The following is a 120,316-nucleotide window of genomic DNA, read 5'->3' on the forward strand; positions in this document are numbered from 1 at the left end:
GCGTAATATTTATGAAGACACAATTCGGCTCTTCGCATCATCGTATACGCAAACAGGGATAAGTTCCAGAATGCGGTAATTGATGCGTTTATTCAAATAGAAAAGATATCGCGTATCAGGACAAGCAATATTGCGTGCTTTTATTATGCAGTTCGCAATAGTTTTCGTTTTCATCTGTTCGGCTTGAACAAAAATAAAAACCCTGTCTCGTAAGGCACAACGTGGTGACGAGCGGTCCGAGTGTTGTCTCTTCCTATGCGCACAAACTTAATTAAATAAAGAACGGCCATCATATAGTAGTACTTATCACATGGTGACCAGCTACTTATTATGCTGGTCGGATCATCATTTGAACCTTAGGGTAAGAGTAGTGCAAAGTGTAAGCCTGCAATTTTTTCATTCCCCACACAATGCCGTCGCCCATGCTATCGTGAAGTCCATTCAAGTTGAGCCCGTTAAGGTTACCGCCTAGACAATTAGCGTACCACCAGCCACCACGGAAGGTCGCGGCGCAGTTCGTCAAAGCCAAATCGTTGTCACGATCGTAGGTTGAAAACTTCTGGCCCGAAAGGCTTCCCATGGCGTCCCAACCTGAAAAAAGAGAGTAGAGTAAAAGGCGCATGATGCAGCGAAGTTGCGAGTGGAACCATGTGAAGGGCTTTAATCGTCAATAAATGTCGCCTTCTTCGCCCAGGATTTGTTAATTTTTTTCAGTCAGGGTACACATATTGTCAATGAGAGCAGCAAAGAGTATTTAATAGAATCAAAGAAAGTACACATCATGCACAGGATCTAGTAGTATTACTGAGTAAGCCGACACACGATAAAGCACAATACAAAGGAACAGACAACGTGAAACACTAAGCAGTGATTAGGAAACAGGCAAAATAAAAATTGCACCTCAGAACTTCTAAAAGCTCTCTTTGTTAATCGTCAGAGAAGACAGGTCGTCAAAAAGTTCAATCAAGGACTCCCAAGCATATTTAAACAAAGAAGCGCTTCGAAAAAAGAACAGAAATGTATTCTAGTAACAGAAAGAGAAATGGAAGAGAGAAACGTCAAGAAGGTTAGGCTGGCTGATGTCCGGTTGCCTACTCTACACTGAGGGTTAGGAAATGACGACACGCAGGCGAAAAAGAGAGCAAGATGGCGAGCATTACGTGCACACATGATTTCAATCGGCCTGTGGAAGTAACTGAATGCAATAAGAAAACTTCAGCCAGTTCCACACTGTTAATATCGTCGGACAGCAAAGCTGCGAGTGTATGTGATTGGCTAGCGAGATTACATGGCGACGTAAATTCACCGCGAGACTTGAAATGCGCGCGCTTACACCTTATTGGTCTAAGGGAGATCACGTGACCCGCCGGCCTAATTAATGGCGCTTCAGCGAGCGCCTCGAGTCGCGTGACTTGCCGTCGGCGCAGCATGCGGCGCAGCCAGGTTCCTGAAAAGCGTGGGCCCCGTGGTATTTACAGGACATCTACAGGACCCTCCTACGCACTCAGGTGATGTGCCTCGGTTTGTTTCAATTATTCCAAGCCTTTTAGGAACGTACGAATTGCTTTCCGATATTTTGTCCGAAAGTAACACTACGTCTTTATTAACACTAGGTCATATTTATTTTAACGTTGACAAAACAGTTAAATGAAGAGTCCATATCAGGTGTTTCGGTTTCCAATTGTGTTATAATCATAGGTACCACGCATTCATATGCTTCCCATAAACTGACGCTCTTGAAGCCTGGGTGTATTATGTCCAGTGGTTATGACATTTGCCTTCGGACCGTGAGGGCCGGGGTTCGAACCCCGCCTCGCCAAAAAAAATTTTCTTTATTTTGGTCGACCTGCCTGACGCCTACAACGATGACGACGGCACAGGGTAGGTTAAGAGAGCTTTGCTGTAAAAGATTGCATGCTACACTGCCGTCAGGCGAGTGATCACGTGAGGATGTTGCATTATTCGAGTGGCGGACAACTACCTTTTGTCAAAGTGTAAATGAGATGGACGGTGGTAGACGGACAAAATCCTGTCGCAGGTTGTTATTGGTATAGTATATTCTTAAAAAGAAAAATGCGCTCAATTTCACATTTAGTAGAAATAGGAGGGAGAGATCGCGATTTCATTTTAATTGTGTAAAACTAGGAAGTCGACGATAATTAAATGCGACAAACAAACCGCACTATTGCCACACGCACTTGATTTTGTACTTTTTATGTAACTAGTCTGTTGCGCGTGTAGCCTCCACATTGCGCAAGCAGCGTCTGGGAACTTTCCAGATTATTCCTGAATCTTATAGGCTTGAGCGCGCAAACGCGAACAGTTGAGATTATTCTCGAACAAACACGGCACCAGCGATAAGGCTGCAATTGTCGATGCTACATGTATAAAAATCGACGCGCCTTATCGCAGAGCAGATTATCGACGGTCGACGCTCTCTTCGGTGCTATCAGCGTGCAATGTGTATTGCTGTAGTTTGACTTTCCGTTTTGCGGCCCCAAGTTCGGCCAAATAAAGAGATTCATCTTGGACACGCGCACTGCTGCTTTCGTTGACGTCACGACCTTGTGACATCTGGTTCCCGGTCCATCTTCCGAACGTCCCCCTCCAGCCGTGAGCCAAGCCCACATCATCAAGGGGACATCGACGACAACCAGCGAGCCAGGCACGGTCTCCCACCAGAATACGGACCCCTACCCGACAAGACCAAGACCGCGACGATGAAGACGACAGGCACCATGACGGCTGCTGTGTCACCTCAACGAGTCTTCATGAATCAGCCCAGGGAGCCGCCGACTTTCCGCGGATCGCTGTGTAAAGACCCGGAAAGCTGGTTGGAAAAATACTACCGAGTTGCCCAATTCAATAACTGGGACTGTGATGAGAAACTTCTTTACGTATACTTCGCCCTTGAAGATATAGCCAGGACCTGGTTCGAGAACAGAGAGGCCACCCTGACGACCTAGGATCTATTTCGCGCCGCGTTCCCGGGAACCTTCACAAGTATCGTGCGTAAGGAAATGGCGGAAACCCTGCTGGAAAGCCGTGTACTGCTCCCAAATGAGAACGTCGGGATGTACACCGATAAAATGACCCGCCTCTTCCGTCACGCGAACCCCGCCACGTTTGAGGAGAAGCTCCGTCTCCTGATGCGGGGAGTGAAGCAAGAGTTATTTGCCGGACTTGTACGAAACGCGCCAAAGACAGTCACGGAGTTCATTTTGGAAGCCGCAACGATTGAAAAGGCCCTAGAAATGCGTACGAGGCAATACAACCACCGCATGCCGACGGCGAACTACGGGGAAGCACATGCGCTGGGCACCGGCGACCTGCGTGAGACGATCACGGCGGTCGTGCGTGAAGAGCTGCGAAAGATGTTTCCTGCATCACAACCCCAGGTGCATACCATAGCCGACGTCGTTCGCGAGGAACTTCAGCATTCGCTGGGAGTTGCTGTACCGCCGCAACCTGAGCCCGCAGCCATGAGCTATGCTGCCGTTGCACCCCTGGCTGTCACCACTCCGCGCAATCACCAAAGCCCCGCGCTGTCGCAGTTCCGTCTGGCGACGGAACTGCGACAGCGCGGGGCTTTGCAGGCCAACGCAGGCCAACGCTACGCCCCCCGAAAGACCGATGTCACGAATGTCACGAAGTGGTGACGTCGACGAAGGCAGCAGTAGGCGTGTCTAGACGAAACTCTTTATTTGGCCGAACTTGTGGCCGGGAAACGGAAAGTCAAACTACAGCAATACAGACTGATTACGGCGAACAGAGCGTCGGCCGTTGATAATCTGCTCTGCGGTAAGGCGCGTTGGCGTTTATACATGAGCATCGACCATTCGAGCCTTATCGCTGGTGGCCGCGTTAGTTCCAGAATAATCTCAACTGTCCGCGTTTGCGCGCTCAAGCCTATAAGAAGATTCAGGAATAACCTGGAAAGTTCCCAGACATTAGGGCGCGGCTTACGCAAGGCAGGGAATACGCGTGCAACAGACTAGTTACATTAAAAGGACAAAAAGAAGTGCGCGTGACAATATAGTTCGCTAAGTGAGGTTAACTAATCTTTGTTAGTTCACTAGAGCCTCGTCTTGTTCGACGTGCGCCTAAATCTGAGTACACGGGTCCTCAGATGCTTTTAAATACAATAGAGGTCATACAAATTTCTTATAATGTAATCGACTTTTGAAAATAACACTTCAACGTGAATGATTAAACGCGCTGTTAAAGGGTATGACAAAGTGAAATCTGAGATATTCGAAAGAAAAGATTTGTTCTAACGCGGTGGTAATTAAGTATTAGGGGCTTACCTATTAACGATCACCGTGAAAGGCACGTACATTTATATTTATTATTATTCGCTATGGTCTGCCTAATATTGTCGAAAACTACTGATTAGGCGACAAGTCATCATAAAGTGCTTATGCCTTTATGTTAGGAGCGCTTTTTCATGGGCTAGTTGTAATAACATACTGTATTTTTGGATGCAATTGAAAAACAGCAACACAGAGGCACACACAAACCACAGATGAAAATGCTCTAACAACTGAAGTTTATTTCAGCATCCCGTCTTCATTTATACATGCGTACATCAAACAATTGACGTATGGTATCGCGCCATCGAGTTAAGAACATTTCCTTTTGTGACAAAGCCACTGACGGGGAGCTGACACACGTGGCCCCTTCTGTGGTTATATCTTGTGCCTGTATTACCTCTCGTGTGCTTTTATCTTTATGGTGGCTGACTATGCGGCAATTTGAAAATACCCGTGAGCAACCACAGTCATTGTAGTGTATCGATAAATGCCCATTCCTATACCGTGCAACGCTTTGTCCATGTTCTCTTAGTCATTTATGCATCTGCCATTTTGACCGTTGTATTTCGCAGCAAACGTCCACGGCAAGCTGTACACCACGTATTCTGCGCAAGCTACAAGCTGGCGGATAGATAGGTCACAGTGTCCTGGGAACTTTTGACCACCCCTGTACATGACCCATTCAAGCAGGCGCCGCTCCGATAGCTCCTTCTTCGTGTCATACCCGTTGAGGCTCATTTTCGGTGCTTTGAAGAAGCCGTAATCATTTTAATAGGTTGCATGGAGACGGCGGGTTTTGCTATCGCCGACATGGTCCGTATGAAGTCCGAATCGATAACATCGCCCCGCGCACCGCATGTTCTATGCGCTAGTAAAAGCGCGCGAGTGGTGGGGACGAACTCGACTGAAACAAACATGAAACGAGCCGGTAATCTCCGTCGCACGGCGGGCGCATGCGGCGACATCGCCAAGCCAACGAGGCCTGCCGCCGACGGCTACCCAAGCAGAAAGGAGACACACTGTCCGTGTTTTATCGGGAGAAGGAGCACGAAGGGGCACCATTTGGGGGAGGGGGGGGGGCTGTGTCGTTCGAGCAGCAACTGCGAACGTTCATCGAATGGGCGCACTCGCTAGCAATATCTCCACAGACATCAATAGAAGGCTCGCATACTCTTGTACCTGCTCTGCTCTCACCGCTTCGTATTGAGACGGCAGACAACACGAAAACCGTTTCGCTCCCAGGAGCAGCCCTCTCTATTCCCTGACACATGCGTTTTCTTGAATTACGCGAGACCGGATCTATGCCGACAGCCTTACTTTGCATAACACTTCAATATGTTGTTACTGCATTCATTGCTTCGACCTTGCGGCGAAATTGATTTTTTTCGTCGTCAGGACTATATTTGCCTTACTTTGGGTGCAATTGTTACAGCCCTCAACTGCAAAGTATTACACCACCATTCCAGCACCGTTCGAGCGAAAACTGCTTTTACTATGTGGTTAATTTGCCTCGCTTGTAAAGGGCAGAGACTCGACTGCTATATCGAATTCTATCTCCTTGCGTTTTTCTACCCGGCACATACACAAAATAAAATGAGTTGCAAATGTGACGTCGCTAAATTTGCTTAAGTGGCTTGGCTTTATACTACGATGGAAAATTGTATATACGAGTGCAAGTCAGAGGATGTGAAGACAACTTTTTATAGCATGCAGTTACAGAGGTCGACGTGATAGTTAATTGAATGAATTGGAGGCTAGCTTACGGTTGGTAATTGTAGGGGGTAATGCGAAAATCCTGTCGACCTAAGTTGCATTATGAATACTGTTTTCATAAACATGTTCTAAGACACATTAGGTATGCATGTACAAATATTAACACGACTGCCAGACATTGAAATTATTAGCGGAAAGAGTGCAGCCCCAGTCTCTATATAAAGGGAAACTAGGGGCCTGCAAGAAGTGTATTCGTATCGAAACAGGTTTCGCATGGATGCACAAGCTCGCTCAACCTCTAAAAGAACTTGTTTTTGGGCGAGTTGGTGCCTTAGTTTGCTGAACATATCGTAAGTGGCGCGAAGCTAGGAACATGAAAAAGTTCATGTTCCTAGCTTCGCGCCACTTACGATATGTTCAGCAAACTCGCTCAACCTCGTTTTCCAAAAGCCGCAAGGGTTATGCGTGCAAACAAAAACAGCCTTAATACCTAGTTTGCCGTTCTGTATTGTGTTCCTCATGAGATCATGTCTTGCGTGGTATTATGAACGAGGCCCTCTATGTCTTCCACTTTATTCCGACTGGGCGCAAAAAAAACCTAGTGTGGACTGTTAAGTAGGGGTTGCCGACAGATATACAATGTGAACTCCGAAAGTGATGGAGACCTTATAGCAGAATGCACTGGCACGCGTACTTCGTTTCGTTCTGCCGCTGCCTGTTCTTCACCGGCTAAGTAATGTAAGTAAAGTGTTGCTCAGCCATACACGCGTAGCGCTTTACTAGACGGTTCAAGAATGTAGAACACGAGCACATAATCTAATTAGAATCGGCGATAGCATTCGAAGAGCTCTTGTACATGAAGCTGCGTACTTCTCCAAATAATGACTGCGTAACATTTGTGAGGCGGTGTACAATTGCGACAAAAACCAGACATACATGTGAGCGTGTCAATATTACTAATTAAAGTAGTACAATTTGAAAGGCGCTGTTCTAGGAGAACAACGTATGAATTCTAGAAAACATTTTTTTTTCGAGCTGCACAGTATTCACAATAATATCTTACGATGGCCTGTAAGACAAAATCTGAGCCAGTCCTGGTGCTAGCCATAACATTTGCGTAGCCGATTCAAAAATGGCAAAAGCTCATGGGGTCCCGCATACATTCACCTAAAACGACACGAATGCGAAAGCTTCCTTCTTTCTTTTCTTATCAGTCGATTTATAGATCCTGCCCCGCCACCTACCGAAAGCTTTCTGCATCTTCCGCGGTTTTGTACTGCCTCCGTGATCGGTCCACCTTTGGCTAAGAGACGACGTCATGTGGCGACGCCATCATGTGACGTCACGTAATGTGACGTCAAGATGACGTTGTATGGGCGTCATAATGAGGTCACAAATTTTGATGACACCATACGGTGGCGTCATCAAGTGATGAATTCGCGTTGGTGCCACCGACGCCAACGGTCAATTTTCGCGTTTGATGAGGCATCTTAGGCTTTAATATTGAAAGCACTTACGGAGAAACTGTTTTGTGAATACGGCCAATGATGCATACGAGCATATCAAATGCCAGGTATAGTATATTTCAGGCCAACAGTCACGCAGCTATCTTACAAATGCGTTAGCATTTCTATGCGAACTAAACGAGAAAACTGTCCGTTCATCTGTGACTCTGTGACGTTAGCCTATCATCGCCATAAATATAATAATATCTGAGGTTTTACGTGCCAGAACCACAACATGATTACGAAGTACGCCGTAGTGGAGGGCTCCGAAACTTTTGACCATCTGGTGCTCTTTAACGTGTACTGACACCGCACAGTACACGGGCCTCTAGCATCACGCCTCCATCGTGCTGCCACCGCCGCGGCCCGGATGAACCCATGAATTTCGGGTCAGCAGCCACGCACAGTAACTGCTACACCACCGCGGCGGACTCATCGCCATAAAGAAAAAAATTGTAAAGTAGACATAACGGGGCTACCTGAAATACAGGTAGCAAGCATACTACTGCTAGTTTCCAATCTCAGTGTGCGTGTTGATCTCCGCGTCAGTGACTGCGCCAAATTGGTATTTTGTCTCATATCTACGTATCTCACTCAGGCGCCTTGCCAGAGTAATACATGGAACGGTGATGGAAGGAGAGAGAAAGGGAGAGAAATAAACAGTAGCCACTCTAAGCGCTCTGCAGGTCACACCCTGATTTGCCTACGTCAGTATGTAACCATAACCGCTAGCAATCGGTTACTGTGCGTTTCGGTGCGGCGCAAAGCGATTAACATCCCTCACTTCTTGACCTGCAATGGTGACATTGTGCGTTGGCTGTCGGCCACGGCCTCTTTCTCTGTAGTCATTCATATTAGTCCCCCTCGTTTTGTTCTTTTTTATAACGAGGCGCAGCAACAGTGATCGCCTGATTAACGGAGTTTATAACGTCTTGATGCAACGACTGCTGCGCTACGCTGACATCGCGTAGCGGCGTGAAGCGAATTTAATATGACCTCACCTGAGGCTTCTTTGACTTGTACGGTCGCGTCTCGCACCGCTTGAACATTGCCCCGTTTCTTACCTTAACATGCTTGTCCCACAGCGTGGAACAAGACTACTTCACGTGGGACTACATGTGGAGAAGCTCCACCCCTGTAGCTTTCCCTTCATTGGCAAGAAAAGTTGTCCGCAAGTAGAGTTCCTTCTTTCCTTCTTTCTTCCCTTCTTTCTGTCTCATTGCGCAATGCTACCTATTAACGTTTTCCGTTCTTCATGCCGGGAATCGGACCCTCACTCATGTACTTAGCGGCACAACAATTCGGTTGCAGCAGGCAAAACCGACGGTCATGCTTGAATCAATGTAATGCCACAAAGAAAGGCAACATCGAAATGCGGCAACGCGAAATGACAACTGACCGCGATAAAATATTCGTTAAAAGATCAGATATCTATGTCAGAAGCGGCTGGTCGCCGAAGAGACCACGATAGAGAAAGCATCCGTCACCGTGACGTGGCACATACAACTACGTATGCGACAAGCGCACCTTTGAGGGCCTATTTGTGTGCACTCGAATTTCCATACACTCCACCGCGCCGGCTTTTTCGCGAACCAAGACGTGGTCACCGAAATCTGTAACTCATAGAAGCTTCGCCTAATAAATTTTTTTAGCGGTGGTGGATAAAGCCCCAACGCTCTGAAAGCAAGTGCCTTAACTACTAGAATAATATGCGCTGCGCATTAACGCTCGCATAATTTAAGTGTTTCTAATTCATATGAATGCGTTGTACCCGCGGTGCAAAATAGATGTAAAAGGAGAACACTCTGGATGACCGGCTCGTTCAATATTGTGGTAGTGGAATAAAAGCCCCCCTCCCTTACACAAAACTAAGGGTATGTAAAGCTAACGTGGGGGATTGTACATGTCAGCGAAATTCTAACTTCGCAAAAATTTGACCCAAAAAGCGTGTTTAGGTGGCCGCAGAATGCACCTGCCATGGGGTCGTTCTACATGCTGACTTGCGCTGGACATACACAGGTGACATACAAAAGCCGCAAGGGTTGGAAAACAGCGTTCGATGAAAGGCTTAGAGAACTGCCAAAGAAGATGATGCTATGTGTTTTTTTGTTGTAGTACTTGCGTTTTGTACTATATTTGCGAGGTAATGCGATAGGTAAGTGGAGCGCCCTGTGGGTCGCCATATTAGTGCACTATTACGAAGAAGTTCATCTCCCCCGGCATATCCTGGTAGCACACTCTGTCTTATTGGAAGACAAATGAGATGCTGCTCGTGCGCTCTTTGAGGTCTTACCTGTTGTAGCCGAAAAATTTCCCAATTGTAGTTGAAAGAGCTCCCCTTCACTGGCTACTGCGAAAGTCCCGTAGTCAATGGACATAGTATCTTCAGTGCTGTTGCTCACTACGATTCGCAGAACCATCTTCTCGTCCCCTGACGTAAGGGCGTGCAGTGCTTTGTTTCCTGCGAGCGAGAAAATCAGTACATATCACAAAGCTAGAATATGTAAAGGTTATAAAATGACTCCGCACACACACAATGCTCCACGAGAAAGCCTCTAAGAGGGACAGGGCTCATAGAAGTCTAGGCACTATTCTATTTACTCCTCGGTCACGCACAGGCTCATTCAATATTCTCGGCCATGTGTTTCCTCATTTTTCTTCTAGTTATATCTGTTGTTGAGTTATATAGCTGAAGAACCTGGAGAAATGGCAACCTTTATTCTGAAAAGCACATCACAGCTCTATCTGCGACAGCAGACAGAATGGTTCAGCGAGTGTAGCATCACGCTAGCGGTGCCAAGTTCTGCAAGTTCGATCATCGGATGAAGACTCTCATGGGCGTAATGAAGAATTGATATGAAAGCTACACGCTGTTGACACGTGCTCTCGAGTATACTATAGAAATTTAACCACTGCTATCGCTACGGTAACCCCAGCAACGTGTGCTTTTGAGAACACTATACGCACTGAACAGCTGCTGCAGCCGTTGCAAATAAAGCATTGTAGCGGCATCATCATCCCTCACAATCATCATCATCGCTTTTAGCACTTACGCGCCGTGCCTTCCGCGCAGCTCATGCAGGGCTTTCGAGGCGCGAGCAGTTGAGAACGAGCTGTAGCTCCCGGCGGTCGGGACGCCTGCAGCCACCGCCGCTCCGCTAGGGTCGTTCGCCTCCCAAATAAAGTGGCGAGATCTCGGCACCGCCACGTCGGCCGCCGTCACGACGTGCTCTTCTCGTCTCCCCTCTCTCGCTACAGTGGTGACCCGGACGTGGCAGTAGGAGCCTTGGTGTTTGCACGTGCTCGTCGTCTCGCTCCTGACCGTTACAAGAGAGAATGGCAAGAATTCGAGCACATGCTTGACCTCGGATGCGTCCACCCCTCTTCTGCTACCTGGTCATCACCGCTACACATGGTCCCCAAACCCTCAGGTGACTGGAGACCGTGCGGTGACTATCGCGCCCTCAACAAAGTGACAGTACCGGACCGCTATCCGATACCGCACATCCAGGTATTCACGGCATTGCTGCACGGTTCAACCGTATTCAGCAAAATCGACCTAGTGAAGGCATACCGCCAAATTTCTGTCAAGCCTTCCGACGTACCGAAGACTGCCATAATAACACTTTTTGACATGTTTGAATACATACGTATGCCCTTCGGTCTACGAAACGCCGCACAAAGCTTTCAACGGTTCGCGGACCGCGTTCGTCGTGGTTTGACCTGCTGCTTCGCGTACACCGACGACATCCTCGTCTTGAGTACTTCAGCAGAAGATCACGAACTTCACATGCATCAGCTTTTCACGCGGCTCCGGAAATATGGAATTGTCGTCAACGGACCGAAGAGCGAAGTTTTCTCACAGGACTTCCTTGGCCACCACGTGGATTCCCGTGGGATCTTCTCACCGGCGGCGCGCGTGGAAGCTATATCGCAGTTTCCACGGCCAACAACTACGAAGAATCTGCGTAAATTCACCCGGCTTGCCAAATAATATTGTGGGTTTATTCCACACTGCACGGCCATCTTGCAACCGCTACATGCACTTCTGTCCGGTCCAAACGAAGTCGAACGCTTCCATCTCCTGGACAGACGATCAGTTCCATCAAGGAAGCTCAGGCCAACGAAACGCTCCTCGCACATCCAAAGAGCGACGCCATCACGTCACTCACCGTGGACGCCTCCGACGTCACCATCGGAGCAGTCCTGCAGCAGTTGGTCGACGGAGTTTGGCAGCCGGTCGCTTTCTTCTCAAGGAAGCTCTCACAGACCGAGTACCGTTACAGGACATTCGGTCGCGAACTGCTCGGGGCCTATTTGGCTGTCAGTCATTTTCGCCTCTTCCTCCAAGGTCGGCAATTCCGTATCCTCACCGACAACAAGCCGCTCACATCTCCCTCGACCGCTACCAACTCTGCCCACACCCCACGTGAGATCCGCCAGCTTGTCTACCTATTGGAGTTCACAAGCGATATCCGGCATATCAGTGGCAAGGACAACCCCGTTGCTGACGCACTATTCCGAATAGAAATCAACGCTACGATGGATGAGCGCCCGACAGTCGACTTTGCAGCCATTGCTACTGCACAGCGAGAGGACAGCGAACTTCAGATTCTGCGACGCCAAGAGAACGCCCTCAAGTTTGAAGATGCCCAAATTCCAGGCTGCGCTGTTTCCATGTTTGTGACACCTCTACCGGTTGTCCTCGCCCGCACGTTCCAGCGCCATTTCGCCGCAGTGTCATTGACGCCTTGCCTACCTTGTCTCACCCCGGCATACGCTCGACTCAGCGCCTCGTCACAGCCCGATATTTATGGCCACGTATGAACATCGACGTTCGCCGCTAGACACGTGCTTGTCTCATTTACCAGCAAACCAATGTCCAGCGCCACACATTAAGCCCACTGGGCGCCTTCACACCTCCTGACTCGCGGTTCAGCCACGTGCACCTGGACCTCGTAGGCCCTTTGCCCCCATCGGAAAACAGCCAGTATATGTTATCATGCATAGACCGGTTCACGCGGTGGCCTGATGCACTACCGCTCACCAACATCACGGCAGAGTCAGTTGCTCACGGACTCATCACCGTGTGGATAAGCCGCTACGGAGTTCTCAAGACCATCACAACGGATCCAGGTCGTCAATTTGACTCCGCGCTGTTCCGGACTTTGTCCCGCATGCTTGGGGTCAACCACATCAAGACGACAGCGTACCACCCTAGGTCGAATGGCAAGGTTGAATGGTTTCACCGCCAACTCAAAGCGTCGCTCATGGCCTCACGTTTGTTGATACCCTGGACGGAGCGACTGCCAATCGTCCTCCTCGCCCTTCGCAGCACGATACGTACGAACGCGTCCTGCTCCTCAGCTGAGCTAGTTTTTGGCACGACTTTAAAGCTTCCTGGCCAGTTCTTCGTCACTCTTCCCTGGGCCATACCTAAATTTTGACCCTACCTCTATTGCCGAGCGTTCTGATTCGTCGTTGGCCTTGATCCCGAAAATCCAATGGGTCACCTTGGTTGCTGGGCTTTTCGATTGTAGCAGCACTCCTACTTCATCGTCTGCAAGTCTGGCTGCTTACATCGCCATGCGCAATGCTTATTCTGTCACTCGGGGAATACACCCGAGTGTGACTTCAGCGACACTACAACATCTAGAATTGTGGAGAACGCGCACGTCAGACACATCATAGACAAACAATCGCGAGACGCGGCACTCCGACAGCTTATTGCATGGCTGAAGCGTGCCCTGCCTGCAAGCTGTGCGAATGACGTCGCCGGCTGTTATCGCGATATTTAACAATGGCATTCCTAAATACACCTTAAGGACAGAGGCCCGCATTTGCAAAAGCCATTGCTGACATTCTTGAATCGTGCGCAGCCCGACATAATATTAAAGGGGTCATGAAGCACCCCTTGGGCTGATTGAAAAAACACATCCTGCGGAAAGCTGACACGGCTATGAACTGCTCTGCCAAATATTACAGTCGTGCGCGCCGCGTAATGGCCACAAGCGGAGCGCGAAGTTACCGTTTCCCCAGGCACCCTCTTTTCAAACAGAGGCCGGTTCTCACTCTCGTCGGTGGGCGGGGCGTCTGTCCGCTGTACGTCGCAAGAGACATAGCATGCTTATTGGCCGATAGCCGACGTAAATCGAGAGCGGCGTTCGGATCAGATGCGCTTCTTGCCGCGGGGTGCCGCCACTTGCCGGCGCCGCACTCCTCAGTACACGGTAGCCGCACTCGCGCAAGCGAATCACAGCGGGAGAGCGATCGCGTTTCATGACGCGCGCTGGCGTAACTTCTTTCCCCCATGCCATCCCTCCCTGTCTAGCTTCCAGTGCGCTCGCCGGCACGAGAAAAGAGAGAAAGCGCTGGGAGCGTGCGCCAAACCCCCGTAACTCCGCTGATTCTTGACGGATTCGAGAAATTTTTGCGGCAATCGATTCGGGAGGCAGTACACTCCGATACTGATGCCATTAGATCATTACTTGGAAAAGTGGTTCATGACCCCTTTAACACATGGTACCAGCCCCAGGCTAACAGTCCAAAAAGAAAGCTTAAAGGAGTACTGACATGAATTCTAAAATTTTTCGGGTTGTTGCTCTAAGTGAAAGCACGGGTGTCGAGAACCCTAAAAAGAGTGTCGTGGTGCCTGGGGATGCATTGCATATATTTTTAATACCGCTTCTTTCAACCAGCAGTTTCGGTTTCGGTTTCGAGAGGGCGGCTTCATAGTGACATGTCAAGTCTGTTCATGACGTCACGGGCAGACTGCAACCCACGAAATATGCACCTGCTGTCCTTTGCTGTCAGTCGAACGTGGTTCATGATGAGTGAACTGTCGTCCAGTGCCTCCGACAGCGATGTCCGTGATTTAGGCTGCATGCAGAACCCAGACTTCGCAAACCAAGTGAGCTTACTTGAAACGTCACAGGGCTCTCCATGCGGTGAAGCTGCCTTGCAGATGCTGGGAGATGAAAACTTAAAAATCAAACTTAAATATTTATACGTGTTTCCCGGATGCGGTGTGGGGAGAGCGTTAACACTACATGCCAAGGAAACCAAAAACGTCCGTTTTGCTGCACTTCAAAATCGTGTCAGTACTCCTTTAACTGGGGCTTTCATACGCGTTGGTGCCAATCTACGTTTCTTCGGATTACCGCAATTTCGATGGGAACCATCCGTTGGTGATGTTTGCTTACAAGTATTTATTTAAATCACGCTATCATTATTCTCCTATCAACGCAAAACATTTCAATAGAAAGATTTGTATATACGTTTTCAAATTCTTACTTGAAATTCATTGCGCGCTTCATTGCCCCCAATAAATAGGACGTTCTTGTGCAGTTACCGGTACTGGATAAACGCAATGACTTATTTCTTAAAATTTGTACTCCTGTATGCGAAATATGATAGTGTGAATGACAACTATTTTATGTGAAAGACAGCAGGATTATTTCATATAATTACGTGTTCTCATCATTGGCACGTGATTTGTAGTATGCTCCTTGCGGCAGGTTCAACTTGATGAGCTCGTGCAATTCAAAAAGGAAACGATAAGAGCCATCATCGTAAAGATGATCCTGCTTACGAATATATCAGAGGCTTACGAATATATCAGAATATATCAGGTAGGAATATATCAGAGGGGGGTTCAATCATACTTGACGTTTGTTCATGCGTGCGTTTGTATGTGTGCGTGTATATATGCGCAACCAAAATATATAATTTGGGGGGGGGGTTGAACCCCCCACCCCCCCTTGTCTACGCCCCTGAAAAAAAAAATATATATATATATATACACAAAATACGCAGCAAAGATGCATGTGTAAGCCAATGCCTTCGGTGATCGTACCTGCAGTGTTTTTCACCCTTTCATGTGTGCCGTCTTTTACCTTCCCATGCTTTGTATTGTGCAGCGCTTGGAAAGAGCAGCAATAGATCAATCTAAGTGGAAGCCCGCCCTCCCTCTTCCTTCTTGCCCCTACCTTTTTTTTTTCTTTTTTTCCCTTCTGTAGATCCTTGACCGGAAGTCGCTAATGTCACTCAACGTGTTCGTTCTCGCTTTGGAAGAGGGCGTCGTTTATCAGACAAACGAGCAGGCTCGGCAACAAGTCAGATGGTATACAAGACTCCTTCGGCATGGCCCAAAAGTACAATACGCCGCGTCAACAGTGCTCACCGACACCCACTTAACCCCCCCTCCCCCCCCCTTTTTTTTTCTTTTTTTTACAGCGAAAGCTGTTATGAGATCATTTCAACGGCCGTTTTTGGTGGCGTAGTTGTCCGCCGCCGCCGCCGCCGCCGCCGCCGGTGTCCGTAACCACTATCGCTCGAAAGAAAAATTTCCAGGATGGAACGGGGTTCGAACCTGGGTCCCCTGCGTGGGAGCCCAGTGTTGTACCTCAGAGCCATGCCGGTGCTTGGAACTGCCTTGCAAAATGACGCTATACAGGCCTCATGTCCAGAAGGAACCACATTAGCATATGTAATTAGTGTGGTAGAAGAGTGAAATAACAACCGCGCACCACACAACGCGAATTCTGTAACCAGGCGTCACACAATGCGAATTGCGCAACGAGTAGGCTGTTGGATGCTTCCAACCCACTACAAGGGGCTCTGCAATAATTCTTCATCGTCATCAGGCACAACACCAACAAAGTGCGCATGATGCCTCACATGTTTTAGCGGGTACCACGGCTCTCCGTTGAATGACGAAAAATGGCATAGTGGCTGCTGCCCTACTTCACAGAAATTATGATTTATAGCGTAGTGGGTTCCTCGCAAGTGCACTTGCATTGGTTGCCAAGGAAGCCCATGGGCCCATCATCCATTTCCTCAGGGTCTCAATAAAGTTCATCCCCCTTCTCTCTGTCTCTCTTTCTCACGTCAATGTATGTTATATTGCATGGTGGGAGAGTTAAATAGCGACCGGGCGTCACACAATGCGAAGTACGTAACTGGTGAGCCGTTTAAACCTTCCAACCCATTACGAAGGGCTGAGCCACAATTCTTCATCGCCATCAGTAGTCACGTAAACAAAGTGCACATAATGCCTTACATATGTGTAGCTGGAACCTCGCTTCTGCGCACAATGACGAATAATCGCGTTTTAGGTGCTTCCCATCTTCACAAATATTGTGATTTATGGCGTAGTGGGGACCTTGTTAGTGTACTTGTATTAGTAGCCCCAAGAGAGTTTAGAACGGGCTCTAGAAATGCCGCTCTTCCAGCTTTCGCTGTGACTGTGCTGCGCTTTCCGCGCAGGCCTGGCATTTTTTTTAAGGGCCATCATCATTATCCTCTTTATCATCATCACCTTCATCAAAGTGTAGGTGTCGTAGTGGCTTCAGAGCCGCAGGAAACCCGAAATCCGCATGCTTTTTATGTGTTTTTTTTTCGTACCTAACGTGAGGGTTCGTCTCTTACCAATCCAGTACTCATCAGCAGGATCTCCGAATCCATTCGCGTACTCTGTCCAGTTTCGGTAGAAGTAGTAAGCATTGTGTCCGTACTGCCCACGGCGTTGAATGACCTAAAATAGTGAGAATGTCACAGAAATATAAAGTACGGTACCAGTTTGTCATGGTGCGTACGCACCTACTGCGTATTAACAAAGATGCCAATCAAGATGTTGAGGATAATGTTGAATAAAGGCGTATTTTCGAAAACGGCATCACTGAGCTAGGCCGGGTTGTAGTCTAGGTGGGCAGCGTTTCAGGAGAACCACGTTTGCTGGCAATATTCTGCTAGATCTTCTAAACCGCTGCAAACTTCTTGTCAAAACATTGTAAGATTGTAAAAAACGGTATAGCCATGTCATGCCTTAAGTATTCTCTCACTAAGTCGTGTGAACACAAAATGAGTGCCAGTTTTAACGTACAGGTTACGCGTCTTTTAGGTGTAGGTTATCCTTGAGTGGCAGTGGCCACTGTCGCTGAACGCTTAAAGCAATCCATTTTGTTTAGTCCGAGCATGGTTGCAGAAAGCAATAGAAAAAAGCGTGTCGCCGGTATTCCTTATATTCACTGCGTATCGCATAGTCTAATGAAATTAGGGAATAGATACGGCGTTAATGATGCTTTTATGGCTGCCAATCAGCTAGGTAAGATATGTGCCGCAGTACAGAGAAAGAATGAGCGCATGCTAGACAAGAAGCGGACTGATATTTGTCTTGTGAAACATACCAACAAATTTACTGATTGCCGTACGTGGGTGGTGTACAAGATTCCGTTTAGCTGCGGCCGCTTTTAGGTAGTGCAAACGGGTCGCTGTGTTCACCAGAGATTAACGGAACATAAGAGATCGCTAATCGGAGGCTCATCATCTAATCTATCTTTACATTATCGAGAGTGTAAGTGCATGCCAAAATTTGATGAATGCACGAATTTGTACCGGAACTGGAATGAAGAAACGCGTTTAATGATTGAGGCCTGCCATATCGATAATAGTGGTAGCGCACGCGTGAGCCAACCATCGACTAACCTGCATAAAGAAGAAATCAAGTGTCTGAATAGTTATCTCTCACGTAGACCACGACGAGTGCCGGATTGATAGGTTCGCCTATTGCTTGGGCATGCGCAGATAAGTTTTCGTGCATTCTTTCTTTTCCGCCGTTGTGCGCCTTTTCAGTTGATATTCGGCGTTGGTGGTATCTTGACTTCTCTCTGGTGTCTGTGTTTGCACGTCCTGTCTCTTTAACGTAAACCAAAAGCTTGAGGTGTTCGAATCTCAGTAACATTACTGCAATTTTTCTGGCATATACACCTCCACAATTTTTGCCAAAATCTTCGATGTTTGCATTTCCTCCTTATAATACCATGTTATGAACGAATACCCCAGTAATCATTACTTACACTAAGGAATGTATAGTTCCCGGTAAAAGTATTTTCAGAGCACTGAAATTTTTAATCTGGCGAGAGAAAAATCACGAATTTGACAAAATCTTTATTTTGGTCCACATTGAGACACAATTTACACCACGTGGTGCTCTAATAAAAAATCAGGTTTATACTTCCATAAAAAACAAACAAATAGTTCTTTATACATGGCAATTTTTATGATTACAATTGTTGTTTTACCGAGAAAAGTATTTTTGAAGTTGCCCATTGATGACTATCTTCCCATGTTTTCAAACCGCGGCTTCGTCGTTGAAGTTGCCCATTGCCATTGATGGGAAAGCAACAAAAGTTTCAACGTAAGAGCTATTTATTTGCTTTCGATCGAGGTATAAAACTAATTTTTCATCGCAGCACCACGTGGTATGAATTTCCTCTCAATGTGAACCAAAATGTAGCTTATCTCACAGTCGCGATTTTTTCTCGCAAGGTTCAGTTGTCTGAAAATATTTGGCCGGGAAATATATCTTCCGTACAGTAAGTATTGAGTATCGATTACTAGGGTATTCACATAAAGCGCGGTATTACGCGGGAAAAAATTCAACCATAGAACAATTTGGCAAAAATTTTTGTAGGCGTATATGGCAGAAAAATTGCAGTAATGTCAGTGAGATTCAAACACCTTACGCAAACTCATTTGTTAATACGTACACCACGTTTGGCATTGAAACAAGGACGATACTCTCAGAATTAATTTTTAACATACGCCACTGAAACGGCATTCTCCGAAATTCCGAAAGCTCCCACGTGAACAAACAATTTTTCGTTTGCGAAATATTCTAGCAATTTACTGTTTTCCATCGAACAAATCAGCACGATTTCTGTCGATGACATTTCAGATGGTCGCGAAAATGGTAGGGACGTTTGGCATGGAATGACCCATATATAAATAACTTGTCCTTAGTGTGCTGGGATGATGTATGACACATGGTCGAGTTGGCGAACGTGGCGCGGTGCGGAGCGAAGGGCAGCAGGTTCGAATCCCCGGTCGAGATTCCGAAATCTATTTTTATGATTTATTTTTCTTTGCGGCACTTTTCAGTCTCGCTCTCTCTGCACATACGCACACACAGACATATATATATATATATATATATATACACAGAGCGCGAAAATCTACCGACAGTGTCCATATAGTTGCCGTCTGAATAAAATAACGCCCAGTAACTTTCCAGTCTGTACACGTTCCATCAAAGCCCCTTGAAATGTGAGCTGCGTATGGCGGAGAATACAACGGATTTGTGGTCGAAAAATAGTCTACTTTGCTTTTTGGTATTCAATTCCATACTATTTTTTACGACCATGACAGCAAATTGCTAAGCCAAAGGCAGTGATGTATACAGGGTGTCCCAACTATAAAAAAAAGCAGGAACGGCTTTTGGCGAAGCAAACCTAGTACATAATTAATGTTCCCAGTACACTGTAGTATACGCTTCTATGTTTTTTGTTAGCGAGATTGATTAATTAGTCATCATTGTGTTTCCAACTCCACTAGTAGTCAGCTGGTTATCAATATGTGAATATATGTAGGCATGCTGAAATGCCATCTAACTGATATTCAGCAACGTACTAATGGCATGCTAATTCTTTTCCGGCTGATAAAGAAAGCCTACGAAATATTAAAATATCACGTGACCACAGTCCCACCCGCAAAAGAAAGCAGCGCCCTCAAAGTAGCTTGCTGAAAGCAACCGCTTTTCCTTTTGTCAATTGCCAGAGACAGTATTACGCACTTTGGCAAGGGTACGAGAAGAGCGCCAACCGCATTCGTCGCAGTTTTGCCGGGATCCCTCGCAATCAATTGTACGCCACTATCGTTATCCGTATCGCATGGTCCACTGTTCTTATCGATAACGCGGCCGAATCACTGTTCAGATTACGGCTGACTCAGACCAAAGCGGCGCGTTTATTTGACGTGGGAGTGTATACAGGGTGACTCATACGTTTTCCTTCACTTGTCGCCTCACCGTGAGCCAGTTTGAGGGCGCTGCTTCCTGCCGCGCACCGCAGTCAAGTGACGTGTCACGTTTCAGATTTCGCGGGCTTTCTTTATTAACCAAAAAAAAAAAGCGAGCATGCAGTTAGTACGTTGTTGAAAATAGCGCACTTAGATTTCACTTGAACATGTCTACGTATGCCTCATCGACCTTTTATTGATTATGTGAGTACTTGTAGGGTTAGAAGCATAATTAGGACTAATTAATCAAGCCACATTAATGAAAAAAATTGTACAGGCTACTAAAGTTTACTGGAAACAATATGCACTAGGTGTGCTTATCGTAACGACGTCCCCTCTTTTTTTAAATCGTGCAAAGTGATATCTGGGACGCCCTGTATAGAACATGAACAGTCCCTTACTTTTCATTTTTTTTATTATTCGTGCGAAATCTTCAAAAACGATGTGAACGCGCAGAAATGAAGTGAATGCACCTAGTCTGGTCGCGTGATATTTGTTATTTGATGCCGCGAAGAAGAAGCGAATGAGTAGCGGTCGCCGTCACGGGATTCTGGCGCACAAAAAAAAAAAAAAAAAAGAAAAATCGGAAACGCCAACGCCGCAAAAACGAAGTCAGCGCCAATCTCGCACGGGCTGAGGGAAGCTTGAAAGGTCACGTGGTTTTTTTTTTGTTATTTCACCCATGGAAACGCCGCAAAGATGACATACAGGCGTAGCTCGTGCGCTTCGCTTTATTTTTTTTTTTGCCGTGTTTTTGTTTGTTTGTGGTTTGTATCACTAGCGAGTTATTTCCGAAACGATTCATTTCCCAACTTTCTAAAGCAAGGTACCGCCAAATTCATGATCGGTCGTGAGCTTACTCAGCAACAGCGTACCAACCACGAGGCATTCATTGCTTTTTGTATGGTACTCCTCTTTTGGCTAAATGTTACGCACGCACGAGACATATAAGGCTTTCGCTTAAAAAAAAAAAAAGCTACGTTTGTGTAAGTCCTTACCGAGGACGCCATATAGTGAGAGCAAAATGATGAAATGAGCGGCCTACTGTGAGCAGGCGACGTGCTGGTGCGTATTAGAGGGGGAAATCCCTTTTGGTGCCTTTCATGCTTCACTGTAAAGACACCGGTAATCTTGAATCGCTGATCAAAAGTTTATGCGACGAGATTGCTCAGAAATAAATCTTCCTCGCGTATTTAAATCCTATGACCCATTCAATTTAAATTAAGGTTTCAAAAGCACATGGAGGTTCAAGTTAATCATTTCTAACACACGTAGCTCGTTTCGCACATAAAGCTGGACCTGATAGCAGGGGCGGCAGCTTCTAATGTTTCCTTCTTCATCAGACTTGTTTACGAGCTCATATTGATCCAATGCAGTGGGCAAGCGGGAATTGATTACAGAAAGAGACAGAGACTTACTGTCCAGCCTCCGTCATCAGTATCCATGTCGCAGTATACATCCTGCCCCAAAGTGCCAGCAGCCTTGTGGAACACGGTGTACACTCCGCTTGTGTGTTGGCCATTTCCAAGCAAGTCCGCGCAGTCTCGAGGCATGACGGCATCTAAAAGAGAACAATGACCACGAAGTGAGTTGAGCTTTATACACTTATTTTAAGATCACGTCTTGTTTCGTATGATATAGCTCCCGTCGCATTCGTTTCGCCTCGCTCCATAACGCGGCAAGTGCTGAGAGTATCTATTATGAAACGCCAATATTGTTATTGGTGGCGAGATCGACCTATAGGTGGCAGCACCGTCGCCTCGTTAGTGTGGAAACGGGTATCACGTGGTGTGCAAGTGTACGGGGCTGCTCCTCTCACATTGTGATTCTGCAGAACACTCTTCGTTTTCGACTGTGAGGTTTTGTTCGGTGCCACAGTGCCGTACATACCGCACAAAGCCGGGGATACGCTTCCGTTTTTATCTCACCGACGCGGAACGTACGTCGTAAAGTTTGGCTCGTTAGGCTTCGTAACGGCAAGACGCCTTCCCAAGTACGCGATGATCCACAGCAAGCACTGCGACGACGGCGCATTGAAGTGTTCGTGGACGAGAAAGGTGAGCGATAGCTTCGGTACTGTGTGCACTTGTGCTTGTTACTGCTGTGCACTACGAGCGTGAAGACGATGCTGGGGAAAACTTCGGCAGGGGTTCCAATCATGATTCCCCTGTGCTTTGATTGTCATTCACATCGAGAATCAATCCAGAAGAAATAAAAAAATTAATTCACGGAATTTATTCTTTGTCCTTCATATACCGTCTGCGCTGCGAATGCAGTGTTAGTTCGCGCTCAGCTGCGAGTCTATTTAAACGAGTGTCCCCGATCCCTGTCGTAGTTTGCATATCTTCCGTTGTGTTTACAGAGCTAAGATAGCAGTTCTCAGTTCTGCAGAGTGAATACGACCACCGAAACGCGGAAAGTGTGTTTGCATGATCTGGTGCATAGTAAGGAGTATCGTTTTGGGAGCCCTGACACGCCACGTAAGCGATGAAAATGCGCGAGCGTGTTTATTGCCACTGCTGATCTTGACATATATTTTCTCGCTGTCTCTCTTTGTTTATGGGTTCTTGCGGAAGTGGTTGAGGCCTGACGCACTTCCGACATTGTATTTTGGAAGTGAAGTCAATGTCTGGGTAGTGTTGTCAATATACATACCTTAGGGAAGCATTGTAGCTCAGTTATGGGGGTAGGTCCATATTTATGCTTTACAGTGTACTTTGCGTTCTGTCCCCATAATTGGGGCAAGTCAGTTTTTGATAGAAGGGTAAATTGCCCTACTTTCTTGATGTGCAACAGCACAGTAACACAGTGCTTGCACTTGTGAGATGTGCCGAAAGGAAAAGTAAGCAACATATTGTTCAGTCTACTGTTAATATTTACTAGGTGTCACTGATTTCAGAAAACTCACAGGGTCCCCTATGCATTCAGCTAAGACGACTCGAAGGCGAAAGCCATCTTTTTTTTTTCTTCAGTCAATGTATTCATCTTGTACTCCCCCCGTGAACCTTTCTGCACGCCACCTAGTTTAGCACTACCTCCTTGATCGTCGGCCAATCACGGAGGCAGTGCGTCAGGGAAATCGAGGAGGCAGATATTGCTCGCGCACGAGCAATATCTACCTCCTCGATTTCCCTGACGCACGCGTCTTTGTGCTGAGAAAGAATGCCACTTTTTTTTTAAAACTCAGGATTGCGTGCTTTAGTACGCCTGCTCGTAGACTTATTACTACACTGCAAACCGTTTCACACCCTTATAGGTGTATTTGCGATAAAACACCTATCGTACACCCTTTTTCTGTCAATATTATCCGAAAGGGTGTAATGTCTTATTTGCACACCCTTCGCACACCCCTTTTTATTTTTGGGTGTACAATGGGTGTATGTTCTGTTAAACACCCATGGGTGTTCTTTCTGTTAAACACCCATGGGTGTTCTTTCTGTTAAACACCCATGGTGTTCGATTCACGCAGTGAATTGACCCATAGGTGTAAACAGGTATCGTTGTACTGCTGAATGCAATTAACTGAGACACTGAACACCACGGGCAACGCCTCCTGAAACCACGGGTCACCACCCTGTTCGACAAGAGCGTCTTGGTACAGGATACTGTTTCACGAGGCACCTGAGTGTGAAGCTACCTGCTCGTGAATCAGTAATGGTTCACCTTGGTCTGCTAAGCTTGCCACTCAATTTTCATTCTTTTAGTTGTGCATCACAAGTCTGCTGTTATTGCAAAGACGCATGTATTTTGCCTACTTTATCAGGCAAGTGGTAGTGAAAATAAAATATAGCATTGTCGTGCCTGAGGTTCTGAATGCAGTGAGTCAACTGATGTTACTTACTTTGAGCTCACATATATTTAAGCCTTTACATCCCGATTTATTTTTGAGAAATCGTTTCCAAAATAATTTTATTTATTGCTCGATTGGATTGACACGTTGAATGAATGCCCGAAATACATTCGGAATAATATATGTATTTGTTTAGCATTCATAAGCATTTGTTCAGTTTAGAGACAGTTGGCTTCACTGCACTGTGATCATCGCAAACACCTCTCCTAACGCTTAATCTATAGCATATATACACAGTGAAATTTCGTTGATACGATTCTGCATAATACGTTTTTCAGCCTAATACATTTTCGTTTTTATTCCCTGCCAACATCCCCTGAAAATAGTGCATTTTCATGCGTTTAATACCATCACATTTTTGCCAAAACTGGATAACACGACCGCGAAAGTGGATCTTGACCGATATATCGAGAAATCCTGCGTTTATTCCTCGGTATGCCAGCTCGCACCGCGTTCCAACAGCCCACGATCTGCGCGTAGCAGAGCCGCTGAGGCCACAGCAGCATCAGTTTAGCGGCGTAAACATCGCTGCTAGGCGATCTTTTCTTTGAGATTATATATATATACATATATATTGCCGCTTTGGGAGGGCCCCCCCCCCCCCTCCAGTGAAGGAAGACTTTAAGCCCTGCTTGTAGTCATGCAATCTTACTGTGTCGTCGCAATGCTTACTGCGATTTGAATACACTGTGTAAAGCATAACAAAACATAACACTGCCGCAGAAAGAAAGCTGCGCCCACGCGTCCCAACAACGGCTGGGGCGCCACCTCCTCGGCCGGCACAGCCGCCGCGCGTGCGCAGCGCGCGGAGCAGCTCTATCCCCACGTGACTTATGCAACGCGCTCAGACACACCAAGGTCGATTCAAATAGGTCGCGAAGCTTCAGCCGAAAAACGGTTCAGAACCTATTGCAAACGACATCAGCAAGGGGAGTTATGGGTGCTGCGATTGAAGCGCGACTATGTTTGGAGGGAACAAACACTAAGAGCGAAAAACCAAGTTTTATTCAAACGTAAAGCAATCTTTATGTTTTACAAATTACATTTATTTCCCGAACAATATTATGTAGGTGCAATGTGCCAAGAATCTACGACAGTGTTTATTTCTTACGAAAAACCCTTTTTCTTAGCGCCCCCTGAAGAGAGGCGCACGTCATTGTCATTCAGTGTAGCCCTTGCGGTGCATGGAAAGGCGCGCTCGTAAGTTCGTCTGCGGCGACACGCCCCCTCAGGTGTTCTGGTGTTTAGCACTTGCATGCGTTCTGTGAATTATTGTGGTGAGAATTTGATTTTCGTGTGCGCGAAGTTGCGAGGTGCGTTTCATCGTTGGTGAACGTGTTGGCTACGGTGTTCAACGGACAACGGCACGAGGCGGCTAACATTTCACGCCGAACGCTTTCCTCGGTACTCGCGGAAGCGATGTGGTGTTCCAAGGATGCAATAGCAACACGTGTGCGCCTGGCGAGCCCTCTCTTCTAGATAAGACACCGGGGCAACGGTTCGGAATAGCGTGCTTGCTGAATTTTCATGGATCAGTATTCCTGCTGCCCGGTTTCCTTCGTGAACACGCGGTGCCTACTTTATTTCCTGTTATCGGTGAGCAGATCCTTATCTGTCGCGCTACAATTCGCATGTCGTGACACGTTACACGTAAGGTTAATTTATCGGAACAAAAGGCAAAACATAGTGCACGTAGTGTACGCACTTTTTGAACTTATTACGACATTTGTTGCTCATATTGTAGTGTGTGTTAAATTGCGTTAATGTGACCATTGAATAAAACTGAAATATCATTATTTTGGCGTGACCAGGCGTCATTTCTTCTCGTTAGAACTGAAGCACACATGCAATGCGCTCTTTAAGTCCCCTGCGCATGTGAGAAGCAAATAAGCAACGCTGCAAACATGAGAGGTACGCTGCTGCCTACTTTATTCACGCTGTGGAAGATGACACGAACGCAGAATAAAAGCTCACAGAATAAAGTTTCCTGGTAAAACCAAGGCGAATTGCACGACGGTACACTTAAACACCACTGTTTAGTCACGGGTTGACATTAGTTTAGCTAGCGTTGGCTTCAAGCGCATTCGCCAAGAGCTTGCCGGCTCGCCGTCGCGCGAGTCCTTAGCGATCAGGGGCCTAAGAGAAATATTGTGAGGTGAAATTTCGCGCTAGTGCCAACAAAATGACGTCCCTTTTTTACCGGATATTGCGTCACATCCGCTTTATTTTATGTTCCGCCGGAAGTGTTCCCTCCTCACACAGATGGCGCTAAGCCCCATGAGCAGCCGATGAGCAGCCATTTTCTGAACGTATGGGCTTCTATGGAAGCTTCGCTACCATTGGACACACCGCCGGACTCTACCGTTTTCTGCGTGTGTTGTGCATCGCCTCCCGATCGGTCGAGTTTTGCAGTCGGTGTTTCGGTTGTTTGAAGTGAGCCTGCGCTGTGTGCTCGTCCTTTACCTTCTGCCAGTGCTGCTTATTACGAAGATGCACTATACTCAAAGGGAGACCTGCAGCTTCATATCGTGGAGCACTCGAACTGAAACGGTATGTACCACTATCACGTTGCTACGGCGAGCGCTTTGTTAACTCCGAGAGAGCGATCTAATGCCGTTAACTAAGCTTTTCTTAACTGGTTGACGATCGGTGAGCGTTTGTTAACGTAGCGAGCATATGTGAGTGTATTGTTTCATCGGGATGAAGGCAAAGTTGTGTGACAGGCGCGGGCAAGCTTTGCTTTGTTTGGTGTTGAAAGCAGTGTGCGCATGCTGGGCTGTGATTCGGAGGGGGATTTGAACGCAGTTGTGGCGGTGCCCTCCTGTCGGCGGTGGTGTTGGAAGGGGGCCCTGCTCTCGATGAAGCACTATTTTGATTTAAGAATAGTTGGGTTGTGACGGCGCCTGTTACCTCTAAGCGTCAAGCGTGTCTAAGGCGCGTATGCTTCGGCGTGTTGGTAATCCAAGTGCATTTTTTTTTTCGCACAAGAAAAAAAAAAAAAACCCAGGACAGAAAATAACGACATGGTGTCCGCGTCGTTCTTTTCCGTCCTTGTTCGTTTTGTGCGCTAAAAATACCGTGATGCTCGGGTTGATGCGTGTGGGTCATTTTAACGCAGCATGTTGCTTCGTTTTAGGTACGCCGCGCGAAGCTCGCCGAAGTGCTAATACATTCCGTTTCGTTAAATTCGTACCGATGTTTTAATTCATCCGTAACATAAGTTGCCTGATAATGCCTGCACCCGTGCATGGGGAGCCGTTCGTAAAACTTGACTTAGTATTCGAATGAATTTTTCATGTCTATGTGTGGCCGAATCGCCTTACCTACCTGAACTGTGCAAGCGCTAGTTCGAGCATCAGTGTGCACTTAGACGGGCGCAGGGTTCCCCATCAGGGAGGAGGGGAGTAGGAAGCTTAATCGCTGCCCCCCTCCCCCCCCCCCTTACTAAAAACTCAAAGTATGGGGGCAGACTTCGCCCCCCCCCTCTGTCTGAATTGACTGGGGGGGGGCGCCCCCCCCCCCAGTCAATTCGTGCGTACGCCTGAATGCCCGCGTTCGAGCACAATTTATTTTATTCTGTTTGTTTCCATTATGTCTAGCTTTCTTTATTTTGTTGTGGTTATTAAGAGTTATATGCGCCTCGCCTCGCTTTGGCGTTGTAACTTCGCTAAATACTTTTACGTGTACAAACATTAAAAAACGCAGTTTGTGCGATTACCTCCAATGATATTATTTGGTAAATGACAAGCCTAATGATTTATCAGATATTTTAAATTCTCCAATCATCTTCAAGGCTGCAAGTTACAGCCATGAAGAGAAGTCCTTCTGCATAGTTTTGTTTTATACGCTTTCTATCTCTGTGCAGGAATCCTTCATGCCACTAAAGAATGCTCCTTTTTCTTTAAAAATGCGGATGATATTTGTCAAATAGTACTTTCTCTTTCCCAAACAAGCAAATTGCACGTAGAAAAGCTGTTAATTCTCTCCAGTTACTTATGGGGCATGTTATGAGCTTCATATTTGGATGGTACTATCGTGAGCAATATGAGCTCGAACACGCGAGCGCGTGGCGAACAGCCTTGAATCTTACGTCGGCTGATTCGCAGCGGTGGCTGTCGGAAACAAAGTGGAAAGGGCGCCGTGCTTCCACTAGCTGTTGACCCTCCCGCTTCGATATTGTTGATGCGAAACAGCATCTTATAAAGTGTCAGTGGCCGCTAGCGGTGATATGAATTCCTATCAACGCGAACAGCCACATCAGACTAGGTAGCTGCTGAGATATCGGCTGTGACGTAGCCTGCCACGATGCGCAGGCCATGCTTGCGCATCGGTATCTCGGTGGTGTCGGCTGAGGATTTTGCTGCGCCTCATTTATTTATTTTGTTATCATTGCTATCGGTCATTGGCACGCAATCAGCGACATCTCGCAGCAATGCTAGCGAGGCGGGAGTACCAACAGTCAGCGGAACAGCGCCCCCCCCCCCCCTCTCCCCTCCAGTTTCGGCAGCGCCATCCGCGTATCACCCTATCTCAGTTTTAAGGCTATTTTCCACGTGCTCGCATGTTCGAGCTCATATTACTCACGATAGTACACGGTACAGAAACTGTTATTTACTGAAACAAATAATTGAAGTCTGCGTAGCGCTTTCCAGACAATGATCTTTTTTATTTTTTATCATGCAGGGAGAGAGCGTTCCAATAACACCTTGCATTGTCTACGATGGCCCCGATCTTCCCTATGCAAGCAAGCTTTTCCTCCATGTGGACACAGAACTACTCTTCAGTGTGTCCAATGCCGAAGAATGAGTAGCTGCACTCATGGCAGCACATTGGCTGTTAAATATCGACTGCCATCACAAGGCGTTCAACGTTCTCGTCGCTGTTGAATGGCTCCTTCTTGGCCAGTGGGTAATGACTCCGAGGACACAAGTAGTAAAGCTCTTGAACATTTTCAAGAAAGCCTAGAAAATAGGCCTTAGCTCTGCTAAAGTATGTTGCCACCTGTGATTAACTCGAGCCTAAGCCATAAAGGTATATATTCATATGGTAACGAGTAGTTATTTCTTTTACATTATACAGATACGAATACTATGGCGGTACTAGTATTTCATTTCAATTTCTTGCTCATTTTCTTGTGACATTTTAATACAAGCCATTTTGTCTCTGCCAATTTCAACATGTTCTCGCTGGTCATTCCACTTTGTGGTTATTGGCTTAGTTTTTATATTCAAAGGACTTTGTGACTTTTTTTGCAGTAGTTTTAATAATTGAGATCTTTTGCTATTGAAACTTTAGCTTAACAAATTTCCAGTACTTGTCAGTGAAATCAGTACATCCTTTATTGTTTTAAAATTTATTTTTGACCTATATGACAACTTTAAGTTTTGTCAATATTTTTTAAAAGAAATAAATACTAGTTTTATTCAATTACCAATGATTCTGTTGTCTTTGCTTGGAAAAGGATAATCTTTCAATTTCTCTGAACATGCCCGTGTAAAATTTGATTCTACTGTTGTTATGTAGGTAATGCTTCTGCAGTGCTGTCGTGGTCATAACGTCCCTATTCCCATGCATTTCCTGCATATTACCGCATTCAGCATGCGCAGCAACGTGCGCGTCATGGCCCGACTGCTCATTTTTTTGTGTTGGAGCCACAATCCATTGCTTTTGAGAAAGTGGGAAAGATTTCATGATTCCAGCATTGTGCACAGTTTTCTACTTCACTCATGTACTTTCCCAGAAAAGAGATAATATGGAGGCCTGCTGTGGAAAACGACACTGAGGCCTTATATTGTTGCGTAAGTTGTCACGGAGCATTGATACCCTGCTCGTGTATCAGCTACAGCTGTGTTATGGCAGTGTTTACCCTACTAAAAAAGTCGACAACAGGCACAATGGTGTGGGCACTGCTGGAATTTTGAAATATTATCAATCCACTTTCTCATCAAGGGATTGCACATTTCTGAACTATCTCCTTAACAGGAGAACGACCAGACCGTACCTTGTGTGTTCCAGTTGATTCCAAACACATACACTGAACTGATGTTATGCGGCCCATTTAAGACGATGGCACTTTATTTTATCAACTGCATAAGTGCAGGTATAAGAAGTGGCACCAATATTTCCCTTCTTGGGAAGGGCAACTACAGTGGGAAAATTCATTCTGGGGTGCGCCCAAAGGAACCAGATGTCTGTAGTGCCCCAAGGGGGCTGACAGGGAAGAAGGTTCATTTGTGCTTCTCCCTGTAACTGCTACCTTTTCGAGGGAGTTTTTATCTATTACACCCCACTTTCACGGGTGTAGCTTGTTCTAAGACCCATACTGCACTATACGGCTGTGTTACAATGAAGCATGTTAAATTGAATTCCTCATTATGAAGCGGAAATGACGCCCTTGCTTCATATTTTGACACAAACACCTTGGTCGTTTGTGCTCCATGTCATTTGTGCTCTTTGTTTGGCGGCATACGCGATGCCGCTCTGCACACTCGAGAAAGGTCATTGAATACCATAGAATTTGTCTCGGATGTACGAGCTCTGTGTTTATTAAAGCTTGACTTTATTTTGTACTATTGGATAACTGTGTGAACATCTTGCAATATGTGTCAACACATTTTAGGTAATTACTTTGTATTCAGTCTCGATTGCACTGTATATGTAAGGGCCATATATGCTGTGCTTCATATGCACCATAAAATCAGTGCTGCTGCCAGGATTTTCCCTCTGTGGCAGGAGCCACTATAATAGGTCATGCGCCCTTGAAAGGACTAGCTGAAGGGTGAGCTTTCTAGCGTTTCAATGGGAGCCAACTGGGGGGGGAACCACTGGAATTATGGAAATTTTTGCCTGGGTGTTTCGGTGTAATTGTGCATAAACACCCTAACGCCCCTTTTCTCGTTTGGGTGTAATGTGCTTTTACACCGTACACCCTTTTTTTTTCATTTGGGTGTAATATGCTTTTACACCCAACCACACCCATTGGGTGAAAGTTTGAAATTACACCCATTGTATAGGTGTAATCCTGCTTGGTACACCTATTTTTTGGGGTGTAGGGGTGTGAGTTTTAGACACCAAGTTATACCCATACGGGTGTAAAGTGGTTTACAGTGTAGAGCTGTGCGAATAGCAAAATTTTGGGTGCGAAGCGAATTCGAATATTGAAGTGTGAGTGCGAATCGAATCGAATATTTTTCAAATATTTTTCGAATATTTCTAGAATATTTTTCGAATATTTCGAAGCGAAATTGCAGTTAGAGAGGATTCCTAAGCATATTTTTATGAGATAGCAACAGGAAAGTGTTTCTTTTCGCTAGGTTGATGAAGCACAGACGGGATGGTGTTACATAGTTTTATTATAGAGAATGAGGCAATGTAGAGCTCGAATTCTATTTATGTACATGATTTGGTGCAACCAAAGTGTTGCCGACAACACTTAACACGTGACAGGCAAAGATTACGTTTCCTCAGCCACATCAGTTGGGCTTCCACAGAACTTGAAAGAGAGGGCTCTTCCAAGTTCTGTGAAAGCCCAACTGATGTGGCGGACAAGGGTGTGCTCCCTTCAAGTCCGGAGTTCCAAACCTGCCTCGTAGACGTCAATATATAAGAACATCTGAAATTTTGGATGCTAAAAAAGCTTCGGCTTCCGATTTTTCGGACTTCCTGCCCAAATTTTAGCTCCCAAACAGCATTAATTGAGCCCCCACCTCTGCGACATCTTTCATCTCCATGTTGGAACCAGCGTTTTCTTGACCGTAGCAGAGCTTGAAAGACAGCTTTTCCGCAATACCGAAGTGTGATGAGGTGAAGCATTTTAAAAATCTGATGGGGTCACTTTCAATCTGACGTTGACTGTATTTGTTTTGGGGAAGTTCGAATAGTTCGAATAGTAAAATTCCAGTGCGAATCGAATCGAATAGCAAACCTTATTCGAAAAATATTCGAAATTTCGAATATTCGCACACCCCTACTTATCACTATCGTTACCACAGTGTCAGCTAAGCTGGCGCTGGTTACCGTCACATGTATACTTGTGCTCCTTTAGTCTGGTGTTTACGCGTCATGCACAATAAACAGTTTGAAAGCAGCGCTCTTTACACTGAAGCCCTGCCGCTGTCTTCTCCACTTTTTTCGTTCTGTTACACGAGTTGCAAAAGACAACCAATGCGGCTGTATTTTCGAAGGCATTCAAATTGTGGTTGCGTCTAATTGGAATCTGGATCGCCGACTAACGCTGAATATACAATATTAGCCAAATAACTGCGATTCAAATTTAAAACTGGTTACCGTAATGTACGTTATTTTGTATCGAACGCCAATATTTTTATTTCGAACCAATTCATAATTTCTCAGCTGATGTTCCAGCTGCGTCTAGGATGTAGGCCGAAGTGCTATCATATGTCCTTAGAGATAGGCGCTCTTTACACGGAACTAGACCGGCCGATGGGCCGAACACACTGATTTAGAAGGGGATGGAGCATGGAAAAAGCCAGCGTCTCTAAGATTTTATGTTGTACTTATGACGTCCAGCAACAAGAGATATAGACATTTACCCTGAAGATGAGTCTCGAAGTCCTTTGCTAACTGCTGTATGCGATGTCGAATGCTGCCGAACGAAGCCCTTGTCTTCGGTTCTGAGAGTGCGGTCCTTGCCGCGGCAGCGATGATGCAGACAATAACGACTGTACGTGTCATAGTGTGCTGTGCCGGGTACCTGTATGGTGGGAAGAACGTAATTTCGTTGTAAAAGACGTAGTTAATACACACGAAAAAAAAAAAAAAACGTTATCTAATGTTTACGTTCCATCAATCCGCAATGCTACACTGAAGCAGCGCAGTGCGTGCGCCACTCGCCATAGGCCGACTGCAGCCTGTACATTTATAAAAACTTGACTACTCGTGAGAAACCGCGGAGTTATATTTTACTGCAGATTTAGTTACCAGAGATTCAACGCAGCCACTGTGGCTGAACGCTAAAAAAAAGTCATTTTCGCCGAGTCCGAACTTGGCTGCAGAAAGCAATCCGAGTGAGAAGAAGCGCGTCGTAGCTATTCTTTACTGCCAAAATTTATCGCACGGAATAAACTTGGAAGTAGTATGGCGTTAATGTTGCTTCTACGGCTGCCACTAAGATGTGTAACATATATACCGCCGTGCAGAGATAGAATAAGCAGGCAGTGGACAAATGTGAGACTGAAATTTGTTTCGTTAGGCACGCCAACAACTTTACTGGCAGCCGTACAGGTGTGGTGTATAGGGTTCCTTTCGGATGCGGCCGCTTCTACGCGGGACAGACGGGCCGCTGTGGCAACGAAATACTATGGGAGCCTAAGGGGCTGTTAACCGCAGGCTCCCCATCAAATGTTTCGTTACATTGTCGAGACGGTAGTGAACGCCGAAAATTCGATTAGTGTGCTGTCTTATGCAGGCCCAAGAACGAACGAAATCGTCTAACTGTTGAGGCCTGACATATCGTAAGCACTGGAAACACATGCGTCAGCCAGCCTTGGATTATCTTGCACAAAAAACAAATGAAAAGCTTAGGAACTTATCTCTGACGGTCAACCCCGCGTGTACCAGATTGGCAAGTGGCGCTGCCCAATATGCAGATGCGCAGATAAGTTCTTTGTGTACTTTCTTTTCCGCCCCAGTGCGCGCTTTCTGTTGACGGTGTCTAGTTGCGTTGTCCGCTTCTCTCGTGTCCGTGTTTGCGCGCCTTAATTTTTTTTATGATGAATTATTACCAACTAGTTCTCCGTTCTGTTGTCTATGTGATGGTTGTTTCATCATAAATAGTGAAAGAGTAACGATCTCGATGGCGAACGGCTGTTCTTTAAATATAGCCGTTGATGAGTTACTTGACCTTCGAGATTAGCGAGAATATTGCAACTGAAGCGAGGACAGGCAATAGATTGACGAAGAATTCTTTCAGAAGGATTGGTCTTAACCCAAAAGGGAGCGCCTACCGCAACGCGGATATTTGCGGCAATAGTTTTTTATGGGTGAGTTGGTTCGTCATGGAGGAAGGAAGGACCAGCGCGAACAGACACCTGCAAGTGAAACGGCACGTGCACACAAGCGCGACTGACGACTGGATTTACTGGAAAAACAACGCAGCTTATAAATTACCGAGTGAAGCATAGGAAATAAAGAGGAATAAGATAGGAAGTTTTAAAGCGGAAATTTCAAACCGGGCCACACAACCTGCGCACTTACTGACGTGCGCAACTAAATGTGCGCACGTCTGTAACCACAAAACACCCTTTGTCCAGTGTTCCGCGGGAGTGGTATATTGCGTTATCATTTCATGTGCGATGTCCTACGCCGGCAAAACTGGACGCTATGTCAATGACGGTAAGGGGAACACGCACACAAATCGGAGAAACGGAATGAGAAGTACACCCATTTAGTTGCGCGCAGCAATAAGTGCACATGTCGCGTCGTCCGGTTAGAAAGGGCGACGTTTCTAAGTGAAAGTAAAGGCAAGGCTGCGCGCCTCATTCTAGAAGCCGATCATCTTAAGAAATTTGGTAAGTGCTTTTAGGGCCCCTTCTCTTGCTCACGTTGTTGCTGAAATTCGTCTTCTGGATGCGGCTATTGGCTTTCGGATTTCAGAGGAAAATTAAAAATGACGTTTTCTTGCGCTCTTTCCTTGGTTGGCGTTTTTGCGCGTTGAATTGTTGACACGCTGTAAACCGTGTTATTTCAATCCTGTTTATTTCCCGTGCTTTATTATGGCATTTATAAGATTTGTTATTCTGCCACAAGTTCAGTCGTCAGTCCGCGCCTGTGTGCACGTGTCGTTTCTCTTGTGGGCGTCTGTTCGCGCTGGTACTTACTGCCTCCGCGGACAACCGTGCCCGCGATACAAACGCCATAGAAGCAGCGTTTCGCAGGTATTTTATCTGCTTAAACGGCAATCCGGGTGATATGACGTGCAAAAGAAAACAACTAGGGGTGTGCGAATATCAAAATTTTCGAATACGAATCGAATACGAATATCCACTTTCGAATATCGAATCGAATATCGAATATCAAAGGAAAAATGCCTCCACAGTAACGATATTTTATTTAACATGTAGCTATTTGAAAAAAAGACTAACAGCCTGACTGGCATCAAAACATACACTGCTATCTCCAGAACACAATGTCCAGGCTAACACAATGCACATCACAACACAAGCAAATATCACGGCACAATGAAAGTAGTGACTAGATGTTATCATGAAGAAATATGAGTTGCTCCACATGATCAGGCAGCAGGCGCTCCCTTCTAACAGAGACACCCCCCCCCCCCTGCCACTGAAAAGGCACGCTCGCTTGGAACAGAAGTGGCTGGTATAGGGAGGTACAGGGGTGGTCAAAAGTTCCCAGGCCGCAACGCCCGGCCGCGGAGCAGCAGCTCGCTACTATCGGGGCGCTGCTATCGCAATCACGCCTTGGCGCACGCTGGCGTCCAGCGTGTGCGTGGAGGGAGGGGGGGTGCATCCCTCTCTCTTTGTTGTTGTATGTCATAAGAAGCTAGGTATGAACTACTAGTGTGCAGCGCTGCTTATTCCACTAAGGTGTTCCAACTAGCCCAAACACAAGCTCTTCTGAATAGCTTCGACCATGCTCGTATGCAGCGAATTGGCCTGCGCAGACGGCTGATAGAACCACCGCAGTGCCAATGGAAAGTTAAACGCAAGATATTGTTTTCCAGGCAGCCTAAAACCACGGTAATGTATATGGTGCCTAGCTAAATGTGGCCGCAATGATGATGCGTCAGTTTTCCGGAAGACTGCCGCCTCGCTACACGCTGCACAATAGTGAAGCACCGAAGAGCGGACAGTGAGGGAACATGACGCACCAAGTTTATACGTCGCTTTCTTATCAAGGAGAGCAAGAAAGGGAGAGCGATGCACTCCCTCCTCCTCCCCCCCCCCCCCCAATTCACGCACACGCTCGACGCCAGCGTGCGCCAAGGAGTGATTGCGGTGATAGCGTCCCGATAGTAGCGAGCTGCTGCTGCTCGGCCGGGCGTTGCGGCCTGGGAACTTTTGACCACCCCTGTACATGGGGCAAAGCTTTGCCAGACTGGGTTATCTGAAGGTGCCAGTCCGCCACCAGTCACATGGGTCACTGTCTTTCTTCAGAAGTGGTCCCGCACAGTGAACGAGTGGTAGTGCCGAACGTTACGGCCGCATAATATTGTCGCGATGCAACGTGAGGAAAAGACAAGAAGACCTTTCGGCAGCGAAACAGCGTGTTGAAAATCAGCTGAACAGGCGGAACGTCTTCTTCGTCTTCAACTAATCACAGCCCCACTAGATGGTGTCCGTTAAAGCCCCCCATCGTCGTCGTCGTCCACATGTAGTATACACGCGTCATTTGCCTCTCCCTAAAGGAGCATCGCCCCGATGCTAAATCAGAAATGCAGCTTTTTTTTTAAACAAAGGTCTCGCACAATCACTCGCTGACATATGGCTTCATGCGCATAACATGCACAAGTTCAGGACGGTGCTGGGTACGCTTCGTACAATGGGGACTGTCGGGGACGACTTCGTAGGTGACATCACTCAGGCGTCGCAATACTCGGTATGGTCCGAAGTATCGCCTTAACAGCTTTTCGGATAGTCCTCGTTTCCGTATGGGCGTCCAAACCCATACTCTGTCGTCGGCTTGGTAAACAACTGTTCTGCGGTGAGCATTGTAGCGGCCTGCGTCGTAGTCTTGTTGCTGGCGGATCCGCAAGCGGGCAAGTTGCCTAGCTTCTTCCGCGCGTTGCGTAAACACATCGGCGTCGGTGTCAGTGTCGTCACATTCGTGCGGTAGCATCGCGTCCAGCATAGTCCGCACCTCCCGTCCGTGAACGAGGCTGAACGGAGTCATGCGAGTCGTTTCTTGCTTGGCCGTGTTGTACGCAAACGTGATATAAGGCAAGATTTCGTCCCAATTTTTATGTTCAACGTCAACGTACATTGAAAGCATGTCTTCAATCGTTTTGTTTAGACGCTCTGTTAACCCGTTCGTTTGCGGGTGGTAGGCGGTGGTTTTACGATGAGTTGTTCCACTCAGCATCAAGACGTGATCCAAAAGAGCTGCCGTAAATGCGGTTCCTCTGTCTGTGATCACGACAGTTGGTGCACCATGCCTCAGTACAACGTTCTCGACGAAAAATCGTGCAACCTCCGCTGCTGTGTTTCTCTGAATAGCCTTTGTTTCGGCATAACGGGTGAGGTAGTCGGTCGCGACGATAACCCAGCGGTTTCCTGCACTTGAAGTTGGAAGTGGACCCAAAATATCCATTCCAATTTGGTCAAACGGTGTTCGTGGGACCTGAACGGGTTGCAGGAGGCCAGCTGGCTTAGTCGGGGGTGACTTGCGTCGCTGGCAGTCGAGGCAAGTACGAACGTGGTGCTTCACGGATGTGGTGAGTCGTGGCCAGTAGTACCTTTGCTGTACTCTGGCCAATGTTCGCGTGTAGCCTAAGTGGCCAGAAGTCACCTCGTTGTGGCATGCCTGAAGTACTTCGGTGCGAAGTGATGCCGGGATGACGAGCAAATAGGTGGATCCGGTCGACGAAAAGTTTCTTTTGTAGAGTACTCTGTCTCGCAAACAAAACGATGACAATACTCTTGCGGAAACCCTAGGTGCTTTCTGAGATCTTCCGTCTAAGTAATTAATTAGACCAAGCAACTCAGGGTCGTCACGTTGCTGCTGCGCAATGGCGGACGTGTCGAGAACACCAAGGAATGCTGTTTCCTCCTCATCGGGTAGAACAGCCGACTCAATCGGTGACCGGGACAGACAGTCAGCGTCCATATGTCGCTTCCCCGACTTGTGCACGACCGTCATATCGAACTCCTGGAGCCGCAGACTCTAACGCGCTAATCGCCCGGTAGGATCTTTAAGGTTTGTCAACCAGCACAGAGAATGATGGTCGCTAATAACTTTGAAGGGGCGGCCATACAAATACGGGCGAAATTCGTAACCGCCCATACCACGGCGAGGCATTCCTTCTCAGTCGTGGAGTAATTAGCCTCTGTGCGTGTTAGCGTTCTGCTTGCATAGGCGATTACTCTTTCAGCGTCCTCCTGCCATTGCACAAGGACAGCTCCCAGTCCTACATTGCTGGCATCAGTGTGAAGCATCGTAGGGGCTCCCTCGTCAAAGTGTGCAAGCACCGGAGGCGTTTGTAGACGCTGGCGCAGATCATTAAAAGCAGCTTCCTGCTCCTCTTTCCATTCAAAGGCAACGTCTTCTCTTGTGAGACGAGTTAATGGTGACGCAATGCGTGCGAAGTCCGCGATGAACCGCCGATAATAGGCACAGAGGCCCAGAAGCGCCTGACAGCCTTCTTATCGGACGGGACAGGGAACTGTGCTACGGCTGTAATTTTTTCAGGATCTGGACGAACGCCTTCGTGACTGACGACATGACCAAGGAATTGCAGTTCTTCAAAGCAAAAGTGGCACTTCTCTGGTTTCAATGTTAGACCAGCGGACCGTATGGCTCGTAAAACCACTGCAAGCCTTTCAAGGTGCTCGTTAAATGTTGCGGAAAACACTATGACATCGTCAAGATAGACTAAGCAGGTTTTCCATTTCAACCCAGAAAGCACGGTATCCATGAGCCTTTGAAAGGTAGCAGGCGCCGAGCACAAACCGAAGGGCAAGACTTTAAATTCATATAAGCCATCTGGCGTCCGAAAGCGGTCTTCTCGCGGTCTCTCGGGTCTACCTCGATTTGCCAATATCCGCTCCTCAGGTCCATTGAAGAAAAGTAACGAGCATGTCGAAGTCTGTCGAGAGAGTCATCTATACGGGGGAAGCGGATACACATCTTTCTTGGTCATCTGATTTAGCTTCCTGTAGTCCACGCAAAAGCGGAGGCTGCCGTCCTTTTTCTTGACTAGGACCACTGGCGATGCCCAGGGGCTCTTTGATGGCTGAATGGACGTCATCTTCAAGCATTTTGTCGACTTGTTGTTGTATCGCTTCGCGTTCTTTTGGAGCCACGCGATAAGGGTTCTGGTGAATAGGTCTCGCAGTGTCTTCGGTGATTATCCGATGCTTGGTAAGAGGCGTGCGACCAACTCTTGATGTGGACGAAAAGCAGTCTTGGAATTCCGCTAGTAGCTGAAGGAGTCTCCGTCGCTCGTTATTTGACAAAGTAGTGCTAACGTCAAGAACGGGTGCTGGATCAAGTTTTGGCGCTTGGTCGAGTACCGACAAACAGCCTTGGGCTTCCACGACATCGTCAAAGTAGGCGACGGCCGTGCCTTTCGGGAGGTGTCGGCGCTCAGCACTGAAATTGGTCAGCAGCAAGTCCGTGCGGCCAGCAGTGACACTGACTATACCTCGTGCGACGGAAACGCCGTGGGTAAAGAGGAGCGAGCTTATTTGGTCTGCAACTCCTTCGCCGTCAAACGGGGCATCACCGCCACGGAAACAAGCGTGCATGACCTAGGAGGGAGGACCACATCGTCATCAGTAAGGACGCAGAGGGTTATGTGTCGCCTCCGAACAATCAGCTAGGCCAGGACTGTTGCAGAACGTAATCAAACTGTCCGGATGTTGATGACGGCACCATATTCTCGTAAAAATCCATGCCAAATGATTAGATCTCTGCAGCATGCCGCGAGAACGACGAACGACGCGACGAAAGGAGAACCTCCTATGTCAATTCTCGCTGTGCATCTTCCGGTAGGCATTAGTAACTGGCCGCCTGCCGTTCTGATATGAGGGGCCTGTCCACGGCGTTTTCACTTTCTTGAGCGGACGGCGAGGTCGTGGCTTATAACAGAAAAGTCGGCACCAGTGTCAACTAACGCTGTCACTTTCTGCCCGTCAAGGAGAACAGTAAGGTCGGTGGTCGCAATTTCGTCGATCTCACGTCTTGTCGGCTTTACGGCGTCGTGCACTGGGAAGAATGGGGGCTTTTTATTGTCGTCGTGATGGCCTGCAACCTTACCCCCGGAGGTCGCCGCGCTCAGTTTCCCCGGCGCGGGCTGGGTGACCTCCTTCCATTAAGGTCCGCGAAGATGCGTCGGTGCGAAGAAGGCGAATGCGCGGGAGAGGGAGAGCGTGATCGACGTCCCAAACCCGCCTGGTGAGTAGGCATTGATTCCGCGTCAGTGGTACGGCAGTCGTCAAACTGAGAACGACGGGGCCCTTGAAAAGAAGCGTCGTCGAGGCGTGGTAGGTATTCGTTGGTGGCGCGTCGGCCGTCAAACGATGGTCGAAGAGGTCGAAACGAATCACCGCGATGCCAGCAATGGCGGGAAATATGGCCTGCACCTCCGCAGTTAAAACAAAGTGGTCGCCGGTCTGCTGTGCGCCATGCGTCGGTTTTTCGGATCTGTGGACGTCTGAACATCTCATCTTGCGGCGCTGCCCATGGCGCGGTTGTGGATGGCTGGCGGTACGGCAAGACTGGTGGTCGCCTCAACGTCTCCTCTTGCGGCGGCGACCAAGGTGCTACTGGCGGCTGGCGGTACGTCGGCGGCGATGGCTTAGCGAGTGGTGGGCGTCGAACAGCGGCGGCGTAGCTCATGGGACGCTGCTCGGCATCAGGGTCAGCTGTCGAGAATGCGTGCCGGATTTCGTCGCGCACGACTTCGACGACGGATGCCATGGGTGTTTCAACGTCCGGTGTTCGCAACTTCTGAAGTTCCTCGCGGACAATCTCCCTAATCAGGTCTCGCAAGGCGCTCTGATTGTCAAACGTCATGCTGGCGGCACTGATTGGGGCGCTGCTGGACATTCGATCATACTGCCTGCATCGTTGATGAAGTGCCCGCTCGATAGCCGTAGCTTCCTTGATGAAGTCAGCCACGGTGCTTGGAGGGTTGCGCAGGAGCCCGGCGAAAAGCTGCTCCTTTACACCTCGCATGAGGTAGCTCAATTTCTTTTTCATCCGTCATGTTCGGGTTAGCTCTGCGAAAGAGACGAGTCATATCCTCGGCGAACATCGCGACGGTCTCATTGGGTTTTTGAACCCGTAGCTCCAATAGCTGCTGAGCACGGTCCCGTCGGTCGACGTTGGCGAAGGTATCAACAAACTGCTGTCGGAAGTCGCTCCATGTAGACAGACTGGCTTCTCTATTCTCATACCAAGTACGAGCACTGTCGTCAAGGTAAAAATAGGCGCGGGAGAGCTTTTGCTGATCAGACCACTGATTGATCTTGGCAACACGTTCATAGTGTTCAAGCCAGTCATCAACGTCTTCATGGGCACCGCCACTAAATCGATCAGGCACCAATGGTGGAAAGAGCGTCACCTGGGATGGATTCGGAAGAGGGCTGCCTTGGGGCACCTGTTGCGGGCTGGCGTTGGCCATTGGTAGAGGTATGCGGCGCCTGAGAGAAGGTTCCGGCGAGGGGGTGAGCTCCGGAGAGAGGCCCTCGCAACCTCCGACTGAAGCGATGCACGGGAGTTGTAATAGGTGACAATGCGTTCGGGCTGGTTGAGCGGCTCCCAGTAGGGGTGTGCAGCATCAGGCAGGGTTGCGGTCCAGCACCTCCACCAGTGTCGCGATGCAACGTGAGGAAAAGACAAGAAGACCTTTCGGCAGCGAAACAGCGTGTTGAAAATCAGCTGAACAGGCGGAACGTCTTCTTCGTCTTCAACTAATCACAGCCCCACTAGATGGTGTCCGTTAAAGCCCCCCATCGTCGTCGTCGTCCACATGTAGTATACACGCGTCAATATTGAAAATGTATGGTTACATGATCGCCAACAGCGCTGCACGTCGGAGATGCACCAGCAATAAATCATACGTATTGGGGCGCTCGTCGCAGACAGATATCGTGCCTCCGTGTACTTACGATGTTTATCGCTCCTCTCGGCAACGTTTTATTGCGATAGCACTTATGTGGACAGTCTCGGCTGAATTTTGCCGTCGCCGTCGCCGTCATGCACCGTATATGTATAAGTATGTATATATATAAAACATCCGCAAAGAAAAATAATTCAGAAAAATGCTTCCGAAGCGCGGAATCGAACCAGGGACCTCTTGCTCCGCAGCGAGCGGCGCTAACCGCTACGCCACGAAACGTAGACTTCCACGTAGCTAACGGCGAGCGTTATATACACACCCTTTACCGCTGGACGGACTCGGAGACGGCCGGCGCTTATAAGCGTTCCTTCATTACCAGCGAGATGGCGCTAGGAGCACGACGGGCGCATTTAAAAGTCGTCGGCGAGCTCGCTCGCTTTTTCTCATTGCGCAGGGAGAACCTTGCCCTTCCGCTGTCTGCTCGCGCGGTTTTCTGGCGGTGAGGGGAAGAGGGTTGTTTCAAGCTTTCACCGTGGTGTCCGCGCTCATGTTACGGAGCGTACGAAAGTCACTCGAGCTGAAGGGACGCCGCTAAACGAACAAACAGACGATGAGTGCGAACTATCAAGTGTCACAGCTCGACACTTGAAGCACGCTAGTTTGCTTCGCTGCTTCGGCCGCCTTTGCAACAGGAGCGCTGTTCAAACTGAGAGTATCCATTGGCGAGCCTCACTTCGTATAGCATTAGTTTCTTGCTATCGCATTCATTGCTTCGCCCTTGCGGCGAAACTGTGACTTTTTAGCTATACGAACGCAGCAGAAATGTGGAAGACGAGTTATTTTATGCATGATAATCGAATCGCATATTCGAATTTTTCGAATATTCGAAGTTATCGAATATTCGAAACTTTTCGAATACACGATTTTCGAATCGAATACGAATATTGCAAATGTAATATTCGACGAATATTCGAAACTTTCGAATATTCGCACACCCCTAAAACAACAGAATGCCAGTAACGGGATAACTTAGGATTAAGTACGCACAGGTCACAATGTGTTTTTTTTTTTCGTTCCCTTTAATTTCCATATACCTCATAAGTATTACACTTCAATTCCGTCGGCAAGCAATGACGACAACTTCTTCATTCATTCTTTAATTCTTTAGAATAAAAGCTACAAATCAAGCTCCGTGTACTTTCCTTCGCTTCTTTATCTGTTGGCGCCATATGATTTTGTCCTACGAAAACGGAGCCCTTGATCAGTGTCACTTTATATTCAGGAGATGGGTCGAGTGTTCGGTGTATGTAAAGCCGTAGTCACTTTATGTGGCTGAGCCGCTACCCCTGCGCAGGCATTGACCAACACTTTCCCGTAAGTGAAATGTGTGAAACGATTCGTAACCCAGCGTTATGGCACAGGGAAAAGTGCACCGCATTAGCCAGAGCAATGCTCGCGTCAGCTCAGAAAGCGAAGCCGTTCGCACACCGTACACGCGCACGAGATTTCCAGCGGATCTCTTGCGGCCGTATCTCCTTGCAGCCTGGTCTCCCTAAGAGGGGCGTCCAAAGTGCGATGCTTATCGGTTGCGTTTCCGTTTATTTTCCGATTGGAGGAATCCTTGACATAGATGCGTCTATAACTGTGCTGTGTTCAGATAACGGACGGCGAGAACTACAGTTAGCAGTCTGCGGTAATGCCTTCCACTTATAGATCATCTTTATTGTTGACAACCGTGCACACGTAAATTTGTTCCCATAAAGTATCGAGGATCAGGAGGCCCGAGTCTAAATAGTAAGGCAGAACTCCGATCATAAGTGCACACATATGTGGGTTATAGTAGAGAGAGCAAGTGACACGAACAAGACAGGACATGGAAAACTATTAGAGCCGGAAGGAGATAGCTATGAGAACAGAAAACAATAAGGTAACAGTTAAACCAACGCTAAACAAGTGATAAAACAGCAAATATCACGAGAACAAAAGTGTATAGTAAAGAACAATTCTATTACACTTCGTTACTTAATACGATCGGTAAGATTTACATTGTGATGAGTACCCAGTATAAACGTTGTACATGTGAGATAGTGAAACTGCAATAAAAAAGACTTAATAAATGCCTTACAAAAGATACACATAACTGAAATTAAAAAAACAGTGCTTGCAGCAAGTTGAAAAACAAAAAAAAAATTACAACATCTCCCACTAAAGGGAACCATGTGGGGATGCGAAGCAGCGCATGGGTAGACTTAAAGTTCCGTTCATCACTTCCACCTTGCCCGATGTTAACGCGCGCTTGCATGTGGAGCACACCATGAATTCACTGCAGTTGCTGTTGCTGTTACTCATCCCGAACTCTTGTTGGAGCACGCCACGCGGGTTCATCGCGCGTCTGCAGAATCTCGTTCCCCGACGCCATCACGTGATTGCTGAGAGAGTGTAAGTGGGAGAGGCCACAGCGTCTTAGCCAGCCCCTTACACAGGCCCGAAACGCGCTAGTGCGTTCCAGCACACATGATTTTGTCTGCGTTACGCCAAGCTAGGACAAGATACGGCAGCCCGGGCCCCTAAAGTGCTCTGCACGTATCATCATCAAGGCGGTCGAAGAACAAGAGGAAGAAGACTTCTCGTTGGCGCGAGTGCGCGCTCAGATGGCTATGCTAGGTGGTAGAAAGCGGACGGTCGCCAAGGGACGGGCACAGCTTCGAGCAAAAGCTGCCTGGCATCTAAAATAATATCGACTATGTTCAGTAAGAAGAACAGAGTTGCTCTTTTTAAATTGGCTCAATATCATGTTTGAAATTGCAAGAAAGCAATTATATCAAGAATAAATGGGGTGCAATTCCAAAGCGCAAGATTTGTTTACTTCGATGACGTGTTAAGTAATACAGATGCACTTCTGAGGAAACCTGTAATTGTTACGGTTAATGACGTAGTGAGAATCGAACCTCTAAAAATATGTCGCATAAAAAGAGATGGAATTATTAACGAGAAACCGTAACAATTCGGCCATCCGAATAGACAGGTGGAAAAGTGTGAAAAAGTGAAGTTTGCCACAAATGAATGTTGTAGAGGAAGAAATAAGTCTCCGAAATTTGAAAAAAAGCGCGCGCGAGCGTTGTTGCTGGAAAGCGATTATTTATCACCGATATCTTACGCGTTCGTTCAGCCCGACCTATCGAGCAATGAGAGGCAAAAAATAGTATGCGGCAAGCAGTCTGCTGGCACTTCTCCGCACTTCAAAGAAATCCATATATATTTCTGAATGCTTCGAGTGAGAAGCATTAGGGAAATGGAAATTCTTCGTTTAGTTCTATGACGTAGAGTTATACGAGCAAACAAAATCTCTCGCGGCGAATGCTAAGCCCAACAATGTGGTAATCAATAATGTCGAAATGAGGAAAAGACCCGACGAGGCATCAACCAATCGTCGAACTCCGGCACGCTTCTGGCCACCCAGAGTGACTTATTATGCAGCTCAATCCACAAGCGTGTTCTCTGAGGCAAAGTGAGAAAATTAGAGATGATAGACTTACTGTGCTGCCTGTGTACAGGGATAATAGACCCACGCGTAGCAGAGATCCAGCGAAACTGTATGCGCTGCCGATGCATGCGCCAATATATATTGGCTTGGAAACGCAATATTTTGGTGTCTAAAAAGCAGACGACAGCCCTTCTCACAGTGAGATAAGGAGCACTACACTTAATTAACAGCGACAGAATAAAACACTTGGGTTTCAATAAATGGCGTAACACCAGGTATCAGGAAGGCAACGGGCGGGCGGCCCTGAATTCGTTTCATGTCATTTGATAAAACTCTGCAAGGTTTGCATAGGTTCGCAGATCCATCGTTTCAGAACACAGATAACCTCAGTCGTTATCATTTTGTCGAAAAAAACAGTATAGGCTAAGGGGAAGGGGACGGGTGTAGGCAACACTTCCTGGTTCGACTGAGCGTTTCTGATGGGCTTTATAAAAAACACGATTGTATTGTTTGAGAAACAAGGACAAGTATTGTTCATGTGTTTGCAATGTCAGAGCAGTAAACGATAATCGTACGCACACAGACTGTTTCATCGCAACGCTATTGTTCATATTATTTATTCTAATGCCGGTGAACTCGTCCTTCGCGATATTTGGCAAATTCCGAGGGCAGGAAAATACATTTAATGCCGTTGAACTCTGCACAGATTCAATGAATCGGGAGCAGTCGAAAGCATTTCTCATAAAATGGATTTGTGAAATAAAAGATCTAGTAAATAACGATTCATTACCAATGTAGTCCTTACTGAACGACCCTGCACGCGCAACCAGAGAGCATTCCCACAGTTTATAAAGGTCTTTACGCATCTCTTCTTACTCTTGTGATCGAAGTGACGACACCGAGTTTGAGAAAAAGCTTTGTCTACACGCGATCTGGCTGGCTTTAGCAGAAACCGAAATATCTTCGGAAGCACGGAGGAAACACTTATGACATAGGGGCATGATGCTTACACTTGGTTTAAATTACTAACAATACTTGGTTTATATTACTGCCCTAAGTGAATGAGCTTCACTTAGGGCAGTAAATATACAGATTAAAATAACTTTTTAAGCATGGAAGAGAGGCTGTCGGGTAAAATAGAAGAGTGGAGGCCCTTCCTGTGAAGAGGATATTATATAGCGAGACTAAGCGCGTGGAAAACGAGACACAGGTAAGAAGACACGAGAACAATAAAACTGAATTTTATTGAAAAGGAAACCCGCTTCTTATAGTTGGTAATAACGTCATATAGCCCATTACCCTCACATATTTCCAAAAAGGATCACTGTTAATTTTTCAGGAGGGGGGGGGGAGGTTGTGAAATTCAATCAGATTTACCGTCGAAATTTAACCGAAACTGAAGCGCATAAGAGCGTTGCAACTGCCATGCCCTTGCCGACGCCCAGAATGACCGCACATCTTTTGAAGCCGATTGAAGAGGGGCTTGTTCTTCTCCATTCGTTAAAATACGTGCGCTATGCATGCTATCATGGCAGGGGAAGTAGATCGATCGTTGACACAGCGACACTCGCTCACTCCGGACGTCTAGAAAGGGCACGGCAGTTGCGCTCGTCGGCGTTTCGGTTGCGCCGGCAAACTTGGATTTCATCTTTCCGCACAAACTAACAGCCTCCACTTTTGGAAATCTGAAAGTGGCAATGGGCTTTTTGCAGAAATGACTTTAAATCTCCGATTAGACCCGACCGCCTGGTCCCTCGAATTTAAAGTTGGTTTATTTTCTCTACGTGCTAATAGTAGTTAATGTATCCAGTCATATTTTTTGGTTCCGTCTTTTACGCTTTTGTGCAAGTGCCATGTTCTTTAAGGTACGTACAGCCGCTAAAGATACGCAGCAAACATCGCAGTTTCCTTATTTTGCAGATTTCTGTACACAGCTCATGAAACACGTGGCATATTCAATGTGGTCATTCCATAAAAAGTAATCCTTATACAAAGCACCTCAGAACTTTCAAGTTGATGCCGTCGAAAGATTCTCTTTGTCGAAAAGTATGTCGTATTGAATTCACATTTATTACTGAGCTGCATCACCTTGCATCTGAAAAAAAAATCAGTGTCATATTCTACGCCCTGCAGTGCATGGATATAATGTTAAGGTCACTTTGTCATGGAGCCAATCGATTAAGCCTTTAATTTCACGGTAGAGACAAGAACAGTTGGGATACAATCTCAGATGACTCAGAACTTGATAACATATCTGATGAAAAATTCTAAAATGAAAGAGGTGGTCCAAAATTAGATTTCTAGGGAACACCTTAGGAGAATGTTTGATACAATGAAATTGTTCCGTTAAGCACCCTACATTTTTCCCGGCCGCTATGTGTATATAGCGGCCGGGAAATTATTGGCATAAAGTCCACGCATTAGTGCACAGGGGCGTAGGCAGAAATTCTTTTTCGGTAGGGAGGAGGGTCACCTCCTTCATCTGAAGTGGGGGCCGGACAGGCAGATGTGGTCGAGTGTCATTTTGTGCTCTGTATGTCATGGCAAAACAATTAGTGGGGGGGGGGGGGGGTCGTGCACAGGCCCGGTGTGCCACCCCCTGGCTACGCCACTGCTAGTGCGTCCATGGTAGAATTGGGCAGTATTGGGCACCAGTATGCCTACCTTGGCCCCGAATAGAATAGCGCGGTTTGACGCGGTTGAGAAACACTGATCACTTTAGAGGTATCGCATGGAGATATTACATAACATAGACAAACAATCCAAAACAGCGCGTACTCGTTTGAATGGCACATACTTACTAGATACATAGTATTTTGACATTAAGAGCCACTAACGTAATTTTTTCCTCTGTAGGAGGAACGTGTGATCAATTAAGTACACTCTATCAGATTGAAAGCCTTGATGTGTGCAACGTTTATTGAGATGCTTTCTCTTATGTACCACCATGACAAAAAAAACTCCACGGATGCATTAGAAGATTATTTTTCTTCAACGCCTCCGCATGCACGCTCAAGTAGCGTGGCTAATCTCACACGTGGCTAATCTCACAGGTGTCTGATCAGCGCCATGCGTAATAACAGCCGCCTCAAAGAGGAGCTTGAAGAAATTCAAAGTAGTCTCAGAGATGCACATCATTCTACCTTCTTGTTGACGTGTCCAGTTATACGTCTTAAACGATTTGCGCAGGCTACCATCCTGTTATTAGGATAATTAGGTGCAAAATGAGTATCCGGTTCATTTGCCCCACATGTTTAACGCCTCGAAAGTTAATTCCCAAAGACTGTAAAACAACAGGAGGATAGAAATAAAACAGAAGACGCCAATGTAAACTCTTACCTAGCTTATTTCTGAAAAAGTTTGACACTCAAGCGTCACACGGCAATCTCACTGGTGGAAGTGCAGAGTAAAACAAGCTAAAACTAAGCGCCGCTGATTGTTGTAAACCTTTGCAAAAAGCCGAAGTTAACACATTTTCTTGATGAATTTCAATGAGAATCGCGACACGTGCTGCGCAAAAACGCAAATTCTTTATCTTGTTATGAGATGGAGCGCTGGAAGGCACATGTGTCACCCATGTTTTCGATGTAAAACTCTCTTGTGTTTTTCCTGTTACTTTCTTTGTCTTGTACGCGTAATATGCATATCACAGTCAGAAAGGGTGTGTACACAAAAGTGGTGTATCTGTAAAGGTTTTCTAATATTTGATGACTGAGAAAAGAACTCAGGTGCTTTTACTCGGCAATTTGAGCCTTTTGCGGTTCGTGCGACTACATAAATCTCAATGTGGAATTTGATCAAAGATTCGAAAGGGGAGTGAAAAATGAAGTCTGAATAGGCTTGCAGTGTGCGATGAGCCTGGCGGTAAAGGCGTCCCAGGAAAGTTATGCTATTGTTAAGAATCGCAGCTTGCGAGTAGTTTTAACGAGTAGTTACCAGTAGTTTCACCCTTGAAACTACTGATTCACAAGTGAAATGTAAGAAATGCGGCTACTACTATCACACAGAAATGTGCTCCGGAGTAACTGAGCCATATTATAAGACAAGAAGTGCCAGTGGACTTAGAAATAATTATGTCTGTCCCACTTGCAAATCTGGCGCGTCCAGCAGCGGTGCGGCGGCCACCGCTGATGTTTGTGAAGATTTCAACCTTCCTGTTCCTTTGCTGAATTGAGCCGAAAACTAGATCTTTTCATGCCGCCAAATGAGAAGTTTAATTTATTTTTTAATCTTTTTTCTTTCCTTACCTTTCTATCCCCCTTATCCCTTCCTAAGTGCAGGGTAGAAAACCGAAAAACTTCCTTCTGGTTAACCGTCCTGCCTTTCACTTAACCTTTCTCTCTCTCTTTAATGGCATTGAATAGGCAGTGCAAACAATGTCTCATCACTTCGATCCCATTTCGAAACGGCTGGGCAGCTAGGATAAACAAATTGAGCAACTCCAAAAAAAAGAACTGAACAGTTGGAACGCATGAGGCCAGACGAAGAACTACACCAGCAAAATGCACACTTGAACAACTTAGAAATGCGCAGTAGGAGCAGACACTTGGAGATTCATAGTGTGTTATTCAATGAACATGAGAACCTGCTGCAAAAATTAATGACGTACCTAGACTGATTCAGGTTCCCGATATCGGTGACCACGACATTGAAGCAAACTACCGGCTTCCAGCGAAGACAAATAAGACACCTGCTGATATCGCGCGCTTGCAAAGCCAAAAGCTGAGGTAAATGTAGCTACAGAAAAAGATGTGGCTAAGGGGAAAAGATGCAAACATGTACATGTCGGAAAATCTGACACGCAGCGCTTTCGTAGACGGTGAAACAATGGGCTCGCGATAATGGCTTTCGACATGTATGGTATGTCAAAGGGAAGATCCGCATCCGAAGGAAGGATGGTGAATCTTCGCATGTGGTCAAAGATGTCTGTCAGCTGACTCATTTCACGGCGGGTTGAATATGTGCGCAGATGTAACAGACCCGCAGCCGGATATTTTTTTCGGGGGGGCGGGGCACTTGCTGAAAAACCTGACTATTTGAGAAAAACACCTATTTTTGTTATTTATTTATGGTAAAAACACCTACTTCAGCTAAATTTCGGGGAGGGGGGGGAGCATCTAGGGCCCTCCCCCGTGGCTACGGGCCTGTGTAAGAATGTAGGCGTCTGCTTGCGATGTTAACGGTGGGTGCGTGCTACCATGCGACGTTCGCAGTACTGTGCCTTGCGAGTGGCTTGGCTCATGCGTGAAGTGTTTTCATCCAAATGTGATAGTGAATATCAAGGTCGATCAATTGAAGATTTTGTTGGACAGTTTTCATATGATTGAATTTGTTATGATCTCGGAATCTTGGCTTAATAGTGGCTTCCGTTTACCGTCATTCTCAACATTTGCTGTGAACCGCGATATGGGTCGCGGCGGAGGCGTATGCATTCTTGCTAATGAGAAAATGGAATGCGAATCTCTCCCGGAACTTTGTTGTATGTCATCTGCATTTGAAGTGGTTTCCATACTAATGCATCAATATATCAATTCTGTGTTCTACAGACCACTTAGGGGGATATTGATCCGTTTCTTGAAAACATTGACTCATACCTCTCTTTCGCTTCTGCGCAACAACGTGCTGTCATTATGGGCGGAGGTTTTATTATACAAACGATGTCTAAATCTACCAGCGCAACTGATTTTGATGCATTTAAGAAGCTTTGAGCTCATTATCGTCACTAAACATCCTACTCGTATGAGTATGAATCCGAAACGTTAACTGATTTATTCAATCCTAATTTCAATAGTTCTGTTATACACTCAGTTGTGACGTGTTGCGAAACTAGCGACCACATGAGCATTTCTCCTTTTTTTTCCGAAAAGATCTACCTCAGTTCAACCTTTACATACTCCAATGGTACAATGTACTACACCCAATGCTCTAGGTAATTTTGATGGCGAAATATTCGCCACACCTTGGGATGACGTGTTCAATGCAATTGACGCTGAGAACAGCTTATGTGAAATTCCTTGGCTCATTTTGTAGCATTTATAACAGACACTTTCCGCTTAATAAGAAACCAATTTCTGATAAAAAAAAGCTTGGATAACACCAGAACTGCACACTCGCATAAAACTTAAAAAATAAACTCTATAATGCCTGTACTGTCTTGCTGCGAAACTAGCTGGAAAGAAGCCGGAAGACAGGAAAGAGCGCAGCCTACCAACTGTTTATTGTCTGTTCACGTAGCCAATATATAAGCATGCCACACTGCGCCATCACGATGCGCACAACACCAAGATTTCTTTACAAAACTGTACCGCGGACAGAGTTGTGAAAAAACACTTCATTTATACCAAGGGCCACAATTGTCTTTTACGACGTAATCACAAGGTGTGCACCTCCATCTCTCACGGCGAAAAGGGGCGTTTCTTGTCGCGCGCCCATGTATGCTACGGCCTATACGGTGTCCCAAAGGCCGCTTTTACCACCGTAAAGTTTGTTTCAGCGAAACTCGCGAAAACTTTGCAAGCGTCAGCGAAACAGACGCATGAATGGATTCGCGCCGTCATCACAAATCGTGCTGTGCTGAATAATGTCGAAATTCTTCACGGCACACTGGCATAAAATTCTTGCGGATCCCGGCGGACGAAAGGTATGATCTGCATCTGGTCGTTTTGTTTTTCTACGCTTGCATGGCATATCAGTATGCGGTTGCAGCAGTAAACTATTCAAGTTGTGTTTTTGCTGTATAAATGGTACCTTTGGGCAATAAAACATTCAAACTCTGCTCTTTATTCTTGTCTAATTTATGTGTACACATAAACAAAAACAAAGTCTTACTTAAAATAAGTGGTGCAAAAATAGGTGGGTGGGCAAACCTTCGTCAATCAGAACGCAAAGATTGCCGTTTTGATCATGTGGCGGGTTGCGCAACAGGAAGAAGGTCGCGCGCTCAGCATCTGAATACCTTCCACTCGCTCAATTTGGCTTGCTGGTGAATCCCAATTGAATTTGGCGCTAAATCACTCCCCTCTCCCCCCCCCCCCGCCACTCGGATCCTTAGTCCTCATCAAGATGGCGTCCCCGAGTGCGTGTCTGTCATGCACCGCCATGTTTTAGTACCGCCCCCAAACACCAGGCGTTCGTCCGGCGCTGCGAGCGAATATCGTGTTCCATGGATGGTATAGGAAGTTTCACTCCCCTGGCTGTGCTGCAAAGTCATTCGTACTCGTCAGATTCGTGTGTGTTGAAAACCGGAACCGCCGATTACATGTAGACGGACTCGGTCGATACGCTAGGCCCAACCTTTGGTGGAAGTGCTGGTGGTAGAGTATGATGGTGGAAGTCATTTCGGCGGGGCTTATCTCGACGTTGGCCGAAGGTAAAACCCTAGCAAAAATCCCAATAGAAAATTTTATTGGTCACATACATAATTTGTATTGGTTCTATGTGTCCTCTATTTGATTTCTATGAGACCTTTATAATGCAAATAGAGGTGTGAATTGGTCTCATAAGATGGAGGCTATCAGTCCTATTGGCCAATAAGCATGTGGCTTATCGGGTGTATATGGCCCGAGTTAATTCTATTGGCTGGTGTGTATTGGTATGTGACCAATACACACCAACAAAAGTTGGACAAATACAGAATTTTTCAAATAACATCACATTTATTTGCTGGTGTACTTCAAAATTATTTTACATAATGAGCATGCAATATGTGAGAAATCACCAAATTGAGCAACACAAGTAAAGACAGTTAACAAACAGGCAGATTTAATAAAGTACAATTTTCGTCATGATCGATACACAAGAGAAATAGTAGTGAAGAACAATATTATGAAAAAAAATCAATGATAACGAAAATATACAATTATGTAGGCACAATTTCACTCTAGTTCATAATGAATTGTAGGCAGTGCCAATTTAAAACCTGCAAGTTCATGAAGATCACTAAAACATTGCTATAAATGCAAAAGTTAGAAATTGTTAAGATGACTAAAGCCTGCTGAATTTTGCACTTTAGTTAACATTCAATGCTGAGGCACATCCCCTCATTATTCATAAAACTAACGCAGTTAAACATATCAAAGCTCACAAAACGTTATATAGCAAGTGAAATGAACCTCTTTTTACACATGTGAATTGTAAAAGCACTACAGAAATAAATGAAAGCATTTCCTTAGTTTGCTAGTAGACCAACCCTTTACAAAACACTTCTCTTCAATCCCGTTCCCACATATTCGATATATCCGCCACAAACTACTGACTGCCAACTGTTAATAAAACAGAAACTCTGTTAACTTCATGTGGAAAAAGCACTACCTCTTGAGCTGCTTGTTTACACACATACATGTGAGGCAAATTTTTATACATTTGACAGTCCATGCGTGTGCATATCAAAGCACAAGTGCCGTCCAACAGCTGTAAGGCTTTTACCAAGGCATAATGTTGTCCGTCTATGCTGCTGAAAACACAGTTGCTAGTCTTTTTGGCACGCCTGTAATTTGTAGCATGAATGCGCTGGCTGTGGACCTCCGCACGTTGGTAGCTTGTCACTGAATTGGGTACATAGCCAAGTCGTTGAATACAAGCTACCTGTTCGTCCTGTTCAACTGTTTCCAACACTATTCTCTTTCCAAGCAGCCTGGGTCCCATGTTATCATCAGCAGCTGCAGGTGGTGGCATCAACTCTTTGCACAGCACTTGTGCGCATTCACTAAATGGAAGTGTATTTGCAAGCTTTGCAATTTGAGCTTTCATTACAAAGCGCTCAAGAACTTGCTTAGGGACACCATTTGCATCAGATATGAGTCGCAGTAAAAACCCATTGCCCGACTCAAAAAAGAATGTTGAGTGTGACCACAAGGGACCCAGCTCCAAAACGCTATTTGGAAGGTGCAGCAATTGATGTACGTTAAACGTCATTGCTGCTTCACTGTAGAGCTCCTGAGCGCGGATAACAAAGCTTGAAATGCCGTCCATAGCTTTGCAGACATCTTCCTTGACAACAGATCCTTCAGTAGAAGATAAACAGAAGACACAAGTAAAGACAGATGCTCATGATACGTATCAGGCAAAATGCCATCCAGGCATAGCACAGCGTAGAAGAGAAGCCACCACTTCCACTCGCTAGCTTTCCAAAGTGCTCTCTCCTCAGTAGCGCGTGGTAGTCTTGTTACCCACTGTGGTGGTGTCATGCCAAGAAGCCTGAAGTTCACCTGTCGCACAGTAGAGGGCTCACCAATATATGCAGCAGATCTTGGTGCTCCAAACCAGGCCTCGGCCAGCTGCTTACAAACTCCTTCCAAGACGCAGTGCATATAGTCAGGAGAAACACTCCAGACAAGGTCAAAGTTATGCAGGCGGGCAAGAGGAGAGTGCCCTTTGAATCCGTGAGACAGCCCTCCAGTTGATGCTGCAAGCTGCATGTCCTTTCTTACGGTGCTGTCTGTCCGTGCTGTTGGCAGTGCTCCACTGCCTGGGTACTTCACAGTGCCTAAAAAAACATGTACAGGGGATAACAAAGCTTGAAATGCCATCCATAGCTTTGCAGACATCTTCCTTGACAACAGCATCCTTCAGTAGAATATAAAGAGCAGACACAAGTAAAGACAGGTGTTAATGTGACCAGTTAAAATGTGACCTCACCAGTAAGTGCAGTTACACAGCTGAAATTTCAGGAGCTGTCAGTGAGAGCTAATTACTGCTATCATGCATTTTACGGACTATGATTAACATATTTTAATTGGACAAGCAAATAAGGCCATTTGCTGCTGCTCTATTGGATATATGCATACAATAAAATGCATCAGGCTGTCCAAATACGTTGTATGACTACAACATATTTTGCAGGTGTGATAGATGCTCGCAACACTCAAGAGATATGTTTTAATATACTTACGACCAACAAGGGCACCCTTATGGTGGCAGTAGCTGCATCCGTAGTACCCATTGAACTGCTTCATGTTGAGCACAGCAGCCCTTGCAGGAGCGTCAACACAACAGCAGATTGCCCGTATTCTGGACTTGAAAACTTGTCCATCACATTCCCAGTTTACCGTTACTGGCTCATTGATGGCGTCGGCAAATACTTGAAGAAATGGCTGCATTTTCGGGTGGCCCTTTCCGAAATAAAGTCCACAGAGTAAGACATGGCTCCACCGCACTGCGACAGGAAGTTCATTTATAACTGCCTGTATAGGCCACAGTGTGCATTTGCTGCTCTTGAATACTCTGGCACCATCGGTGTTAAAAGTAAGGGAGAGGTCCCACCAAGATGCGTCCTTCCTCAGGTGCTTGTAAAGCCTTCCATCACTGACGTCCCTCAATGGGACATTGCTGCTCTGGGAGGCACTGTCTGCCTGCACCTTCTTCAATGAGTTTAGAAGGGCATTTGCCATCTTTCGGTCGGAGTGCACCTCTATCTGTTTTTTATGCTCACAGTCGTGAACACATTGCTTGAACTGTTAGCATTGCAAGATGGGCAGCTGTACTCTTTCGCACCTTCTTCATTAGGGTAGGTGTCATATACGATGTCGACATATCCATTCCTTGTGGCGACCTTCCAATGCTCATCAAGGAAGTTAGTGACCATAGCAACATCGTCCAAGTCTCACGTCTGGGCAACTCGCGTTGCGTAAAGATTGTCTTCAAAGGAGACATATTGCCATCCCACGTGAAGGTGGGACACTTTCGTCACGTGGTCCGTCCGTTTACACCAAGACCACTCCAGTGCCGTAAATGTCAAAAAATGGGTCATGTAAGCGGAGTTTGCAGGAACGTGGCGGTTTGCCCCCGCTGTGCAGAGCCGCACAATGCGGAATCCTGCCGAGCAACTGCCCTGAAGTGTACCAACTGCCATGGACCACACGAAGCCTCATCAAGGGACTGTCCATTGGTGAAAAAGGAATGGAGCGTCATGAAACAGATGGTACGGGACGGCTCAACGCACAAAGAGGCTGCTGATGTGGTGAGAAATAGACAACGACGCTCGCGTCGGCGACGAAGGTCTAAGACTACTGCTGCCCAATCTGGACGGACAACGCGACCTCCTACTCCGACAGGCTGTCAGACTTCTCTGAAGCGACAGCTACCACCACTGCCGCCACCACCACCACCGCCCACTGCATCACAATCGGAGAGCCGGAAAGACGCAGAGGCTTTAAAAGCGGCGGCGGATGTCGCGTGGCCTTCACTGCCACCACTGCGCGCTCATAAAGAGCCGATGCAGAATGGCCCGCAATGTACACCATCGTCCACAGATGATTGCCACGACAAAAACCTACAAGTCCTCGCTGTGTTGAGGTCTCTCATGACCACGATGCGCACTCTCCTCAACGGATTGACCACTCCATCAGCTCAATGCGCTCTACAAGTTCTGGATTCCTTGGAGCCAGTCCTCGCAAGCCTTTTTTAACGCGTATACTTTTGGACAACCGCAGAGGAACCGATGTCATATTTCTCTGTTGTGACTGTCTCTGTGTGTGTGGTGAACACTGATGTGTGCGCGCGTATTACTTGTTCTCTCTTTCCTCCTTGCTCTCTCTATTCTTTTTTCTCCCCTTCCCCCCCGTGTAGGGTAGCAAACCGGGTGCAACCTGGTTAACCTCCCTGCCTTTCCTTCGCTTTTATCTCTCTCTCATTAGGGACAATTTTCCCACAATGCTCACAGTAGAAGTGGTCTGTGAGCATGTCTTCTTTCCACTTCTCCACACCTTACGGATAAGATACTGCGACGTGGGTAGCACAGACTTGCCCAAAAAAAAGATTAATTACCAAAACTAACTTTTCCATATGCACCGTGTTCAGGCCGACGGATGCAGAATATGCCATTAAAATGAGCATGGCGTCTCTGACAGTCAAATCGACGTTTGGGAGGCGTTCATCAGAAAACATATTGCAGAATTCTTCTGCGTCACCTTGTTGCGCGCTTTCAGCATCAGCGTCGTCATTGCATTCACCACTAGTTTCGAAAGCATGCGCGTCGCTGCTGGGGCCGTGACGTATTATGCTGTCACTGCTATTTTCTGATTCACTGCCAAAAAGAGCAGTCTCACTTTGCGAGTCTCCTGAAGAGTTGCACACTGCGGTATCATTTTCCGCCTCGTCGCGAGATGTGGAGGCAGCTATATGCGATCCGTGCTGTGGGTCGCAGCACTTGTTGCTCGAGGTCCGCAGCAAGTCACTGACGGTGTTTGTTCCGCTTGCACGCAGCTTCAGATTTATGTCTTGATATCGCAGCGTGGTTCGCGGAACTACACAAAGTTGCCCCGGCTCCAGATAGCGTTTTCGTTTCCTCGCGCGAGGGTGCACGGAGTTGGCAGCTTCAGCTTCAGTGACAGCGGTAGAAGGGCTAGCTTCGCTGGCGTCGGCGGAATCTTCGCAATAATCCATGGCCGCCAAAATGATTGAAACGGATTCACAGACACACCACAGCAGTAGCCGAAAACAAAATCACAGATCCACAGAACACAAGACGATTTTGCTTGGCCTGGCTTCACTTAGCCGGTGGCTTAGATGTGTTTTGGGGGCGCAGCATGTGCGCGTGCAGCTGCCCGCCGAGCGTAGTAGACCACTAAAGCAATTTTTTTATTGATATTCCGAAAATTTTTATTGCTTAATTGATATTATTTATTTCCTAAATTTAGCTTAGAAACGCGTATTTACAAAAAAGAATACACAAACGGAGCCGTGCGTGTCGGCGTCGTTAGCAGCAGCCACGGCGGCCGGATTGGCATCGGCAGCATCACTGCTGAGCGCGCACGCGCAAAATATTAGCAATGACTTGGTTCATTTGTGCCTCACGTGTACTCGTGACTATACGGTTTCATGCCATCATCCTTTGTCATCGTCTCATCCTCGTGTCTGTTCACGCTGTCATGTACGCGTACGTACGCTTCCGCGATGACAATCATCGAGCTGTTGTTGAGACAACAGACTTTCGTAACTTCAACCCTAAACACAAGGATGACTCTGAGAACAAATGGTACGAAGTCTTCTGGCAAGATGAGGTCCAAAGTGATTACTTCAAAGCACAAGTTGTGCGCCTGTACGGTAAGTAATCTTTACTTCTGGGAGCGTTAGATCTGTTCTCAGTGCTTCAATACTGCATGCAGCCTCAAGAGAAGATGCCGAGAAGCGCGGCAAGAGAGTGCCCATACCGCCACCTCCCTCGGACGACAGCGACGCGAGCTCGAGTGATGAGTGGGAACCAAAGGTACTTATACTTTTAACTCGAACCCTCTAGACGACGATGTGGCCAGATCGAGTGCCCTGTTGCCCTAGGAGCATGTTTTTGGATGGGTTCACGACGCTCCAATGCATATTCATGGCGTACAATTGCCATAGTGGTGCGTCAAAAGTAACACGAGGGAAATAGCTTTGTTGGTAACACGTTGAAAGATGCCGCAGCGAGGAAATAGAACAAAGGCAACTGATAGGACACGCTTTATCTTTTGCTTGCACCCCTGTGGAAAATGCTTCATTGATCTTAACCCTTTGCGGTCCAAAACCTTTACCCACTTTCCGGCTCTAGCGGTCCGAAACTATTTCGCCAGTTTCTGGCGCCGCGAATAAAAACACAAGCTGTGGAAGAGAAACGCACAGGATATTTATTTTTGCTCCTGCATTCTGCAGGCAACTCTTTTAGTGATATTTGGGCAACGTATGATACCGCTCAAAGCATTCCCCTGTGTGCAGGCCAGGGTTATTACTGCAGGTTTCCACCGCCGCCGTCGTCGTCTTCGTCACTCACTTCTGTCGAATCACTGTCATCACTGTCTGGTGGAGGCACGTAATTCTCTTCCTCACTAAAGTCATCCTCGCTTTCGCTAAAAGCACCGCCGTAAAACGCACGCGGTGAAAACGTGGCCATGCTTCTCAGCGAACCGCGCGCGCGAGTGGGTACGCTCTAGGCCCCGTGCTGATCATAGTGCTGCACCCTAGTGTCAAAAAAGTAAAACCTCAACAAACAAAGCTCACTTATTCCTCAAGAGATGGCCCTTCATGTATACAAAAAATGCGCGCGACTCGCGGTGAGAAAACAGCAAAATTTAAACCACGAACACCCTTGTCGGGCGGGGCCCGACAGCGGACCGCTACGGCCGTGTTGCGTTGTCGGGCGCTGCCCGACAACGGACCGCAAAGGGTTAATGATCCTTGTGACACGCTGACCGATGAAAACTACTTCATCTGAATCTGATATTAACACATTTTGGGCACCAAGACTACTGTCGCGTTTTCTTTTTTTTCCCTTTCCACTCGCGTGCTGTCGATCAACAAAGCAAACGTCGAAGGGCAGCTAGGTAATAGAAGGAATGCCACTGCTCTCTCATTATGTTGTGCTGGATGACGAGTGCGTGCTCGGGCACGTGTTTCGTAATTTATAAAGATGCGGGCTGATTGTCCATAGCATGCACGCGTAGTACATATTTCAAGACATCTCTAATCATAGTAATAAGTTGCAGATTTTTAGCCTGAGAAATCTAACGATGGATGGTGATTTATTTCTTCGCTTTTTTTTGCAATCATTATGGTCCCTTTCTTAGATAAGCAGTTTGGTCAATGTAACTGATTTTGTATGTGCAGGTCATCAAGAAAGCACTGCACAGCATGCAAGAAAAAGAGGAGCGCTTCAAAAAAAGAAGCCTGCAACCTCTGTGTGCCAAGGATAAGGATGAATTAGAGAACCTGAGGGAGGAGAACAAACGACTGCATGAGCGCATTGCGATGCTGGAAAAGGCACCGTGCAGCAAAATTTTCGAAACAGGTGTAGTTTCATATTTTTCACTCACTGGTTTAATTGCATGGTTCAATCAGCAGGAAGCATTGTGTGCATAATAGAATGTGCACTTGATATAGTGCTTCGTTTCAAGAGCAGTCCTCCTTCATGTGCACAACTTGAGCTTCATGGACCTTCTCTATGCAGAACTAATGCGGTGCAGCAAGGTTGGCACATTCTCAGAGAACAGAGAAGTTCAGCGCACCGCAGCAGTCACAAACACAGTCCTTTCTAGAGTGCCCAACACTCCAGAAAAAAGCGACAAAGAACTCTTAGATGAAGTGCTGGTGCCACCTTCACCTGAAGATGGTGCAGTTATGTGCAAGAAAAAAGCTCCCGAGGAGGGAAATTTGGTGCCCTTTGCAACTGTTGGCACTGAGGTAGGTATGTCATAGTTTGGTTTGTTTGCAGTGAATCTCTCAGCAGTAAGGGATAAACAGCGTGGTTTTGCTATGCATTATTTATTTCAGGTGTTCCTGGGAAACGGAGTCGAAATTTCAAGGGCAGCCTTCAATCATCTGATGAGCCGTCCTAAGGACAGTATCTTTGTGCGGGAAGCATCAGTTGCAATTTTTTCGACTGCGGGACTTCTTGGTCGCAGCGTAACAGGCCCGGTGTCTAACCGCACAAAAACAGACCACAAGCCAGCATTGGATAGCCTCAAGTATGAAGCACTCAGTGGTATGTGCTGATTCTGTGCATTTCATTGAGGTGTACGCTTTTTCCGTAATCCTATGTTGTGTATATTTAGTGTTGTAGTATGAAATACCACAACCATGTGAGCATGAATGGCTGTACATGGCAATTAAGGTATAGCTAAGTGAACACTAGCTTTCTCTGTGCAACAGTTTAGTGAGAATAAAAAAAAAGGGTGAAGGAGAGGTGCCTACAGCAGCTACACTGCAAAAAATCTGGCCCCTAAACACGGACAAAGCTGAAGGTACAGCGGTGCCGAGCACTTTTCCGCGATCCGAATTAAACGATTTCTCTAAAAAGGAGTCTTCTTAAGAAGTGCTTTCGTTACCACAGATAAAACAAAGCACTCCGTCACTTTGTTTGAATGAGAACACTGTTCCGTGACCAGAATAAAACAATTTCCTTGAAAGAAGGTCTTCTTACGTACCTCCTACGTTAAGATACTAAAGAATGGTCTGCCCGTACTGTCCAATATAATACGGCACATTTGCCTTAATGCAAAATAATGTTTTTGTACCACAACTGCACCATAAAATCCCATAGAAGCTTTGCCACCTATGCAGGTGGAAGTCTCGGCATACGCTGGCAACAAGTGAGCGGAGGTCGACCAGTCCACTAGCCACATACGTCCACGTACACGTTCGGTATGGGTCTGTGGCTGTTGTTTCAAGCAGATGCTTCATGACGCATGAACCATAATTCCAATAGTTTTCCTCCACCTTTGCTCCTGAGCCAGCATCGTCGCATTGTTAAGGTCAAAGCTATAACCTGTCGTCTAGCAGTATTCAACAAGCTGTCTTAAAATGCGCTCCATGGGTGGCTTTAGCAACATTCCCACTTTGTGTTCTTTGAACGTCTTTGGCATTTTCCTGCCCGATTCGCCGATGTAAGTGGTGTCGTGAACCCCACAACGTACTCTGTAGAGTACCCTGCTCTAATCATCCGCAGGTGTGCGGTCTTTGGGCTTTGTGAACACATGTCCTAAGGACAAGGTATACACAAACACCGCCGAAGATTAGAGCGGGATCATCTACAAAGTACAATGTGGGGATTGCAACACAACTTGCATAGGCGAAACGGGTTGAAGAAGGTAATCGAAGGTTAAAGAACACAAAGAGGATGTTGCGAAAACCACCCATGCAACATGTTCTAAGACGGAGCTTGTTGAACGCTGCTGAATGACAAGGCATAACTTTGACCTAATCAATTCGACGATGCTACCTCGTGTACAAAGGTCGGAGGAAAAGAAAAATTTTGGAATCATGGTTCATTCATCACGGCGCATTGGCTTGCAACAACAACAGCGGCCCTCTACGAGATGTTTACAAGGAAATGTGCGACTAATGGACTGGTCAAACTCCGCTCATATTTGGCAGCGTATACTGAGAATGTCGCCTGCATAGGTGGCAAAACTTTCATGTCATTTTGTTAATAATTGTTGTGTTAAGTCAAAGTAAACATTTTACAATCAAGCTACACATCCCGAGCTGGTAGATGTGGGGGTAGCATGCCATGTGTAGATGCACTGTATTGTGTGAACTAGCTGTGGGTACTGGGCTTGCTGCGTCCCGTCCGCAGTCAAAGCAAGGGAGACGGAGGCTTCAACTCGCAACAAACAACAACAATTTATTTAACTCGGCGCTGCATACGGCGGGGTCGGTCCAGGCACACGAGACGACGAGGCGACGACCATGATCGGCGGCAGCAGCAATCGGTCAGCGCGGGTGGCAGCATCCGTCCTTCCTGGCGTCCCAGGCACGTCTCTCCTGGGCGGCGCGCAGGCTGCCCCTTTTAAGCCGCGCAGATGGGCTACGCGCACCGCGTCTGCGCAGCACGTGGCGCTATCTCGCGATAGCCGGTGGGCGTGGTTGCCACACAGCTGATGACGGAAGCATACCTGCTGCTTCATGCCAAATAAACAGTGAAGTACACTACTATATGCTTCTTTAAATGCCACTTTGGCAGATGTATTCAGGAACATATTTGTCAAAAGTGTTGCAAGCCCGCTTATGAAACTGTGTGCACGGCCCATGGACAGCTCCACTTCGCTCCTTTCTGTACGTCTGAAAAGGAAGTGAAAGAAAACACCTAGAGCAACAGCAATGTTCAGAATTTATACACATTTAAACATTGCCATGGTGCATGTGCACGTGGCCTCCCTTAGCATCACTGTTTCAGAAATCAAAAAAAAGCAGAAACGGTATTTTGCAGATATTTCTGGACTCGTTCTGATTATATGAAGAACACGCAGCATGATTTCACGAAGACTTATTGCTATAGTACACAAGAATTCAGGGTTAAACACACTACGTTCTAACTGCAAGAGTATTTATTTACGTGCATTACCAATTCTATTCAATTATTGTCATGATGTTGAAGCAAAAGTCTTAACAGTTACAATTTTTGTACTTAATGCTGCCGAGAGTTATGTGGGTGAAGAAATGAAGAATTGCGCATGTGTAAAATGGAATCAGCTCGCACAAGGCGAGGCAAATTGTAGACCACTGCGAAGGGCTACTGCTGCAGTGCACATATAATAAGGCTGAAGATGACAAAGATTAAAGCGTAAACGTAAAGGATGAGAATTAAATTGAGAAGCAAGGCTTGCTGTCAATAGCTCTTCAATTCTATCAGAAAACAACATGACAGTTGTATATCCTGTACATCTTAACGCGACAAAAGTTGAGCTGAAGATGGCGGCTTGAATGAATGTCAAACCATTGAACAAAGCGTGTTGTTGGAGCCAATGTTTCAACTAAGTGATGTGTCTAAGTTGTTGCAGCAACATTGATGCAATTCGTTGCCCCTCTAAAGACGAGTCCTCTTGTTGAATCACTAGCTCCAACAACATTCGTTGTTCAACAATTATTTCATGAGCTGTACATCTCGTTACATTCATTACAAACCTCTACTGTACCAAATGCTATTATGGCAATGATAGTGGGTGCAATGCTTAAGCTGCAGTGTCATAAGCAGATGACCGGCTATTCAACTCTTTAAATATACCAGATCCATAAAGACTGCAAACGATGAGGCAAGCACAACACAAAGAACAAGCGTAAGGAAATTGAAAGAGGTTAACTTTAATAAACGAGGTATGGAATTAGTCATCCCCATTTTAAGTATAAAAGGTGGTTTTTTAGCGAACTCCTTTGCTGTTGAAAAAGATCATGCTGCTAAAAAGATCATACCTGTAGTCAAGTGATAATTTCCAGGACGAAATTTCGTGATGCTGAGAGCATGCATTAAACTTTATGCACGATAAGCGTTAGGTGCAATGTCAGAGAGGTGGAGATGATTTAATGGATAGCAAATACTAAAAATGAAAAGCTGTGAGTAACTATTGCAAGAATAAGGACGAAGTAAGGAGGGAAGCATATGATAAGCTAGTGCAATGTCTGAAGCGAGTTAATCTTGTCTTAGAATATGCAGTCATAAAGTGAGATCCAGTAAGTAGGCGTCACATGCACTGGTTGTGAGAGAGATGTGGAAATGACGGACCACCTTTTAAATAAATGTAAAAATGTCCACCCATGTGCTATTGGGAACTAGCTCTCATGAAGCCCTAGGCTTAGAGAAAGCTTGATAAAGATGAACACATCCACAAGAGAAATCAGTAAAAGACAGATGGAGGATTGGTAGTGGAAAAGCAGCGAGAACAGCCAAAAACAAACTTGCAGGGTCTTTATGTACAATGCCGAAAAATAAGCTACCTATTATAGGTTTTTTAAGGAAAGAAATTTAATTCAGGTAGGAAAGGCATTAAGCCAGTTCAAAAATTGAGCTTGGCCACTTGCACGTCAATGCTTCGCTTTAAAGGGAACACACATAGCATCCATCCATCTACAGATGTGAAACTGCGTCATGCAAGATAACTTATACAAAGTTATTGCTTTGAGCAATTAGAGCAAAATATTTCAGGAGAGCACCTAACTGGGCTGGTTAGTACATGATTACAACGGGAACAAACAGCGCTGGGCACGGGACGGAAAAAAAGGTAGACGAGGGCGACAGCACCCTCGTCTATTGTTCTTTCTTCATCCCATGTCCAGCGCTGTTTGTTCCCGTTTGTTCCCGGGTGGCAGTGTTTCGTGGCTAAAATAGTTTACTAATTTGCATTTCAGATTACATTTTTTCAGCCATAAGGAAACACTGCAAAATGCTGAAGTTCTAATGTTAACATTTATCAGGAGAAAGACTAATTCTTTCGTATGGAATACCGAAGGTTGATTTCTAAAGTTCATTGCCTTTGTATTTTGTGCTGTTCCCTTATCATTTTCCTTAAGACTGTTGTATAGATGTTCTTGGTTTATCTTGTGTTTTGTATATGTTATGCTCCTGTTTTTGCTTAGCAAAATCATTGTATGTGTAACTTATCCCTGTAGCCCACTTTGCAATACTGCTTACTGGTGTCAGCAGTATTGTCAAGTAATAAATAAATAAGTAAATAGATATCCACTTTGTCATAAAACTACTATGAAAACAAAATAATCAGAAACGTTCCACCCAAACTGTAACAGTCGGAAAAAATAGCTTTCGACCCATATTGCAGCTTAGCTTTTGCTATGTAGCATTCCAAATAGAAATGTCGCCAAGACATTATTGTGTGGTATACTTTGCTGGCAATCTACATTCCATTTAAAAAAATATATACTGCTTGGTTGTAAGCAAGGAAAAATTTACTGAAGTGAATAATCCCTAGCCTGCACAGTCTCATTCCTTGACCTTCGCTGCACAGCACATTGGCACAGGATTCACGCGGGTGCCCCTGTGCTCATATAGTGCAAGTCTAAATGTTGCAGATTTAAGCAACACTTCTGTCTGAAAAACCATGCAAGAACAATGATGTGCTGTGCAGTGAAGGCAAAGCTCCAAGAAACTTCCCACAGCCTTGTTATTTTTCATTTGAAAAAATTATTTTTCGCTTGAAGATAATATTACACCTTGAAAACTTTGTCTAAATTATCGCACAAGGAAAGCACACTATGATGTGTAGGCAACATTTTAGCTGGGATTGCTACACAGTGAAAGAGATCCCGCAATATGGGTTCAAACACTACTTCTTCCAAGTGTCAATTTTGAAGACATTTTTGCTTCTTTTTGCCAGCAGCATTTTCAACCCTTGGTATATGCACTGAACGCATACTGTGAATATATTTCACATGAAACATTCAGTCTTTTTTACAATATACTTAAAAATGGTGCATTTTGCAATGTTTCCTCACGACTGCAAATAGCATAAATTGAAATCAAAATAAATTCGACTATCATAGTCATGAAAGATTGGTGACTATGTTAAAGAAACAAATGCTTTGTAGTAATAGCTCGACGCAATAACCATGTGTCAATTAATTTGCCTGACAAAGCTTCATTTCTGCATGCGAAGTTTGAAAGGCCTTTGCTGCATCATGCAATTCTTTCCTCGAAAATAACGCTTGAATGACTACTTCCCACACTGAAACATAACAGCACCAGTTTTACAAAATATTGGAAATGGTCAAAAAACGACCTGGCACACTGGCGTGAAATGACCCAAATAGGTACTAAAATAAAACAGTGTGCACTGTCAGACACTAAAATGAAGCACTAATCTGGTTGTATTGCTAAATTACTTCAAAACCCTGCTCTGAAGAAGTTGATTGCGAAAAATTTACTTTAACCTCTGACCTATTTTTATCTATCTCTAGTATAATGACTCCTAACCTTCGGCACACACACAAAGGCACAAAGCATTTCACATGGTTCAATGCCTTCGAACAGTACGGAAGGTCATATGTTAAGAAATAGCGTAAAATCTGGACTAATTTTAACCAGCCATGGTTTTATAACATGCAAACATCGAGAAATACACAATAGTTTAGTAACTCGCCCCCTCTAAAAGTGTTGCTGTCACAGCTCCAAATTCCATTCACGAGCTATACTGGCTAAAATATTAAAACACAGCTGAATTTCCATCTCAATGGTGGATGCACACAAGTCTACAATAATTTAGTAACTCGCCCCCTATAAAAGTGTTGCTGTCACAGCTCCAAATTCCATTCACGAGCTATACTGGCTAAAATATTAAAAGACAGCTGCATTTCCATATCAATGGTGGATGCACACAAGTCTACACGAACAGGCATGCACTTTAGATTGACTTCACAAGCCAGATATCTGGTAATCCTGCCGTTGGAGAACGTTACCAAGTGTGTGAGCTGGACTACTACATAAGCTAAAATGGATGCTTGTGTGTGTTGGTATGACAGAACGTAAACAAAGCAGTGCAGAAGACTGAGCACACGAGCACAGCACTGTTTGTGTCTTCCTTTTTCTTGTACTCCGTCTATTGCGTTTTTTTACACTAATGCAATAATTGTGGAAACAACTGGCTGCCGCAATTTGGTCATCTAGGTCGAACTTTTTGGGCCTTGTACCAGACTAAAGAGCTCTGTTGTGAAAGCAACAGGGTGTAACAATATTGCACTACAAATCAGGGAATACAAAGCATCGCTAAGAATGTTCAGCCAAAATAAAAGGCTTCAGCAAAATGTTTAAGACACATACTCACAGGTTAATGCTCATTCACAGCTTCTACGGCAGCCCCATGATTTCTGTGCGTCCATCTGTGCGTGCCTTCCTTCCGCCTTTGGGCAAGTTCGTGTAGAATGTCTGCCAGGAAAACAAAAACATCAGAAACAAGTCTACTTTTTTAGCATGCCTCACATAACCCAAATTAACTTTTCTCTCCTCATAAGGTAGCTGTTTAAAAAGCATCCAAACAGCCGCTGCTTTGTCTATGTATAGCTCATAACCAATTAGTAGCATCGAACGCGACACCTGGTCATTGTCAAAGCATACGAGACAAGAAACTGAGACAAGTATAAGCAAAGAGCAAGCGGCTATATTTCGCCATTATATCGTTTCCTAATCCAGCCCGATGCATTCATCGCTTAAATTTAATTTACACTGCTATATTGGTGTTCGCCCTAAACTTACTTTCCAAATAACTCACTAGATAACCTATTTCTCTTATGCACTATATGAATACATGTTAAAAAGATGGGGCATGCAAACATGGACACAAGAGAGTCAAGACACTTAAAACGCTGGGATCACTAACTGGAGGCTCATCACCTAATCTACCTTTACATTGTCGAGAGCGTAAATGCACGCCAAAATTCGATGAATGCAGTTTTGTACAAGCACATGAATGAAGAAATGCGTCCAATTGTCGAGGCCTGGCATATCAATAATGGCAGTGCACGAGAGAGCGAACCGTCGATTAACTAGCATAAAGAAGAAATCAAATGCTTGAGCAGTTATCTCTCACGTAGACTATCGCGCGAGCCAGATTGATAGGTATCGCCTCTTGCCTGGGCATGCACAGATAAGTTTCTGTGTCTACTTTATTTTGTGCCACTGTCCACCTTTCCAGTTGGCGTTAGTGGTGTCTTGGTTTCTCTCTTGTGTCCATGTTTGCATGCCCTGCCTTTTTAACATGAATACCTACCAACCAGCTCAGCTGTCTGTTATACTAAATATGTATACAATCTAGAATTACCACTCTGTCCACTTGCTGATGTAATAATAACAATGGGGTTCTGTATGTAAACGTGAAATTAAAAGCACAGGAACCTCTACGATTTGCACCTCCACCGAAAGTGCAACCACTCCATCAAGGATCGAACTCGCACAGTTCAGATCAGCAGCTGACCATTATAACCACTGTATTGCAGCGGGGGATGTTCACTTGGTAATGTAGGTTAATGTTAAGGATTATGGAAAGAGCTGTAGGTTGAATAAAGACATGCAATTAAGCAAGGAGCTGCAGACATTATGCAGTTTAGATATTTCTGTAAACCAAAGGGCTCGTGCTCAGGGCATGCACCTAAGGAACTCCTGTTCAGCGTCTCTTTTCGAACCAAAGCTTAGCAGAATTGATGTTCCTGTCTAGGTATGCCCCTGAGAACCACAGTTAAATAGCTGCAAAGTAAACACTAGAAGACAGAAAAAAATCCATCACTTGTATGATATTAAACACATCAAGATGCAAATACACCAAACACCCTGGACTGTGAAACGCATTGATTGAAAAGATATCAGTTAAACAAAGCAGCATAGCAATGAACTTCCATGTAGCTGCCACACGGCAAAAAGCAGGTGGCTCTGGTGCCATGAAAAATCTATAACAACACTTGTTGAATATAGCAGGATGTTTTGTATGATAAATGTATAAATTACCACTCACAGAAGCTGACATGCTATTTTAAAAATCAGCATTGCAAAAAATAAAGCAAGAAAACCACGTGACGTGTGAATTTACCATTCATAATTTAAGGCTAAAGGGCCCCTAAACAACCCCGGAGTCTAAAATTTGTGACAACTGCACGCTTGTACAACGTGAACATGTTGTCACGTTAATTTTTTGATTAAGTGGTGTAATAATGAAGCCACAGGGGACAGAACAAACATTCCAGCTGGTTTCAGTTTCTCGCTCAGCCTGACCATCCTGAAGAGGGGCTTCCTCGGTGTGCCACTGTGCCAGAGCGGTGCGGTGAGGAAGCACAGTCAAAGCACTGGCGAGATAAACCAATTCGCAACACTTGTGACAACCACAGATACTGCATCATCACAAAGCCAAAATGCCGTTTCGTATTGCAGAGGACTATTCAGCAGTCAGCGTTACTTAAGTTTGCTCATAGGCAACATTACACCACTTCGCTAGCAAAGAGGACTGGTCAAGCGCTGAAGAGGAGGTGCGGTTATTGTTTTTAGAAGTGGAGTGTCTGACATTCGCACAATGTGATTCCTGCGGCCCTCTGTACGAATTAGCGAGCTTGTTTGGGAGGTGTAAAAAAAGGAAGTCGGAGCCTGCTGACTGGCCCTTTAAGAGAATGTAAATATACACTAGAAGGAAGTACACTTGTAGACATATTACGATAAGCTATAAAAAACAGGCAATAACATGCTCAATCCATGCAGCATAGGGATGTCTCACACCTTTGCAAGAACTTTACTATGGTGGCTGCATGTTTGTGTAGGCCAGAAGCAGCAGGCACGTGGCTTCCATGAGTTTGACCCGTTCGTTGAAGGGAAACTGCTGCTCACATCCTTGTAGCACTGCCTTTTGAAGATGCTTCCTGCGATAACAAAATGACCACAACACAATTATGGTCTGCAAATATCTACAGATGACCTACATTGCTGCCCTTTCTCATTAAATTCAGCTCTAGACTAAACACTGCAATAGTGGCATCCTCCTACATTACAGGGCATCATACTGCTTTCCTTGGCCTGGTTTTTAGTTCAATAATTGTTTTCACCCATAACAGAATGTAGCACTAGTAAAGATTCGGTTGGGGAGGGTGCAGTCGTAAAGTGTGTATGCAAAGTAAGAATATGAAAAAAAAAAACAATGGCATAATTTCACATGAGATATAACAATTATCATAAGTCATGTAATGTCAGACACCAAGAACTGTTTCATTGAGCAAGTTTTGACCTTAAGCTATCACAAAACAATGCCCTTTATGGAAAGTGGGATTTGCAGAGTGAACTCTGATGATGAAATTGGCTGCCTTTACTGGCTCTGTAGCTGCAAGTGCATTGCTAAAGCCGCTTGAATGCACTTAACAAGCCTCTGTAATGGTATTGACAAATCTACAGAGAAGACAAACTCATTCGTTCTCATTTAGCTGCCATCACAGCAATACGTTGCTTCGTGTCAGGTTTCCTGGTATGCAGAATGCACAAACTTGGTGGCCGTGCCATACCACAGTAAACATGATCGACATCTGCTCCAACTGCGTAAGTAGCTGGAAAGTGCTAAATTACGCAATCAGCTGTACCATGCACACATAATGTAAATTCTAGCAGTGGCAACATTTCGCACCTCATAATAGCCTATGGGCATTGTACTCGTTGATGCTGCCAGCTGCATTCCCTGTTTTCATTTCTAGCATGCATAGCACATGCACACAAAGCACCCAATAACTGTGGGAACACATAATGTAAATTCTAGCAGTGGCAACATTTCGCACCTCATAATAGCCTATGGGCATTGTACTCGTTGATGCTGCCAGCTGCATTCCCTGTTTTCATTTCTAGCATGCATAGCACATGCACACAAAGCACCCAATAACTGTGGGAAGCAGAATAGATCGTCCGAGGTAATCAATAAAATTGATTGACAAGAATTCCACACATCACTCAAGCCTGTTGTTTAGCATAAGTGATGAGAATGTGCAGCCAAATGTACACAGCAAATTCAGTATTGGCCTTGAAGAATTGCAAGATAGGTTGAAGCTTTCCAGAAACAAACCGTATACAGTAAAGTCTGTCCCAGATACTGAAATCATGAAGTTATAAATTTTAAAGTGGGCCGCTATATTCTTCAGGCACCATGCATTGCATTTATGAAAACGCTAACATCCCTGTACAACAATGCGTGCTGCAAGAAGTCATAAACCTTAATATTTTTGGCACAATGCCATTTCCCAGTACCACGTTTTACAGAAAGGCAACATTTTCCTTTTCAAAACTAAGCCATGTTCCCAGGCAAAATGCACTGTCCATGGTGACAAACATGGAGTACGCTCTTCTATACAGCTTAGCTGGTTTACTGGAACTAAAAGCTACGGTAACGCTGTCTTAATTGAACTGGCTAGCAAGAGCCTTCTCGCTGCTGTTTATGTGAAGTAATTTCACCTTGGCGGAACGTCACAAGAGTAAGTGGCACATAATAATGAGTGCGAAAACACAGTAACAGGTTGTGCAACGGCTACCAGGTATGCCCATTCGTGGAAACTGTGTGCTCTTCCCCCAAATGAACCAGTTGGAAATAACCCTTTTGCATGAATAAATTTAAGTTGGTTGCTGGCATACATAACATTGTTACTCTGCATTTCCATCTCACTTATCTAGCGCTCATTGTTTCCCTTCGACATGACTAGCTCAAAACAAGATTCTTCTTCATTAAATGGAACTTTGTACATTACCTTTACGTTGGCTACAGATGCTTATTTCTTCTGCCTGAATAAGCACCTCCTATAGCATACTTACCTCAGCCACCTTCTGTACTGCATGGTCAGCACTCCACTGTTTGTTGTGGCACTGCTGTTTGCTACCTGCAGTAGGTTGCAAAAAACTTCAGCATTAAAAAAAAAAGGTTAAGAAAAGCCGAAGCAGGTGTGCCAGCAGCACCTTGCCCTTTGAGGAGGGAGGAAGAGCTCTGATAAATGGCTAATTCAAGACAAGCGTTGTTCTTCACAAGCTGTTATTATGCGATGAGAGGTGGGACTTCAATACACGGACGCACATATAGTGCTAAAAGCAATTGAAAATTCAGCTGAAAGTACGGCTTGTCAAATTAGGTCAACGTGCATAAAGGATAAAAATGGGGCAAGTCAACTGAACAAAATACAATGTCATGCTGCAGAAATTGCATTTTTAGCAAATCTATGTTATCTATTGCTTGAAAGATGATAAGCAATGTCCAAGAATGCTAACCTAAACGCTTTCGAGGGTCACGTTACTTAATGACAAATAAAATGCACGCCTAAAGAAAACATCCCTAAATACACTTTATTTCTCCCACTGTACCGATTCACGATTCACACGGTGGCTGATGATTCCTTCAGAGCTCGTGCGAACGAAATGGATGTTGAAGCTTCGGTTTCACGGCGTTACTCCAAGTAATTTGTCAAGAGACATGCATAAAACGCATGACAATGGTGAGCCTGACAAAAATGTTGTCTCCTTTCAGCAAATATTAGCGTAGAGCAGTGCGTGCAAGCGAGCTAATTACCAAAACTTCATAACACTACCGACTACGTTCTTGACAAATGTCATGCGCGAGCACAATCCTCACAACTACAACCGCATACACTACCAACACGTTATGCGATTTTCTTCGGCGACAAGGCGTACTACAATGACAATAACTCACAATGTACGAAGCGTAACGTTCACTTACCTCTGGCAATAAAAAATACGTTGGCAGCGTACACTGCTGGATGACCGCCGGTTTTCAATGGTGCGCCAAGCGAGGAATCGCCGAGCTACCGGCCGTCCCCGGGCGTAAAGGCATTTTCCAGGGCCACAGAACGCGTCGTCGACAAAGGATTGCGGCGCTGCTACTCACTGACGTGCGGAAACATTTGAAGAAGGTGTTCTTGAAAACTATGAATCGCGTCCGTCGGTCACACCGAACAAAGCAGTCGCAGAGATTGAAGTCGCACGGTCGGCATCTCGTGACTATTTGCCTGGTACCGCGTATAGTTGCGCTTACGTCAGTAACCACGAAATACAACACACAATACACACAATGCGATGATGATGAAAACATTCCTTTATTAAAATTTAAAGAAAACGGGGAGGGTCCCTATTCCGGGACTCCTATGGCAACCTCTGCGATAGCCCGGGCCCGCTGGACGAGCGCCCGACAGGCCTCGGGGGCGCCTTCGCGAAGGATGCCTTCCCACTGCTCTGGGGTACGGGTGGACCGAAGGATTGGTGGGAGGGGAGGGAAGTAGGCAGCGGTGCACTCTACGGTGACGTGAAATGTTGTGGGGATGGCGCCACATCCTGGACAGGCGTTGGTATAGCGAGTCCGATATAATTTGTGCAGGAAGTGCAGATTTGGAAATGTTCGGGTCTGCAGTCGGCGAAGTGCGACAGCCTCCTCTCGTGTGAAGGGCGCTGGTGGTGGTTGGTATCGCTGTCGTTGGCGTATGTAATGCTGTGTGACCTCGTGATAAGTGAGAAGTGGGGAACCTAGCTCTGTGTTGGCCGCCTCACTGCGCGGGGCTGCTCGGAGGGTGAGTTCTCGAGCGGCCGCATGAGCGCGTTCATTACCCGGCAGTGAGGCATGACCAGGAGTCCAGAGCAGGTGTATTGTGTGGCTGATGTCTGATGCAACTTTGGATGTACGTAAAAGAATAGAATATGAGGTTTCGGGAATGCCGCGACCTGTTAGGAAAGCCCGACATGCCGCTTGCGAATCGGTGATTATGTAGTACGTTTCCGCGGGGAGGCTCAAGGTGTGTTGGATGGCCAGGGTAACCGCCAGAATCTCGCCCGAGTCGGTGGCTGAGCATGGTGAGGAGATCGAGGCAGCACTTACAATCTCATGAGTGCCGCTAACCACCACTGCCGTGTGTACGTTTGCCATGCAAGCCGCATCCGTGTAATAGACCCTATCCTCCTCAACCTCGCTGAGAGTGCGGTTTAGGTATCTCACTCGTGCCCGCCGACGACCGGTGTTGCGATCAGGGTGCATATTGCGTGGTAGGGGATGCACGCGAAGTACTCGAGCTATTTGGAGCGGCACGGAAGTCCCCTGTGTTTCCGGAGGTGCAGGGGGCACTGGGTGACCCAGGCGGGTTAGTAGCTGTCTACCCGTTGGAGTGAGAAGGAGGCGTTGGCGCTGACTAATCCACTGGGCCTCGAGCACTTCATCGAGGGTATTGTGCACTCCTAGCGACAAAAGGCGCTGCGTAGAAGTATAGTGCGGAACCCCCAACGCGACCTTGATGGCCTTACGGATGAGCGTGTCTACTCGTTCACGTTGTCCTTGCGTTAACCGGTGAAAGGGAAGGTGGTAACTAAAGCGGCTTAGAATGCACGCGTCTACTAGTCGAAGCATGTCCCGCTCCCCAAGGCCCGAGCGTCGATTGCTTACGCGTCGGAGCATGGCGATGATCTGTTCCGTCTGGCGTGAGAGTAGAGAGATGGTGTGTCTAGCCCTGCCATCTGCTTGAACGTAAAGTCCGAGGATGCGTGCTCGCTCTACCTGAGGGATGAGTGTCCCTTCGACGAGTACATTGATGTGGGGTGGGGGATCCTTACTGCGGCCACGGAAGACAAGGAGCTCAGACTTGTTCGGGGCACAAGTGAGGCCGCCCTGTCGAGCATAGTCTGATACGACCTCGACTGCTTGTTGAAGCCGGTCTTGAATGGCACCGTCAGAACCCCGAAACGTCCACAATGTGATATCGTCGGCATAGATGGCATAGTGCAGATCCTCAACTTGCTGAAGTTGTTTGGGAAGACCTGACATAGCAATGTTAAAGAGTGCTGGCGAGATCACAGCCCCTTGAGGCGTGCCTCTGCCCGGCAGGTGTATGATACCGGAGCGATGAGGGCCTATACCAATTGTTGCGGTACGGTCGCGAAGGAAGGCTCGGACGTAGTTATAAACTCGAACTCCGCAGCGTGATTCGGCGAGGTTGCTGAGAATGAGGTCGTGCTCCACATTGTCGAAGGCCGACTTAAGGTCCAGCGCAAGCAAAGCGCGGGTTTGAACCCCCCGCGATGGACCCAAGACCTGCTCTTTCAACTGGAGTAACACGTCCTGCGTTGACAAGTGAGGGCGAAAGCCAAACTGCGTATCCGAGAAAAACGACTTGCCTTCCAGAAACGGCTGCAGGCGTCGCAGGACAACGTGCTCCATGAGCTTTCCTATACATGATGTAAGTGAGACCGGTCTGAGATTTGCGATGGAGATGGGCTTCCCCGGTTTTGGGATGAGGGAAATATCCGCATGTCGCCATGACTGGGGTAGCGTGCCGTTTCGCCAATGCTCGTTAAACGTGTTCACGAGGTGCGTAAGATCTGCGTCGTTCAGGTTTCGAAGCGTCGTGTATCGGATGTGGTCCATACCCGGCGCTGAATTCTTGCGGATGTCCTCTAACACGGAGCGGACCTCTTGAATCGTGATTTCGGCATCCAGAGCGTTGGGCATATCTGTGACGTACGGGTACGGGTTGTACTGGGGACTCGCTCCAGAAGGAATATAGCGCGCCTGCAGTTCCTGCAGAAGGCGGTCGGGAGAGTCTCGAAACGAGTGGGTAAGGACGTGCAACCGCTTTTGCGTCTGCGTCTTGGTGCCCGAGGGGTCTATAAGTGCTCGGAGAATGCTCCATGTCTTAGCAGTACTCAGGGTGCCGGACAGCCTGTTGCAAAATCCCCTCCAGTTATTACTCGTGAGAGTCTGGGCGTATTCCTGCGCTTCTCGCGTGATACGCGCAATCCGAAGTTTCAGTCTACGATTCAGGCGCTGCCGCTTCCAACGCTTCGTCAATCCCCTTCTAGCGTCCCACAAGTGGAGCAGGTGCGGGTCGACGTCGGGATTGATAGGCGTAGTGGTGATCGACCGCGTGGTGGCTTCGAGGTCAGCCGTAAGGGCCGCGAGCCAGTCGTCGTAGCCATCCACTTCTGGACTGGCAGTCCGAAGTTCTCGAAATTTAGCCCAATTTGTTATACGAACTCTACGCTCAGGACGGCGCGAACTGGCGAGAGGAAGGACGGTTGCGACGATGTAGTGGTCGCTACCAAGAGTCTCGTCTAAGGGCCCACTAGATATGACCGCTCCAGTACCGCGGATGATCGTGAGATCGGGACACGTATCTCGCGAGACGCTGTTCCCGACGCGGGTGGGTTGTGCGGGGTCAGAAAGTAGGGTGAAGCGCATGTTACATATGTTGTCCCACAGTTTCGTTCCTTTTCCTGTGTTCTTGGGATATCCCCAAACCGAGTGCGCGGCGTTGAGGTCCCCGCAGATCAACAACTTATCCCCGAGCTTGCTAAATTCTGTAAAGAGGTAATGAAAATTGTGTGTACGGGCACGATGGGAACTGTAAAGATTGAGAATGAACAGGCTGTCGCTGCGCTTGGTGTGCGTGATTACTTCTATAATTTGATGGGGGATGTCAGTGGCTACTGAATGTATGCGTACTGTTAAGCGGTTAGACACAAGTGCCGCTATGAGACCCGAATCACTGCCGTACGCTTCGAATCCCGCAAGTGAAGGGGTGCAGTTGGGCTCCTGAAGGAGTATGACGTCGGGAGCCATTGGGGTCATGGCTATGTACTGCTGCAGGGGGCCCCGCTTGCGGCGGAACCCCCTGCAGTTCCATTGCCAGACCACAAGATGGTCCGCGTTACGCGTCCCCATCCTCACTCCTGAGAGGGGAAGGGCGTGTGTATGGGTGGGAGCGCTTTGTGATCGGTGCCAATGTCAGTGCAGGGGCGAACTCCTGGCGCATTTGTTGCATATTTCGCTCAGTCTGCTGCTGTATATCGGTGGATAGAGTAGAGATACTGCTACTGATTAAGTTGTGGAGCGTCGCTACGGTGTCGTTGAGTGTGTCCTTCAGCGTAGACACCGCCTGATTGAGCATATCGCGGAACTCTTGCCGGATAGTAGTGCACGCGGCCTCTATCTCGCGTCGAAGTCGAGCATCGAGAGCACGCAATTTGACCTCCATTTCCGCGCGGAGCTGATGAAGCGCATTCGGGTCGGGATTCTGTGTCGTCTGTGGAGCTGACGCTAAGGTTTGGGACGGGGTAGCGGAGGAAGGTGAGAGCAGAGGAGGCCCCTTCGCCCAGCTTACCTCCCGAGGTTCCGCCGGGCGCTGCTCGGCTCCTTGATTCTTGTCTGGCTGGTTGAAGTCTTTCAACGGGAGGGAAGGCTGGTTCGTCACCAGTGGTCCGGTGGCTTCCGAAGTGGTCGCCCGCTTTACAGGTGGCGTTTGAGACCCCGTCCTGGAGTGGGTACGAGAGCGGGCCTTGCTCCGCGACCTCCGTCTGGACCGGGACCGGGATCTGGATGTCCTACCCGGGTTGGGACCTGCTGCTTGCAACTCGCCCTGAGTCGATGACGAGGGGGTGGAGTGATGTTCTACATCTCGTTGTAGCTGTTCTTGCTGAAGTGCCTTCCGAACCCGTTCCTTGTTCAAGGGAGGCCGGACGCGGGCGGGACAACCCGTGTCCGTTGTGGGGTGATCACCTCCGCATGATCGGCACTTCGGCGTGCACGAGTGTCCTGGTGTCGGGTTATCTACGCCGCATGTCTCGCACGTGACGCAATTCGGTGTAGGGCAGTTGTCAGAACGATGTCCCAACCGGAGGCAAACCGTGCAAACTTGCTTGCGGGGACGATGCACGTAGCACCGGTACTCGGCGCCGTAATAACGTATGTAATGGGGAACCTGCAGTCCTTCGAAGGTAATGAGGGCCGTGCTCGTTTTACCCATCATTCGTGCCTGTAGAACGGTGTGGCCAGGCGTAATGAGATGATCCATAAGCTCGGAGGGGCTCGTTCCCGGGTCGACGCCATATATAATGCCTTTACATGAATTGTCTGGAGCAGCAATGTAAATTGACACAGGGTAGGTATGCTCGCCGAGGCGCAGGTGTTGGACACTGTAGAGGTTCAGGGCGATGTGCTCATGTGGCGTGCTTATAACAGCGAGGTTTTGTTCGGGGCGCAAGCGGAAAACTAGCCGGTCGACTTCGGCAGGAGGTAGGCTTGCGGCTACTCCAATAGCCCGCGTCAGTGTGGGGCGACTCCACTAGTCCAAGCGTAGCCCCCCCAGTGGGCGCAGGATGGCTTTGTAATCGTGGAGAGGCAGGGGTGGCGGCCGCGATGTCGCTGGCTTACGTTGAGTGGTCTTGCCTTGAAGTTCGCTTGTCTTAGTGCCTTGCAACAGGTCGGCTTGTGTGCGTCGTTTCTTCTGCACCAGCACCCAAGCAGAGCCGTCTTCGTTGGAGGGGGACGTTTCGTCATCGTTGGTAAGCGCAGGCGGAGTCGTGTCCATAGCTGCTGCCGCAGTCATGTTGACAGCGTCCTCCGTAACTTTTTCTGGTGGATCGGTTGCGTTCTCCATGGCGAAAATGTACGTGCCTTTCGCGTGTACGAAGAGGCACGTTAAATAATGTCAAAAGCTTGCATAACGGGCAGGGACGCTAACAAGAGCCTACTGACCTGTGAACATTGATCAAGGAACGCTACTGTCCTCAAACACAGCCACCGTCGTACCCCGACGGCTCGTCGGTGGTAGAGACGCGCCTCGGCTTAAGGAACACTGTGTGCGTCTCTGGCCGCCGCCGTTCTGAAGATTGAAGCCGGTGAATATTGATCAATATCACACTCACAGCCCAGGCAGCACATAACGTCGGGCCGATATTGGTTTTACGGCGGCTGTGCGCGGCCCCACCTCGGGCCAGCATTGCCAGCCTGGCGCCCATATCGGCGGAGCCGTTGACTTTCGCCGGCAAAATTGGGCCGATTTTGCCGCCTTTCAACCGATGTCGGGTTTTCACCGGCAACATAGGGCCGAGTTTACCGGCGTTCTGCCGTCTGTCCGCCGATATCGGCTTAGCCGATTGCTTTCACCGGCAACATTGGGCCGAGTTTGCCGGCATTTTTCTGTTCTTCCGCCGATATCGGCTTAGCCTATGGCTTTCACCGGCAACATCGGGCCGAGTTTGCCGGCGTTTTTCTGTTCTTCCGCCGATATCGGCTTAGCCTATGGCTTTCACCGGCAACATTGGGCCGAGTTAGCCGCCGTTTTGCCGTACTTTCGCCGACATCGGCCGAGCCGATGGTTTTCACCGGCAACACTGGGCCGAGCATGCCGTCATTCTGCCGTGCTTCAGCTGACATCGGCGGAGCCGATGGCTTATCGACGATGTTGGAACTTTCTTGTCTCCCTTCAGTCAGTTATACATGCCCTGTTGAGAACGTCCTCCTGCGTCGCGGCGCTCCAAAAGTCCTATTCACCGACAGAGGCACGGCTTTTACGGCAGCTAACGCAAACCACCTCGAAATAGAGCCGCACAAGTCACCGACGGATATCACCCGCAGGCGAATGGCCTCACCGAGCGGCTAAATGAAACCCTCGCCGACATGCTGGCAATGTACTGTACGTCAAACACATGGCATGGGCCCACCATCCTTCCGCACATAACCTGAAGTTAACACGGCAGTGTATAGAAACGGCGCACATATGACGCCGTTCAAACTAGTTCACGTAAGCCCCTCAACGACGCTGGACGACGTGTTGCCGGCCGTCATTGACGATCGACAATAAAGCCGCTGTAGCCAGTGCGGCCCTGGAAGAGGGGCACCACCCACCCTAACCACTCCAAGGCATGACATAAATAAATATTTCTTCTCCCTCGACGTACGCGCTCTACCTTCAGCCCGCCGAAGAAGCCCGGCAGCTCGCCCGCCGCACCAAGAACCAGCTGAGGATCAAGCCGCCAATACAGTCTTCGACGACGCCTCATCGAATACTAGCCCGGTGACCGTGCGTGGGTCTGGACGCTGCTGATACGTACGCTGACGCGGTCGTAGCGAGACGCTTCTTCGCCGGAACTTCGGCCCTTACAACTACGTCTCAGCGAACTGAACTACGATCTTGCCGGACGGCATTACTCACTCTCAGCGGCACAGCGCACGACCTGAAGTCATTCACGTCTCTGTGCGCGTTGAGGAACCCGAGGGCAGTTTTTGCTTGCTTCCATTTTAATTTTCACTTCGTGTTCTGTGTTAAGCATCGGGGTGATGCTTCTGAGTGGAGGCATGCATGGCCACGGTGTTTATCGCTGTTTTGATGTGTTTGGGTTTCACCCACAACGACTGTTAGCGACGCGCGGCGCAGACCGCGTCGCAATGTTTGGGAAGCGTCGCGATTTGTTTGAGATCATTCTGTTAAGATCACGCGCAGGACGCGAATAGTCAAGTTTATTCGAGAGCTTACGCGAGCATAGCGATAACGCCGGAAGGTTTGATGACTAGCGTACAGCACGTTCCACCGATGATGAGCACGTTACCGATGGTCTGTGCTCTGTTGCCAGAATCGGCGTACAGCGTGTATTGCTCGTACTTTAACTTTTATTTCATTCCTGAGCTCAACTTCGTCCGAATAAAGAGTTTCGTCTTGAACACACTGAAAGCTGCTTCTATGTCACTATCACTATCACATGACAATATTATATACATTATACAGTGTACGTTATAACTCCCGAACATCATACTCAAATGGTGATGATGTTTTTTCGGTTGTTTGTTACAAGTTTCACAAAACATTTTTATCAGACCGTTTGATTAACATCCTTCAAAGTTAATCTGGCCTTCATTCGATCTGTCAACATTTGGGCTTGAATCAATATCATGATTGGTATCTGCAAATTGTGTATTGCCCAACAGTAATGGCATCTGACATCAGTTGATGCCCTCTCATGAATTGTTCAATTGATCAAACATAGGAGCACCCATGTGATCTCAATCTGATATTATCAGAATCTGATCGAGACAGGCATGACCGAAATGTGGTTTATACTATATTGGTTTTATGATGCGCCCAAAGATAGACATGTGTTTCGTGGTCAAAACATTGCGTATACGTGTTTATCAGCAGTTTTGTTGACGTGCTTTCCTTTCGATCACAAACACCGGATACGATATACATTGTTTGGTACAGGTTTTATGAAAACGAAAGAAAAACTAGCGCAACAGCACATTTGTAAAAAGAACTAAGGCAAGGATGCTTGGAGATTGTCGGGCTGTATATCAGAAAACAATCTGTGAGAAATTTATGTGACTTGCTACAGCCGCGGGTACGCGCTGGTACGTTGAAGGGAACATATAATTGGCAGTCGGCGCTGTACCACGAGCATTAGACGTGTGGAAGAGAGCAGTGACAGCGCATCGGTCACTCCACTTATGCAGCTTGCGTTACTCGCACTCTTCGCTGTAGCAATATTCGCTCTGAATGTGCATAGATCACACCATATGTACCACAAAAACACTGCAGGGTCTAAGTGCATGAATACATATATGTTACCTCTTTGAAACGAGCCTTTCGCAGTGGCGTGTTGTGTAGTGTGTATAGAGCGCTTAGTATGGCGTATCAGTAGTGCCGTCGCAGAGGTAAAAAATTCAAATCCCATTTTGTCTTTCGTTGGCTTTTTCTGCTCTATTTTTTGAAGCTTACATATATTACAGTGCATTCTTTTAACTGGAACTAATTCATGATTTCTTGTTGTGCTGCGGATTACGAGACGAGGACGAGAAAGGAACTACAGGACAGGTGGTGTGCACCACGTACCTGTCCTGCTGTAGTCTCTTTCTCGTCTCGTCATCCGCAGCACAACAAGAAATCATGAACCACCACCAACTAGCCCAATTCATCGCTCTGCTAAACTGGAATACAACCAATTAAAAAATCATCGGACAGCGTGCCTATGTAGAATCACAGCCAAACTGTTGTGGCTTGGCCTCTCTGTCCTGCATCCACCGAACTCATCCCAAACTTATGGCTTGAATACAATATCAGCCACATTGATTCAAAGGTCTTGCTCAGCAAATGACGTGTGTCATTCTTGAAACTGTGCCCCATTCTTCAAACCAGCTAGCTGGAGTTTGGCACCATATATCATGGCACGCTTCAGTGAGTAACACACAATACTGGTCTTGCAAGCTGTTGTGCACTCCCTACATCTTCGCGTTCTCTCCTGCCACGCAGACATAATAAGTGAATTTGCAACACACGACATGATATTGTGCTTTTCGTGTTTTTTTTGTCCGACCTTCGTCAACACGTCCTTCAAATTTGCTTACACATTGACCATTAGTAAATGCTATACTAGATACAGTGCTAGATCTCACGACTGCTGAAGTTTAAGCAGCATACCTTGGCTGCTCTGTGCTTGGGAACGGGCCAACGAGCCCCAATATTGCTTTTGCTGCGAAAGAGTTGCTTCAAGCAAGATCTCCACACATGATCGAGGTGTTCACCCGCTAACAAAAACAAGTACCTGCTTATTTAATTGCGTTTTTTGCTACGAAAGAAACATCACTGCAACTTAAGTAACATGTGACCATCACATCTTATTTTGCATCACTAAAGTTCATGTCAATGCATTTCTCTCAGCACTCAATGATTCGAGTCAACTTATTTTGCACTTATAGATTAAATTGTGGTGATGTCGTGAAAACAGGCTTTTACGTAAAATCTTGAACGCCTTTGTACAAGGAAAAAAGTTAAAATGTAAAATTTGGACCGGTAGAGATTACCACTTTACGACTGCGATGCAGTCATGGCTATTTAATGGGTTTGATTACCGTGATTTCTGCCAGCAAGAGTTGCGAAGTGGGCTTGAAAGCTTCGATGGTAGAATCAATATATGCTTCTCTTGTCATTAACAATGTGCTTTCGTTATATATCTGCTATAACAGTGCTCCAGTTGGCTCACTGGTTAATTGTCCTAAGAGAGCTTCCATTTTGCATGCAATTTGCATGTCTGTATACAAGGTGGACACTACTACAGCTGTTGGCGGTGAGCTAGAATTTAGTAGTAGGTGTGTCCGTAAGTTGGCAAACTCGTGAGTCGACTCACTCAGACATAAATCGGGCAGTAAGTCAGTCTGAGTGAGTTCCACTTTTTCTGCCGGCCTATCGTCCCATCTACTCTTCTTCAACATTGCCATCAGCGTTCGCTCATGTTTACACTCACGTCTACTCACACATATTTCAGCACACTAGCGTTTGTACACTACTCGATATTTATTGATAAGATGCAAGAGCCACCGAGGGGAGGAGGTGCCTTGATTTGCCCCTGCAATAGATGGATGGAAAAACTTTATTTCGTCAGAAAGCAGCTGCGGACGATTCCGTGTTAGATGGCCATCAACCCAAGGTTGACGGCGACCTGTGTGGCCCACTCCACGACCCTTGTCAGCTCAGACCCAGTCGCTCCCGCAAACTTTCTAATGGGAAGTTCTTGACCAATAAAAATATCTAGTGTGAGTGGCATGTTTCATAAAAATCTTTTCGCTGGATTGCAACCACTGACAACTCATATTTGAAGTTACGAGATCAAAAGGCGCCATGTAGAGCATGGGTTATGTGAAATATTGGCGTTAAAGAGCATTGACACCGTGATTGTAAAGCTAATTACATGTACGTTACCACACTCATGAGTCAACTCACTCAGGTTCACTCAGACGAGATCAATCCAGTTGTAAAAAATTTTAGTGAGCAAGTTCAAGTGAGTCCGGTTAAGAAAAATCTTAGCGAGTCAGAGTCTGAGTGCGTCTGACTGAGAAAAATTTTGGTGACTCTGTGTCCGAAAGAGTCCGGTTGAGGAAACTTCCGAACAGTCTGAGTCCGAGTGAGGCCTAAGTACAAATATATTTCTTGAGTAAGTCTGAGAGAGCTCCACATTTTTTTTTCCAACTTATGAGTATGTCACATAAATTTAAAGAAAATAAAAAAAAAACGTGTTTATCACCAAAATAAAAGCAAGCACAAAGAGTAATTGCATTGGCAGGCCTAAATTATGGCCATCTCAAATGTGAACTAAAGCAGGAACGCACAGGTGAAAACACAGCGAGAGAAGTGAAAAACAACTAAATATATATGAATGAATAGAATTAGTATCGAAAGAGGAGGCAGCCACCTATCTAAACGAAAACAACAAATTAAAAAAAAAACACTTTCATTATGGCTCGCACTATTTGAACTGGGACAATCATAAAATCTGTATGGCATCTTACGCACCATCTACACTGTTTAAAAGCCAACTCTGTATTCCCATTGAGTGCCGGTGTTGCACATTCACATGAACATCATGGTTTTTGTGCGGTTTTGTGCAAGAATTCACACGTTTTAGTAGCATAATAGGTGCGACAGATATGGCTTAAGTTCGATGAATGATTCATTGTCTCTACAAACATTGTCAGAGAATCAATATTAAAAGTTTAACTTCTCACTCACCTCGTTCTCCGTCAAATAATAATATGCACTCACTACTGCAATTTAGGTTGTATCATCACATGATCTACAATAAAAACTGAATAAGTCAATGAAAACAAACAATCAGTCTCTCTGCTATCATTATGATACAAACCCATGGCTTTTTATTGCATGACAAAGTGCACTGGTCAAAGTGCACCCCCAAAACAGTAGCAAGGTCATGCAAACTTTCAAAACATGTGCATTTTTCTCCATTAAAGGATACAGAAAATAAGGTCACCAGCAAACAAAATAAAAATAAGCATACAAATACAAAATTTAGCCCACGCTTATTCTACATTATTGCACAAATACAGAAATTTCTATTCACCCACAGCAGAGAGGCCCACAACATGGGATGTTCACCCGCTAACAAAAACAAGCACCTGCTTATTTAATAGCGTTCATTGTTACAAAAGAAACATCATTGAAACTAGAGTAACACATGATCATCACATCTTATTTTGCATCACTCAAGTTCTTGTCAATGCAGAAAAGCTCTCAGCACTCAATGATTCGAGTAATATTATTTTGTGTTGAAAGATTAATTGTGTATATGTCATGAAAGCAGGCTTTTACATGAAATCTTCAGTGCTTTTGTGCAAGGAAAAAGTCTAAAATGTAAAATTTGGACTTGTAGAAATTACCGCTTTACAACTGTGATATGTAGCGATGGCTATTTAATGGTTTTGATTACCGTGATATTTTTCCCCCACCACGGTGGTCTTGTGGTTATGGCACTCGACTAGCGACCCGAAGGTCACGGGATCGTATCCTGGCCGCGGCGGCTGCATTTTTAATGGAGGCGAAAATGTTGAGGCTCGTGTGCTTAGATTTAGGTGCACGTTAAAGGACCCCAGGTGGTCGAAATTTTCGGAGCCCTCCCCTACGGCATCTCTCATAACCATATCGTGGTTTTGGGACGTTAAACCCCAGATATTATTAAATTATGATTACCATGACTTGTGTTAACATTTGCAAAGCTTTGATGTTGAAACCAAAATTATGCTTCTCTTGACAGTACCGTGTGGTTTTGTTACATCTGCTCTAACAGCGCTCTAATTAGTGCACAGTTTGTCTGAAGAGAGCTTCCATTTTGCATGCTATTTGCGTGTCGCTGTATGCAAGGTGTACACTATTGTAGGTGTCGACACTGAGCTAGAATTTAGCAGTACGCATGTTCATAAGTCTGCAAACTCTTGAGTAAACTCGCTCAGACTCGAATTGGGCAGTGAGTCAGAGTCTAAGTGAGGCCACTTTTTCTGCCGGCCTATGGTCCCATATATCTACTCATCTTCAGCATTGCTATCAGCCTTACGTCAGCTCATGTTTATACTCGCATCTGCTCACACATATTTCAACACACTGGCATTTGTACACCTCCTCTATATTTATTGATCCGACACAAGAGCTACAGAGGGGATGGGGTTCCTTGATTGTCCGACCCATACTTTCTAAGGAGAAGTTCTTGATAAAAATATCTCATGCGAGTTGTACCTTTCATAACAATTTTCTTGCTGAACTAGAACCACTGATAACTCGTATTTGAAGCTACAAGATCAAAAGGCATCACTTAGAGCATGAATCATATAAAATATTGGTGTTAAAGAGCATTGACACCATGATTGAAAAAGCTAATTACACATTGTAACACGAGTCGACTCATTCATACTGAGATCAAGCCATGTATCTGAGTGAGTCCAGTAGAGAAAAATTTCAGCGAGCTAGGTCTGAGTGAGTTCGGCCGAAAAAAATTTTTGTGAGTCTGAATTTGAGCGCATTGCAAGTGAGAAAAAACGTTTGGTGAATCTGAGTCCGAATGAATTCAGTTGACGAAACTTTTAGTGAGGCCAAGTCCGAGTGAGGCCTAAGTGCAAAACTATTTCTTGAGTAAGTCTGAGTGAGCTCTACATTTTTTTGCTGACCTATGGGTATGTCATAAAAAAAAGTGTTTATTACCAAAATGAAAGCAAGCACTGAGAGTAATTACATTGGCAGGCCTGAAATTATGGCAGTCTAAAATGTGAGCAAGAGCAGGACAGCACTGGTGAAAACGCAGCGAGAGGTGAAAACAAGTGAAGGTGGGGGGCCGGCATATGAATTAATAGCATTAAGTATCGCAAGAAGAGGCAACCACCTATCCAAACAAACAAATTTGAAGAAAAAGTTTGGTTATGACTCGCACTTTATTTGAACCGTGACAATGCTGAAACCTGCATGGCATCCTACACACCATCTTGTTTAAAAGCCAATTCCCTGGTGTTGACAGCCGGTGTTGCACATTAACATTAATGTCATGCTTTTTGCACAGTATTGCACACAATATCACTTATCTTGGTAGTATAATAGGTGTGGCAGATAAGGTTTAAGTTCAATTAATGTTCATTTGTTGCTACTAACATTGCCGGAGAATCGATATTAAAAGGTTAACTTCTCACTGACCTCGTTCTTCCGCGATTAATATGCACACACTACTGCAATGTACGTAGGTAGTATCATCACATGATGTACAATAACAATTGAATAAGTCAATAAAAACAAACATTCAATGTCATTACTATCATCGTGATAGAGACCAAAGTGCACCTCCAAAACAGTAGCAATTAAGCTCATGCTAACTTTCAAAACGTGTGCATTCTCCATTAAAGGATACAGAAAATAATGTTACAGCAAACAAAATAAAAAATAAGCATACGAATACAAGATTTAGCCCACGCTGATTGTACATAATTGCACAAATATAGAAACTTCGATTCACCCCCAGCAGAATATACATGGGAAACAAAGCTAAATCGCTGCAATGGCCACATTATAAAGGCTTTTATCAGCACAAATGCTCAAGCAGTCAGTTCACATTAAGGCACACACACTGTGTAATGAAGAGCTCTAAACCAGTGCTTGTACTGAATATGTGAGTCAATATCAGCTGGTCTTGATTATTTGATGCTGTGGATAGCATATGAATTATTCTAGTTAATGGATTTGAATATGGAATTGGCTAACAGGCTCGATTCCTGTATAAGTACATTATGGAAGTTTTCAGTTCTGTAGTTATGTATGTTTAAATATATAAATTGTGTTTTGGGTGAAGAGCTAACCAGTATGGGGGTGTACATTTTGGCAAAAGGCAACACTCTCCATAGCTCTAGTTATTTTCATTCACAGTATTGTTGCGTTACTGATGTATTTCAGCTCAGTGGTTATTGATTACTTGCCTATATTCATCAGCACAACTGAAGAAAGCAAAGTTCTCGCTATTCACTGCTTTAGACACGCAAAGCTTTAATGCATGCAACTCTTTTCTCCTCTGGTTCCATTAATCTGTCCGAGCTGAGCAATGCAGGAAAGAAAATTAAGTCAGTGTCGCACTAGCAGAGCTAAGTTGGTTGGCTGGTTGTCCCTTGGCAACCTGGCGTCACCCACTGCAAGGGATCGACCATGAAACGAGCTATCCCCCGCAGTGGGTTGCGGCAGCTAAGCTTGAAGGAAGTGCGGAGCTGGGCAGCCTTCTTTCTCTTCATTAAGGCATCGCTGGGAGAATCGGTCGTACATCATTAAACAAAGTGCTGTGCAAAATAAACATAGACAAGAAGAGAACGAGGATGGGCGCAGACTCGTGACTGGTTTTCATTCAGCAGAAAACTAATATTTATACTACACAAACCACAAATTAATGCAAGGAACCTGCTTTCATTGTGATACAATCTGATTGATGTATCACTGAAAAAACGTCTCCTTTTTCTATGATGCAGAAAGCCTCGGCAAGCCCACGTGCCAACTGGTCATGACAGCGTTTCAAAATTTTTGTTCTCACCAGCAAAGACTGGCATAGTTTACCACACTCGGCCCACGGGCATACACTGCAGTGAAGGGGAAGATTGGAACCTCGTCCGTTCTTGATCGAAAGCTGGTGCTCCCTCCCTAAGCCATTCATTTAAACATAGGCCCATTTGGACGATGTACACCTCCCCGCATGTCAGAGGGATTTCGTATGCAAACCCCTTCGAGCACACGATGAACCGAGTAGCATGGCTCTTAGTGCAATCTTGCACACTCCTACTTGCAGAGGCGATGCGGGGGCAAAGTGAGGCCAGTTTGTGTGGGGCAGAAAATACCACAGGCACACCATGGTGATCGGCAGCATCCTTCATTGTGAGATACCCTATAATTATAGGGGACAACCACCGATCGTATTTTTTTACGACCTTCACAGCACTAGCCTTCAACCTCTGCAGGAGCTTCCCTGCTACAGCAACAACTGACAACAACTGACACAGGAAAACCAGCCTTCACCAACCTAGCAACCTAATTTTTTAGGCTGTCATGGACCAGGTGAACACATCACTTCTCCAAGACTCCCTTCAAGCAAAGCATGTCAATGGCCCGTTTAACAGTCTTTGAATGCGCAGAATTATTCAACAGGTCTTTTCTAGCTCTCTGCAAGTACAACCAGCATGTGTGATCTGGTGGCAAAGATAAGTTAATATCTACAAACTGAATTCTGTTCTGGCCAGGTAATTCGTAGGTGAAGGTTAAACCTCACCTGTGTCGTTCAAAGACCGCTAAAATATCTTGCACAGAATTAGTGTGTGCCAATCCAGGTTCTTTTTTGAAAAGAACTTGGTAGTCATCTATGTATCTGAAAACCTTTAGCACAATATCATGGTCAAAACAGCACACCAGATCACAATCAATGCTGGCCAAGAAAATACGAGCTAGTACAAGTGCCATGCACGAGCCTATACATATGCCCTCCCGTGGAACAAGGACTTGGTTGCTAAATGTAACATATGTTGATTCAAGATAAATTCAGGAAGCCTCAAAATATTATCCAGGCTGAAACCACTGGTGTTTCTTTACATTTCCTTTTTTCTTCTCTCTATTTTTTTTTCTTTGTCTCTGTTTATTTATTTCTTTCTCTATATATGCAAAAAACGACAGGAAGTGGAAGATGGAAGCTTGCAATGAAAAAATGCGTAAACAGGGGTGTGTGTGCTCAAGCCGACGTTCCGACAAGTGGACTTTTCTTCAGGGCTGGAACTGATTTCCTTAGCGCTTTTGCGCATATGCTGTTTACTCTCTCCTCCAATCCAAACAGGAGTAGTGGGTAGCTGTGAAAAGTGGAGGGGGGGGGGGGGAGACCAGCCGTGACGAATGGGGCGAGTCAAAAGGAAAGAGTTATTCCTTGAAAGAAAAGCGGGGTAGGGGGTGTTCAGACTGCAAAAGTGTAAGCCCCACAAGGTGCCTAGAAACACTGTTTAAACAGCTAGGTTGGGAACAAAGAGGAATTAAAACTGATATAGAATATCTGGGTAATCTGCAGTTTACAGACATCATGCTCTTCAGCAATGATGGGAACTAACTGCAACGAATTACTGATGATCTATACCAAGAAAGTACTAGAGTAGCTGAAATAGGACTGAAAATAAATCATCTATAAAGACTAAGCTTGTGCACAATATCCTAGTTAAAGAATATGGGTTTAAAATTAGTAGCCAGCCTTTAGAATGAGTACAAGAGTATGCATATCTATAAGAGTTACTAAGATGGGTGCATAGATGTGAAAAGAAAATTCAGCAAAGAACAAAAATTTGCTCGAGCACTTGCAGCAAACATTACATAATCATGACCAAAAACTTGCCGCTGTCCTTCAAGTGAAAAGTATACCGTTACTGCAGTCTAACACAGTACTAACACAGAGCACACAAACTTGGAGAATAACAAAAACTCATAATCAAAGACCATGCAGTGTGCATTGGAATGAAAAAAGACATGTAACATAGAGATAGAAAACAAGCACAGTAGATCAAGAAACACAAAGCATCAGCTGACATCCTGGTGACAATTAAAAGGCTCAAGTTGCGACCAGAGTGCACATGAACATCATGGAAAGCTTGTAGGTAGTGAGAAGGCCAGCACCAGAGGTGACAACTGGACTTCTCATCTAAAAGTTGCTTGATCATGAACATTCACAGCATCTAACACCTTGACTTGACATCGCAATGAACTTCTAGTGCTGTTGAAATTGTCCTCGTAGGCTGTGTGATGGCAGAAACAGTCCTTCCGAGACATAGTTTGGAGTGTAACACATCACTGATGTCAAGTACCCCCAACTATTCCCACTGCATCGAGTGCTGAGCACCACAGCTGTGGCTCGACATGTACAGTATGCCGTCAAAGGTGGTGGGTAAGTTGTTGGGGAGATGCGCCAGTGGAAACGGGTCAGCAGCATGTGGTGGTAGACACAGGCTCATTATTGGTAGGTGGCTGCTAGGTTGATCCTCGCTGCAATGGTTTGGCCTTGCGAGGCTGTTGTTGACGCCAGGTAGGCTTGTGACTAGAATCATTTGTCAGTGATCCTGCGTCCTCTTGCTTCAAAAAAGGGTGCACATGGTAATTGTGGCATAGTGAGATAAGAGCACTTCACTGATATGACTGACAAGTGCTGTCAACGTGGTGGGTGGATGTTGAGGGGAGTGATACAATGGAGGAGGTTCAGCCTGCGTCATGGTGGACTAGTGGCTAGCTCGAGGTTGAAACAGATGATGCACTGGCTGTATATCAACAGATACAAAATGGCAAAAAAAAAATTGGCTCAAAGCTTGCACTAAGCCACGCAAAGCTCGATACACTCTGAAGCTGATCGATCTCTTGCTTACTTATTGCTGTATCTAGGGGGAATTTGGCTGTAGCGAGGTTGAACTTGGCTTGACTGGCGAAAAGCGAGTGGATATGTAGTGAACCACCTGCCTTTTCTTAGACATTGGATGTTTAATGAGAAACCGTTGCTCGAGCTGCACTGCGGCCCTCTCCCTCGAAGAACGGTCTTGCGACAAGTTCTACTCAGCCACACATCTTCCAGCTCGGTCGTAGTGTAGAGGAAGAGCTTCTGCAGCACACGCAAGTCAAGGTCGTGCTACTCCACTGATCACACAGTCCTAAGAGTGGACAAGTTGTTTGTGTTGAACCAAGGACGATCACACACTTCATAGGAATGTCCAAATTCCAACGAAAGGAACTCGCACTGAAACCTTGTGTCGGCACCACCGGTGGAGGCACGGGCTCCCTACACTTCTTGGTAGGCTGGACCTTGCCGCAGGGAACACACTTGAGCAGCATTTGCTGCACGTTTGGGCTCCCTGTATTCGGGATCTTCTTGACACTGCAGTCTCTTCCGTTACAATTCCCTGGCCTTATACTCCGGATCTTCTCAGCGCTGCCACTGACTTTCACGCATAGTGGCAAGCCTCGCTTCTCAAACTGCAGCTTCTTCCTCAGAAGTACAATTTATCTTCGGGCATCCCATAACTGCGTATGGTTAGGCGCGAGTTCGTTCGCAGCCATTTTTGGGCGAACTGTTACCTTCTTCATTTTTAGTGGACTAGTGGTGAGTAGTGGTATTTACCTCATTTTTGTGGCACATACCCGTATATGATGACAGAATTCGTGATACGAGATACAAGAAATGATTTGCTAAACAGCTTTGCTGTTAAAATCGGCACAGAATAACCTATGAGAGTTGTCTAAGTAATGCACAGGCATAGACATTTTTTTTCTTTGTACACTGCAATAACTTTCCCATAATGTTGCTTGATCTGCCTCGCCACAGTGGTCTAGTGGTTGCGGTGCTCGACTGCTGACCCGAAGGTCGCGTGATCGAGTCCTGGCCGCGGCGGCTGCATTTTCAATGGAGGCGAAAATGTTTGAGGCTTGTGTACTTAGATTTAGGTGCATGTTAAAGAACCCCAGGTGGCTGAAATTTCCGGAGCCCTCCACTACAGCGTCTCTCATAATCATATTGTGGTTTTGGGACGTTAAACCCCAGATATTATTACTGTCAACCAAGAATTCCCTTTGCTTCAAGACTGATGGTTGCGGCTTTCACTGCAGGTGCAACAAAGGAAAAACTATGTAGTTGCGCTTGCGCCTCAGTTTAAGGCACTGTGCTTTGCCACGAAGGTCTTCAAGCCGCCAGGTTTTCACATCACCACTAGAGGCATCACACTTAAATATGCGAAGCCAGGATGACTGCAGTGGAACTTTGTAAAAGTCCCTCGGATTTTGTAGGGCTGCAGCTTTACAACTGCTGTCATTCACTTCCACCACAACAGCCGGTCCATCATCCAGTAAAAAACAGTCTCCTGCTTTTAGTTCACGTGGCCCTTGCTTCTGCACCTTCGGAGTCAGATGCCTCATCTCTGACAGCCTCCTGCTGAGTTGAGATAGTGGCTTGTTAGAGGAGCGCAGCAACTTTTTCATTTTCCCCAGATGGTTTTCAAAAGGGAAGGCGCTGAATTCGTCGAGGGGTCCATGCACCAAGCACTGTTCAGCAAGATGGCTGAGGGTGTGCACGTTGTACACAAGCTGTTTACTGCCATAAAGTTTGCCGAATTGCTGGACAAAGTATCGCAGCAGGTCACGGGCAAACTGATTGTACTCCACATGGTACTGTGGAGAAACCAGTATAGTGATTGCCACATGAAACATCAGAAAGTGCTTGTACTGTGACGCTGGGAGCACAGATTTAAGCACTACAGGCCCCACGTAGAGGAGGAATGTACGAAATTCTGATGCCTTCCAGCGGTCCAGCTCTTCTGTTCCTCTTGGCTTCCTTTGAAAGCAGCTGGGAAAGGCACTTGCACATTCTCGCAAATGATCGTTGAGTTTGCAGCGCTCAAACCTACCCAACCTGCATGTCCTAGGACCCTGCCCTCTGCTCACCCAGTTTCTGAGCATGCGCCGCATCACACCCAAGCAGACGAGATGCATGTATTCAGTTGGAAAACACATCACCATATCCAAGCTCAACGGCAGGAATGGTGAGAGGCCATTGTGGTGATGTTTGTCCTCTTGTGAGCGAAAGGAGTCATTCGTACGCAGGGGTGCATGCAGGTTAGGAAACGTCACTCGCCCTTCCATGTACTGGCCCTTTTGCGTACACATCTCGCAAGCATAATAGCCACTATGGCCAGCTACAGCTTTAATAAAGCTTCTAGCAGGTGTATCACATACAACTGCTGTCAGGGTCACACCGACGTGGGTGCCCTTTATAACTATCCCATTAGAAGTAACATCAAGAACTTCGTTTACAAATGGGGCAAGGTAACTCTGGAGGTCCGGTGGCTTGCCGGGTCCACAATAAACGCTCACCACAAATGGTGTGGAAGCCGTTATGTTGCTACATCGGCAAAGAATGGGCCAAAAAGATGTCTGGCTGCTTTTAAAAAGTGGAACGCCGTCAATGTTTGCTTGCAGCTTGATATCTCGCGGCAAGTGCCCTGGTCCTATGGCTTGTCGTATGCCTTCAGCTAGACCAAAATGCACAAAATTTCCACTTTGGTCAAGCTGCGCTTTTCTCTCCGTCCGCATCACGGTTCGGGCGTCCTTTGGCAGGCCAGGAATGCCTCGGCGCCGACAAAAATCAAGAATATCATTGATGTTGTAATGCGTCATGTTGTGACGGCTTGCAATGACAGCAAGTTCTTCAGCTGCTGTCAGCTCCTCTGCAGGCACATCATGTGAAGGCACCCCTTGGCTACCAGAACAGCCTGCAGCTTCAACTGCTTCCACCTCTTCGACAGACAGCTCATCTGAGCAAGAGGAGCTGTCTGAAGCACTTGTGCCTACGTAAGTGGCTTCTGCGGCTTCGTCGTCGGAGCTGCTCCCTGAATCACCTTTGGCTCCAAGAAAGTTGCTGCCAACTGGTGATGTCCGAGCATGCTCTTTGGCGTCATCGATCCGAGGCACAACAGGTTCTAGATGTCCTTCGACGTCATCAGACAGAGATGCAACAGGTTGTACCGGCTCTGTTTGATGCGCCGAACTTCCGCTGCCACTGGCGCAAACGTTGCTTGAAGCAACGTCGCTCGTCGATCCCTTTCCGAGGACGGTAGACGGAATCGAGTGCGACTGCTCGCCATCATCATCCGACAACGCCTCGCTGGCCGGCCTTTTCCTGGCTTCGTTCAGCGGCGAGGGCGCATTCCCGAATGCAAGCTTCGAGATGTCGAGCCCGTGCAGGACAAGCTCATAATCTTTCTTAACGGCGCGATATTTCGACCACTTCGAGCTCATTTTCAAATCATCGCCGTAGCATACCAGTAGCGCGTTGACAGACAAACGAGACGGCGATGACAAGAAAATGAACCAGTGTTGCCACGACACATAAAAAATAGTAGTAAATATCTTCACGAAAAATCAACAGAAAGCAGTATATCTCTCATTTTAATATTTGCGCTCGCTTTTGGAGTGCTAATGTAGTATTGTACTTCTGTCCCCGTAGTGCAGGGACGATAGAGAAACATGGCTACGATGCACAACAGACACACGGGATACCGAAAGCTATATCGTAGTGTCATTGTTTCAAACATTAATTATGCGAGAGATGAAATAAAACACGAGCCCCATCGAGCTTCCGCAAGCGAACTGTGCGGCACGGTGCACCGTTGGCACCGTGCTGTGCGGACAGTGGTGTCATTGACATTACGCAGGCTACACTACATTCGAGGCACATATGTTGATCAGTGTTATAAATATTCATTTGCCTTATCAATGACCGCTACATGTTGCATCTGATAATGTGCAGTTATGTTGATCATTGTGCTGATTATTCATTCGCCTTATGAATGACCAGTAAATGTCGAATCTGACATGCTGGAAGTATTCAGGTGGAACGTGCGGAGGGTCAAAAATTTTTTTTCTTTTTTACTGCATACAGCCTTCATAGCCAGAAGTTCCTGTTCTCTCTGTGGGTTCATCGTTACCGGAGAGCGTGCACTATAACGACGGAGACAAAGATAAGAACAACACAAGGTGCGCGCTCTCCCGTAACACGCCCAGTTTTTCGCTTTGTTGTCTCTGTTGGCTCAGGACCAAGTCCTTAGGGCCAGTGGCCAGCTGAGGCTCTCGGAAAAGACAGAGAGGCAGCGAAAATATAAATACTTCGACCTTTACTCCTTGATGACCACGGTGAGACAAGATCACCACTGCGGCAGAGCGAGCAAACCGAGCGTGAACGTGCTCTTGTTCCCTATAACTGTGGCTCACAACTACTGTGGGCCCGGCTGGTAGTCTTCCTTTTTCTAAACCTGGCTTTCGAGCCATTGCCCCACACCTCTTAGTACGGGCACGGGGCCCGAAATACAACAGGAACGGATTTATTGCTTTTGTCTTCGTAACTCAGGGGTACGTACGTACGTTATGCAAAGTTTATGGCTCATTAGACAGAAGTAGTGCTTAATGGCCCTAAAAGACATTCTCGCTCACCAGCGGAGCACACGACAAAAATATTGAGTTCCCCATAAATCCTTTGAAGGGTAAGACGCTATGGACCTCCACAAAGGTGCAGATGGGAGTCCTTTCAAATATATGGCGGCTAATTAAAATATATCTAACGCTTCATGACGCTTGTCCATGGTGCAGAGGTTTGCAAACTTTATACCACATCTCATGAGAGTGTGGCCGAAAGTCAGTTTGAAAACAATTTTAGGTCTTGTTTAGAGTGTACTAGAATATAGTCTTTGTGGACAGTTTGGAGCAGTGGGAGGCACAACTCGCCAGCACCGCCAGCACGGACCTAAAAATTGCAACTAGAGGTGCAACCAGCTCGCACTTCTAAGTCACGTTAGGCGAGCGGCGAAAGCCAGTGGGGCCCTGGGCTTGGGGCATTGCCCAAGGTGCCCCTGAGCAACACCCCGATGAGTCTCCCTTTTTCTACCCCTGCTCTTAAAATAAAGTTTTCTTGTTCTTCTAGTTTGACTGGTGGCGCCACATTAAAGTAAACTTGCTATGAAAGGGGAAAAGTTAGTTTCGTTTTTGTAAAAAAAATAATAAAAAGCCGCAGATTCATACACCTTACCACAGAGCCAGCAGTAAAAATTTAAAGATCAGTGCATCTAGACTGCTGATAAATCAGCAATCATGCCATCACTGCGCACACGCGAGAGGCACTCTGCACTGCTGCACAATCTGTGAGCCCATGTATGAAGGAACTAATGTACTAAAAATATTTTGGCAATTAACGCCATCTGAGGAACCACTTTTTTGGGTTACTCGAACGTTTGCATGTGGATACATCACGACCTCCTCTGGGTTACATTCGTGCAAGTGCGGGGACCAATTTGGCGACCAGTGGTTGCAGCAGTCTGGTGACCCTGTAGTACTATTGTTCACATTGGCAAGTTGCCATGCACGTGCTTGTGCTCAAGGCTTGGACTGTTTGGTCATGCTCACATGCACCGAGGAAGATAGCGACGACGGTCGTGGGAATTTTGCTCATCTCAGAGAGACTGCAGCTTCTTCTGCACGCCGCCGACTCAGCGTGAGTATACGTGCACTTCTTCTATTACCTGGTTATCTATATTGTCACTGTACGTTCTTGTCCCTTGGTCAGTGCATCGTACTAATTTCCGCAACTTGCTTCAGGATGTTATTTACATTTTCTTTGTGCATGTTCGTTAGGGACATTTGGTGACCACGTGCTTTGCATGCTACGGTCACACAGAGCCTATGTTGAGCACCGTAGTTTTTGAGTGCTGTTAGCAGTTACCTTACATGCATTATCAAACACGCGCAAAAAATGCAGGCTGAATTAATACTCGACTTACACTGGACATTAAATTTTGGTACCGATCGTCGTGGAGTCTATTCAAGCACGGACCTCAAAGTGGTAGAGCGCGGTATCCATGTCCCACGATTTTCTAATAAACGAATGCGATTGAGCGAGAATACGGCCTGGATACCTGTCAACCCCGCGGAGCTTTTCTTAAAATGTATGAATTTGGGCCTGTCTTACGACTTCACGAATCCTTTTACGGAAAATTGGATTTGTTAGCGGGAAGACATTTCAATTCCTAATGAAACCACATTTTTGCTTCGCCGTGGTACACCACCGTCATGCGGTGAAGCGCAATAAGATTGGGAGGGGGCCAATCCGGCTTTCACTGGACCCTGTTTTATACCTTCATTACACGTGCGTGCATCGCGGTGCACGAGTGCTAGCTTTACTGGAAACTATTCAAAGCAGTCTGTGACGTTACTGCGGTTTGGGGAAGCAATAAATAAAAACATATGCGAATATTATTTCGTCGCTTTTGGTCCCCTTCGCGAGTGTACGAATTCAAATGTCTTCAGGTTGGCAGGTATGGGCCGCTTGACAGCCTTGGCACGTGTCTGTCGAGAGCGTGCTTATTTATCTTTACTTGCTAACGTGCTCATTAGCATGCTTGTATCATCGCGAGCAACACGTACGCGTTACACCTTGTACGGCGGTCTGTGAAACTACATGCTCAGACGTTGGCTCTTTTTCGCAAACCTCCGTACGTCACCCCTCCTTTGTCTTTTCTTGTCCTTTTTTGGGGGGAAGGGGGGGGGGAGGGATATGGGGCGCTTTTGCACGTGTCCCGCAGTTACAGCCAGCGTGCCTTGTGCAGTATCAACATTCATTACTGTTTGCTCCAGCAAACAAGCTACGATCTGTGATGGAAGTGCTGCTCCAGACTGCTCCAAAAGAGAAATGCTGCTCCCAACTGTAATTTTTGTTAGTAACTGCTCCGAAATGGCACTGGTAAACTGAAAACAATGAACTTTAAACACATGATTATCCAGTGAACCTAAACGTATAAAAAAATAAGCAGTCTACTATCATTCTATATTTTGCGGACATTTTTCTTGGCAGTGAAGAGAAGGCTGCAGAGCCAAACTATGCGTGTGCTACCACTGAAGAAAGAAGGCCCACAATTGCGTCCTTGTTTTCTGTGTGAGAATTAAGCAAAACAACATTGCTCTATTTTCTATGGGACACTGTTTGAAAAGAGGCGCAGCACGCACCAAGGAGATATAAAATTTATATTTGTTTTACTCTATGCAGTGTCATTTTACGTTTTTGCACGTGTGAAAATGTTGCAACTTTTACGTGCTCCTCACAGTCAAAATGGTGCCTTCCAGGGGCGTAGCCAAGGGGGGGGGGGTTGGGGGGTTCAAACCCCCCCCGAAATTTTTCAATTTTGCTTGCGTATATAGGCACGCACACATACAACGTACGCACGAACATACATAAAGTATGGTTGAACCCCCCCCGCCCCCCCCGAAAAAAATTTCTGGCTACACCCCTGGTGCCTTCAGTCTTCAGGTGAGCGCTCGTCGCCCTCCAGCCTTTCCGATGACTCGCCGAAGGAACTTGCGACGAATTTCACTAACAAATGGCTGTCTAAGCAGACGAAGCAAATAGTATGCAATGTTATTATTCGACCATGGCCGCTCGAATAATCCAGCAGCCGTCACAAGAGATACGGAAGGTTCGCAAACTGAAACTAAATTCGAAATGCGCTCCAAACCAGACTACTTCGCGGAGCAGTGATGTGCAGTAGCTCCGCCCCTGTAGCCTTTTCTTCATTGCCAAGAAAAGTTGTCCGCGAGTATAGTATGTACTATAGTATGCTAGTATGGAGTTTCTATACTAGCTCCATACTAGCATATCGACAATGCCGCAAGTACTGGCATTGTTGATATGTCTCCGATTTAGCTGTATGTAGCTGTACATGACAGGCAGGCTATTTTGGTAAAACGTGTGTGAGACTAGTTCGATATCTTACTGATTACTAACAGCTGGTGGGAGGACTGTGATGTGTGACTGATCACATTTATCACTTTGTCATTTCCGACCTCATTTTTGCCATAAGAAATGGCAAGGCTGTTTTTTCAACCTATCCGAACTTCGTTTTTTGTCTTTTTTTTTTTGAAATTTCAAATGCAGGCTATTTTGGTGAAATATGAAAATAACAGATTTCTTTGCTCTGTTACCGATTATAAACTGCTCTATGTGATTGTAGTTGCTTTTATAATTTGTGGCTCAGCTTCATCGGTTTTATACCATTTTTGTCACAAGTACCCGATATTTTAAATATACTATAGCTCATCAGGCAGATGGGTGGTCACTGAACACCCATCAGCCTGGTGAGCTATATATTTAAAATTATTTGTTTCTTGCAATTTGCAGTGATAATTCTATGTGCAATGTCTTTAATAATAAGTAATAATACTTATGAGATGCTTAAATAATGCTTTAAAGGAGCACTGACACAAAATTTCGAAGGCGAGATAATGAGTGAAATAGATATATGTGGAGCCATACACAACGTCTACGAAATATCAAGGGCCAGTATAGCCTAGAACATATTTAAAATCAATTTTAAAGTGCATGCCGCGCGACTGAGCGAGATGCGAGCACCTCGCGACGCCGACATCAACGCGGCGGATATGTAAACAAACCTACGTCACGAGTTTGTGTTGGCTGGTTGCTGGTTGTGCCATTGCGCTTGTGCGCTTGTGCTGCCTTCCGCTGTTCGCTCGTCGTGCCATTTGGCAGATGTTATGGCCCGGTCACGCTAGCGGCAAGCCTGCCGCAACGGCGTGGTGCCGCAGAACATCGGCCGTCGCCGCACGCGCGAGAGCTGTCCAACATGCACGGCAAGCTTCTCCGGCGAGGCATTCGCGCCTCCAAAAAACATGGCCGCACTGCCAAAAGCGGTTGTCGTCCACTTCGAATCTATCAAGTGGCCGCCGGGCACTCTGTAGCGTGTAAGCTCCGAACTGATGCTTCCATTTTGCTTTAGATTCATGTCCTTAAGCTTCAACAGCAATGTATTCGTCCCGATTCGGCGCCGTTTTTGAGAGCCATAGTCAAATAATCGATGCTGTAGGGTTAACGAGTTGAAATGGGCACTTCCGAATGCTCGGAGGACATAGATTACGCGTTTGTTAGTTGTTTCTAATCCTCCATAGCTGGCGCCACTTGACCTAGTGCCACCTTGGGGACACTTTATTTGGTTTTACGCGACGCCCTTTTTAATTCCGGACAGACTAAAACGCTCCACTGACTGCTTGAACCATGCCTGGCAACGACACAGACGACATCCGCACTTCTAGCGTGAAAAACGCGGATCAAAAAGCAAGCAGCTCGAAGCGTCCCACGTCAGACGAACTGGCGTAGCAGACGAACCGTAAGTGCGGCGCCCGCCGCACTCGCTCTTGCGCATCGCCTACGTGACAATTTTGCGCGGTCACGTGGCCAGCTGTGTTTACCCGTCCTCCGGAAGTAGTGCTGCCTAGCTCGGTGCTCTTTGAAACTGAAACTGCAACTGGGCGCTCTAAAAACGTCTCTAAATAAATAACCGTCGCGCACTCGTGCAAACGAGGTTTGCAGCCGTGATAAGTGGATCATAAGCTATCTATTGCAACAAAAAAAACAAGGTGCAATATTTTTGTGTCAGTGCTCCTTTAAACTCCAGGAGTCATTTGGAATATTTTGCCATCTGCTCCGGAAATGGTCAATAGCTGCTCCAAACTAGCATTTTTTCTGCTCCAGAGTGTGCTCCAAAAAGTAAAATGTGGCTTCCATCACTGAATATAGTTATTTGTACAAGTGTTATGTGATTGCAAGTAGACGTGGGAAAAAACACTGCATGTTTTCATGGTATTCAAATGGAAAGGCAGATCTGTTAACTCAAAATGCTATGTTCTTTTGTCCTTATTTTTTTTTCCAGCATGCCAAAGAAGTTTGCTGTGGTGGCTTTTCCGTTGGAAGGTGACTCGATTGCTGTGGTGCCCCTTTCATGGGTCACCGCAGACAATGAGCAATGTCTGTGGCCACCTGGCAGTGCAGATATGCGGCACTTGGCACTGACTGAGGCAGTGCCAGGCACCACAGATGAGGGGTGGCAGTGCTACCCGATAAGAATTGTCGCCAAATGTCGTAAGTGCTTGTTGCAGACACGGTCAAATAATGGGCAGTTGATAACGTAGGTGACTTATTTGGGCCTTGGCAGCTGGAATAGCAACACAGGTCATGTTTTCCTTCTCAAGCTGTCACTGTCTGACAAACTATTAAAATAGGAAGTGGGAAAATGTGGAGCAGGTGGGAGCAAGAAAATCAGGTCAATGAGCCAGGTGAACACAGGATCCAACGACAATGTTGGATCCTGTGTTGGTTCCTGTGTTGGAAACATTAGTTCCTGTTTTCACCTTGTTCTCACTTTGCTGATTTTCTGGAATCTGCAAAGTAACATCGCCTTGCTATTTAAAACAAGCGACATGGAGGCATTGTCTTTGTGACAGTTCACTTTTGCTACAGTCGTCTCCAGCAGGCTGCTATACTGTGTTGTTGCACAGGAGAACAGGAAACTTGGCGCTGTGCCTGCCATGTAGTTGCAGAGCACACGAAAATTGGGGTGTGGCATATACAGGAGCATACTAATTGTAGGTGCTGCAGCCAACAGCGTGCAATAGATATACAGTAAACTTAATTATATATGACAAGCTGTCTTGTTAAACTTCTTGTGAAAACTGTTTTGAATGTGCTGCTGGAAATTAAATTAATTGTAGTTTTTGGTGGGACTGCTACACAATAGGTAAGTAGTGATGGTTAAATTATTTCATCTTGTGCTATAGAAGCTTACTGGAACGTTGGCAGTGCTCTATGGCTGTGCTCTTGTTGGAGCGGCCAGTCTCATAGCAGGCACACATAGCATAAGTACATTCTGCTAGCAAGCCCCATGTCAAACCACAGGGTGCCTTTGATTGTGACAACATTGCTTTACATATTGTTCATGTGCATTTTACCAATTGCGAAAATTTTTATTTAGTGTAATGAAGAAAAAACAGACAATGCCCATTCGCTGGGCCGGCAGTTCTTAATCTCTTGCTTCTCATCTTTGTTCCTTCTCACACTGGCCGAGCGCAGAGGTCCAAGCTATTGCCACTCTTTGTCCTTATACACAGCTAGGTCACTCCTTGGACAGGGTGTAAAAGAAGTAATGGGCTGGTGCTCTCAGGCTTTCTCATTTTCAAGTTGCTGGCAGGTTAAATAGGTTTGGGTTTGCCTTCAGGTTCCCGAATACAAAAGGCAGTCATGATGTGTGAAAGTAACCATCACAGCGCACCTCTCATGGCATGGCCGTATCTTGCTTTTGTCAGCATAGGTGCTGTCCAAAGTCATTTAGTGGACTATTGAATGGTGGCTGCACTTTGAATGCTTGGTGCAACTTGCAGTTATGTAATGTTTTGCTGGGCATGCTGGCCAGCATTTCCAAAAGAATTGAGTTCCTTTAGCTAACACTAAATTCAAAACAGGCAATAAACATGTGCTCTCACGAGACACTCATTAAATTTTAAATTACCTTGACATTGTCAGCCAATTGCCCTCCCCCCCCATATTACCCTAAAGCTTTCTGCACCTCACCTGGTATATTACTTTTCGGGATTGGCCCACCTTTGACCTAGCAACAGTTTCACGTGATGACATCACAAATTCCGAGATAATAGCATCTGTGATCATGTAATTCTGTTTGTGCGATCTGCGGGCTATGTCGGGTTTTGAACATGGTCATTGCGAGCTCCTTCAAGGGCACCTCTGAATGAGACACGTATGACTTTCACCTTAATAACTGATTCACATGTGCATAGGTGAAAGGTTTGGTGCAACTTCATGTAATTAATTTGGTTCTTCTTTCAGGCACTTACCGGAGCGCACGTGAAAAGGCCAAGAGCTATGAATACTCTTCATTCGTGGAGAGTTCTGCCATGTCTGGTAATATCTAGCTTCAATCTCATTCTTATGAAGGTAAATGGCTTAGACAGATCTATATATTTGCTTTCTTTATTTTCTATAGCCACTGAAGAGCAAGAGTTTCAGAGTCCTGAGCTTCAACCGCCTTCACCACGTAAGCGCTACTTTACTGTCTTGTGCTTCCAGTACGCTGAATTCCTCTTCAAGGCTTATCATTCTCATCACACTACTGCATTTTCTAGTGTATGAGACACTTTTTGTTTCCTTGAATGGTTTCGTCTGTACACCTTTAAGCCCCCTCCCCACACACACACCCTTGCATTTTTGCAAATGCTAAAGGTATGCCTGCTTAGCCTTCTAGAGGTGCAAGAAATCCTCAAGATTTGCTGAAAATGCTGTGATTGAAAGTAGTGGGATTGCAAAAAGGGATTTTTATTTAAAACAAAAGCAAATCGCATGAAAGTGTATCGCGGCTGTATCTTTTTTTGAATAGCAGCTAGCAGTCATGGGCATATTACCAGTAAAAAGTGTTACACTTAGTGTTATTAGCCATAAAAGTAACTGTTGCAGTTACAGTTGCAGAGTTTCCGCAAGTAACTTTACAGTCACTGTGAAAAATAAACGTTGTTACTTTGTCATTACTATATAAAGCTAAGAATAGATCACAGTCCAAACGATTGAGTTTAATAGAAATGTGTGAAGGCATGCAAGTAGTCAAAGTTGCATGTGATAAAACCCTAGGTGAAGGGAACTTAAAAGGGGTGCTTCCAGTACGCTGGAAGTACGGTGTTGCAGGCACACTCAAGCCCAATGCCAGCAATCGTTGTGTACGCCTCATTTTGTAGCATCAACCTTTTTGTTGATGTACCCTGTGTCGAGGAATTTGCAAAGCTCACTGTGGCTTAGGATCAATTCTCTTTCAAAGTTGGCATCCTTGAGCTTCCCTCTCTTGATATATGCCGCGTTCTTTATTCAACGTACGTTCAGCCGATGTGCTGGACAGAATCCTTGCATTCTGTTGGATACAAGGATTCCGTATCTCGCTTCCTCTTCTAAACTGTGAGGGGGACTGTGTTGTAGAAAGGTGAAATGTGGAGAGGATCTGGGAAAGAAGTGGAAGGTGCAAAGTTTACATTGGATTTCAGCGAGTGTTGCTGTTGGATAATTCTTTATAAAGAACGAAGTAATTGTAACGGTGTTTCCTGTTACAGATACTGTGTAAAAAGTAAGTGTTATAGTGACAAGATCCTCTAACTAAAACGCTTACTGTTGCAAGTAGCTGAAAAAAGTAAGTAGTTAATGATGACATGTTATCAGTAACCAATAGCTAGTTACTGCCCAAGATAGGCAGCAGGTCATCTCAGTTGCGCTAGTGGATTGCCTCACTCCTGCATCTGATGTGGGTGCTCATCTGTTTCTTTTGAGCTGTGCTCAAGAAACCCACTATATCACCCTTTTCTTTCTCTGTGTATGTAAAGCACCTGTATGTCTAAAAAATGCACCCTGTTTACCAAACGGCAAACAGGCTGTGCATTTTGTACTCTGAAATAAGTGGGACTTTTCAAGTTCGAAAAAAAAAAAAAAGGTTCACCTAATAAAAACACCTTTATTAGCCCAGTGGCTGGAAAAAACTTGTCAATGCACGTCTGTGCACACGCACGCTCACTCACACACTCACATGCGACCAAATCTACCTGCATTTCAGCCAGTGTTTGGCCATAGCTTTAGTTCAACATTGGCATTGTTACAGCCACCAAATACGGCTAAAGCCAGATTTGATAGCTGTGGCATTGGCGGTGCATCTTCAACGAAGTCGCTGTCCACCAGCATTGGTTCGAGGACCTGATGGACTATCTTATATCGTCCAACTCTGTGAAAACTGTCAGGCAACTACGGATTGAGGTCGGCCGCCTTCCACCTATCGAATGACTGCTGGTTTTTTCGCCATAGTCAGTGTCTTGTAGTTGCTGTATTTCTTCATAGGTCATGACAACACAGATAAAATGGCTGGTGTCGGAGCCATTTCAGCAGATCAGGCCTCGTACTAGTGATGCAGAACTATCGGTAAATGGACTATTGATAGCATCGATAGTTTCTTTGAAGCCATCGATAGCGTATAAGGGAACTGTTGATAGTACTACTATCGATAAACTATCGATAATATTACCGATGGTGCAATCGATAGTACCGTCAGTAGCATTATTACAGGTAATACTATTGATTACATAGTGCTGTGAATAATTATGCTGCTGTTGGCCAGTGATATCGCCAAAACATTTACGATAGCCTACTATCAGCAATACTCAATTCGTTTAGGATTAAGATTTCGGCAAAAGAAATAAACTATTTCCGCAGCAAAAATTCCGGATCATATCCATCTAAAAAAGTCATATTCAAAAGTAATCAGTTACATCTTACTAATAAGAATCTTAGTTATTTATATTTTTATGCTGGGATGTAAAACTCCAACAATTACCACTTGATATTTTTACTTCAGAATCACAAAATGCAATATAAATTTGAATATGTGCAGTTCCGACATATGTAACGGCTTCCCTTTTGCTGGGTGATTCCACGAGAGATCGAACATGCCTTTCCGGCCGATATTTTTGTTTCGCCTGGGTTTTTTATATGTTATGTGAGCACACTCAAATAAAATATGTGAAGGTGGCGGCGCGGGCCTCCTGTTTCTGCTCACTGCAATAGTTTCTGGATTTCACGAGCAAGGAAAAAAAAATTGCACAACGAAAATGTTTTTCTCAGCAATCTTCTTTTTGTGAACGCGTAAATAATTGGTACAGAATACTCGCACGTAGCTATGGGCCGCGCGCATTGTGTGTAGTGAACAGCTAGAACAAGTCGAAACGTTTATACTGAACGGCACCGCACACATTTTCTCACTTCTGCGCAGCTGTCATGAATGAGTTTTCAGAACTGCTCATGGTTTCACATTTTATGACCAAGGGTGTCTAAACGCTTTAGGCCGTGATAATTAATTTGTAGGCCACACTCGTCAAAACTAAGGATTATGTCTGTCTGGCACCACCAGTGACCTCTGCTGTTGTCGACGTGGGAAAGCACTTTAGTAAAGTGCAACAAAACATCATAAATTGGGCAGCTTCGGCCTCTTAATGGCTTAATCATGCCGCACCACACGTTTTCTGGCTGCTGCAACATTGAGGTAAAGGTTGAGATGATACATGAAGACGTTATCTGCAACGCCGAATACATGTGATAGCGGGAAGTGAAATAGACGGCTCGGAAATGATTGAGCTAGCTTTTCACAAATGTTGTTTAGGCACAGTGTGCATCGAATGGGGAAGATGGTTAAAGCGTACAATGCACGTAATGGAGGGGAAGCAAGCAGGCAGTGAGGAAGGACCTCCATAACAGTGCGCCTGCTGATTGTGGCATTTAGTTACAGATTAAGCTGCCCTTCGCTGTATACAGATGCTTTGTTTGGTGTGCAAGGAGAGTTTTGACAAAGTCACCTAAACCATGTGCTCGCGGTGTCTCGCGTACTTCTGATTATCGAACACTGGCGGGGTAAGTTGAGGTTGTAAGCTGCAAACTGCGTACGCATTAGCCCTAGAGCGGCAGCAGCCCACCCCCGCACATGCTAGACACAAATAAAGTTTGAGAATACATTTTTCTTGCCGACAAGACACCAGAGCAAAGTTTTAGTGCAGGAAAATAATTAAAACTGTAGATTTACGTGCAATGCAAGCTGATGACAACAATCAATCCCATCTGAAGTGAGCACACACAGCAAGGGTCAATTTGGCACATTAAACCTCGTGAACAAAGCAAATGAGGACATAAATATTAACATGGTGTTTTCACTGATGTAAGCGCTCTTCGATAAAAAATGTCAAAATTGAGACCGGAGTTTTTTAATTTTATTTTTTTAAATGAGCTTTTTTGAAAAATCTCGCTTCTTCAGCTATTTTCTTCTTTTGTGCTGCCTGTAGGAAAACGTATCTTCCGTATAAATGTTGCAAAGGCTCTTTGCTATACTTGACACTGTTTTGAAGTTTCTGTGTGAAATAGAAAAGGCACCATGGTGCGTCAAACTTAGCAAACTTTGTTGATTTGGACCGTGTTTGCCATTTTTTTTTCACATTTTCTTCCTTTTGGTAATGGCATAAAAAAAAAAGCATGGATATAATTCACAGTAATGCGTATTAAAACCAGAGAAAAAATTTTTCGACACATCATTTATAGTTCGCGTTAAATTCGGCCGTGAAATCCAAAAATATTGCATTGAGCAAACACAGGAGGCCCGCGCCGCTACCTTCAGATATTTTTTGACGTGCGGGGAGCGTTTCCTGGAAATAAAATTTTCAGTTCTGTGCACTTTGAATGTGCCCACAAAACATAAAAAACTCAGGCAAAACAAAAATATAGACCGGACAGGCATGTTCAATCTCTCGTGGAATCACTGCCTCAGATGAACAGTTCAACTTAATTATCATAATACCCTTGTTACACGGGCACGCTAACCTCAGTTGCAGCAAACCGCGGTTACATCCAGTTAGACGGAAAGACTAACTGCAGTTATGCCACTAACCGTGGTTGCCCCAAACAGAGGTTGACGACTTCAGTTAACGAAGCTAAAAATGGCGGTTTCCATGTCGGTGGTCCTAGGCAGCATGGTTCTAACGGAGGCCGAAACGTCGTCCCAGGAGCGCTTTAACTGATCTGTCTCAACGCTAAAGTTGCTGATACATGAAACTCTACGGCAAAACAAATCACGCACTACACACGGATTGGCACGGTGATAGTAAACATCCCAGGCAACGAATTGTCTTGGCTTTCGTGCCGACCGCAAGGTGACTTCGCCCATAGTTGCGAGCACCAGCCTAAACTTCAGCCAACATTGTCGAAACACGTGATCCAATAAGCTCGGGGACTGCAGGTATAAATAGGAAGTATTTATTTCAAAGGGAATACATTTTATTTGCCAGTATATTTACGAAACGCAGCTAAATCTTTATATTTTATTTGTGAAGCTGTGTGTCACGTGACCTGCTTCACAGCCGAAAACCATCGACAGCTTTTCCCGTGTAACAGGTGCCAGCTGCAGTTGGCGGTAACTGTAGTTTACTGCGGTTAACTGAGGTTGGTTTTAACTGAGGTTAGTGTGCCCATGTAACTAGGGTATTAGTCAGCGAAGCATTCTGGTGAAAGAACACAAGCATGTCACCTTTCTTGCCCTTTAGCCTGCTCCTTCTGCTCCGCCATTTATCACGCACCCGAGAATGCTGAAATGAGTTCAGGCAGTTGATTTATACTATTGATACTGTACTGTCAAATGTACTATCGATAGTGCTATCGATAGTTTCTTCTACCATCGATAGGTCGATAGTCAATCCACTATCGAGAGCTTGATAGTCAATCCACGATCGATAGTATCGATAGTGCTATCGATAGTTCTGCAACACTACCTCATACACCAAGTGCAGGATGCACATCGGACCTTGCTGCACAAATAACTCACAATGCAAACTCTCAAACGTAACACTGAGCTTGGCTTGGGCTGCTGTTTGGCCGTGGCCGACTTGACTGACTAAAGCCAAAAGGCAATCATTATGTGTAGCCAACAAACATAGCCTTCAAGATTGGCAATTGTAATTTCTGCATGGATTTTTACACTGGCACAACCTCCAGCCGCAGCCAGTGCAACCTTTCATTGCTGAAAACCTAGCAAACGTATTGTAAGCATTGGTGAAGCTTGTCATGGTGTTCGACATCGCACTAGATCAGGCAGCCAGAGTGAAAGATTGGTGGCGCACTGTGGGGCGTCCGAATTATCAGCTGTGAGTTTACATTACTTCAATGGGATGAGTGGCGCTGCTGCGAAGGTGTTGGAGTGAATGAGCATATCCTAATTTTCCGTGTCCGAAGAAGTAGTCTGCGACTGTACTACTCATGAGCTTGACTGTAGGTCGAATGCAGTCTTTTGTGCAAAGGAGAAGCTATGCTCCTGAGAAATCGCCTGCCACAAATCGGGAAATGTGGCGTTTCATCATCAGTGTTTAGCACCCGACACTGTGCGAAAGCCATGTAGCACCATCTCCGAGGTGTTGAGTAGAATTGGTGCACAAAACGACACCATGGTCCCAAGCTTGTCACAAGTCATGATGGATGTTCATGTTCCCAGCAGTCCATGACTTATTGGGTCACAATGCTCAGTTCTAGTTTCAGTGATCTAAGCTTGCAAGAACATACGACACCCTGCTGCGAGTTACTTGGCTGGCGATTGTGCATACCACAACAGAGACCCGCACTTTGAGGATAGTGATGACTTGAGCTGCATGTCACTGGATCATCAACTTGCCACATTGCAATAGATTCACTGCTAAATGTACTCTTGTTGAAATAATGTGTACCATCAAGCCATTTCATGAGGTCCCATTGGCGCAGCATTTTCTACTGCTTGCAGTTAGTGTGAGGAATGTGTGCTAGAAAAAACAGCAGAGCACTTGTGCACCACTAAGATTTAACTGTGCAGGCAGTGCAGGTTGGCATAAAGATGCCTGACCAACCGTATTATTTTCAAAGGTAGCACCGAGAAGTTATTTCCAGAATTTGAATAAATTGCTTTTCTGTCTATGTGTAATGCAGTGAAATGACCCATCTTTTTATCTGGGGGGGCAAGACTGACACGGTTATGAGAAAGCTGGTCATTAAAATGATGCCCAAGATGTTCTTAAGCTAGTATTCATGTAGGTCTTCAGCTTTACCTAGTGCTTGTCTTAGTGTCCCTCTAAGTAGTTTGGGTGCTGATTTCTTAATTTTACATTTATATTGCATGCTTTTTCAGCTGTGAATTACAGGTTCAAGAAAACGACGCATTAATTAGATTCCCATCTTAGGTTTACAACAAAGATTTGCCCTCAGCAGATGTCTTCAGGACACACAAAGCATACGCTTAAGCACCCGAAACCTCTACACTTCTCTCATTAAACTGGTGTTGAATGCTTCCTTCTTTCTCTTATTTGTTTGTCCTTTTTATGATTCATTATATTTTTTGCTGCAGCACTTGCCTAGATTACGGTGTCATGCTGTGTGCAAAGGATGGCTGTCTTCCTTATTATTTCTTTTTGCTGCAAGCTTTCTCTATTTTGCGGCGGTTGGCACTGTCTAGGAATTAAAATTTATGTATGTGATAGTCATACTTTCATTCTTACTTGTTTTGTCAACATGTTACATGCCCTGTACATGAATGCTGTGCACATTGAAAATAGGGATAAGGCTATACGAAGGCGTGTGTGTTCATCCTTGATTTCTGAAGTGCACTGCTCTCTACTGGAGTGAGCAGCCAATTTGTCCACCTGTACGTACTAACAAGTTCACATCTTGCCTCCTTTTGCTTTGCTAACACTGTTTGCTTATGCTAAACAGCTCCTGCACCGCCAGTATCTGTGAGCCAGTGTGCCACAGCCTCGCACCAAGCGGCTGAGGTCAGGCAGCAGGTGGTGGCCGAAGAGCAGGAGGCCGTGCCGGAACCGGAAGTGGAGCAGCAGTGCCAAGCCACAGGCAACCTGCCGTCGGAGCAGGAAGAGTTGGGAACAAGTGCTGCTGGTGGGCTGGCTGTGGACCCTGAGCAAAGTGGGAGCCCTGACGTTGCTAACAGTGAGTCTGTGTCTTTTCTTACTTTTAGATAGGTAAATTTGTTCCTCCTCTTGCATGGTTTGAATATGTCTATGGAATGGAGCAAAACAGTGGGAAAGCTCTAGCTCCCACTCTGAATCGAGTGCTTTTGGTGCACTCGCCAGATATAGACTTACACATCCTTCAATTATGGTAAAAACTGCCATATTTTGAAATTGCAGGATCATGCATTCTACATCTCTGCCATAGCGTCTGCTATCGGAGCACTTTAAATTAGATATGAGAGTTTCTAAATGTGACTGAATTGGGTGCAAAAGGAACTAGCCGTTTCGTGCTGGTGCTCGTCCATTCTGTCCAGCCATAGTGACACGGTGCACGCAACACAGTAGACTCTGCAAGCAGTCCACACACTGCCCAACGACGCACTGCAAACAAAGATCTAATGGCACTAGGCAAGGTGGGAGCCACAAGCCGAAAAGCAGTCGAAATGTGTTGCTTAACATTAATAAGGGTGTGCGGCAAGGGGACAGAAGCTAACTGGCGCTATCTTGTAGCACTTTGTCAGACTACTGTATAAACCGGACTAGGTCAAGTGGGAATAAGAAAAGCGTGCGAACTTGAGCTTGAATATAGGTTGACCCCCCCTCCCAAGTTAGGTGAAAAAAAAGGTAAAAAGAAAACTACCCAAAATTGCCAAAATGAATTTATTTCGAATGGCACCACTCACCCACTGTGCGAGCACCCCTCTACCACCATTGAGCTGCTCTTATTCATCAGAAGCATCATCACTGTCTTCCGAAGTCTAGCGTTTGTCGCTGGCCACCTCCCACAGGGCGTCTTCCGGGCCATCGAGCAAGTTTCGGATACTACACTTTTTGAAAGCGTTTTGCACCATGGCATCTGGCAAAGAACACCAAGCTGAAAGCACCCAGCCACGGCAGCTAGCGTGCATGAACTTCCTGAACAAAGTCCGCGAGCGCATCTTCAAGCTGCGGATGAACTGCACTCCACCCACAAAACGACGTTCTTCGTGGGTTGCATTTCTCCAGCTTGCCTTTCTGTGCTAATAGCGCACGCTTTTTTCAGAAATGCCAAAGCGGTGCTGAGCGGTCATGTTGTCGTTCGCTTCAGTGAAATCAACATTAAGCTTAAACGCAGCTGAAAACTGCCTTCTCATGCCACTAGTACTCATCTTTAAAGGGGAACTCCAGGGTTTTTCGATATTCACCGATTTCAATTAAACTTTCAGCATATGTTCTCTTCAGTACCGTGATGATGTGTGCCAAATTAAACAACCGTAAGTCATTTAGTTTTTTCGAAAACGAATTTTAAAATTGGTAGCCAATTCCGGAATCACGCCTGTTAACGCGGGCCATCCTGTGGTTGCAGCGCGCGCTTTCTGCTACGAGGCGGCGGCGACGCGAGCAAGTTGTTGGGCTTTGTTAGCTGCATTGCGTGTTATACCCTTGTTACACGGGCACGCTAACCTCAGTTACGGCAAACCTTAGTTCCCTTAAACCGCAGTTACATCCAGTTAGACGGAAAGCCTACCGCAGTTATCCCACTAACCGTGGTTGCTCTGAACTGAGGTTGACCACCTCAAGCTAACTCAAAAATGGCGGCACCCAAGTCGGTGGTCGAAGGCAGCGTAGCTCCACTGGAGGCTGAAACGTCTCTCCAAAAGCAAGTAAATGGGCCTTTCTCAAGAACAGAAGCGCTGACACGCGAAACAGTCCATCAAAACAAACCACACACCAAACACGGCGATACCAACGTATCAAGCAACGGATTGTCTTGGCTTTCGCACCGACCGTAAGTTGACTGCAGATGCAAGGAGGAAGGATTTATTTTAACTGAAATACATTGTATTGGTCAGTATTTTTTATAAAACCCAGCTAAACGTTTATATTTTAATCGCGAAACTTAGTGTCACTTGACCTGTTTCAGCGACCCAAGCTAAGGAGAACTTTTCGCGTGTAACATGTGCCAGCCGCAGTTGGCGCTAACTATAGTTTACTCCGGTAACTGAGGTCCGTCGTAACTGTGGTTAGCGTGCCCGTGTAACTAGGGTATTAGTCGTCGTTACAGTAAGCATGCACAATATTGAGCAACGAGGAGATCGATGCGGGGCACGTCAGCTACTTCGTGCGCCTGCGGGTCGAAATCAAAAGACAATGCTTCCGTGCTCATATAGTAGCTGCAATTATCGCTGAACTCGTCACTAATAAGTTGAGACGGGTTGCCACAGCATGATTCAGCGTAGTATGACATTGCCAGCTTGCTTTTCGCGTGATAGATGAAGCGCGTGTGCTATGTTTACAACCTGGCCAGCCGTGGCAGCGTATAGCATCCTTTGTGACGTCATCGCATACCCAACATGGCGCAGCTCAGCTCCCTGTTTCGGTTTTGACTCATCGTTTATTGCTTATTTAAAATTATTGAAGAGTCTCTCAGCGAAATAAACCATCCTTGCTTTTACAGGACTGTTAATACTATTTGAAAACAGCATTATCTCAATATGGCCGAAAATGCACCGGAGTACCCCTTTAATGAATGTACTAAAAAAATCTTATCATGACATCGATCGGATCCAAAGCACAGCATGAACACACAAAGGAAACAGCGAGATGGAAAAAGTATGCGTGCTGTGGGATTTAGATGCGGATACGACAGTGTGTGGCTTTGGACATACTCACAGCCACATGTTGCCAGATGAATATATCGGCTACACACTGCTATCCAAGACGAGGGGCAACTTTAGCTCCTTGTTTTAATAAAAATATCTTGACTTATATAATGTTTATATTATGTTATATTATTGTTTTAATGAAAATATCTTGACTTATAAGATGGAAGTGCAAGATGGAAGTCCACTGTAGTATTTGCACTAGCCGAGAAAAAGTTCACCTAGTTCAATTGGAAACCAGCTAGCATGACTCTGTTTAATAGGTGAAGGGCAGGTGTGCCGCAGTTCTGAGTAACTAGAGTTTGGCCGAGTTGGTAATTAATCGTCAAGAAAATTTAAACAGCGCTGTTTGAATTTTCTTGAGTGTACTAGCCTGCCAGAGGTTGTGAAAATTGTATCAAGTATATGTGAGCGTACGTGCACAGCAAGCACTTGTGGGCTATAGTTGAGTGCATAGAGGCCAGTTTTCGAGCCCATGGGGGCTCAATAGAAAAGGAGGTATTCACAACGTTGTGTCCCTGAAGCACTTGTTTGTTGCCTACAGAGTTTTTTGGCAGGTTCCTGTGTTTAAAGCAGATCATTGCTGATGTTCTTGCTCAGTGCATATAATATATTCTGTTCTTGATTTTGCCTTCTTTGCTGTGCATAGCATGATAGGTTGTCTTTCAAAGAAATGTGTCCTTGTTCTAGATCTCTTGCTACGCACCATCCGCCTTCTGGTGGAGGTGCGCCAGGAGCAACGGCAGGGCTTCAGTTCGCTCAGGGCCGAAATGCAGCAGCTGTCTGCAAGGTTAGACAGCATGGAAGCCCTCTTGGACAGAAGAGGCCAGCCAGTCTCGCCAGCTGCACGTCCTCGGGACATTCCAGAGCTGCCTGCCACATCGCTGGAGGAGCTCGAGGCTGCAGAAGCAGCTTTAGAAGATAAAGACGTGGCCTCCGCTCTGGTAAAAACAATTTATTCTCCTGCTTCCTAATCACAAGTGTCAAGGAGTTTCATATGCCTTATGCTGCCAGTGCATTGCAGCAGTACAGTTCTTTTTTATAAATGTTTATTTGTGTCCAGAGCCGGTATTTTGCAGCAATGCCTCTTACTATGCTAATGTCTTTTGTGATTTTCACGCTTGACCTGGTTAAAGTGCCGGTTAATGACACTGGCTGGCTGTGAGTGATGTATGGTAAGGCTAGCATAGAATAAAGGATAATGCATCACTACATAGTGCCAGCGCAAAAATGCTCTAACATTACAGTGTGCATGTGCCATTGCTGAACAAGGCTGTAATGAAGGCATGAGCAAAATTTTCCTCTGCATTTAGTGAGGAGACCATAATTAGAATTTAACAACTGCTTGCCCCTTCATTTTTATTCAACTGAAAGCTTTTTGGCAGAGCATTTCTAGCACCTGTTCTGTTCTCGTGCCCTCTGTTATTTGGCTTCTTAGACATGCTCAGTGGGTGCTAGTCAATCATATGCAGAAAAAAAAAACCTTGCTGTTAAAAGTCAGTGTTCTTGGAGATTCATGTTTATAGTAAAACAGAATGACAGTTATCATTGTGAATCTTAAATGCTTACGGAGTTCGGTTCAAATGTCTTAAGCCTGTTTTCTATTTATGAGCATTTAGACTGGGTTATATGCAAAAGCATAGGTCTGCTTGCAGATCAGTGTGCAAACACAAATTACAGATCTTGAAGCAGTTTAGCGCAGTACCTAAAAATGCATGCGTGCTTGTGATGTTCTACTCACTTCATTTTTAAGGGTACTGGGTAAGGAAAAATCTGAAAAAAATCACTTTTTTTTTTCTTTGCAATTTGGGAAGAGTGTCCCTTGTTCATATTTTTCACATTCGTGCTTTTCTTAAAAAATATTTTTTTTGTCGCTGAAAACCAGTTTTTCTGAAAGCAAGTAGTGAGTGAACACGCACCCTAGTACAAGCCCCTCGTATGTGCTCCGTGCTTACAGTCAATTTTTCTGAAAAAAACTTCGCGTATGAAAGCCAAAATGCTTGTCTTGAGTCAGCTCTGTATACGAAATTGTTGGGTATCTTCTAAGGCAGTCCGAAGATGCTGTGCACCTTTCCATTCGCACTTGCTCTTCGGACCGCGTCTCTTCGAATGCTTTCAGCTCCTAGCTTCAATACACCTTGTGCCTGTCGTGCTTGTTGATGTGTAAGTTGACGTGCTGAGGGTAAGGAGGTCTTCAGAAAGTGTAAATATCCTGGCAACCAATACAGGTCTCTTGTAAATGCGAATAAATGCCGGTGACGTACCGAGGTGCTGAACACTGAACCAGCAAGTTCTTCGTCAGTGAACCTCTCAGCCGTTTCAGTGTCCTTTGAGGCGAATCGCATGCAGGGTGATATCGGGTATGCTCTAATGGACATTAATAATATTTGTGATGCAATGAGACTGAATTGCGCGTGCAAACTGTGCGGTGCCAGTGTTGAGCTAATGGGAATTGCGTCGCAGAGTCTTTGCAGTCTTGTTTAGGCTTCAGAGTCTTGAAGGGACACTAAAGAGCAAAACGATTTTTCTCGCATTAGTAAAGTAGTCTTCCACGATACCAATACACCACGCTTTCTGCGCGAAGACGCTTAATAAGCGAGAAAACGCGCGAAAAGAAATACAGGTGGCGACGCCACCTTGGAATTCCCGCACCATTTTCCTTGATGTCACATATTTTTGACGGCGCCTGCTTGGGCCTACGTAGTTCCTAATTGGTTAAATTGAAATACATTGTCCTCTGAGGGAGCCAGAGACCTGACATAACGAGTTTGTGGAAATTTCGTCGAGCCAGTGGCGCCAAAATACGTTAAATGCTCTTTGAAGTCTTTTACGTCACGAATTACAAAGTTCGGCGCGAAATTTAAAAAATGAAACTTTGAACTTGGGTTTTCTCCTCTAATAATAAACCTATGGTGGTGAAATAAACTACTCAAGAGTTCTCCGAGCACTTTATCAATCTAAACCAGTTCATTGTTTCTCTTTAGTGTCCCTTTAAGGATTGCGACACCGGATGTTCTTTTGTTTCAAAGATGCTAATTAACTCAAAAATTTGGTTATAGTAGTAAAAAATTCACCAAAATTCTAATGTTAGTGAGATTTAAATAAATCTGCTTCACTTAAAAGAGCGGAAAGTTTGCAAGAAATGATATATGCATTACATGGACATATCTTTTAGTCACTGAGAAAACTGTATACCTCAAAATGGCCAAAAATGCATAGGACGTATAGGGCCTACCCTGTGCCCTTAAATTCCAGCACCTGAAAATGTACAGCTCTGCTGCTGTAGAAGCCTGGAGATAGCAGGTTAAATTCTTACGTGCTGCAAGATACCTATAACACAACAGTCAACTCCGCGACAACGAAATTCTCGCTACAACGAAATTTTTCGCGATCCCCGTGAATTTCGTTGTAGCGGAGTTTGACTGTATTTTGAGGCTACTTTGCACAGTGCGTTCCAGTTCATTATAGTGTCGACTGCTTGTTTACTACCGGCTGAGTGTCTTATGATTGTTTTTATTCCATTCTTTACTATTGTTCCCATTCCAGCAAGACCATCTCGCTCGTCTGGGTGGCAGGGAGCTGAGAGAGGTGGCTGTCAATGTACTGACAGCCATTATGACCAACAGTGTCCAGCGCCTCTTCAGTATGCACGGCAAGAAGGGGAAGCGGGAGTTTGCAGCTCTTCGCTTGTGTAAAGTGGCAACAGGTAATCATTTTCTGTTTAGTGTAGTTGTCTGATGCTAATTGCATTCTTTCTTGCTTTTCTTAATGCTGTTTTTCTCATGCTGTGCAGATGTCATCTCCAGGAAGGCAGGGGTGGACATAGCCACTGTGGAGGCCTTCATAAAGAAGTGGTTGCCAGGCTCCGCTGACAGAGGTGGTGGGCGGAAGGCCAGATTTGAGCTCTCTCTTGCCCACCGCCAGCAGAGTCTGGCTACCACGTCTACCCCTGCCCCCTCTCCTGCCCTGCATCCTGCTTCCCAGTCCCCTTCGACCCGTGCCCTGCCACCTGAGCGCCTGCCATCGCCTGCCCCCGGCCATTGCCTGCCCCCTGCCATCGCCTGCCCCTTCACTTTTATGCCCTGCTGTCACAATTAGCGGCAACAGGGCATAATATAATAATTGTTGGGGTTTAGGGGGACACTGCTCTTAAAATTCTTCTTTATTTCTTGGTCGATTTTGGATGAAACTTCCTGAGTTTATGTACATTGTGTGCTAATTTTCAAATATGCAGTTATTTTTCTACTATAAAAAGTGCAGTTCTTAAAATACAAATATTTCATGTGCCATTGGGGAGGAAGATTTTTTCTAAACTGGAAGAGTTACAAAGTAAATCAGCATATCACAATAATCTGGAATCGGAACTGAGTGCAATGGAACAAAAATGGATGTTGTAAACCCATTGGAACAAAAGTTACAATATGTTGAACATTCACGATTGAAATCTCGGCTTGAAATTGACTCAGTGGTGAATGTTCAACGTGCAATAACTTTTGTTCAAATGGGTTTAGAACATCCGTTTTTGTTGCATTGCACTCAGTTCTGATTCCAGATTATTGTGATATGCTCATCTACTTTGTAAATCTGTTGAGAAAAAATCTTTCTCTGCAATGGGCACATGAATATTTTGTACAGTAAAAGCTCGTTAATTCGACTCTCGTTAATTCGGAAAATCGGTTAATTCGGACACGTCATCTGGTCCCTGTAAATATATGCATCACTCTATGAGACTGGGCGCTCGTTATTTCGGACAGATTTGACTGCAAATCGGATAATTCGGCGACTTTCGGGCCACTGTCGAGGCTCGAAAACAAAAAAAGAACCATTCGGAACAAAAGTGAAGCTCAAACGCAGCATCGCCATGGACATCAATTATCGGCTTGGCTTGACTTGAGACTGGTTAAACGCCTTTTCTTCGCGCGTGATAGCATGTGGGTTTGGCGCGGTGTCATTTTTATTGTTTTGTTCCCGTTGGTGTGCTGCATCGTTGAACGCCGTTTTATCGAGGAACAATTCAGTACGGCTCCTTTAGCTAGATCGTTGCTGGTGTTTGTGCTGACTTCTCGTGTGAACGCACTCTCCGCCGATGGCAACGCCGGCGAAGCGTCCCAAGTACGAGGCCAAGGACTTCACCACCAAAGTAGAAATTTTGCGTGCCCTGAAAAATGGGCTCTCCCGGCAAGTAGTAGCTCCCGTGCCATGACGTCGGCAAACAATACGACGCGAGTCTCCTGAGCGCAGTTAGCATTCTTCGCGTATGTGTGGCAGAGCACGCCTGCGCACGCCATTGCCAACTGTTTCAGGCACAGTGGCTTTGTTGTATCCGACTCCAGCGATGCCGAAGTGTCGCCGAACGACGGTGCCGATGATTGGCAGGATTTCGGAAGTGTTATGCCTGATGCAGTGACACTCGACGATTATATCGGCATTGATGGCGTTGCCACTGCCGGCTCTCTGACTGATGAGCAAATCGTCAAGGAAGTGATGCATGGCGACGAATCGTCCTTAAAGAATTTTGTTTTGGCACTGCAGACAGCATGCGAGCTGCTGAGCACCTTGAAGGGCTCAGAAAAATTGTGTCCGCGCGAATTTCTGCTCGAAAACAGAGACGCATCCGCGGTTACCTTGTAAAGTAAAGGTATGTTGAAAAAACTCTTGCATTTATTGTGTTTAATTCGACCATTCGATAATTCGGACATTCGGTTAATTCGGACATTTTTTCCGGTCCCTAAAATCCGAATTAACGAGCTTTTACTGTATTTTAAAAACTGCGCTTTATACAAAAAAATGATTGCATATTTGAAATCGGCACACAAATGTACAAAAACTCTGGGAGTTTCATCAAAATCAATCAAGAAATAAAAAACTTTTTTAAGTGCCATGTCCTTCTTAATGTCCCAAAACCACGATATGATTATGAGAGACGCCATAGTGGAGCGCTCTGGAAATTTCGACCACCTGGGGTTCTTTAACATGCACCTAAATCTAAGTACACAGGCCTCAAGCATTTTCACCTCCATGGAAATTGCGGCCACCGCGGTCGGGATTTCATCCTGCGAGCTGCGGGTGAGCAGTTGAGCACCATAACCACTAGACCGTGGGTGCGGCAACAGGACGGAACATATGTAGTGTAAATATTGCCACGCGTGCTTACTGTATTTACTCGAAAATGTAACGAGTTTCTTTCTAGATTTTTGCTACCTAAAGTCGACCCTTGTGTTACAATTAAATGCAGAAATAACCATGTTTTTCTTTCTGGACGCGATGAAAAGATGCCCATTGTGTTCGGCCGTGTTCGCGTTACAATTGAGTAAATAGGTGTTTATTTTTCTGTGATCGGGCTTCACCCACAAAAACATTTACCATGTCTTGATGCAGTCCACGCTGCTGTGTTTAGGAACCTCCAGCAATTGTTTTAGGCTTCTAATAAGGAGTGCACAATAAGTATGTAGTAGAGCTTATTCTGGAGCTAAAGCAAACTGTAATCATGCTGGAATGTTTCATCATGTATAAAAGATTACTCGTTCTGCCGACGATCAAATTGTCGATGACCGATGATTTTTGCTGTCAGTGTACAACGAGCAGTGCTTGTACTTTAAGCATTTGTTTTCATGGGAATTGTTTTCAAGCATTTGTTTTCATGTATTTACCCGTCCAACTGTCACCTTCTTCACTGCAACAACCACGTGTCAATATATATATGTATTATCTACCTAGCTTATATCCACTGCAGGATGAAGGCCTTTCCCAACAATACCCATATTCTGCCCTGTCCTGTGTGAGCAGATTTCATTTTATGCCTGAGAATGTTTAAATTTCGAATCCACATCTCACTCTCTACTGCCCACAGCCATGGCTCCATTTTCTTGGTATCTGTATTGTGATACATCGACATTGCTATCTGATGCTCGCATGGCAACTTCCATTTCATTGGTATCTG

At 45.9% G+C, this 120,316-nt stretch overlaps 3 protein-coding genes and 1 long non-coding RNA gene across 5 annotated transcripts; all 4 read right to left on the minus strand.

Annotated features, from left to right (window-relative positions):
* Positions 1 to 328: 328 nt before the first annotated feature.
* Positions 329 to 41,135, minus strand: LOC119390592 (angiopoietin-4). Its single transcript, XM_037658185.2, has 6 exons — positions 40,645 to 41,135; positions 32,789 to 32,949; positions 21,805 to 21,947; positions 16,961 to 17,066; positions 9,825 to 9,992; positions 329 to 591 (listed from the first exon to the last, which is right to left on the minus strand). Exons 1-6 carry the CDS (start codon positions 41,133 to 41,135, stop codon positions 329 to 331), a joined length of 1,332 nt encoding a protein of 443 aa, XP_037514113.2.
* A 13,255-nt stretch (positions 41,136 to 54,390) lies between these two features.
* Positions 54,391 to 55,812, minus strand: LOC125758277 (uncharacterized). Its single transcript, XM_049415311.1, has 2 exons — positions 55,371 to 55,812; positions 54,391 to 54,965 (listed from the first exon to the last, which is right to left on the minus strand). The coding sequence occupies exons 1-2, from the start codon at positions 55,576 to 55,578 to the stop codon at positions 54,391 to 54,393; spliced, it is 783 nt and encodes a 260-aa protein (XP_049271268.1). The 5' UTR covers positions 55,579 to 55,812.
* Positions 55,813 to 62,883: 7,071 nt separating this feature from the next.
* LOC125758103 (uncharacterized) lies at positions 62,884 to 72,064 on the minus strand. 2 transcript variants are annotated; one of them, XR_007415849.1, is made up of 4 exons: positions 71,988 to 72,064; positions 69,927 to 70,066; positions 67,495 to 67,595; positions 62,884 to 63,007 (listed from the first exon to the last, which is right to left on the minus strand). It is a non-coding gene; the product is annotated as an uncharacterized LOC125758103 (long non-coding RNA). The 2 variants fall into 2 exon arrangements; XR_007415850.1 differs by having other exon boundaries at positions 71,924 to 71,992.
* Positions 72,065 to 92,392: 20,328 nt separating this feature from the next.
* On the minus strand, positions 92,393 to 93,811 carry LOC119388952 (uncharacterized). The gene has a single exon (XM_037656288.2). The coding sequence runs from the start codon at positions 93,452 to 93,454 to the stop codon at positions 92,393 to 92,395; it is 1,062 nt and encodes a 353-aa protein (XP_037512216.2). The 5' UTR covers positions 93,455 to 93,811.
* Between the last annotated feature and the right edge of the window lie 26,505 nt (positions 93,812 to 120,316).

This window comes from Rhipicephalus sanguineus, chromosome 4 (genome assembly GCF_013339695.2).
Source record: "Rhipicephalus sanguineus isolate Rsan-2018 chromosome 4, BIME_Rsan_1.4, whole genome shotgun sequence".
NCBI lineage: Eukaryota > Metazoa > Arthropoda > Arachnida > Ixodida > Ixodidae > Rhipicephalus > Rhipicephalus sanguineus.

Coding starts and splice junctions, on each gene's coding strand:
- LOC125758277 (XM_049415311.1), bottom strand. CDS start 55,578: ATGCAGCCATTTCTTCAAGTATTTGCCGACGCCATCAATGAGCCAGTA. Junction 54,966..55,370: donor TAAGGGTGCCCTTGTTGGTC/GTAAGTATATTA, acceptor ATGTTTTTTTAG/GCACTGTGAAGTACCCAGGC.
- LOC119388952 (XM_037656288.2), bottom strand. CDS start 93,454: ATGTGTACGCAAAAGGGCCAGTACATGGAAGGGCGAGTGACGTTTCCT.
- LOC119390592 (XM_037658185.2), bottom strand. CDS start 41,135: ATGAAAAAGAAATTGAGCTACCTCATGCGAGGTGTAAAGGAGCAGCTT. Junction 32,950..40,644: donor AGGCGACCACCAGTCTTGCC/GTACCGCCAGCC, acceptor CCCACCATACAG/GTACCCGGCACAGCACACTA. Junction 17,067..21,804: donor CTGATGACGGAGGCTGGACA/GTAAGTCTCTGT, acceptor TCACTATTTTAG/GTCATTCAACGCCGTGGGCA.